Below are 143199 nucleotides of genomic sequence, written 5' to 3' on the forward strand. Positions count from 1 at the left end.
CTGGGCCTCCAGAGGGCCGTGCAGTAGGTGCTTGCCTTGCGCACCCCACGCCGTTGGCATGGAAACAACAGGTGTCTGCAGTCCTGACCAGCAGCCTGAGGCTGTCACCCAGCAGCCCAGAGGGGTGGTTCAGAGCCCACACCTCATCCTCCTGGTACAGGAAAAGGAAACGCTCAGGAGACGCTAGGACTAAGCACAGGGTGGAACGGAGATGGCTCTCCACCTGCCCTTTTGGTCCCCCAACGTGCACGCTTCCTCCCGATGGGGTGCCGTTCCCCTCTGCCCAGTCATCCTGTGGCTCCCCAGGCCCACCCACCAGTCTTCTGTTTTCGCCTCAGGTCTCAGCTCTTTTGTCACTCTTTCAAGCATGTTCTCACAGACTTTATATGTGTTCACTAGAGGCCCGGTGCACAAAATTCGTGCATGGGGAGGTACCCTCAGCCCAGCCTGCACCCTTTCCAATCTGGGACCTCTTGGGGGATGTCCGACTGCCTGTTTAGGCCTGATCCTGGGGATCAAGCCTAAACAGGCAGTCGGACATCCCTCTCACAATCCCGGACCACTGGCTCCTTACTGCTCACCTGCCTGCCTGCCTGATTGCCCCTAACTGCCCCTCCTGCTGGCCTGGTTGCCCCCAACTGCCCCCTTCTGCTGGCCTAGTTGCCCCCAACTGCCCCCTCTGCTGGTCTGGTCATCCCTAACTGCCCCCCCTGCCAGCCTGGTTGCCCCCAACTGCCCCCCCCTGCCAGCCTTGTCTCCCCCAACTAACCCCACCTCCACCCCCCACCGGTCTGGTTGCCCCCAACTGACCCCCCTGCCAGTCTGGTTGCCCCACACAGCCTGCTGTTCAGTCGTTTGGTCGTCCCTCACTAACCCCCGTGCTGGCCTGGTCACCCCACGTAGCCTGCTGTTCGGTAGTCTGTCCGTTTTTTGTTTTGTTTTGTTTTGTTTTGTTTTTCGGTCATGATGGCCCCTGGCTTTTGATATATTAAGGTATTTTAATTGATTTCAGAGAGGAAGGGAGAAGAAGAGAGAGAGACAGAAACATCAATGATGAGAGAGAATCACTGATCGGCTGCCTCCTGCACGCCCCACCCTAGGGATGGAGCCTGCAACCCGGGCATGTGCCCTGACTGGGAACTGAACCGTGAACTTCTGGTTCATAGGTAGATGCTCAACCACTGAGCCACGCTGGCCGGGCTCTCCCAGGCTTTTAAGACCAATGCTCCCCTGCACATCTGAAAGCCTCCCCCTGCCCCTGGACCTTGGGTCTGTCCATCCCCGGCCAGAGGTTCTGGTTGGTGCCAGGTCGGACTGCACCATGAAGGGCGGCCTGAGGATGCTGGGTTTCGCTCTGTGGGCCGTGGGGGCCTAGCAGAGGCTTGCGAGGTGCGGCAGGGTGAACCGCCCATCGCGTTGGCACCAATGTGCATGGTAATTGGCAGAGGCCAGGGCTGGGCAGAGGGCGCCTGCCCCAGGTGAGTGTCTCTAGGTACCTGGTGAGCTCTGTTTCTAAACCTAATAAACGACGAAAACTTTGACTTCCAACGAAACCTTAAAATAATCACAGAGCCCCCCAAAGTGCCAAGAGGGGCACCCATGCGGTTTCCACAGCCTGCCCAGCCCCAGCAGGACCCCGAGCCCCTGAGAGCGCAGCACGCACGGGGCTGATCAAAACGCATCAGGGAAAAGATATTTCATCTGCGGACACTATTTTTCTTTGGTACAAAGTGACTTTTGCTCCTAACAACAACAAAAAGTATCCAAAAAAAGAGAAAAAATAGCAAAGTCTCCATATCAAAGCCGTATTGATTTGATTTTTCTTTTCATTTACAAAAAAAAATCAGCCAGGCCTGCCTGTTAAAAATGGAACGTCCGAGGGCCTGAGCTGACGTCGCACCAAGACCCCAAACATCCTGCTGAGTTCAAGGAGGCTCCTCATTAGAAGCAAAGCCAAAGAGGCTGGGAACAGGGCGACAGGCCGAACCCCAAACCCAGCTCTTCACACCGCGAGCCACGGAGTTTGGAGTTGAAATATCACAGCATCAAAGGACTGGAGAAGCCATGCGGTGTTGTCCACAGACTCTGAGCCCCTGCTGTGTCCACGTGCTGCCCCTGCGGGGCGGGGGGAGGGGCCAGAACCAAGCACCACATGCACCTTGCATTTCAGATTACAGCCACGCTAAGCCACGCATGCTGGTCACGTGTGGCAGAACCCCAAGACCAGCCAGCAGGCTGCAATGAAGAGACTTTACTGGCTCCTGCCCGCGACGCGCCCGGACAGAACCATCACAGGCTCAGCTGCATGCAGGGCCCGGTAACGACAGCGGCGTTGCGTCTTCCGGCCCCGTGCGCTCATCTCGGGCCCTTGTTCACGGCTGCATTTTGTTGTTAGGGTTCAGCTTTCTCCACGTGGCGGGCAAAGCAGCCGGTGCCAGCCCCGGCCTTCATGCTTACGCCCCCTGATTCGGAGGAAAACGACAACTCCTCATGGATCACCAGCCGGAAGGGTCCAGGGAAGGGCTCTCACCGGCTGACCCTCGCCAGGAAGTATGAGGCGTTGCCAGCATTGTGTGGAGGGGGACAGGGGGACCCCGAACCGGGGGACACGGAGGAGACGTGGTCACCGCCTCCCTCACACACACGCCTACAAGCCAGCAGGCCAACATAATCACACGTCCCCCGAATGGAACAGTCTGAGGATAACACGTGAGGCATTGTGTTAGTAAAACTGGCGAAGTCACAATGACATTGTCCTGCTGCGGAGGGACATCACGCACTGTTCACCAGTGAAACATGATCTGTGGCCCTAGCCAGTGTTGCTCAGTGGATAGAGCATCAGCCTGCAAACTGAAGGGTCCCGGGTTCATTTCCGGTCAAGGGCACATGCCTGGGTTGCAGGCTCAATCCCCAGTAGGGGACATGCAGGAGCAGCTGGTCCATGATTCTCTCTCATCATTGACATTTCTATCTCTCTCTCCCTCTCCCTCTCCCTTCCTCTCTGAAATCAATAAAAATATATTTTAAAAAGGAGAAAGAAAGTAACATGCACTGTTAACTCTGCCCATGAACCAGGAGGCCACAGTTCCATTCCAGGTCAGGGCACATGCCTGGGTTTTGGACTCGATCCCCAGTGTGGGGTGTGCAGGAGGCAGCCAATCAATGGTTCTCTATCATCACTGATGTTTCTATCTCTCTCTCCCGCTCCCATCCTCTCTGACATCAATAAAAATATATTTACATAAATAAATAAATAAATAAAATGCTAGTAACACCAGGGCACCGTTAGAAGGACGGCTATTGGAGAGAAGACACTGCACTGGTGGCTTTTACCCGGGGCCAGACCACCTGTCCACGTCCAGCCAGCTTCCCTTCTGAGCTGTGTTTAGCCTGTCGGCCCTCGGCCTCTCCCCTGGGCTGTTTCTGTGGGAAGCTCCGCATGGGTCTCTCTGCCCCAGGCCGGCCCGCAGTTCCCGCTGTGGCTTCACTGCCTCCAGCCCAGGCTCTGGGTCATGACATTCAATCCCTCCCGCAGCGGCCCTCCTCCAGCCCCTCCCCCTGCTTCCTCCTCCCGGGAAGCTTGAACGTGGAATTGAACTTGCACTGCTGTGGGCGCACAGACCTGCAGCCTGATGGTGAGGGCGGCTCCTCTTAGCAGAAAACTCCATGAAAATTTTTTAAGTTTTTTTTTTTTTGCCAACTGACTATTATCTGTGACTTTAATTCAACAGAGTGAAACGAGCTGTGGACTATTGTAGCGTGTCCTTGAGTGTCATTCATCGTCAGCTGTGTGAAAACATCGCTCTTTCCAGAGAACCAAGGCCTCGCATGCTCTTTGAAAACATGTAACCGCAGCCCATCACGTGCTGTGAGCGCCTCATTCCCTTCATCTCGTGGAAGGAAGCGCCGCCTCCGCCAACTGACGTCCTTGACGATGAGGCTCGTCTGTCACATTGACTGTTTTCTTTCCAGGCTTGCGTTGCAGATACGTTATTTTATATGCACACTAGAGGCCTGGTGCATGGAATCGTGCACCGGTGGGGCCCCTCAGTGTAGCCTCGGGGATCAGGCTGAAACCGGCAGTCCAACGCCACTGCCGCTCCTGCCTGCCACCCCTGCTCATCCCGGCACCGCTGCGCCTGCCACTGCCACTCCGCTGCGGTCTCCGGGCTGCCGTGAGCCCTGCGTCTGACACCCATCGGTCAGCTGAGCGGCACTCCTGCTGTGGGAGCGCACTGACCACCAGGGGGCAGCTCCTGCATTGAGCGTCTGTCCCCTGGTGGTCAGTGTGCGTCGTAGCAACTGGTTGACCAGTCGTTTGGTCACCTAGGCTTTTATATATAGAGATGCCAACTCTCTCTTTAATGATTTGTAAGGTGACGAGTGGTCTGGCCATTAGAAAGCTATCCAGCCTTGCACGTGAGCACGAAGATATTTGAAGGATTCTGACAGACATTGTTGAAGATCAGAAGAGAAACCTGAGCACAAAGAAAACGTAAAAGAAATGCATTCAGAAAAGTTGATAAAGCCCAGCAGGGATGGCTCAGTGGTTGAGAGTCAACCCATGAACATGAACCAGGAGGTCACGGTTCGATTCCGGGTCAGGGCACATGTCCGGGTTGCAGGCTTGATCCCAGGAGGGGGCGTGCAGGAGGCAGCCGCTCAATGATTCTCTCTCATCATTGACATTTCTATCCCTCTCTCCCTTCCTCTCTCTGAAACCAATAAAAACCTATTTTTAAAAAGTGGATAAAGCTGCAAGACATCACGTCAACTGTAAATTGAAAAGATGTTTTGGAATGTTTCAAATAAAACAAATAATAAATTACAGGCTCCTGAATGGGATGTTCATGAAGCTTACCTCCTTTTATCTAAATTTATTGTTAAGGAGATGAAAGGAAATGCAATTAAAGATTATGGGAAGCGTGCTCACTTCGGCAGCACATATACTAATATGGGAAGCAAAAGGAAAATATGAGGGGAGAAAAAGTAAAAGCAATAGAAATTAACTGACATTTGGAAGCAAATTATAACAAAACCAACGTCCCATTCACAGTGGATGTGGTGACTCGCTCGAGACAGTGTGCCTCTCACAGCCATCACGCTCAGCCGCCTGGGTTGTCTGAGATCTTGATCCCTTTAAAGGACTGGGTCATCAGAATGTATTGAGAAGATACTCAATTTCTGGCTGATTTGAAACAGGGCGCTCACATCCACACGGGTCACACCACACTCAGCCCCTCGCCGAGAAGCTGGCTGTCCCGCACAGTAACTCGGAGAAGATTCAACGTTCCGTGGCTCCATAAGAAGAATTAAAACGCCCCAAACAGTAAGCTCATCCGGGGCAGGAACCAGGTTCTTTTCCAAAACTGCTATCAATCCTACACATTTAGGGGACATGACCAGCAACGGGCTGGGGCCATGAATGAACTTTCCTAGGCCATCAGAAAACCTGTTTTAACCCGCCATGCTGGGGGGTGGATAGGGAGGTGATGAGGGGGGAGGACTGAGGGAGACTTCTATAGCCTCAAAGTCAAGGCACAGGGTTATAGAAGGCAGCGGCGCAAAGCGTCGGAACCAACCTCCTGCAGAACTCTGGACTTCCGTTCGTTCTGGACACAGTGGTGTGGGAGCGGGGCCATCAAGGCCCAAGGAAGGTCCCACGTTCGCTGGGGAGGGACGGGTTCGGGGAGGGCGGGACGGGAGCAGAAGGACCTCTCACAACAGCCCTGAGGGTTCCCGGAGCTGGCCCCTGTGAGCGATGAGGGAGGGGCGCTGGGGCGAATCGGAGCCACGGCCCACCCTCCTCCTGCGGAGCCCAGCCCGAGAGTGGCTTCCAATAAGGAGGGTAACTCCCAGGGCCGCTGGGCTTCGGGAAGACCCGTCGGGAGGCGAGTGATGGTTCTCAGACCCATTAGCAAGAGCAGACGACCGCAGGGTGAGCCTCCCTTCCCTGCCCCCCGCGTGGCTGCCCCACGCCGCACCTGCACGTTATTAGTTGCCATTTGAGACGTCTTCATTATCTGGGTCCATTGGAAACCACGTCAGTTATTTGAAGCCAAGAGGTCGATGGCGCCAATCAATGCGGGGCCATTAAGGTGCAGAGCTCCCAGCAGCCCGCAGCCGGGCCGGGCGTCTGCGTTCTCTGAACAGAGACCACAAAGCGCTTTCCCTGGACGGCGCTCCGCTGAGAGGCTGCGGCCGGCGGTCAGCGGGCGCGGAGCATTCAGGGCCGCCGGTCTCCGATGGTGGGGAAGCTCTCGCCTGTCTCCCCTGAAGAAGCCTGTTATTTATTTTCAGATTGAGCCAGACCTGGTGTGTGTGTGTGTGGGGGGGGGGGGGGGGGCCTATCTGTTCCTCCCTAGAGCCCAGTGGGATCCCAGAGAGCCTCAGCCGGGAGGAGGGGGGCAGGCTGCACTCCTGGGTGTCACTCTTTGCGGGGTGACTCCTGGGCCCGCTCGTCTCTCCGCCATCTCCTCCATCTCAGAGGGCCCCACCGTGGGCGCCATCCGCAGGGAAAGGGCGCCTGGCTCCTAGCGGGCGGGGAGCAGTGCGTGATGCTGGAGACGAGCTAGCATCTCGGGGGCCACTTTCTCGTCTGCACAGACGTGCGGCCAGCCCCGCGTCACCTCCAGGGGTGTCATGATTGGCCCAAAGGCGTGAAAACCTTCCGCGGAGCCCGGCACCCCGCGGGCCCCTCCTTCCACCCGTGGAGACGGGAGGCCCACATCCGTGGGCACAGGGAGAGGGGCTGGGTGTCCTCAGGGCAGAGCAGCAGAGGGAACTGGGCAGCCAGGGAGCCTGTGGGAGGCAGGGAGGTGTTCTCACAGCAGGAAACCCCGAAAATGCCAGGTGCCAGGCTGCGCCGTGGGCACACACCTGGCCTGACCTGAAGGTGCCTCCCAGGCAGAGGAAGAGGGCGGGAGGCGGGGAGGGGAGCAGCCCAGGGCCCGGGATGAGGGCGCAGAGGAGGGGCCGGAAGGCCTTCCAGATGGTCCCGCGTGTCCAAGGCCACGGCAAGGAACCGGCCGATTGGAGAGCTGCGTGTGCGTAGCCGGGGCCCAGCCTCCCTCCCGTCTTTGGGCCGACAGAGCTGTCTCCTAAAGGCCTCCACCCAGGAAACGCGCCTCCCGGGACTCCCAGCGCGGCTGCAGGAGCCGGGGTGGCCCAGGCTTCCATCGGCCCCTCGGCACAGCAGCCATCGCTGCCGCCGGAGGGTGAAATGCGGCCCCGGGTGTACGCTGACTCCCAGAGGGAGGGCCGTTCATCCGCCCACACTTCCGGCCACTTCCGGCCCGCCGCCGCCCCGGTTCCCTGCGCCCAGGCCTCTTGCCACACCTTGGCCGACCCCCCCCCCCCTCCCCGCTGAGTCCCCGACAGCTCGACCGTGGTCCCTTCGTGTCCCACCCACCTCCCCGCAGCCACGGAGACACCGACGTTCATGTTGCTGTGGGTCACCTCACCCCCCACGGCGCAAGGTTACCAGGGGAACGAGAGAAATGACAGTGATCAGCAAGGAAAACAATTACTGGGCTGGAGGAGTTGATAATTGCCAAGTGACTGAAATCTGCGGAGAGCCGGGACCACGGAGCCAGCTCATTGCTCTTCTTGACAAGGAGTGGGGAGAGGCACCCCGACCCGCCCCCGCGGCAGTCGCTGCAGCGTGCCGTCCCGGAGGCTACGCACTGGCCAGGAAGACAGAACCCGAAATGCCCTGGCAGACTTCCAGGCAGCCTGTGCGAGGAGGAGCTGACTTGGCTGGGATGGGCACCTCTGTCCTTCCTTCTGCCTCCTGCTGCCGCTTGGGAGGCGGAGGCGATGGCGGGAGCTTAGCAGCCCTCTCCGGCCCTGAGGTGACTCTGGCGGTGAAAGCCTGGGCGGAGGGCGGGGAGAGGAGCCCCACTGAGTCCCTGTCCCAGGGGTACCTGATCGGCCGATGTGCAGACATCTTTTATGTGAGAGAGAAACAAAAAAGTCACGGTTCTTGGGGTTTCGGCGTCATCATCGTGCTGAGCTGGGAAATCTCCTTTCGGGAGGCTGATGCTTGGGTGCGAGCGATGCCCGGATCCACGCGGAACAAGCGTGATCCCTCTAGGAAGGGCCGAGGACGCCACAGAACAAGTGCAGGCCCGAGATCAGGAGTTTCCGATGAAATAGAGGACATCCAGTTGAACCTGAGCTTCAGATAAACCATGAATTTTTTAAAGTAAAATTTGTGCCCCAATTGCAGGCGACGTTCTTGCACCGGAAGGGCTCTGTGGGGCCTCGCTGAGCTTCAGATGGGAAGGGGCCCCTGAACTGTTATTCGCTGAATCTGGCAACCCCAGCCCGGGGGCCCCACACATGCAGACAGATGGCACCCCAGCTTTGAGAAAGGATGCGACCTGAAGAAAAACGCGGGGCAGCTGATCCGTGCCTTCCACCTGTGATGCTCCCCCTCCCCCTGCCCGGGGTCCGCTGGGCAGGTGGGTGCGAGCACCCCGCGACCCCCGCGCCTTCCCTGGGGGCTCCAGCCCACACCAACCGCAGAGTGGACAATCACCGCCCCCCCCCGCCCGTTGCTTCTCCTTTGTGGCCTCTGTACCCCAGTTTTGCCTCCCCGAGATCAGCTGGGACCCAGGGCTCAACCAATCAGAATCCTCCTTCTTCTGACTACAGCCATTGGTTGGAGGCTGCCCTCACGTGACCCCCGTACATCCAATCAGAGTGGGTCTCAGAGTTTTTGCTGCAGAAGGAAGGGGATCTCACCTGGGGGGTATCTCACCTGGGGAGGTCTCACCTGGGGGGATCTCACCTGGGGGGGTCTCACCTGGGGAGGATCTCACCTGGGGGGTCTCACCTGGAGGAACCCCTCAGTCCTGAGACCCAGGGGCAGCCAGGCCAGGCCCAGGTTCCCCAGGGGACTGGCTGCCAGCCCCGCCCGTGTCAGTGCGTCCCTCGGGCCGGAAGCCGCTGGTTCTGGTGTCTCCCACGCGTGACACACCGGCTGTGATGCAGTGCTCGGTGGCCGAACCCGAGGTAAGCGCTGGGCACGGGGCTGCCGCACAGTGTTTACCCTCCTCACAGCTCGGAGACGCTCACAGCTGGTAAGCCGGTGAGGGATAAGATAGTAATAATAAAAATAATAATAATAATAATGATAATAATACAATAGTAAAGCAGCGAGCGCTTATTGGAGCAGGCGGAGCATCAGGGCCAAGGGTAAGATGTTTGCTCTCCTGTTGGATCCTCACACGAACCGGGAGTGAGGTGCCTTCAGGTCCCGCTTCACAGATGAGGAGACCTTGTGGCGACATGGAGAGGCCCGAGGTGACGCTGGGGCGCGCCCTGGGCAGGCTGTTCCCAAGCCTGCACCCTCCGCCGTGAGCGAGCCGGGTCCTGTTTTGGGCACCAGCGCAGCTCAAGCAACAGCAGCTGCAGACGCTGCTCCGGATGAAAGGCAGGTGCTGCCTCTTCCAGGAAGGCTTCCTGGTTCCCACCCTCCTGCCTTCTGCCCCCGCCATGGCCCCTGCCCCTGTTCTCCCCGAGGATGTAACTTGTGGACACCTGAGTCCTCCAGTGACCCCCAGTCCCTTCGTCCTTGGCTGCTGGGAGGCTCAGGGGCACATTTCAGGCTTCCAATCTCACCTTCCTCTGGTCGCATCTCCATGCCTCAGCCCCACTTGCTTCTTCCCCCCATTCCCTCCTCTTTTCCTTTTATCCTACCGGGCAGCGTGCACGCATTGCAGGAACCACCCCCAAATCCTTTCACGGGGAGTGAGACAAAGCACAAAATAAGTAAATAGAAATGATAACACTCTACCCACGTCTATGAACCCAATTGCATCGCTGATAGGAGCCGTACATTTCCCGAGAGGCACTGAGATGGTGTGCCTGCCCCTCCCCGAATGTGAGAGGCTGTTGGTGTTTAAAGGAAACGAAGACTAAATCCCCCTGGCGTCTCCCTGCCCTCCCAGCCACTCCTGCTGAGCTTTCTCTTAAGTAACCGCAGGAGCCCACCGGGAAACGGGAAATGAGGTGCTCATCCACCTGCCGCCCCCCAGCTCATTGCAGAGCCAGGAGAGGCGAGGCAGCCAGGCCTCACTCCACGTCCAGCCTCTTCAGCTCACATTCAAGGCCCTAAGTGGTCTCAGGTGTGTGGGTCCCTTTCCGATGGCGGCCGTAATGAACTGCCACCCACTCAGTGGCTTAACACAGCCCCGATGTACCATCGGGAGGCTCCGCAGGACAGACCTGCAGGGCGGGGCTCCCTGAGCTCAGGGAGGTGGGGGCAGTGGGGGTGTGTTCTTGTCCGAGGCTCCAGGGGAGGGTCCCTCTCCGGCCTGTCCAGCTTCTAGGAAAGGCCTCATTCTGTGGCTCACGTGGCCCCTCCTCCATCTTCCAAGAGGGTCCCTGGCCCTGTCCTCACACCTGCTTCCTCCGACCTTGACCCTCTTACAGGGATCGCAGTGACCAGGGCGGGTTCACCTGGACGGGGCGGGTGACTTCCCCTCCAGGCCCGAGTCACACCTGCAGAGCCTCTTTGCCGTGTGGGGAGCACGCTCACCGGTTCTGGAGACTGGGGCGTGGACATATTCAGGGGACATGATTCCACGACAGCCTGTGCTCCCCGCAAGCAGACCCCAAGGGAGGGCCTCAGGGACACAGGCAGCAGGTCCTCCCGCAGCGTCATTTCCTGCCGCGTCATTGGTAGGTGAGAGGCAGCCAGCGTGCGGAAGATGGTTCCTTATGCAGAAGCTGCAGGCAACCCTGGGAGGCGACCCCCGTTTGTTTGGGGGCGACTGGAAACAGCGCGGGGATGTCCCACACGTAATAAGTATCTGTGGCCAACCTGGAGGACTCGGCGTCACGTCGTAGGTCCCTTTCCAGGTCACACGTCCCTCCGGCAACGGGTCTCACTTCACCCCCCAGCATCTACCCCGGCCAGGCCTCACGCTCACAGCGCTGCCCCAGAGCCAGGCCGCGCAGGGGGCGGAGCCCACACATGAACACTTTAAAAAGGTCCGAAGTTTCGGCCTCGGGAGTGTTCCTGGCGCTTCGGAAACAAGCCTCTCTGAAAAGCCAGGTTTAAAAATTTATAACATTCGTATAAAAGTGATTGTTTTGCAAATTTCAGAAAGAATCGAAAATCACACACACGCACACACACAATCATACTTCCACAAGCCCAAGATGATGACTGTAAGAAATTCCCATCATTCTGTGCAGTTTCTTGCCTACGAAGATAGAGAGGACACACAGTTTTTAAAAAGTAAAATTGGGGTCCTATCACACAGGTCTCTTCCACTTAATAATTGGGAAAATGTTTGCATGTTATTGACTAGGCTAGGTACATATATATTTTTAAATATATTTTTATTGACTGCAGAGAGAGGAAGGGAGAGGGAGGGAGGGAGGTAGAAACATCAATGATGAGAAAGAATCACTGATCGGCTGCTTCCTGCACGCCCCACACCAGGGATGGAGCCCGCAACCTGGGCGTGTGCCCTGACCGGAATCGAACCCTGACCTCCTGGTTCCTGGGTTGAGGCTCAATCACTGAGCCATGCTGGCCGGGCTAGGCTGTTCCATTTCTGTTGGAGAAAGTAATGGAGTGTGTAAACAAAGCTGAGCGGGTCTGGCTTGTTCGTCTCCAGAAGCTTCATTTCTGACGGGACCAGTTAACCTGCCGCGTCGCCGGGGCGGGTAAGAGGCACCAGCCAGGGGCACCGCCCATGCGACTAGATGAGCGAGAAATGGCCGCCATCTTCCCGACGCATCCCAGCCGTGGGCAGGAGATGCTCACCCACTCGGCGCCGGGGCCCAGCGTTCCTTCGGCTTCGCAACACGGCCCATGTCTCCTAACAAGAGAAAACGCCTGTTTAGTCAAAGAGAAGGAGAGGCCTCAAGAAATTTAAAACAAATATAAATTTTCATGTTTCATAAGCTACAATTTTAAAGACAACTTATGCGAAAAGATTAAAGAATAACTTTATGAAATAGTTGTCAGTGTTAAGTCGTGCCCTCAGTGACTAACCAACGAATGGATTACAAACAACTAGTTATGAGGTTTTACATTGGTTTAAGAGGGGAGTAACTGGCCCCAGTTACACTGGCTGAGCTGCGGCTTTTTAGATGACTAAGACAAATTAAACTTTTTAACCTGAGCATTTAGGTGAGCTGGAAACCCGTCTGGGGTTTCTAGGGCAACTCCCTCCGTCGTAAGCTCCCTGGTTTTAGTCGTTCTATTAAAGATAACTTAAGTGAGATTAAGACCTTATTTGGTTTATTTACCTTTGGCAATGAAGACCGTTTAAGGGCCACACACATCCTTGGCCTTGGCGAGGGCGACCCCATTTAGTCAATGTCTTTAAAAGCGTGGGCTTTATGGCTTCCGGCACGGGGCGAGGAGCGCATTAAGGCACCAAAATTCTCATAAAAAATCCAAAGTGGCGCTAGTGAGAAAACGCTCGACAAGATGAGAACGGATCACATCCTTCCCCCGAAACTCAGGCGTTCGTTTAAAACCAGCGTTTAAGCAAGCTTTGGTCCGGACACCCCTGGACTCTTAACCAGCGTTTAGGTCTACGGTGAGTGGCTCTAGGATGACGCGTTTAGTTTTATACCGTTTTTAAAGGAAGTCGTACGATGTTTAGCGTGATCCTTTTATGAGCGTCGTTAAGTGAGTTCTCTCCCTGTTTACAACTATTTAGGAAGGCCTTTTTAAGTACGAAAAGCATGAAACTGTTAGCTCACACACACAGGAAAATTTCTTTCAAAAGTTTATTTAGTATCAAGCAAGAGGAAAGTTTGCTTAACACTACAGAACATTTCAAGACTGGAGTTACAAAAAGAATACCACATTATTTGCACTTGTAATTGGCTTCCCTTTTTACGTGAGGGAAAAAAAATACTGGCATATGGCTGAAAGATAAAATAACTAAACTCTATGGAAACCTTTAAAATGAAAGGTGAGGCGTATGTTAAAGGATGGATTAACATGTTTAGTAAACCTATTTTTTTGTTTAACACTAGTTAATCAAAATTGTGTGTGTGTTTTTTCCTTTTGATGACCTACTTTTTTTTTTTTTTTCATATACAGGCTGGAAATAACAAAATTTTACATGTCTTTTTTATTTTTTTTTTCTTTCTTCCCAGGTTGATGTTTCCACAAAGTTTTAAGTTCCATCCATTCAGATTTTTAGGCATTTTGATTTATTTAAAAAGGGGATTGTTCATAGAAAAAAATTACTTTGAACAGTTTACAGGACGGGTGGAGATGGGCTATTTCACAACATCAGAAAGTCAGTACAATCAGTAGCGGCCGTATGGCTGGTCCCGGTAGACGCCCTTCGCTGTCCGCGCCGAGGGAGCCTTCGGTCTTGAGTTGGTCCACTCCTCTGGCCCTGGAACCAGTACAGAAGGATCACAATTAGACCACCGCCCGGGGCCCGCGGGCCTCGCTCTGCAGGATCTAACTCGGCCCTGAACCTACCGCGATGTCATATCGAAGGTACACAGCCCCGAGGCACCCAGAGAAACACCCACGGGAATTCACCGAGAAAAAAATGACAAACACAACGCAAGACGGTCATCTCGTCGCCGAAACCCGTCAGCACGGGAAGAGATGCGATTTTTGTATCGTACGTGGCAACCGACTTCGCAGGAACCTTCCTCTGGGGAAAGGGTGGCTTAGACTCTTTTCTAACAAAGAAAACACAGGAAAAAAATCTGTGAAGTTGGCTCGGCCGGCGCGGCTCAGTGGTTGAGTGTCCGCCTCTGAACCAGGAGGTCACGGTTCAATTCCCAGTCGGGGCACAGGCCCGGGTTGGGGGCTCGATCCCCAGTAGGGGGCGTGCAGGAGGCAGCCGATCAATGGTTCTCTCATCATTGATGCTTCTCTCTCTCTTCTTCTCTCTGAAATCAATAAAAACATATTTTAAAAAAACAAAAATTAAAAAAAGAAAAGACATGTGGAGGCAGAAGGAACAGCTGGAGGGGAACACGGGGAGGGTGGGCGCGGGTGGAGAAACCCGCATTGCCCTTCGGGGTCTCTCGGAGGAGGGCCGAGAGAGAGCCGTGCTGGGTGCAGGTCTCACCTCGGTCACGCTCCGTGACTGTGAGGGAAGTCAGTGGCATAACGCCACGTGTAACGCATGTGACACTAACCCATTAGTGACAAGGGCATCTGTCGTCTTTCCGCCACAGGACCTCCGAGACCCGGGTCTTCAGCAGCAAGCCGTGACCCCTGCACCCCAGCCATCCCACGCCCCCGGGCCCGAGACCAACTTAAAAAGCTGCCAAGGAAAAGGCCGGACACGAACATGCAACCAGCGTCACTCCCGCCCGCTAGCTCGCATCCACCTGACCGCACCCTGTTCAACAGACCCACGTGCTTCTCTCGAGCGGCTGCTCCGAATCATCAAAACAAAAAAGTGAAAATCCCAGGTGCCGTCATCGCGGCTGGGGAGGCGATGGGAGGAAGGCACTTCCACAGGAAACGCCTGGAAACGGCCTTGCAGGGGCGTCCACAGACGGCAGCACATCCACCACCCAGAGCCCGAGGCGCACCCGGGGCGGGCGCAGCCCTGACTGCAGCCTTGGTCCGAGCCCCGAGCCCGGCGACGAAGGAGCTCCCGCCCATCATGACGCAGCCGCTACCAATTCTTTCAATGAAACCGGTGGTCCTTCGGCCCGGAGGCTGGGGCCTGGGTTCCCCCGGAGCCGGCGAGCGCGCCCACCTCGGCCCCGGCTCGGGGTCCTGTTACCCCTACAGAGTGGCTCCTCTGTGAGGTGCTCAGAGGCCTGGGGCTGGGGGTGAATTGAACTATCAGGATGGGTGGGAGGGTCACTCCAGGGCTGTCCTCCCAAATGGTCTCATGTCCCTTTCCCGTCAAGAACAGAGACACTCCCGGAAGCCCATCTGAACAGGGGCCGGGCGGCCAGCTGGGCCATGAGGGAGGAAACCAACCCAGGGCATCACCCAGACAGAACACCCCCTCCGCCCCCCGCCCCAGTGCGAATCCGCCTTCCCATCCTCCTCCGTGAGGATTTTACATCTCCCAGGATGTGCACACAGACAGGCAGGGGCGGGCGGCCGCGCCCCGTCCTCCTGTGGGAATTCCCCTCAGGCCTCGCACTCACCGTAGGAATCGTACGTCTCGTCGCTGAGCCCGTGGCCGTAGTCGTAGTAATCAGCGCCGCTGCAGGGAGGAGACAGAACGGGAGAGGTGAGCGCGGGAGGCCCTGTGGGTGGACATCGCCCCCGGGAAGCAGTCCACGCGTAGAGTCGGCCTAAAGGACGGGCTGGCCGACAGAGAGCCCCTAACACAGGCCTCGGGCTTCCGGGTGACCAAGGCCCCCGACCTGAAGACAGAACAAATGTGCCGACACCTTCGCCACCGCAGGAAGGCCTCCTGCAGACGGAAGCAAGGACTTCCCTTCCTCCGTGCGCCTCGCCCGCCCGCCCGCAGGCTCAGCTGTGTGAGCTCAGGACGTCCTCTATCCCCCGGCACCACAACCGGCCAGTTCCTCTGAGAAACGCAGCACGTTGCCCGGCCGGCGTGGCTCAGTGGTTGTACGTCGACCCAGGAACCAAGAGGTCGCTGGTTCGATTCCCGGCGGGGCACATGCCCAGGCCGCAGGGGGCAGCGGATGGGTGATTCTCTCTCATCACTGACGTTTCTATCCTCTCTCCCTCTCCCTTCCTCTCTAAAAATCAATTAAAAAAACACATTAAAAAACAAAGAAACTCAGCACCAAATTAAGAGAACCTGAGCCCTCTTTTCAAAGGCCGGAAGCCACGTCTTGATGGCCCGAGACAGACACAACCCTGGCTTCCTGGGAATTTATCTTCGTGGCACAAATAGGATGAGAGCAGCCTCTTCATCAAACTCAAAATGCCGCCCTTCCCTGGGACAGGCCGCGCGCTCGCCTGGGAGCTGTGAGCGGCGCTTTCTCAGTGTCCTTCACACACACGGAGCCAGCAGTAAGGGCACCGCACGGCGGGTGCGGACTGCTCCCCGTGGGCGGGAGGGCAGGGGGCGTCACGTGGCCCAGCGGTTTGCTGATAAGACAATCTCCGTCCTGACAAAGGGAAAGCTCTAAACTGACGTTTCCATCATTTCACCGGCTTCTCATTACTCGCCGGGAGACTGTCATCACGCCACGCGCTGGGAGCAGCTGCGCCCCTCACGCCTGTCAGCCCCTCGGGATGGCTTCCCCGCTTTCATCCCGGGGACCTCAGGGCCTGGTAACCAAGGACGCGTCCCATTTCCCAAGGGCACGCTGAAGGCCCAGCCGTGGCAAAGGGGAAACGCCACCATCTCCTCATGCAGGTTCGCGGCGTTTAATACGGACACTGGGCAAGAAACCGCAGCAGGCCGCACGCAGCCCACTCCATCGCGAGGTCGAGGGCGCCCCCCCACCCCCATAGGTCAAGAGGGGGCTTCTTGCCATGCGAGCCTGCGCCTCCTGCATCTCCTGTCCTTCTCCGCGTTCCCCCTCCCGCCCCATGTCCGGGGTCCGGAAGTCTACACGTTCAGCATAATTCCTGGCTCTCCCAAGGGTCCTGGGTCCCCCATCAGAGTCAGGAAATACGCCCAGAACTGGGCGGAAACCAGGGCTCCGGAGCAGACGGTGTCCCCGGGACCGTCCACGTCTCCCTCCCTGGGCCACCTCCCTCCCTCCACAGGGTTCAAAGCCAGGCCAAGGCCCTGCGTGCCCAATTGCCGTCTCTGTGAACGGGGTGAGGAAGGACTCCTGGCTTGTATCCATGCACCCACCCCCTCCCCCCACGACCTCTTTAAGCCTCTGCAGTTCCTACTTCACAGTCCCTGGCGCTATCTCCGCAGGATCCCCAAAGGCTGAGGGTCACATGGGCAAGTGCGGGCCAGAGCCTGTGCCAGACAGCCTGCCGCCCCACGCCTGCTGGCCCCCCTTTCCCTCCCCCCCGTCCCCCGTCCCCTGTAGCCGAGGAGGCTGCAGTGCACCCTCAACCAGCAAGCCCAGTGCCCGTCGCTAACGCGCTGGGCCCCTCCCTGTCCCGATGTGCACGATAACTTGTGTTTTTCTTCCACGTTTCCATTTTTTTCTTCTTTGTAGAGAGTCTCTCTCCTCCCGGTCTCTCTCTGCTGCCCCAGCTGGATGCCGTCCGCCTGGGCCTCAGCAGCTCCGGGCCCGTGGAGCCGCCGCCCCCGCCTCACCCGCGGGTGAGCTCCCAACCCCTGGCCGGGCTGGCCTCCTGGATGCCCTCTTCTCACCCACCGGGGATGCACCTCCTGGCTCCACGGCCGCCTCCCCGCCTGGCAGCTGTGTCCTCTCCAGGGGTGGTTCTCAGTCTGCTCCCAGATTCTTCCGACATTTCAGCCGTGTGCTCCTTGTTGCATTTGGGGACGAAAGCCCTGTTTCGAGTCGCTTCTTCTGGGGCCGGGGACAGGGAGACTGTATACCGGTGGGCGGGTGGGAAAGTAACCTGTCCTGTGTTTGGGCCCCGGGGCCCCCGCGGGTGAGACTGTGTGAGGTGTGGCTTTGCCCGTTACCGCTCAAACCCGGGTCAGACACCGCTGAGCGCTACTGGGTCCGAGGCTGCGGGAAGAGCAGCCCAGCCTCCGCGGCCCCGGTTCACAGCTGTCGGTCAGGGGCTGTCCTGCCCCCTCTCCTGGACGGGACAGAACCCCTCTCCCCAGCGGGGTTTTGCTCCGTTTTGTTTTTTCGTAGATCTGCTTTCATTTGCTTCCTCTTCCTCAGGAATTTTTCATAACCTTCTTCTGACACTTCATGGAATTTTTAAAAATATGTTTTTATTGATTTGAGAGAGAGGAAGGGAGAGGGAGAAAGAGATAGAAATGGCCATGAGAGAGGAACATCATTGATCGATGCCTCCTGCCCGCCCCACACAGGGGATGGAGCCCGCCACCCGGGCCTGTGCCCTGACCCGGAATTGCACTAGCAACCTCTATGGCTCCCGGGTCGACGCTCAACCACTGAGCCACCCGGTGGGGCCCGGTGGGGTGGGTGAGGCAGATGTACGTCCCATCCTCTTGACCCATCTCCCTTTCTCACGTTAAGTCCTTTTTAGCTCACAATGCGTCACCTCCAGTCCCCATACTGTTTCCTCTTCCAGGAAAGACGAGGAGGTCAGAAGATGGAACCACGTCTACCCCAGACCTGCCCAGCCCGGGGTCAGTCGGACAGCAGCGTTCGTTCCAAAACGAAGAGGGAAAGGAGCGGCCACTGTGCCCCCGGGGCGGGAAACGCGGCCGTCTCCACGCAGAGCCTGCGGTCCTCACGCTCCGCTGCGATGCCGGGACAGCTCTTTGGGGCGGGAGGGGCGGTGCGTCCTCCCGAAGTTAAACCAGCCGTTTCTGGGCCGGGTGAATTTCTCATACAAACGCTGACATTTTTCCTGATGATTCTGGCCCATTCCTTCCAGGAAAATCTTATCTGTAATCATTATGATAAAAATGAATATTCGAGCAAACGGTTAATAAATTCTTACTATATGACAGGAGAAATGGAGGGCCATAACCCAGATAACAGCTCCAGCCCGGCTTTCGACTCGGGGCCTTTAATCCTCATAGGGCCGTTAATTTTTATAGATAAAGCGGAGTGAGTGAGAAGCGCCATTTAAAACGCCACGCGGGCCACTCCTGGGTCCCATTAGCACGGACGGCGGGAGGACGGGCTCCTGCGGGGCGGGGGCTGGCTGACACTCCCAGCGGCCGTCCGCGCGTCTCACTCGCCCGGTGGTTCCTCCGTGACGTGTAGTAACACGTCCCCAGGCGACACGGAAGAGGACGTTGCAGACTCGGGCGGGTGGGACCCCGGCCAGTGCTGTGCGGCCCAGGTCCAGCCGCAGCCGGGCTGTTCCCTCGCGCAGACCGGGGGCCGCTCCCCCAGCTGAGCTAAGACGTCCGTCTTTTCCCAGCGCGGACATGGCACCTGCCGTGGGGGGAACCGCTGGGACTTCGGCATAGCCACGGCGGAGCTGGCACTGCACCCGCAGGCGTGTGTGGCTGCTGGTTTTGTCAGGCAGCTGCATTGTTCAGTGGCCTTGACCGAGGTGTAAAAATGATTCGTGTTACTAAATCTCAACTCTGGAGCAACACCTTTCAGCTCTCCTGGGCGAAGGAGTGCGGAGGCCCTCGGGCCGTTCCGGAGCGGGGCCGGGAGGCCGGGCGGTGCCCAGCCCTGCGAGGCGGACGGGCAGCGCTGCCCCCGACATCGGGCATCGTTGTTCCAGGGGAGGAGGGGTGGCCGCGAACCGTGGCTCTTCAGGCTTAGCTCCTGGGCAGGTGGTTTCGCAACAATGAAGGATGTGAGCCCGTCGCTGGGAGGAAAACAACAGACGACGTGTTTCCAACCACAAAACCCACGCTTCCAAGCAGGAACCAGAAACCGTGAGCACCGGCGTTTGCGCAGGAAACTGGCGAGTCGACACTGGATGGGCTCTCTGCTGAGCCTGGCGGTGATGATATAAAATCCGACTTTTTCATGAAATAACGAGACGCAGCACAGCGTGGAAAAGGATGCCGGGCTCGGCGAACCAGTTTTCTCCAAGGACCCGGAGTGATGTGACGGACTCCAGCATGGCGGGGGAGGCAGGCCAAGGTCCCCGAGCTCTCAGAGTCCGGCCAGTCTGCGGACAGGGCTTCCCGTCCACAGCTCACCTTGAGGCCCTGCCGCCTCCGCCTTTGGGTGCAGCATCAAAGAACAGCCAGCCTCCTGGGACGGCGAGCGAACACCCTTCCCTTTTCCAACTGCGCACGTATCTGTCATCAACTTCTTCACCCAACACGACAGGCCCTGCCGGACGGAGCACAGAAGCTGATGGGAGAACCCAGCTAGCTTCTCTTCAGCCAGACAAGAAGGAGATTTGCAAAAATATAAGAGAGATGTATGTAATTTTATTATTTTTATGGAAATAGTGATTTTCCCCGAAAGTAAATTCTGTTAACATGCAATGGGTTGATTATTGTTATATATTTAATGCTGAATAAATATCTTTAAACATTCCTGTTTGAAGTCTGAATATGGGACATGGTAACAGCAACCCTATCCACGGAAGGACTCTGTGGCCCTCGCTAATTTGGGGGGGGGGGGGGAAGGGTGATATGTGATCTGGTCACAAAGAGGAAGCAGCCAATCAAAAGACAGTGACTTCTCTGCATGGCCAGCTGCCCTGACTCCCAAGTGTAGCTTCTCTCCACGCCATGGATCCAATTTAACTACCGATCCCGACGTTTTCGGAAAATATGTCTGTGTACTTTTTCAAACACCCAGGTAATTGAGGGAGACCAGACGAGATGGCTGTAAGAGATCCCATCGTCCAAAGACAATGCCCCAGGGCCTGTGGGGTGCGGGGACCATCCTCTGGTTACCCGGTGCGCACCCAGGCGAACATCCCCCGAACTCCCCTCTTCAGATGGCGGTGATGTATGCGCTCTGCTGTGTGTACGTGACAGCTCAGGAAAAGGGAAAACCTAAATGAAACCACGCCCTAACGTACGTCACAAGGGAAGATGCACTGTCGCCGCATAGGCGCACTTTCCCTTTTTCTTACCCAGAGGCTCCTGTACGACCAACTGGGTGCCAGTGACAACGCATCAACCCAAAACCCTCACCACAGCCACCTCCGCAGGCGAGGTCGCCAGAGAGAGAGAAGCAAACTCTGGGAGTAAGCTTCCAGAAGTTTCCAGGCGGAGGCCAATCACCAGGAGGTAAAGGCTTGCATCTCGGCTCCCTGCTTCCTGCCTGAACCCCAACTTGGTGGCCCTGCAATAGCCACCCAGAGGCTGAGCCGAGCCTGGGACACGGGAAGGAGGGACCGGCACCCCTGCAGCTGTAAAATCATCACGTCAGCCTGCAGCTGCTGACAGCCCTACACGAGAGGAAGCCAGCCTCCGACGTCTGGATTTCTGTTAATTCAGAGCTTGTCCCGCCCGGGAAGACAGAGCACTACCTTCTGCAATGAGGGCTGAGTAGCTCTCGTTTTCTGATGCAGAAATATCCAACGAGGGCTCCTTACTTTTATGGTTTCTCTGTCGTTCCTTCCTCTCAAAGGCTGCAGATGGGCCCTGGCCAGCACGGCTCGGGTGGTTGGGGCGTCACCCCAGACATCCGAAAGGGGCGGGTTCGATTCCCGGTCAGGGCACATGCCCAGGTGCAGGTCCCACCCGCTGCGGAGGTGCGTGCAGGAAGCAGCTCATCAGTGTCTCTCTCCCTCCCTCCCTCCCCCCTCCCCCCTCTCTCAAATCAATTTTTAAAAAGGCTGCAGGAGGTTCTGTGTAATTTTTAAAAACACTGGAATTCTGATGAGATTCTAAGAAAAGGGAAAAGTCCCGTCTCTCCCCTCACACACCTGCCTCTCAGGCAGCGCCTCGCGGCCCGGGGCGTTTCACAGCCGCGCACGGGGCGGAGCTGGGCGTCCCTGCATACACTTTCCTTACACGGTCGCTGCGCCATTTTTAAGCAGGTTTCTCATCTTCCTGTGATCAGGGCGGAAGACAGTAGAGAATCCGCAGTGAAGGATCGGGCTTTGGAGTCAAACAAACGTATTTTCAGGACCCAGGCTCCCGCACTTACAGTGTGTAACTCAGGCTAAGTTAACTCAATTTCCTGTAAAACACTTTTAAAAATAAATCTCGTATAAGATTGTTGTGCGATTTAAATAAGATAACGTGCTACATGATTAAGCTCTCATTCAAGGACAGCTGTTATCAATCTTATTAAAGCGAAGTTCCTTCTAAAGAAGCAGCATTTGGCCCAGAATGCTTGCTCGGTGTTAAGCAACCCGTTGTGCTTAGCAAGAGCGCAGACCGTCTCGTTAACGATACGCGTCTCACAAAGACACAGGAGCGCCGTGCTCCGCTATGTCATCGTTTTATTTAATTTTCAGGAAGGTACGTCCTGTTCTGTCCACTCACCCTATCAATTAAACCCCAGAGCGCGAAACATTGACTGGTTGCCGCCTGCACGCCCCCTACTGGGGCTGAGCCCAAAACGCAGCATGTGCCCTGACGGGGAATCGAACCAGCGACCTGCAGGTACATGAGAGAACGCCACCAACTGAGCCACACCGGCCTTTTAACATCCGGAACAGCCAACCCTGATACAACACCACCGCATCTTCCAACAGGTCGCTTTCCTGCGTGCAGACGCTGCATCTTACACGGCAGGTTACCGCTTCCCAAGTGAAATCCCCAGTATTTTCAGAGCTAGACGGGCCCGCTCTCCGGGAGGTCTCCCCGGCCGGGCCTTGCGAAAGCTGCCACCAGCAGCGACAACGAGCTGGAGCCCAGGGCACATGCAGAGGGGGCCCGCCCGTAGCTCTCGGCACCGGCGTTGAGGCACAGGGGGCGCTGCGGCTCCAGCCTCCGTCCCTGCCTGGCGGGCCGGGGGCTCTGGCCGTGCCTGTAGGGAAAGCCAGTGGCTTCACACTGAGACCCGTCTCCTCCCTGGGGCACGGTGTCTGGGGTCAGAGAAAGCCTCGCTCCAGTGCCCTTCGGCTGTGACCCTGGAGACACCGCACCCTCAGCTCCCCAGCGAGGGGCACCCGGCGTGCAGGGCCTCGATGCAAACACGAGATCCTCTACGAGAGGACGCAGGCTGCCGGGCGCGGGGCTGGACAGGTTCTCCGGAACGGCAGCTATTACTCCTAATTCCCTTCCTTCAGCCATTTGAAGTGTTTTCATGAAAATCACAGCGATTTTGGAGGACGAAAATGAAGTATGTACTTGAAAGTACGGTCAAACCACACAGTGCGGTGGGAAATTAGCTTGTCAGTGTGACCCCGTCCAGACATTAATGCCCTTAGCACACGCTCATCCCGGGTGTGTGTGTGTGTGGGGGGGGGGGGGGGTAGTGGCGGGGAGGGGTTGTTAGCATGTGTGTGAAACCCTTTTGTTCCACTTTCTTTATGGTCAATAGAGGAATCAAATATCTCCACGGAGAACTTACACTCTTCAGAAGCACAGACCAAAATACCGTGATTTTTTTAAAATAAAAATTGTACGTAAGTGTAAACACGATTCGATTTACAGTCAGAGTGACGTGGTTATTGTGTTTAAGTGGGAACATAATGACTTGATATACAGAGAGCCAAGCTCATCCACATGCCTTCTCCCTCCGTTACCTTTTCCGAGTGATGAGCGCCCCTGAATCCCGCTCTCTGAGCCATTTCCAGCCTTCAGCACAGCGTTGTATGAACCAGAGCCGCCACACTGTGAACAGCGATTGTCATCAGGGTGACAAATAAGACAGCAGAGGAAAATTAATTCCACTCGGCTTAGAGTGAAATGAATACCTTTCCAAAGGGCTTGCTGGGGAAGAAAGTATGACTTCTGTGAGGGCTCGGGGCCCAGCGGCTCGGGTCTGTGAGGGCGAAGGTCGTTTCTACCTGCTCGTCCCCACGCAGAGACGACCTCCACCTGCCTGGCAGGGGCTGTGGCCTTGCCTGTCTCATTCAACCTTCAGGCCGCCCTCGAGCCCAGAACTAAGTCCCACTGCCCATAAGCTGGGGCGTGCAGAGGCGAAGCCACTGCCCAAGGTCACCCCCGCAGTCAGCGTTAAAGTGGGATCAAAGCGCAGGTCTGCAGACTCCCCACCTCTATGGCGCGGGTCCACAGCTTTTTGTTGGTACAAGTACAAGTTCATTTGGACACAGAGGTAGGAGAAGTGAGCCGTGGAGAAGTGAGCCAACTGGGCTGCATGGGCACAGGACCCAGGTTACAGCGGCAGAAGCAGGGCCCCCGGAGCTCGGGAGAGAAAGCAAGTCTAGTGTAGGCCTGGGGGAGGGGGAAGGGCAGGAAAGGCGCAGGTGTGCTCCAGAGAGAGCCTCCACCCACGCGTGTCTGGCCGCAGACAGAAGGCTGTGGGTGAGCTGGAAACTGTCTCTGTGCATGTGTGACATGTGGCCCATAACACTAACAAGTTATATCTCAAACACAGAACAGAACATTTGAAAGGCTGAGTAGGAGTTGACGCTCCCTAATTCTTTCTGCATCTAAGTGAGTTGACCTACAGACCTGAGGGCTTAATTATACACCCTGTGTCCCCTTTCTTCGTCGATACAGCCCCACACCCTCCATAAAGCTGCTGGGCCTTCAGTGAGATATCTGTGTAAGCTCTTATCCAGAAGACGCCGGTGCCAGCCAGCACGGAGTGTGCTAACGACCTCAAGGACACAGACACCGCGCACCAGGCTGCCACTAAATGAACCTATTTTTTAAATTAATATATTTCTATTGATTTCAGAGAGTAAGGGAGAGGGAGAGAGAGACATCGATGAGAGAGAATCATTGATCGGCTGCCTCCTGCCCACCCCGCACTGGGGGTGGAACCCGCAAACCGGGCATGTGCCTCGACAGGGAATCAAACCGTGACCTCCTGGTTCATAGGTCGATGCTCAACCACTGAGCCACGCCAGCTGGGTGAGGCTTCCACTAAATAAAAGGACCAGCTGACAAAGTCTGAAGGCTACTTAACTCTTACAAATTATATAAGAAGAAGACTTGGCAAGAGCAAGAAGAAAATACACTTTTAAATCACCGTCAGCCTCGGGATCAGGATGAACAAGTGCAACCTTGCCTGGTAACCCGTCTGAGCCCGAAAGTGAATTTATGCTCCATCAGAATGACCACACGGTCCCTCGTGTTAATGCTTCACGGCGCCCATGTTTTCTTCTGTGTTTGTCTGCCTTTACTCTCCACTTAGAATTTCAAATATAAAGCGAGAGGTTTCTAGGCATTTAGGAAAACATTCTGAACAGAATAAACACTGATTTCAAATATCAATGAACAACCAGGTATACCATCAGAAGAGGAAATTTTAAAGCTTTTTCTTGCCTCCAATAACATGTATTTCTGAAGAAACACTTCTTCAGAAAAAGAATGGGAACCCACTCATTATTACCAGGAACCTGAGATTCTTAGAGACCGGAAGGCGTCTGCTGCGAAATGGAAAGGTTCCGTGAACACAAACCAAACCTCATGCTCCCTCCCCAGGCACGGACAGTGCAGGGTGCAGATGTGTTTCTCATGTGATCTGGGGCCTCAGGACTTGAGTAACCAGACTCCACAGGCACTGTTCCTCCTCAGAATATGCTAAGCGGTTAAATTCTCAGAGCGAATAAAATTTCAATTTTTATCTCCCAAGCCGCATTGCCTTTTTTAAAAAAAAAATTTTTTTTATTGACTTCAGAGAAGAAGGGAGAGGGAGAGGGAGATAGGAACATCAATGATGAGAGAGAATCATCAATCGGCTGCCTCCTGCATGCCCCATCCTGGGGATGGAGCCCCCAACCTGGACATATGCCCAGACCAGGAATCAAACTATGACCTCCTGGTTCATAGGTCAACACCCAACCACTGAGCCACACCAACCGGGCCCAAACTACATTGCTTTAAAGCTACAGTAAGTTGCAGAGGAGGTAGACATGCTGGTTGGTAGACAGGCAGTGATTCTGCATTTAAACCAAACACCATGGAGAGCAGCCGAGTCAGACTACCCTCCCAGGATGGCCATTCCCATCCTTCCCCCAGAGCAGACACGGGGAGGGCAGTGTCGGTGACGGGGTCCCAGAGGCAGCTCTTACCTCTGGGCCGGGGCGCTATAGCTGTTATCGTAGGAATCGTAGTTCTGCTCGTCATACGCAGTGCCATAGCCATCGTCATAGTCCTGAAACAGATGGGAGGAGGACAGACGGTCAGAGGGTGTCTGGGAAGAGCGAGGCATTATGCTTGCAGTGCGTCTTCCTTCATCCAGCCAGCATTTAGCAATCTATCTACTTAGAGCGTAAAGAAAAATGTAACAGGACATCAGTGGAGATGATGTGGTAAAACCTCCAAAAACAAAAAGCAAAACCAAGAGGAACTGGCAAAAATGGTCAGAATCCACATTTGCACACCTATGGGAATTAACGGAAGGCTTGCAGAGATCTAGGGAGCATAGTATTTTTTTAAAAAAGGGCTCAATCTTGGGTATGAACAGTGAGCTTTGTCATATTTTAACTTCTCCTCTCCCCACCTCTCACTCCCAGCTCTGTGGGGACCTTAACATCCAACAGCCACAATCACTATGGAAACCAGGAGGCTGGAGGCCAATGGAGGGGGCACGGCAGGGTGGGGCTGTATCAGAGCCCCATTCTCAGAGGGATGCCTTTATGTGACATGACTTGGAGCTCATCCCATGAAAATACCCTTTTCTCCGGGGGGTGTTTGAAGAAAATAATCAGAGGCAATTATTTAAGGTTTCTGCTGCCTGTGGTGGTGGAGAAAAACTGGAGCAAACAATAGGTGAACAGGAAATAGTCGGGAACAGGTGTCCACATGGGCTCTGAGCTCTGATCTGTTTCTGGGCGTCTAGCCGACGATGTGCATGCAGGCCCTGAGCTTTCTCCTCGGGCTGAGCTTGAGGTTCAGTACGGGAAGGAAAGGCGAAGCCAAGGCAGAGTTAGTTGGAAGTTGGCTGGGTGGGTGTGTAAGACGTGCTCCAACAGGCACCCAGGCTCGTGGCAAACACGAGGGTCCCAGCTGCCAGGCATTCGGTAAAGTATCTGTCCAGTCATTGGGTGGTCACGAAGGTAACACAGGGGAGACACTCCAGTGGCAACACATGATATATACAGACTTGATAATATTTGGAAAAGTCACTAAACCAAAATATAAAGAAATTCCGAGGAAGGAGGAGAATTTGATTTCTACAGTTGACACATTACATGTCCAGTTTTAAATTTAAAAAATATGTGATGATGCAAAGGAAATTTAAGTATCATCCATGCACAAGAAAATAAACAAACAATAGCAACTGTCCTTGAGAAAGCTGACATTGGAATTACTAGGGAAAGGCTTTAAATCCGTTATTTGAAATATATTCAAGGAACTAAAGGGTAACCTGTGTCTTAAAGAGCTAAAGAAATATGAGAACAATGCCTCACCAAAGAGAAAATATTAATATAAATACAGAACATAGTTTTTAAAAATCTGAAGAAGTTATTGGAATGAAAAGCGCAATAACTAACACTAAAATTTCACCAGAGGGGTTCGACAGCAGATAAGACTAGACAGAAGAAAGAATCAGTGAACCTAAGGGTAGATTAATTGCGATTGTCCAGTCTGAGGAAGAAGGAAAAACAAGAGAATGAAGAAATAAAGTGTCTCAGAGACCTGTGTAATGAGATACCTGGAAGGTGAGGAGAGAAAAGAGCAGAAAGCTTATTTAAAGAAATGGCTTAAAATTTCCCAAATTTGATTTTTTAAAAAAATCTTTAATCTGTACATCCCAGAGTCTCCACAAATTCCAAGTAGGATAAATTCAAAAAGGCCCACACCTAGAATATTATCTTCAACATACTGAAAGACAAAGAGAGAAAGTCAGTGAGAGAGAAGCCACTTTTCATCATGTGCAAGCGATCTACAATAAGATCAAAAGCTGGTTTCTCAGGAGAAACCATGGAGGCCGTAAGACAACGAGATTCTATTGCCAAGTACCAAATAAAAAGACTGTCAGCTAAGAATTCTACATCCAGCAAAACTAGCCTGCAAAAAAAATGAAAAAAGTACGATATTTCCAGGTAAACAAAAACCGGGAGACTGCATCGACAGGAGATATGCTCTATAAGAAATACAAAAAGGCGTGCTTCGGTCAGTGAAAGGTCGTTAGGCAGTATTTTGAATACAGATAAAAAATTGACATTGGCAGCTACTTAGGTAAATATAAAAGACAGAAGAAACACATTTTCTGTTGTAACTTCCCCCCTATTTTATTTAAAAGACAACTGCATGAAGAAATCACCAGAAATCTGTGCTGATGAGCACACAGTGAAGGCGGCTATAATTTGTATGGGAGTAACAACACAAAGTTGCGGTGAGAATGGACCCACAGAGAGGAAAAAAATTTGTGTACTTTTTCAATTAAGTTGGTATAAATTTGGAAAAGACTAATATAAGTTAATGTATAAATTTCAATCTCTAGGAGAAAATATGAAAATAATTTAAAAAGCTAGAAAAATAAATGACAATGAGTTAAAATGGTACCGAAAAAAATATCTATTTGGCACAAAAGGGGGCAGTAAGATACAAAAAAGATGTTAGAAAACAAGTAGCAAAATGGCAGATGTAAATCCTACCTTATCAGTAACCATAATAAATATAAATGGACTGAATGCATCAATTTAAAGGCAGAAATTGGCATCTTGTTAAAAAACATAATCCAACCACGTGCTGTCTACAACAGATACACATTAGATTCAAAGGTAAAAATACACTGAAAGAATAAGGATGGAAAAAGACATGCCATAGAAATACCAATCAAAAGAGAACTACCATAGCCATCCTAACATCAGACAAAATCGATTTCAGGATGGCTCAGTCACGTATCGGAATCTGTTTCTTTACCTGTGAAATGTAAATCCTCGTACGTATCGTTTTTCTAAATATATTTTTAATGATTCAGAGAGGAAGGGAGAGGGAGAGAGATAGAAACATTAATGGTGAGAGAGAATCATTGACCGGCTGCCTCCTGCACGCCCCACACTGGGGATTGAGCCACAACCTGGGCCTGTGCCCCGACCGGGAATCGAACTGTGACCTCCTGGTTCATGGGTGGACACTCAATCACTGAGCACACTGGCTGGGCTACCGGAAGTCTTGATAATAGATCTTAGTTTCAAAAGCAGAGTAAAGCAAAAGGTGCCAGGAAAACTCGTTAAAAATAAAAGCTAGGCAGAAAGAACAGCAGGTGCAAAACGACAGAGCACCCGCATGTGAGCGCCCTGGCTGCCCACGGAGCGAACGGCTTGTTGGGGTACATTGGAGGGCGCACACGGGAGAGGGGGCAATGGCCCTGAGAACCCACAGCCACACCCGAGTGACCCCGGTAAGGAGCGTGGGGTGGGGTTTGAGTGGCAGGACTCACGCTGCGTTTCAGGAAGAGTCCGGGAACACGAGTGGGAATCCGGAGGCCGGGCACGCAGCCGCGTCACTGCGCTGCGCTGTTTTGGCAAAACGCGGAGCCAGTGGTTCCCGCGGGTGGCGCTAGCAGCTCGAAAAGAACGTGCCTTTGCCAAGGGAAGGCTTCTCTTTCTGTGCTCATTTACAAAATTATAAACGACTGGAGCCTTCTTAAATCACCAAAATGTCCAGTGCTACTGGTTTAACCCCAGTTACGTCATTCATCCCTTATTCAATGACTCCGTCCGACACCACAATGAGAGCGACTTATTTGAATTTTCAAACTGGTCAGGTCACTGGATTATTGACTCCTTGTTTTCACATGGGAGGTTGTAGAAGATACGTTTGCAATCTCAGAAGATTTCTCTCATGACGACTGATTTCCTGGTTGGAGTTGACCAGGGGGTGCACCCCCGCCATCCGCAGCGTTAGGTGTTCAATGGACAACACGGGAGACACAGGGGAGCAGATAAAAGGCTGGACAGGAGGAGAGGAGGAAACGCTGAGTGCGTGCGTGGCTGCAAAAAAGGCCTAATTTCTAGGAGGAAAGAGAAGTTCTTATTGATCGTCTGCTACTTTCCTGTAAGGTAGGAGGTGAGGTCAGCGGCTGGTAACAATGGGGGCCCTTCACCAGCAGGGGGTTCAGCAGAAAGTTAGGGGGAGAAAGGGAGGGTGGCCAAGCTGGGTCCGAGCCTCTGAACGTCAGGGGTCCTTGAGGACTTGGGGGCCTAAGGACTAGCACCCCCTCTTATTTTCCCAATGCTCTTACCTTCCAGTGTTCCCAACTACTGCTTCTTTGTTTTTCTTATTTTTTTAATTTGAAATTATGAAATTCCTCTTTAGATTTTTCTGAGGCTAGATTAGAAAAAAAATTTTTTAATACGTTTTATTGATTTTTAGAAAGAGGAAGGGAGAGGAAGAGAGAGATAGAAATATCCATGAGAGAATCATCACCAATGGATGCCTCTTGCCCGCCCCCTACTGGGGACTGAGCTCGCAACCAGACATGTGCCCTGACCTGGAATTGAACCACTGGACTCTCGGTGCCTGGGTCAACACTCAACCACTGAGCCACACCAGCTGCGCTAGAGTAGACATTTTAAAAATCCTGAATGCGTGATGTGTTGCAAGTTAACGTAGAATTGAGTGGAACTGCAAACCCAGCAGAGAAGGGGGAGCTACAGAGTGAGGGCGGCCCGCGCGTCTCCTCGCGAAGGCTCGCCAGAACCTGGGATGGCACGCGCTCCTCCCGTCGGCGGGCAGAGGGCGATGACTGTCCTCACTTGCAATCTTTGTGCAGTTCCTCACATTCCCAGGGCTTTCCCTAGGGGCCGTCCCCCTTGAGACCTGGCCCGGGCACACGCCAGCCCCATTTCTGGCCATGGGGCGGGGGCCTCGAAGGCGACGATTAGACCCAGGTCACCTGCTGGTCCCTGCAGGCCTGTGCCAGCCCCTCTCTGCGGGGAATCTGTCAAATGGAGCTCAAGCGAGTCTGCTCTTCTGTCACATCTCAGTCCCACAGACCAGTCTCCGCCACCGCTGAGCCCGCGGTGGGCCTGACGCACCCGCCTCTGTCACTGCACGGAAACGAGGGGGGGGGGTGCGGCCTCCCCGCCCTGGGGACAGGCCCCATCATGCCTCCTCCTCCCCGCAGCCACGCAGCGCCCGGAGCCCAGGAGGGCGGGCGGTGAATGTTCACCGGGTTGTTGGACCCAAGGCCTCCGGGGGCAAACACGGAGGCCCGGCCGGCGTGGCTGAGGGGTTGAGCGTTGACCTATGAACCCGGAGGTCAGGGTTCGATTCCCGGTCAGGGCACGTGGCCGGGTTACAGGCTCCATCCCCAGTGTGGGGCGTGCAGGAGGCAGCCGATCAATGATTCTCTCTCATCATTGATGCTTCTATCTCTCTCCCTCTCCCTTCCTCTTTCTCTCTAAAATCAATAAAAACATACTTTTAAAAAAGAGGCATGCAGCAGTGTCTGATAAATGAAGGAGTAAGTGAATGGACGAACGAATGAAGAAACAAGTGGCAGGAAAGAGAGCGAGCGAGAGTTTCTTCGAATGAATGCACATCAGGGACACGTACAATGAAGGGCAGCGTTTAGGGAGAGTGTCCATTCCGACGAGCCGACCCCTGAGCTCCTCTGCCACACGCCACCCGCCATTCTCACGCTCCCTGCCCCCAGCAGGAAATTTCCCTTTAAGACGCTGGGTTCTATAGGGTGTCCCAAAATTCATGCAAGAAGTAATTTTGATAGAAAACACAGGTTTATAATTAAAAATTGTAAATATTTTATCGATTCGTAAAGTATACAGTATAGGGTTATGTATGGAATAACACATCGGGTAAATGGCCTCCACGGCTTTGCTGGCACATACGCAATGCCGTGGTCTTCACTGGTCTTGTCCCTGCTCCTGGGCCATAATTGGTACTTGGTAACGCTTATCAAATTGAAGGAATTAAAATCAAAGGGCAACAGATATTAGAATCTGATTCAATAAACCAAGTAAAACTAGGCTTTTATTTGTTGTTGTTGTTGTTGTTAATGCTCACGCAAAATTCAAATCTTGCGTGAATTTTGGGACACCCTATATTTCTGAACATCAGAGCAACATCATTAAAAATAGTGGATGAACGCGGACAAGGAATAAAAGTAGATGAATACACGCCCCTGGCTCGTTAAGAAAGACTTGCTTATTTTTTCATCAAGCTACACCTCTGGGCTGTTATCTGTGATGAAGAAGGTGTCTAAATGCTATTTTACCAACAGGGCGACCTGGGCACAGGGTCGGTGCCGGGCGTCAGCAAGGGAGGCCTGTTCCACCACCTGCCATTCCCGACCCACAAACCCCGACCCACACACAGCCAGACAGCAGGCACGTCGGGCTTTGAAAAGAGGAGCTTTTCCAGGATAAAGGAAACAGCATGACATTTAATTCTATTTCTGTCTCAGGTAAAATCAAGCATAGCATTTAAGCTGGGAAAAACCATTTTAAACAGAACTACTTTCAAAAGATGGTGATTTTAAAAATAATGTTTCCGCTCTGAGTGAGTCCTTTTAGAAAAGACATTTACCCTACGAAAGCCTCACCTTAATCAGGGTGATGTCTGGTCATTTCAAAAGGTACGAAGTTTTCATGGATAATGTAGTGTTCACAGCTTACTTAAAACTCGCTTTATGACGGCTGCTTGGAGCTTATAAAACGAACAGATTAGCTTCTTAGGCTTGGAGAAATTCATTTTTTCTGGGGTTTTGAGTCATAATGTCCTTGTTGAGTATCACCAATGACCAGGCACACATCACATCATGCAACCACACTATTTTATAATTAAAGACAAAAATCACAATATTACTAATCATTCTAAATGAGAATGTTTCCCACCGCCATGTAAATAAAACACCATCTGACAATCCAATCGCATGGGTGTGACAAGTATAGTATCTATACTGGAGACTCCCACTTCGGAGTCTGATGCCCATGTTCAGACTCCAGCTCAAATTCAGCAAAACAAAACAAAACACAGGCAACCCAAATGTATGTGGAAGCTGGCCGGCACGGTTCTGGCCAGGAAGGGCAGTTCTGTTTTATGCGAACGTCTGTTTCCTTCGACACGCTCACGCCATCAGGCCAGAGAGCCACCCGAGCCATGCAGGCGTTTGTCTTCGTAGGACGCGGTACAGCCTTGCACCTTCCTGGACAGCGCCGTCTGCATCCCCACGGCCCACGGGTCCCAGCGTTAACCACGGCGGCTCTCAGATGAAGAAACGCTGACCGAGATCAGCTGAGATCCGACCACGCAGAGCGCGGTTGCCAAAAGCACACTGACGTCCATTATTCATGGAGCGCCTTCTCCTCGCGCAGCTCCTATCTCACACAGATGTGTTTGGATCGGGCTAGGTGCTCAAAAATGCAATTCAGGAAAATAAAAGAACAAAGAAGCGAGCCCAGGACTCCCACGGCAAGAGAAGGGAGAAGCGTAAACAGAAAGTTAAAGAAGACAGGACGGAACCAGCAATCCCGCAAAGATGGGGAGAGGGCACACAGGCCCACACTGCGTACACCACGCTGGAGATGCCTATGTCGGTCTGCCCCTTCCCCGGGACGGAGGCACTGTTGCGTGCCGACGGTGTGTCAGACACTGTTCTGGACGCTGGGGGTGGCGTACAGCACAGACAAGGCAAACACAGCGTCCTCACGGGCTGAGAGCCCAGCGGGGACGCGGGCGGGCAAAACCAAGCATCGCAGCTATAACCAGGCTACGCGGCACAGCCAGGGCGGCCAGGAGAGAGACTGCCGGAATGGAAGGAGCGGAGGGGGCGGGATGTATTTAGGGGGAGGGAGAATCTCAGGCAGAGTGACAGCAAGTCAGATGCCCTGAGGCAGAGAGAGGTGGAGGGACCCGGAGGGAGAGGGGGTGGGCGGGACACAGATCACCTGGGGCCTTGAACGGCAGGGGAACAGGCGGCCACGGGAGCCTTTGTGCCGCGGGATTCTGTATGGCCCAGGTTTGCCTTTCTTCCTCCCGGGGCACCTGCTAGGCAGCAGCAGGTGGTGCCAAACATTTCTCACACGTGGTTGTACCAACGTACACTCCCACCGCGAAGGTGAGGACGCCTACTGACCGGCACCCACTCCAGCTAACACCGCAGACGGCCTTTTTAATTCGCATCGTCCCGGTGCCTGTGAACAGTACTAGATACCACGCTTCTCATCCCTTCGTCTGGGACACAGGCAGCAAGCGTCTGCCCTGACAGACAGAGCTACCCCAGTAAACTGAAGACTCGGCTTCTGGGCCGACAATGAAAAGGCTTATATGTCACCATTTCTGTGCCAGGCGCCGTTTCACACACTGTCCACATGTTATGAGGACCTGTCCGATCCTCATAACAACCTCATGCGATCAGCACTCATATTTCCGTGGAAATACCAGAAACGGAGGCAAAGAGCGCAAAGCCACTCACCGGGGTCACGCAGCAACGAAAGGCACAGCGCAGGGGTGAGAGCCGTCAGCCTGGCTCCTGACTTGGCCTCACTGCTGTGATGTACCAGGACTGCCTGTCCCACCCACCCGAGGGTCAGCCTGCGCTGTGAGCGACTCCCCGCACGCAGCCCCCACGCGGACGGACCTGGGTGGCCAGCGGGCCTGGCGTTCGCATCGCCCACCCTGACAACCGCCTCAGCCCTCGGTGTCTCCCAAGGCTCCCGCCCTGCCCGCCACGCGCCCACGCCTGTCCATCCCAGCGGTGCCTTCCTGGAAAGCCGTCGCTCTGCCCGCCCGAGCTGCTAGTCCGTCTCCCGCCTGGCTTCACTGTCGCCTCCTCCGGAAAGTCGGCCCACATGCCATCCAGGGCTCGGTCCTCCCTCTCTGGCCTCCCTCCACATTCTGTTCGCAAGTCAATGGCGGGTGCTGATACCCTGAAGAGTAACTGTGTTTTGTCTCTGCATCAAGAAATCAAACATCGATCCCTTGTTGCACGTGCTGGACGCTGTGGACAAGAAGGCAAGACCGCCGTCATCAATCATGTGAGTATCATGGGGACAGTCATACAAAAGGCGTGATCACTCCGCTGCAAGGTAAGCACCCTGCTCTGGACGCGTACCCAGAGTCAGACAATAGAGAAGGACCGTCCCGGACACAACGGGGGCCACGGACGGGTTCAAGGCCAGGATGGGCTGTTTCGCTTTCTCGACGGGACCCACTTGAAGGCAAGGACTGTGTTCTATGACGCTGACCAAATGCTCCAGGAAACAGTAAAACTCAGATTCAGGTTCTGGAGGAAAACCCAGTGGCTCTCAGGTTCCCCGGGGAGGGCGGGCGGGGGGGGGGGGAGGGGACTGGGGGCATTACACACCCATCACAGCAGCTTAAGCACAGCCATGGCCACTGGGCTACCTGGGAGGGACCAGCCCAACCAGGAAGGCGAGTCTCCCTGTCTTAGAGACGCCGAGTGCACAGCCCGCCCTTCCTTCCTAAACCACTTTTTGGGGTTGTTTTGTTTAAAATCAGGAGGAAAAAATAAACTCCTCCATATTCACAAATTTAAATCTGAAATGATTTCCTCAAGCCTTGGGTTTCTAAAATAGGTCAATCCTTCAGGCATTTAGAGAAGACATCGACGTGTGAAGCTCCTGGCAGACACTGCGAGCAAATTGCCTGCGACTCTGATTCTTGCTTCTGGTAAAATGGGGATTAAAAAAAACAAACTACAGAACCTTCATCTTTTTGTCAGAAATAAAAAGGTGTCCCTAGGCTTTTCAATTCACATTTAAAAATGCATTTTCATAAATAACCCTTTCACAATCTGTACTCTGTTTTAATTTGTCACCATGGAAAACAAGGTAACTGAAGCAGTTTAGAGATTAGTTAACTGTCAGAAAACGAAGCCAGCAGTCACTGCACGGGGAGGTTCTGCCGTCGCTACAACCTCCTCAGCGCTAAATCCAAACTAGTCAGGTAATTAAAACTTCAGGGGAGCTCCCCAAAGAATGGGGAGTATCACTTCACAGAATCTTTCCACAGAATCTAGGTTAAAGAACTGCATGTGCCCGGCTGGCGTGGCTCAGTGGCTGAGCGCCAACCTGTGAACCAAGAGGTCACAGTTCGATTCCCGGTCAGGGCACAGGCCCCGTTTGAGGGTTTGAGCCCCAGTGTGGGGCGTGCAGGAGGCAACCAATCAATGATTCTCTCTCATGATTGATGTCTCTCTCTCCCTTCCTCTCTGAAATCTATATATATATATAGAACTGCATGTACATTTCAAATATATATACACACTTTAACACTCAATTTTCACTCCTTAACTGATTTGAAATAACGGGTGAAGCCAGACTAAGTTTGGAACAAAGAAAATTTATCCAATGGGCCACAGAACTTTTTTTTTATGGGGATACATAAAAGATAAAGTTATGGTACAAAACGGGCAACAGTTGACGAATTGAGGGTGCAACCAAACAAGAGGATTCTCGATGTCTGCGATGCCACTGCTTCGCGTTATCAGCAGTGCCTGGACCAGGACGGTCATCAGTTTGAAGACAGGCGTTGATAAGAAAATTATTCACACCTGCGGGTTATTTTAAATTGTGATAATAGACTGTGTGTTAGTAACACTGACTTTGTAATCACGCAAGTGCACATACGCTGTCTATGTGGCTTTCCCTAGCGACCCCCCCTGAAACTCCCCGTCGTCGACATTTCAGGAGAGAGTGATCTTACGCCGGAGGAGGAGACGGTGGCCGCTGTCCTGCCATGTCACCGAGCCGGGGCCGCGTGTGGCAGCAGCAGCGCCTTCCTCAGGACAAGCCTCCTCTCTCGCAGCTTCGGGGCCACATGGAGCACAGGGGCAGGTCTCTGCTCCCGCTCCGAACGGCCCCTTCGATGCTTTAACCGGGACTCAGTTAACGGGTGGGCGTTGTCCTCCCAGCCACATCTGCATTAGTCCAGCCTGACAGCGCGGGAGGGAGACGAGGTGGAACCCACAGACCCCAGCCCCCCGGGAAGGACCCCACACCTGCCTCCCGGCGCGGTTACTATGGCAGGTTTGGTAAGAACAGGGGTGAACAGGAGCCCGGCCAACCGTAAGGCAGGCAAGTGAAGAGGCGGAGGCCACACCCTCCCAGGGCCCAGCGGGCGGTGAAGCTGCCGACAGGAGGTTAGCTGTGGAGCACAATCCACGGGGCTCCCCGTGCGCACTTGCTGCTGCTGAGTAGAAAGAGGAAAAAGCCACCCACCCACCCGTCCATCCTTCCAGGTGTCCCCTCAAGAAATAAATAAAAAACAGCAGCCCATTTTTTCCTCCTATCACATTTAAGTCATGTGCATGGGATAATGGAGCAGCTGATAATTGGGATTCTGTCAGTGTGTGTTCCTGAGAGTGATCAGTTCACAGCTGACAACTATCCAACAGAAAAAATAAATAAATAAATAAATAAAGAGCCATCCACGCCTGTCCTCCCACAGGTCCCAGTCCAGGGAGTGGGGAGACCTGGAATGACCATGGGAATGCTGGCGGTCAGCTACTCTGAGCTTCAAAGTCGCAGGAAGGCGTCGGTGCAGAGACGGCAGCGTGAGCAGAGGTCTGGAAGCTGCTGGCAAACAGTGGTTCGCATTTCCTTATAATCCTTCGTCTTCGATGTCAGTTGTCACTTCTCCACTCTCATTTCTGGTTTTAGTTATTTGAGTCCCCTCTCTGTTTTCTTGATGAGTCTGTTTAAAGGTGTGTCAATCTTGTTTATTTTTTCAAAGAACCAGCTTTTGGTTTCAGTGGGTTTTTTTTTTTTTTGGTAAGTTTTTTAAGACTCTATTTTGCTTTTTTCTGCTCTGGACTTTATTATTTTCTTCCTTCTACTCACTTCAGGCTTTGTTGGTTGTTCTTTTTCAGGTGTCCAAGTTAGATTATTTGAGATTCTTCCTGTCTCTTGAGGTAGGCCTCTATTGCTATGAGTTTCCCTCTCAGGACGGATCTCCTGTGTCCCACAGAGTTTGGGCTGGTTCCGTCTGATTATCACGGTATGATTGGATTCATTGTCACTCCGTTCACTGTTTATAACATGTTATTTAGCGCCCATGTCTTCGTGTGTGTTCTCAGTTTCCTTCTTGTGACTGATTTAAAATTTCAGAGCATATGGCCAGAGAAGATGTTTGATATGATTCCAACCTTCTTACATTTGCTGAGACCTGTTCTGTGTCCTAATGCGGTCTCTCCTAGAAAATGCTCCATGTGCACTTGAAAAGCACGTATATTCCGCTGCTTTGGGGTGAAACGCTCCGAAGGTATCAATTGCATCCATCTGATCTAGTGCGTCACTTAAGGCCACTGTTTCCTTGTTGATTTTCTGTTTGGAAGATCTTTCCATTGATGTCATGGGTGTTAAATTCCCCTCCTATGACTGTATCCCTGTCAATCTCTCCCTTTATGTCCTGTGTTCACTGAAGCATTATTTACAATAGCCAAGATTTGGAAGCAGCCCCAGTGCCCATCAGCAGACGAGTGGATAAAAAAATTGTGGTCCATTCACACAATGGAATACTACTCGGCTGTAAAAAAAATAAATAAATAAAAAAGAAGAAGAAGAAGAAAATTTACCCTTTGTGACAACAAGGATGGGCCTGGGGAGCATTATGTTAAGTGAAGTAAGCCAGTCAAAGAAAGACCAATACCACACAATTTCACTCCTACGTGAACTATAATGAACAAAACAGACCGAGAAACAAGGCAGAAACAGACTCACGGAGAGAGGAGAGGCTGGCAGCGGGGAGCGGGGTTGCAGGGCTGGGTGAGAAGGTGAGGGGCTTAAGGAAAAGTGCTCACGGACACGGACAGCAGAACGGCTATTACCAGAGGGAAAGGAGGTGAGAGGAGGTAGAAGGGCAAAGGGGGCACAAACAGTGATGGGAGGAGGCAGGACTTGGGTGGTGAACACAAAACACAATGTACAGATGACGTATCACAGAACTGTACGCCTGAACCCTATATAATTGCATTAACCAACGCCACCCCAACAAATTCAATTAAAAGAAAATAAAGAGCAAAACATGAATACCAACTGGGTCCCGCATTTCAGCCCTGTCACTGCCTCCCTCTCTTTGACGACAGTCACTCGTCCTTTAATACTGCCGATTACTGATGTGAAACGTCTGCCCACTACTAATGCTCTTCCTTTCCGGTAAACTGGGAGGTCCCAGCAAGGATCCGAGGGGTTTGTATTCTCGTAAAAGAGTTCCTCTCCCCACCCCCCAGCTGGTTTTCAGGGTTAGATTCTCCTCCTTGCATGTTCGGTAAGGCTATGGACCCGATCAAAGAATTACTGAATGGGGAACGAGAAGAACTGATGTGCCTGAATTTAGAAAACGGCGAATTTCTGTTTTCTTCCCTGGGAAGGATGTCGGCTAAGAATCCATATCGGGCCACAGAGCCTTAGAGGAAGCCCTTCAGTGTGGAGACGGCCTGGCACAGGCAGTGACTCTTGAATGACTGGATTACGAAGAGGGGCCCGAGGTGGACTGTGAGAGGGTGTTACGTGAACATCCTACAGAAGCGGGCGACATGGCCTTGAGCCTCGTCTTGAACTCCAGACCCACCACCCAGAGTCACCGTCAGCCGCTTGGACTCAGCTAGGGGGTGGGCCAGGCTCTTTCTCCTCCCGCTTCTGTGGCTCCAGCACCAAGTATTCAATATGCACGGCTAACACACCAGGGGGACAGCCAGGAAGGGACGCGAGGTGAGAGGGTCCCTGGCTGGGGTAGGTGCGTCAGGTCAACCCCATCGTCAGAGCTGCTGTGATGCTGTCACTTACGTAATCGCCGTAGGTCTCCTGCGTTGGGGGTGGCGGTGGAGGTCTGTACCCGGTTGGGGGGACTCCTCTTGCTCTGGGGGTGAGAAGGCCTCGTCCCCGACTCACAAGCCCTCGGGTGGAAAGGACTCCCCTGGATGCCGACGCCCCTCGTGGGGCCACAACGCCAACGGGCCTGGCGGTGACGCCTCCCCTGCCCCTGCAAGCAAGAGGGACAGGTTAGCAGTGTCTGCCATGTTCTCTGACGTCCCACCAACACCTCAGAGGAACCCACGGTCCCGTAAAAGTAAGGAGGAGCCGATATGCGAAGGAGCGAGCAAAGCAAGAGAAGCAGCGGGCGTCCCCCAGAAAGAAGCCTGCCGGGCAGCCGGCCCCGCGCCGGGAAACCTGGAAGTCCGAGACGCCCCCGATTTCGCTGAGACCCTAAACCTGCCCTATTTAATCAATAAATCAAGTATTTTTTAAAGACACACACAACAGCACTTACTGAGGCAACAAAAGAAGTGAAATGAAATGCTTTGGCACACAGCTAAGAAAATGTGTACAGAAACCATGTTAAAAAAAAAAATACAAGACTCTGAGGAGGGAAATGAAAGAGAAACAGTCCAAGCTCATAGTGCTCAGTTGCCAATTCTTCCCGACTTGATGCATGGACTCAGTGCAATCCCCATCCAAATCCCAGCAAGCTATTTTGTAGCTGGACCAACAGATTCTTAAGTATACAAGGAAAGATAAAAACAAACAAACAGAAGAGACAATACAGTGCTCAAGAAGAAAAACGTTGGAGGACTCATAATGCCTGATTGCAAGACTCACTTAAAAGCTACAGTAATCCAGAGGCTGAGGACTGAAGACAGGACTAGACACACAGATCGATGGGCGAAAGCAGAGCCCAGAAATGGATCCACAGAAAGAGTCCAGGGATCACTGACAAAGGAGCAAAGACAGATGAACAATTTTTACCAATGCCAATCACTCTGGACTGCACTGGAAGACACTGTAATTTCTAGCGTGCCTCGCTCATCCTTTTTCCTCTGGTACGCGTCTAGAAGTCTTCAATGTGATCCGAATAAAAACGCAGTTTCCACTTGCAGTGCATCTAACCCACTGGTGGTATTTCAGTTGACCTATGTGTATTCCAGCCAAGGAAGGCACCTGCTTCCTTATCCAATACCCCTCCATGGCCATCCAAGGTACTTACTATAAGGGCCACGAAACAGTCACTATGTCTTTGGAATATATAAACGCATGTCTTTCATCAAGTTGAAAGAGATGCATTTATATATTTGAGAAGTTCACAATTCCTCCCCATCATCATGGACCTTGTTAGATCGTGGGCTATGGGGTGTACGGAGTCACACCGAGGTGCCTGCTACAGAATTTCAGACAGGTCGTGTGAGAGGTGTAGCTCCAGACACTTATCTTTAAAAGATGCTTTGAAGATTCATTTTCAAGGGAACGTCGATGGGAATGGAGTCTAGCAGCAGCAAGAGTATGGCTCTAAATGACACCTTGGGGAGAGGATGGCGTGATGCGGAGTGACACGCTAACACACAAGCCCTGTCATATGGCAACGTACTTACTGAACGCTAAAACGAGGCTCAGGGCAGAGCTGCGCTGCGGGGCTGGGGACAGAAAAAGGCCTGTTGGCTGAGATTCACAATGATAATCTGTGGGCATTTTTTTTTTTACTTGAAAAGTTTGTTCAAATTGATAGAATCAGGGTGCAGCGCTGTTCTCAACGAGGACATGGAAGAGCAGAAAGGTAACACAATTGAGTAGAAGGCTTCTCAAGCAGATGGATGGACGCCTGTGGTTGTAATGGTTCCTTCTGTTTATAGTTTTCTCAGCAGAGCGACCAGGGTTTCTGGCTTTGAACCTCAAATATAAAAATAACCCAGAGAGGTCTTAGTAGGGAACAGCTATTTTGGAGGGGACAGGGCTTTAAACGGCCGACGACAATAAGTACGGATTAATCAGAAATGACTTATTTAGCTTGTCAACTAGTAGCAGGTTCTAAGATGCGATGAAAAGGCACATGCTTTGGGTTCCAACGTGCCCAGATCTCCTCTGTCACGTCACTGCTTCGCCTTGGTTTTCCAGTCTGTAAAGTGGGTTTCACAACATGAGCTCTCGCAGGACGGATGCGCGGTTCACCCACAGGACACATAAAGTGCCTAGAGCAGGCGCCGGTGAGCGGTGATGACCAGGCAGGCTCCTCTGTCCTGAGGCCTCCGTCTGCTGCTTCCTGGAGGAGGAGGAGGGAGCTGCAGGAAGGTACCACTCCACCCAGGCCTCACGTCACAGACGGAGCAACAGCGCACTGATACACACTGTGTACATTTAGCCACAGAAAGAGCCTGGCAGAGTGAGAGTGAACCTACTGCACTGTTTGGCTTTTATTCCTAAATTCTATGAGCAGCAGGAAAATAGGGTAAAGCCATCGATTTGGCGGCAGAAGCTGGGACGCGCAGGCAGCGTCAGCTTGTTAACCAGCGACCATGGGAAACGCAGGTGCGGCCTGGGCGGCAGGAAGGGAGGCCCCCAGGGGATCTTCGGGATCCGGCCTCAGGGCCTGCGCCTGAAATCTGTGTCCCAGTGAGATCCACGTGTCCAGGGATCCATGTGAGGCCCGCGCCTGGTGCAGGAATGGCCTGCGGGGTCATTCACTTCCCCTGCGGAACCCCTCATGCATTTGACAGCTTCTCCTCCTCCCTGGGAGTGCGCTTCCGAGAGGACAGCCTCATCATTCCGTGGCTCCCTTCCTGCCGGAGGCTGGCGGGAAGGAGGGCTAGACACGGAAAAGGCGGGCGCAGCCGTAGCTCCCGCCCCTCAGCGGGCAACACTGTCAGGGCTGATGGAGACCGAGCCTTCCCACAGGTGCCCTGGCCCTCGCCGGTGGGGCTCAGGGAATGAGCGTCGGCCTGTAGACTGAAGGGTCCCGGGTTCGATTCCGGTCCAGGGCACATGCCGGGTTGCAGGCTCGACCCCCAGTGTGGGCCGTGCAGGAGGCAGCCAGTGATTCTCATCACTGATGCTTCTATCTCTCCCTCTCCCTTCCTCTCACAAATCAATAAAAATATATTAAAAGAGAGAGAGAGAGAGAGAGAAAGACCCAAGGCAATTTGCTCTGTCTCCAACAAGTTACACAGGGTGAAAAGCGACACTGTGGGCAACAGAAGACAGCGTGTGAGGAAGCCAAGCTCCTCGACAGCCCGGGAAGCGGTCCGCCCTCTTCCCTCCGGCGCAGTGCCTGCCCCAAACAGAGAGCTGGCTCCTCACTCTGAGGCCTGTCGCTGTCTTCTAATGCGGGTGGTCTGCACCTTTTCCCTTTTCTTCATTCAAAAACAAAAGTAGGAAAAATCTTTATCGCTTCCGATGAGGACTCCCGGCACATGTCTTCTCCCTCTCAACAGCGACACTGATGATAAGGGAGCTGAGGGAGGCGTGGGGTGCGTTTAAGGTCCGGTAGCGAGGGACTGACCCAGCATCGGCGTGAAAAATTCCACTGTGAGTGTGGGGTCCTTTCGAGTGATCGGAAAAGGAATCAGTCCCGTTTGGATTGGGATGGAACATTTAAAAAAGGAATCTAGTTTCATCTTAAAGATCTTTAAGACGGTGAATTCCAACTGGAAGGTGATACGACCAGGTCCGGAAGGATGGGAGACGCGACGACAGGACACACTGACCGCGGGAGAGCGGCCTGACCATGAGGAATGGACACATAAGGGCGGCTGCACCCACCGTACTCTGACGACGGAAAGAGCCAGCAGCAAGGAACTGCCTACCTGCCTGTCGTCGGGGTCGGGACGCCTCTGGTGCGCGAGGCGGACTTCCCTCGGGCCGCGGGGGCGTCCGCGCTTTCCGAGCCGCCGTTCAGGTATGTCAGCTCCTGCAGCTGCGCCTGGCGGATCTCGTCGTTGTAGTCCTGGGGAGACAGGCAGCGTCACCGCCACGAAGGCACCGGGATGGTCAGAACATGGAGCAAACGGGCTTTAAAAGATGTGTTTATTGGTTTCAGAGAGGAGGGGAGAGGGAGAGAGAGAGAGGAACATCCATGATGAGAGAGAATCATGGACCGGCTGCCTCCTGCACGCCCCACACTGGGGATCGAGCCTGCAACCCAGGCTGTGCCCTGACCGGGAATTGAATTGCGTGACCTCCTGTTCATAGGTGGAAGCTCAACCACTGAGCCACACTGGCCAGGCAGCACACAATTTTTTTTTAACAGAGGAAAGGGTTAGGAAAATAGTTGACCTCATAAAACAAGCTTTGAGTTTGTTAAAATGAAAATGTATCAGTAAGTTTTAAAAAGTGAAAAAACACAGTATTGTTCCCCAAGGTGAAATGTCCTACCATCAGCCATAACTCTGCCCCCTCAGGCATGAATTCCAGGCGAAACGTTTATAATGAAGTTAAAATCGCACGTGACAGATACATGGGCAAGGCCACTCACAACTGAATTCCACCGGCCGCCGCTGAGCACCCGTGAGGCGCCGAGCAGCAGACGCAGGCGGGGCCGGCCCGGCCCTGCACGCTCTTCCGTACACTTCCATGTGGATGTTGCACACGGAGCAAAAATGCAACGTCTCCAAAACTCAGCACATCACCTGGTACCGGAAAACCTGCCCCTCCGCGTCTTATATTCCTGTCCCCACGGCCACCTGGGGACTCTGGGAGTCACCCCTGACTCCTCCCCTTTCCTAACTCCCCGGCTCCATCAACCACCGGCAACAACCAAGTGTAACCAGCAGAGGAAAGTGTGACTTCGTTCACAATGAAAGGGACGTGCAGATGTGCGTGGCCGGACAGGAGCGGCACCCCACTCAGCTGGAGGAGGGAGAGGGTTTCTGCAGGCATCACCCAAGGGTGAGTGTGAACTAGCTGCCGGAGAGGGGGCACCACCGTGTTCCCGACAGGGGGTGGGGGAGCGTGTTTTAAGGCCAACGGACAGGCGTGCTGAGCTCACTGCGAGCGGCAGGGGAGCTGAGAGCAGGGCCCGGGGCAGTGTGCACACAGACGCTTTCTCTAACGCGTCTGCGGCCCTGGGACCCCAGGAGACTCGCTGGGACGCAGCAGTAGCGCGACCTCTCACAACCCACCTATAAATATGTTTCCTGCCAGGTGACAAAGCGTGTGAGGATCAGTAAGTTATTTGTAAAGCACACTCGAAATAAAACGTGCCGCACGAATGCTGAACGCTTGCCCGCTGCAAGTGTGAGGCGGCGGGACACAAAACCGTCTGGGTTAAAAATAGATCCTGGGAAGAAGCGGATGGGGCCCTGTTCCCACACACGGAGGGCACGGGGGCCTGTGTCCGCGAGCCATGCACTCCCCGGGCGATTCCAGGGTCACAGAAGGGCGAGGACTCGAGTCCCCCCAACTGGGACCAGGGACTGTGCCCCTCGACTTCCTCACTCGCGTGACCTCGGCAGCGTGGTGTAATCTCTGAAGATCTGCGGTCTCACAAGGAAAGGAGGGATGATGATCAGTCATTCGTGGGGACAGGGCGAGGTCTCCTTGCCATGACACAGGCGAGGCTCCGGGGTAGACAATGGGCCGTGCAAGCACCAATGGCTGCTAAGTCACCAAGGACCTGAGTATGGGAATGCCCGGCCGGCATGGCTCAGTGGTTGAGCATCGACCTATGAACTGGGAGGTCCCGGTTCGACTCCCGGTCAGGGCACGTGCTGGACTGCCTCCTGGATCCCCAGTGTGGGGTGTGCAGGAGGCAGCCCATCTGATCGATGACTCTCTCTCATCACGGAAGTTTCCCTCTCTCCCTCTCCCTTCCTCTCCAAAATCAATAAAAATATATATTTAAACAAAACCGGTGAAGGAAGAACTGGAGCTGCACTGACGGGAATGAGGAACTTCTTGATCTCCTCCAGGGCGTGGCCCATGCGGGCGTAGGCCTCGGCGGGCGGGGCGAACACCTCGATGAGGACGTGCAGGTCATCGTGCAGGTGGAAGTACTTGGCCTCCCCGCTTTTCCTCAGCTCTTCCTCCTGCGGAAACACAACACTGGTGGGAGGATGTGTCGTCGGGAGGAGAGAGGGAGAGAGGAAATCTACCCAGAGCTCTTCGCACGTGGCTGTCCCAGAGGATCCGCCCAGAGCCAACGCCACCTAAGGAAGAGAGTTCAAGTGTAAACGGGTCCTGCCATTCTGACCCCAGGCTTTTAGAAAAACGCCCAGGCCTCCAGCTGGCACTCAGTCTCAGCTCCTGTCTGGGGCCTGGGAGCCCCGCCCCTGCCCTCTGCCCACCCCCCCGCCCCCCACCCCCCCCACCCCCACCCCCCCCCCCCCCCCCCGCCGCCCGCTGCTCTCCCTGCCTCCTTAGGCCCCTCCAGGCTCCGCACAGACCTGCTGCGGCCCAGTTCGCTCCTGCACTGGTCAGGCTGTGGGCCCGCGGTGCCTCGATAAAGTCCGGACCAACCTCCAAAATGCCTACGCGCCCTTCCTGTCCCTCGGCCCTTGCCTAAGCCCTCGCTGCAGCGATTGCATGGAGCGCAAACCCCACGGTCCCTCTTGATGCTGCAACCTTCTTACTCAGAAAAGGGCTCGGCACAGAGCAGATGCTCAACAGATACTCACTGAGTGAGTGACTAGTTATCTATTCATGTCTATGGCCATTGGCTGATGCAGGCGCCATTCAAAAAGCGTTTCCACATGCCAGGCACTATACCCTCCGAGGACACAACGGTGAACAAGACAAATGGCGGGCTTTGTTAGATGATTGTACGTGATCGTGATACACATCTTCTAATTTATTGGTGGTTGTTTACACAATGAAATTTAGGGGGAAATTAGGAGGAAAAACCAGATAATTAAGGGACCAGTGATTTTGCTACATCATCTTTATCTTTTTTTCTTAAGATTTTTTTATTGATTTTAGAGAAGGAGGAAGGGAGACGGAGAGAGAGAGAGAAACATCGATGTGAGAGTAACACATCACTGGCTGCCTCCTGCATGACCCCCTACCGGGGATCAAGCCCCACAACCTGGGCCGGGAATCACACAGGCGACCTCTCCTGCCACCAGGACAGATGAGTCGGGGAAACAAAGCATCAATCAGGACAGGAAGGTTAGTGAGTGAGTCCTTACGCTGACCCGGCCGTGAAGGAGAATTATTTCACACACCTACTGAGAATTCACCTAGACAGGCCGGGGCCTGGGGGCTCTCGACTGTTACACGGCGTCCCATGGGCGTCTGATGCACCGCCATGCTGTCATCAAGTAAGAGAATGACCCTCCCTGAGCAAGCAGGCCGTACACTCGGATGCTCCGAGCCGCAGTTTCCTTACATTTAAAAACAAAACTTCATCTCCCATCATGTGTCCAAGGACGACATGGAGGAACGCCTGGTGTCTGAGCCGCAGTAACTGCTCAGTAAACTGACGGTGGCTATTTTCATATGAAAGCTGTTATTTACACGGACTCGCGGGTGAGGCGGCTGGACTTTTTCTAAGTGACTTTCTTGTCTGACACAACCATTGTCCAACCCTTCACGGTAAGTGATCACTAAACACAGATCCGGTTCTTAGTAACATCAGCCTTTAAGCGATGACAGAGCGACACAGTGACGGGGAGAACATACGTGGCAGCACAGGCGCAATGTGAACATTTTCTTCAGAACTTGTGTATTTCAGAAAGTGACTAGTGAAAATCACAGTAATTGTGGCTCACTAAAAAAGGAAGCACGCCGCCTGTCAGAATGGCTACCACCCATAAATCAACAACAACAAGCGCGGGTGAGGATGTGGAGAAAAGGAACTCCGTGCCCGCTGGTGGGATGCAGACTGGTATAGCTACTGTGGGAGGCTGTATGGAGTTTCCTCAAAAGCTAAGGATGGGACTGGCTTTTGACCCAACGATTCTGGGGATTTATCCAAAGAGACCCGAAACAATAATTCAAAAGAATATATGCGCCCCTATGTTCATTGCCATGTTACTTACAATATCCAAAATTTGGAAGTGCCCATCAGCAGATGAGTGGATAGAAGAGCTGTAGTACATTCACACAATGGAATGCTACTAGGCCATAAAAAAGGAGGAAATCTTACCTTTTGCAACAGCATGGATGGGCCTGGAGAGGGTTGTGCTAAGGGAAATAAGCCAGTCAGAGAAAGACAAGTACCACATGATCTCACTTACATGTGGAATCTGATGAACAAAATAAACTGACAAAATAGAAACAGACTCATGGACACAGAGAGCGGACACCCTGTGTCATAGGGGAGGGGTACAGGGCTGGTTGAAAAAGGTGGAGGGATAAACAAAACAAAAATGAAAAGACAAAAACACTCACAGACACAGACACCAGTGTGGTGATTACCCGAGGGAAAGGGGGCAGGAGGAAAGGGTCCAGGTAACTGTGATGGAAGGAGACTTGACTTGGGGGTGGTGAACACACAACACAACACGCAGATGACGGGTTGCAGAATGGGACCCCGGAAACCTAAACAATTTTATTGACCAACGTCACCCCAATAAATTCCATGGAAGAAATAAATCAATCTTGAAATTCTAAAAATAAAAAAGGAGGCAGTGAACATGAACGCATCCAAGTAGAATAACTATGTGCAAGCAATTGTTAAAACGTTTTAAATCACCATGGCCGGTTTGGCTCAGTGGATAGAGCATCGGCCTGTGGACTGAAAGGTCCCGGGTTTGATTCCGGTCACGGGCATGAACCCTGGTTGCGGGCACATCCCCAGTGGGAAGTGTGCAGGAGGCGGCTGATCTATGTTTCTCTCTCGTCGATGTTTCTAACTCTCTCTCTCTCCCTTCCTCTCTGTAAAAAAATCAATAAAATATATTTTTTTAAAAAAAAACACGTTTTAAATCAATAGTATTAACTTGACAAAATACATAGGGCACCAAAGGAAGGGCAAAAAAAGGCAAATAAAAATATCTGCTTTATCAAGTCAACGATACGGAACGCAGGCCACGGACGCGGCCCCGAGGAGCGTGTCCGAAGTGCACACAACGGTGGTGAGAGGGCAGACAACGCCTTGCTCTCCGTGACATTGCCAGTGTCCCTGTGCTTTTCTGCAGGGTGATGTACCGTGTCTAGGATCAAAACCATAGGCGCCCGGCCAGCGGGGCTCAGTGGCTGAGCCTCAACCTATGAACCAGGAGGTCACAGTTCGATTCCCTGTCAGGGCTCCTGCCCGGGTTGTAGGCTCGATCCCCAGTGTGGGGCGTGCAGGAGGCAGCCAATCAATGACTCTCTCTTATCAATGATGTGTCTATCTCCCCCTTCCTCTGAAATTAATAAAAATACATTTTAATAAAACATAAGTACTACAATATTAGAAGTGAATATAAAGGCCACAAATGCAAGTTTAAGACACTGACTTGGCTAGTGTAACTCAATTTTCCAAACAGCCTCGTGAACATCACCCTCTGTAACATTTTCCTATAACTCCATCTGAGATTCCAGTTAGCTTTTATATAATACTAGAGGCTCGGAGCATGGATTCGTGCACCGGTGGGGTCCCTCGGCATGGCCTGCGGGGATCGGGCTGAAATCGGCAGTCCAATGCCACCTGCTGCTCCTGCCTGCTGCTCCTGCTCATCTCGGTCCCCGCTGCGCCTGCCGCCGCTCACAGGCTCACTGCCGCTCTGCTGTGGTCTCCAGGCTGTGGCAGCAGCCGTGAGCCCTGCGTCTGGTGCCCTTCGGTCAGCTGAGAGGTGCTCCCACTGTGGGAGCGCACTGACCACCAGGGGGCAGCTCCTGCATTGAGCGTCTGTCCCCTGGTGGTCAGTGCACGTCTTAGTGACCAGTCGTTCGGTTGTTCAGTCATTCGGTGGTTCCATCGCTTAGGCTTTTATATACATAGACGAATGAATACAATGGATGATCTAAAGGTGCATTACATAATGGCTAAGAACGCAGCCACGTGTCTATAATGAGTCTTACCTTTGCCTTGTCTCTCATGGAGCCTTTGCCAAGAATGGACATTTTGGTCAAGGTCTCTTCTTGTAAACGCTTCAGAGAATTGCCACGTGGACCCAGAAGTTTCCCCACAAAGTTGAACTAGGAAAAACACAGAAACCAAACTTGTCACATCCGTATCTGAAGGTAAATTGTCACTCCCGAATACTAGGAAATACGGTGGCATGCTCCACATCATTGGTGAACGACAAACAGGTCAGTTCCCGCTACAGGAATCATGCTGGTTCCACACACCACAGGTAACAGGGCCAACCACGGTAAAATAAATCCACAATTGATATGTTTCTCCATACCAGTCATGCCCGTGATGGCTGTATTTCACAACCTGTAAATGCAGTTAATTTCCTTGACAACAGACACACACATTCAACACCCACCATGGACAGCGCCAGGGTTAGGACACAGGTGAGGGAAAATGCCGCTCGCTGCATGTCCTGCAATGTCCCTCGACTGGTCACAGCGTCTGGGTTCTGCGACCTGGTCAGCACTCGGCCTTGGCCAGTCAACCAATGGAGGCCGACTTCAACATCCGGTGGCTGACAAAAGCTTCGCCATAAAGCCCCCGATCTCTTCGACAACTAGCTACGGGGATGTGGACCACTCATGCAGGCTGGACGCTTAGGGCTGTTTATTTAACAAGCAGAGAAGTGAGTTACTGAAGGACCTGGACTCTGAGGCGAGGCTACCCGGGTTTTAAAACCCGGCTTTGCCATTTGGCAGCTGAGGAACCCTGGGCCAGTTACCCAACCTCTGCACACTGGGCTTCCTCAGGTGTTCAACGGGACTGTCCTGGGGACTCAGCTGGTCCATATAAATAGACTGGAGGCCCGATACACAAAATTCATGCAAGGGGCTCGGCCCCCCGCAGCCACAGCCGCTGCCTCTGCCTCGGCTCCCCACTGCCGCGGCTTTGTCCAGAAGGTTCTCCGGAAGGTTGTCTGGAAGGTCGTTCGGTCTAATTAGCATATTATGCTTTTATTATTATAGATTATTTAGAATGCTTGGCGCAAAATAGACAATAAGTATGTCTTGAGTGAAAGAATTATCGTTTGATATGTCACACAATGTTTGAAGCCTCGCTATAATGATGGTAAACCATGAATACTTCTCACTCCCGAACAGAAAGGCAGCCTGTTTACTACCCAGAGAGCACCTGTCCTCTCAGGCACGCTCGTTGGTAACAAACTCATGCCTTCCCTGCTCTGAGGTCGGCCACCGTACCGCTGCTGTTTTTAAGAGAAAATTGTTCCTCCATTTGCCTTGCTATGATAATTGAAGTCATTTTCCTGAAATACCCACTTTAAGGAAAATCAAAGTACTTTTTCCTTGCCCACTTTTCATTTTATTGGTCTTCAACAAGACCCAAGTATCTATTTTTAACCTTTGCTTGCAACTTTTTATTTTTTAAATTTACGTAAATTACGGTCTTAAAGTATATCAGTGACACAGAGTTGAAAATATCAGACAAACTACAAGGTTGGGGGGACCAGTCTCTCGACCCGCCCAACCCTACCCGCTCCTCGTGCCCAGTTTTCTCTGCTTTTATTTTTGGAGTTTGTATTATTTGGATTCCGGAGCCCTGGGTTGGATTTCTAAGTTTCCTCTTTCTTTCCCCTCCTTCATCTTCTCACTCTTTAGTTTTCGGAAGATTGAATTACACTAAGCTGCCACATCTATTGATTCTTTCATCTCCACAATCAGAGGTTACACTACTGACAGCATTTTCGTACTGTGTTCTCTTTCTGTTCGTTTAAAAACGTTTATGGAGGTTCCTGTCTTTCTGAGAATCTGAATAGCCATGGCCCTCACCCGTCCGAGTGTGTGACCTGGCCTTGTTCTCAGCACGGACAGCCCTCGGCCGAGCGGCCCTCCTCTGCCCCGTCCTCAGCACACAGCCCGTGGCTCTGAAATGCTGCCCGAAGCTTCCTCTCATGGCGCCTGACAATCTGCTGAGCCTGGCGGTCCCGGTTTCCATCAGAACCTACTCCAGCGCAGCCGGCGTGGCTCGGTGGTTGAGCATCGACCTATGAACCCGGAGGTCGTGGTTTGATTCCTGGTCAGGACACATTCCGGGGTTATGGGCTCGATCCCCAGTGTGGGGTGTGCAGGAGGCAGCTGATCAATGATTCTCTCATCACTGATGTTTCTATCTCTCCCTCTTCCTCTCTCTGAAATCAGTAATAATAATAATGCTTTAAAAAGCCTACTCCAATTTTGGTATCAACACTTCTTATCTCCCGGGCCAGGCATCGACTTGAAGAGGAATGAATAAAAATCGCCCACCAGCCTGGCTGGTGTGGCTCAATGGTTGCGCACTGACCTATGAACCAGGTGGTCACGGTGCGACTCCCGGTCTCCTAAGAGGAGGTATCACCTTGGTGGCCAGGATTCCAAGAACCTGGCACAGGTTAGCACAGATACCCCTTGACTTATGTATGGAGTAGCGCCCCCATTTTCAGGTGGCACCTCGCTCTGGCTCTCAGTGGCATCTCTCCGGGTCTCCTCTGGGGCGGCCTCTTCGGGAAGCCTCGCACCTCGTGCTGGGTTAAGACGGGCAGACGCCGGGCCACCAGCAGGAAGAGCCTCCTGAAACCTCACTTCTTCTCAGATAACCTCCCCCCCAAGTCTTCTGTTCCACCCGATAAGCCCCTTCACAGGAACTGCGTCTCCAGCCCCGAGTCTCCCCGAGGTCTCCCGACACTGGTGAGCGGGTCTGGTGGCTGCTCTCACCCCACCAGCTCAGGGCTCTGGCGCTGTCTCCCTTGGCATCACCATTGTTACCCACCTACTTCGCAGCCGCCAGCCTTTGCCTATTGATGTTGTCTCACTCGCACCTTCTCTTCACGGATTTGTGCCTTTTTAATCCATTTAGAGCCATGTGAGCGGGTTTCGAGGATGGTGTAAAGTTACATTGAGGCGGTCAAACAGCCATATTCACACTTCTTTAACAGTCACATATCCCCAATTAAGAGCTGGGAGTCCTTGGAAGTCATCCGGCCCAAGCATCTCATTTCACTCTGAGGAGACGGAAGTCCACGGAGTGCTATGATTTGTCAAGGTCACTTGATGAAGCATAAAAACACAGGGATCCATATACGGAGAAGCCCTGGCTATGGTTCTATGTGCCTGTAGGAGTTTCTCTCTCCATCTAGCCTCTGTGAGCATTTTTTTCACAGAAAGTACATGAAGGAGCGCTCTGACAATCAGAAGGCCTGCTATTCCCGTCTTTGCTCAACCACGGATTGTGTTTTAGCTCCATCTCCTCATCAGGCTAACCCTCGAGAGGCTCTCTCTCCTCCTCCACCACACAGGGCTCACCTACTGCGAGTGCCCGTCGTGTGAATTAAACACAAAAGTGAATGAAAATCGCCCACCTGGCCGGCGCGTGTGGCTCAGTGGCTGAGTGTCAGCCTATGAACCAGGAGGTCACAGTTTGATTCCCAGTCAGGGCACAGGCCCAGGCTGTGGGCTCGATCCCCAGGGTAGGGTGTGCAGGAGGCAGCCAATCAATGATTCTTTCTCATCATTGATGTTTCTGTCTCTCTCTCCCTCTCTGAAATCAACAAAAATATATTAAAAACAAACAAACAAACAATGATCAAGTGCGGAGCACTGGGACAGCGCGATTTCACCTGAGCTCTGGGCCCTGCGTGACAGTGATGTTGACGAAGTCCTCAGACCTGGCAATGGCTTCCTCCGAAGAACTACTCTTCTCAGGTGAGACCCGTGATGACCCCGTTTACCCACAAGGCCAGGCACAGGCCTCCAATTCCCCTGCTCTGCTCCCTAGAAGCCGGGCGGGCCCGGCGGTTCCCACAGGCCGTCAGAAAGTGCTCCCTCACCTGCCTTGATCACACACCAGCCAAGGTTCCTCTTCAGACAGGGCTGCTGTTTTATGTGGTAACTGGATTTGCAATCAGACAGTAAGAACTTACATTTTTAAAAGATTTTATAAAACTGATCTTCAGAGAGAGAGAAGAAGGGAGAAGGAGAGAGAGAGAGAGAAAGAAACATCCACATGAGAGTGAAACATTGATCAGCTGCCTCCTGCATGTCCCCTACCGGGGACTGAGCCTGCAACCCAGACATGTGCCCTGAGAGGGAATCCAACTGGCAACCTTTCGGTGCATGGGACGACACCCAACCAACCGACCCAAGTTGAATACATTTTAACTTTCATTTTTATTAATGACTAGAGGCCTGGTACGTGCACCGGTGAGTTCCCTCGGCCTGGCCTGCGGGGATCAGGCTGAAACCAGCTCTCCGACATCCCCCGAGGGGTCCTGGATTTCAAGAGGGTGCAGGCCAGGCCAAGGGACCCCACTGGTGCACGATCGGGGCTGGGAAGGGACCGTGGGAGGGCTCCAGGGCGTTTCTGGCCGGTCTGGCCCAGTCCTGATCGGCTGGACCCCAGCAGCAAGCTAACCTACTGGCCAAAGCATCTGCCCCCTGTGGTCATAGCGACTGGTCGAATGGTCAAACGAACGGTCAGACACTTAGTGTATCAGGCTTTTACTCTGTAGGATGTCACTGTGCATAGATGTGTACAGGTGAAAGTGTTACCATGCCCACAACCACTGACTTTTCCTCAGGTGGTAATTATTCTGTTACAAATATATATTACATTGTAGATGTTACAGTTGCAAATGGAAAGTTTTTCCAATGGTTATGAAGACGGTGAATCAGCATACAGTAAGACAGCGGGGTTTCACTGCGTACTGTGTGCCATCCAATAATTAGGTCCTTTGTTGGGGAGGCCTGGTGTCCTGAACCCACCGTAATTGATCTAAGCCGTATGTGTGACCTGGCCCTGCTCCTGGGGGAACAATTAGTTACGCTACAATTTCATAAACAATGAAACCTCCGGAACATGTCGCCGTCTCCATTCAATGTATCCCCTAATTGGCTGCTCCCCGAAAGGCTGATTAGTCTGACGGAGGGCTGCCTGGCTGACCTCTAACTCAGCCTGGAACTGAACTCGTAGCCTATGCCACCACATGCCAAGCACGGGGTTCTGCCAGGGCGCCCCAGCCCAGCACAGGGCACGGCCGCCCATGCAGTGACTCGGGCCAGGGGACCCACAATTGCTCTTGGGGGCCACGGCCAGAACTTCTGGAGTCACTGCCCCAGCACCTGGCAGAGCGGGCACTTACTAAACATTCAATGAGTTCATTATAGGTTGACAGTCTGGATGTGGGTCCCTACTAACCCTCTGTCTGTCTGATTTTAATGCTGAAAGACTCGGATTCTGTAGTTGCACCCGAATGAAGGTTAGTTAGAAAAAGATTGTGGAGCAAAACCACTAGTCCCTTAATTATGTTTTTTTTCCTCCTAATTTCCCTTGATTTCTGTGCAGCCAGCAGAGACACCCGGGGCGGGCAGCTCTGGGCAGGCCCACTGCAGCGTCTGAAATACACCTGCGATCGAGGTGGCCTCGCTGTCTTTGTGTTTGGGCCACGGCTTATATCTTCCACATGGATGTGCGTTCCCCCTTTCACCAGGGCCAAAGTGCGCGTGGAAACAGACCACGCGCGGGGCTGCCAAGCGCGTGCTGGGCCAGTGCCTGCTCAGCAGGGTCCAGCGGGCCCTCCTGCTTCCCCCGGGGCACCGCCTGCTTCCCCCGGGGCACCTCCTGCTTCCCTCGGGGCCCCTCCTGCTTCCCTCGGGGCCCCTCCTGCTTCCCTCGGGGCCCCTCCTGCTTCCCTCGGGGCCCCTCCTGCTTCCCTCGGGGCACCTCCTGCTTCCCCCGGGGCCCCTCCTGCTTCCCTCGGGGCACCTCCTGCTTCCCCCGGGGCCCCTCCTGCTTCCCTCGGGGCACCTCCTGCTTCCCCCGGGGCCCCTCCTGCTTCCCCCGGGGCCCCTCCTGCTTCCCCCGGGGCCCCTCCTGCTTCCCCCGGGGCCCCTCCTGCTTCCCTCGGGGCACCTCCTGCTTCCCTCGGGGCCCCTCCTGCTTCCCTCGGGGCACCTCCTGCTTCCCTCGGGGCACCTCCTGCTTCCCTCGGGGCACCCCCTGCTTCCCTCGGGGCACCCCCTGCTTCCCTCGGGGCACCCCCTGCTTTCTCCTGTGGCACTTCCCAAACTAGACCTCAGCCCAGTTTCCTCCGAGTCGGATTCCCGGGAAGAGGGGATGTGCCTGAAACCTCCACACCTCACTCCCGTCTCCATTCTCCACGCACTGCCCGACGCAGCGTCACGTGAAAAACACACAACTGCGCTGAGTCAACGGAAGCAGGAGAGCAAATGCACAGGGTCCCGCCTGTGGCTGCTTTACGGTGAGGAAGCCAGACAATAGAAAGCGCTCTCTGGCGCGAGAGGCAGAGAACTGCACAACGTTAAGCCTCTGCCTACCCCAGCGCCCACGTGGGAGCCCTGCCGGCGGGTCCTGGGCTGCACTTCCCCCGGGGTCTGCTGTGCGTCAGCACCTGTCCTGTCGCCTCCCAGCGGCGGGTGGGGGCTGGGAGGTTCCTCCCACTTTCTTGTTAGACTAAAAGTTGTTTTAAAAGTATGTCTGTTGGACTTCAGATAAGACCCATTTATGCTGAAACAGGAGGGCATTTGTTGTAAATAGACCCAGCGCAGTCCCTCCTGCTCACCGGGACAGAAGTGCCCCCGCTGTCATCACGGGGTCCCCTGATGATCACACGCATGTGTAATGCTCCTTTCACATCACTTCTTTTTCTTGAAATGCACTTTATGGTTTCACAGACCAGATCAAATCCTGGGATAAATCTCAGACTTGCTAAAAGTAATTCCCTTTGCTCCATTATGGTCCCTTCTTACTCTGATTCTCCGTGGCCCCAACCTGCAGCCAACATAGGCACATCCCCCCAATCTAAACCCCAGACTGCAGCCAACATAGGCATATCACCCAACCTAAACCCCAGCCTGCAGCCAACACAGGCATATCGCCCAACCTAAACCCCAGCCTGCAGCCAACACAGGCATATCACCCAACCTAAACCCCAGCCTGCAGCCAACACAGGCATATCGCCCAACCTAAACCCCAGCCTGCAGCCAACACAGGCATATCACCCAACCTAAACCCCAGCTTGCAGCCAACATAGGCATATTCCCCCCGAACCTAAACCCAAACCTGCAGCCAACACAGGCATATCGCCCAACCTAAACCCCAGCCTGCAGCCAACATAGGCATGTGCCACCTCCTTTCCACGCAGCCCCACTGGTCCAGGATCAGAAAACCAGCGACTGAGCAGTGGCTATATATATATTAGAGGCCCAGGGCATGAAATTCGTGCATGGGAGGAGGGGTCCCCTCAGCCTAGCTTGCACCCTCTCTAATCTGGGACCCCTCAGGGGATGTCCGACTGCCAGTTTGGGCCCGATCCCGGGGATTCGACCTAAACCGGCAGTTGGACATCCCTCTCACAATCCTGGACCACTGGCTCCTAATCTCTCACCTGCCTGCCTGCCTGGTTGCCCCTAACTGCCCACCCCCCTTGTGGCCTGATAGCCCTCAACTGCCCCCCTGCTGGCCTGGTCACCCCAACTGTCCCCCCTGCTGGATTGGTCACCCCAACTGGCCCCCCTGCTGGCCCGGTCACCCCCAACTGCCCCCCCCCCTGCCAGACTGGTCGTGCCACACAGCCTGCTTGTTCAGTCATTTGGTCATCCCTCACTAGCCCCCCTGCTGGCCTGGTCATGGGCAGCCATCTTGTGAGGGCATGATGGTCAATTTGCATATTACCTCTTTATTATATAGGATATTCCTTTTAATTGATTTCAGAGATGAAGGAAGAAGGAGAGAGAGAAAGAAACATCAATGATGAGAGAGAATCATTGATTGGCTGCCTCCTGCATGACCTCCACTGGGGATACAGCCCACAACCCAGGCATGTACCCTGACTGGGAATTGAACCCTGACCTCCTGGTTCATAGGTTGCCGCTCAACCACTGAGCCATGCCGGCTGGGCCAGTGGCACGTCTTAATGCCATCCTGAATGCTACAATCTACAACTCCCCATAATTAAATCGTCCCAGCCCAATAATTACTCTGCTCCCCGCCTCGCCCCACCTCTGCGTGTTCACAGCCTGGACTAAATTTAATTCCACCTGTAATTCTTTCCCCAGAAATAACCCTCCCTCACACCCTTAACTCTGCATGGAGTCCCTCACCCCTCTTGTTAATTCCGTTTTTACCTTGAATGACTTAGTGACATTTACTGTTTCTCCAGGTGCCGTGTAAATCCTGTGAGAGTAATTAGGACCCGTATTTGATTCATCATTTTTCCCACATGAGGAAGGGCTTCTCAATAAATAATTGGGGAACTAAAGCTGATTTTACCCCCAAATCAAATGGCACTAGTAAACCTGGTTTTTATGGATTTTGTTTGCTGCAGAAATTATTGCCACATATTAAACCTAGGAGTAAAAGAACTCTCATTTAAATTTATTAAGTTTCCAACCACAAATCTCTAAGCATTACTGGCTGTGGTGGAAACTACCTGGTGCTGCTCCATTGATAGTAATTTAACCTACTATCCACTTCTAAACGGTAAGCGGCCCAGTTCAATGAGATACCAGCAACTCTGAGCATGAGCGGGCGTGCAGTGACGCTCCAGGAGGCGACACAGGCAAAATTAACACCCACGGGGCCCACGTGAGGAGCGGCCTGAGCTACCCCGCCGCGTGTCCCTGCTATCTCTGTTCACCCACCTTCTTGTGGGGTGGAGAGGGGTCGATGGCAAAACAAATAAAACATCTATGTAACGACTTTGAAATGGCTAATCCAGAGAAGTGCAGACTGGGATGTGGAGAGCAGAAAGAAGGAGCTGAAAATGAAGGCCGGAAGTGGGTCTGGAAGGAGGCTGTCAGGGTAGACAGGGGAGAGAGAGAGAGGGATGGTAATTCAGGAGCAGAAATAATAAAATACATACGCCATGGCATTTTAAGAATGGAGGGGAGGAGGTAAAGGAGGAGAAGCTAAGTTAAAAAAACAGTGGCTCAGGGGTTGAGCATTAACCTATGAACCAGGAGGTCACGGTTCCATTCCTGGGCAGGGCACATGCCAGGGTTGTGGGCTCCATCCGCAGCGGGACAGGGGAGCGGACCAATAATCTCTGTCATCATTGATGCTTCTCTCTCTCTTTCCCTCTCCCTTTCTCTCTGAAATCAATTAAAAAATAAATTTTTAAAAAACCATGCGTGGCGGGTTCCGGGCGCTGAGGTACACGGATGATCTGTCGTCCGCACAAATAACAAACCCGGGAGCGGGCCGGGCTCGCCAAGAAAGGCAGGTCCGCGGCCGCTGTGGCCACGTCCCTGCTGGGAGGCTACGCTCCCCACGGGGAGGTGTCCGCAGGCGGAGCTGCGCCCCACACAGTGGCTCCTGGACCTGTCCCCCTCGCCCCTGTAACTATGTGACTGTGTGTTACGTGTCCCTCGTTTCATGTAATTATGTGTCAATGCCTGGTTTGGACAGAGGCCGCAGCTGGGTCCAGGAGGGCCCATGTTTGTTCACACTTCCTGTCTAGTGTCACTACAGTCGCACAGTGCTCAGCAGATCCGACCTGGTGGCCCTCAGGGCCCAGAGCCAAAACTATCAGTCCAGTGGCCTTCAAGAGATCTAAGCCAGTGATATGTCACAACATGGAACACCCCGAGAAGCCCACCTGCTCCCCCCAATCATGAAACACTTGGAGAAGCCCACCTGTTCCCCCAATCATGAAACACCTGGAGAAGTCCACCTGTTCCCCCAATCATGAAACACCTGGAGAAGCCCACCTGTTCCCCGCCCCCAATCATGAAACACCTGGAGAAGCCCACCTGTTCCCCACCCCCAATCATGAAACACCTGGAGAAGCCCACCTGTTCCCCGCCCCCAATCATGAAATACCTGGAGAAGCCCACCTGTTCCCCGCTCCCAATCATGAAACACCTGGAGAAGTCCACCTGCCCCCAATCATGAAATACCCCGAGAAGCCCACCTGCCCCCCAACCCTAAAACAGTGCTTCCTCTGAGGTCAGGCCTGACCAGCTCAGACATGTCGCTCGGAAAGTGCACATACGTCAGGTCTGAGCACTAAGGCTGGTGCTCAAGGGGGAGCCGTTTGCACGAGTGCCGACAGTAGTGCATGAAGAGGAGAGAAAGGGCCCTGGCCGGTGTGGCTCAGTGGGTAGAGCATCGGCCTGGGGACTGAAAGGTCCTGGGTTCAATTCCGGTCATGGGCATGTACCTCGGTTGCAGACTCCTCCCCCACCTGGGCCCTGATCAGGGCTCGTGCAGGAGGCAACCAATTGTTGTGTTTCGATGTTTCTGTCTTTCCCTCTCTCTTCCACTGGCTCTAAAAATTCAATGGAAAAATATCCTCGGGTGAGGATTAAAAAACAAAAGAAAAGAGAAAGCATTCCATGAATGGAAGATCATCTCAGTAGATGGAGCTTCACACACAGCATTTCTCTCTCGCCCCCAAAGCTGAAAGTGTAGGGTCAGCATCAAGTCCATATCAAGCCGCCCTGTGCCCACCGCCGGGCCAGAGGGCCACGCCCCGCCAGCCCCCCCAGCCCAGTCTGTTGCCTGGCACCAGCAGGAACGCCTTTTCTGAGAACTGGTGGAAGTGCACCATTAGCCTTTACACCGGCTGGCGCCTGAAACCCACACGCTCAACATGCTCAGCAGAGATGCCTCCTTCAGCATCTGAGAGCAGTGGGTTTCTGAGCAGCCTGCTTCTCACATTAGAAATACTGGCAGTGGACGCTGCTCTCCGTTAGACACAGAAATGACCATCTGTCTTCCCCTGCTCACATCAAAGCTGACATCGCAAAAAGATGTTGGAGATTTTATTTCATATCCTTTACTTCATGCACTTACTCATACACAACAGCGTATTAATTATAGATTCATCATCTACTAGAATATGCACCACGTGCTCACTCATACACAACGGAGTATTAATTATAGATTCAGCATCTACTAGGCTACGCACCACGTGCTCACTCACACACAGCAGAGTATTAATTGTAGAATGATTAGCTAGTAGGCTCTGAACTATCTGAAGACGGACAGCGATATGATTGCCTATCTACCGCACATCAAGCACGCAGAGGCTGTTGGGTATGGTTACCATTTTATGAAGGTTTCCAGGAGCCAAGCTTCAGGTCGTAATGACTCAATGAGAGGGTCCCAACAGAGTTGACTGAAAAGGTTCTGTAAGTCTGACTGAACTCCTAGCAGGATGACGTCTAGAGATAGTAACTATGAACTCTCAAGCTCTGAACAAATTATAAAAACCAACTATTTGAAGCCCGTGGAGAACGATCAGAAACAAGAAAATTCTGGAAGAGAGTCAGACTTGGGAGAAGGGGATGGCCTGGGCGAATTCACTGATTTCAGAATGTTCAGCCTCAACAGCAAGGTTTCAGGCAACGACAGCGTTGAAATGTCGGGAGGAACACTAGGAAAGACAAGAGGCAGAGCTGAGGAGCCCCCAATTCCATGGATAAAATCCAACAATACATGAAAGGATAATCTGTCATTCCCAGGTAAGGTTTAACCGAGGAATGCAAAGTTGGTTTAATTCAAACAACTCAATCAATAAAATTCACCATGTGGAAAATTCAAAGGAGTAACATCCTGTGTTCGTTTCAACAGATGCAGAAATGGCATTCAAAAACATTCACCGCCTCATCTGGATCAAACCTCTCAGCAAAACTGAAGTAGAAGGATCTTCCTCTACCTCATAAAGGTCATCTAATAAAAACCTATGGCTGTTGCCATTCTTAATGGTAACATACTGAATGTTTCCTACATTGATTGGGATAAGGGAAGAATGCCTAATCTTCCCACTTGTATTCAAATATTATACTAGAGATGCTAGCCAATACAATAAAGCAAGCTAAATCCATAAAGAGCACACAAATTGGAAAAGAAGAAGTAACCTGTTTATACAGATGATATACTTAGTACATACCATATCCTAAAGAATTATAAAGCAACTTACTAGAATTAACAAGTGAGTTAGCAAGGTAGCAGCATACAAGGTTAATATATAAAATTTTAATTAGAAGCAAAAAAAAAAAAGGAAAAGAATTTCAAATATCCATTTTATAAGTGTCAAAACATAAAACTTTTAGGAACAAGTTTAGCAAAAGACACATAATCCCTTTATCCTGAAAAGTATAAAATGCTATTGATAGAAAATAAACATCTAAATAAATGGAAAAGATATACCATGATCAAGGAAGGGCAGTCTCTGTATTTTTAAGATGTCAAATCTCCCTAACCTGATCAACAGATTCAATGCAACTGCAATCATAATCCCTACAGAATGTTTTGGGACAATTCATACAATACTTATTTAACTTACATAAAATTGCCAAGGATCTATAGCCAAGAAATCCTGAGAAGGAAGGACAAAGTTGAAGGGACTACATAACCTAACGTGATGTCTTATTATAAAACAGCTACCGTAATGAAGACAGTAGGGTAGTAGCATTAGGATCCATAAGAAGAAAGTGTGACAACAGACCCTCACTTCCACAGTCATCTGGCTCTCATCAGAGATGCACAATCATCGGGAAGGAAACATCTTTCAACAAATCTGACTGAAAAACTGAGTATCTGTATGAAGAAAAAAATGAATTTTGACCCTCTTTCTCACACTATACACAAAAATTAATGTCAGATGCATCATAGACCTAAAAGTAAAAGCTACAAGGAAATACAGGAGATTATCTTTATATTTAGCAAAGGACTTTAACATTTCCTTGAGCTTGGCAAAGATTTCTTAATTGGTAAAAGGTAACCATCAGAAAAGGAAATCCTGATATATCAGACGTCGTCAAAATCGAAAACATCTGCTTCTCACAAGACTCCACTAAGAAGACAGCAGACAAGTCACAGACTGGCCCAAGTGTTCACAAATCCCATGTCTAACAGATATGTGTCCAGGATATATAAAAAGCTCCTACAATTCAATGGTAAGAAGGCATCCTTCCCATTTAGAAATAGACCAAAAACCTAAAAAGACACTTCACAACAGGAGATAAACAAACAGCCAATAAATACATGAACAAGCACACAAAATCGTTACTCATCAGGAAAATGAAAGTTAACACCACAAGGAATGCCAGTAGCACTCCTGGCTGAAGCTGAAGCGACTGATAACATCACAAGCTGACGCAGACCTGGAGCAGTCACAATTGTGTGCACTGCCCCGGAGGTGTCACAGGGTACAGCCGCTTTGCGGGGGGAGGGGAGGAGTATGGCAGTTTCTTGTAAAACTAAATGCACAGCCATGAAATGCCTAAGCATTTACTCAAAATAAATGAAAACATATGGTCACGAAGTGATTTGTATGAAAATGTGTGTGCAATCTGATTTATCATAACCCACGCTGAAAACGGCCCAGGCAAATGGATAGCGTGTGGCATACTCAGGTAACGGATTAGTATTCAGCAATCCAAAGAAACCAGCTACTGAGATCTACAAAAGTGTGCGGGAATCGTGTACATGGACTCACAAAAGAGAGAAAAACAAGTAAAAACAGTATCAATTCGGGCCAAATCTAAGAAGACCCAGATTTTAGAATTAGATACAAACTTTAAAGCACCTAATAGCACAGAATAATACTTGCATGAACGAAAAACAGACCCTTTTCTATAGAATGGATAACTAGAATAAACAGTATTTTGAACATTTATGTGCTAAACCTCCTGACTTCATTCCTAATCCAACCCTCATCTTACAAATAAAGAAACTAAAGTAGAACGAAGTTAAAATAAACCGTCCAGTCACATCGCCAGAGTGCCCGTAAGCATGCTTTTTAGGGCTCCATCCCTCAAACAGTGAAGAAGGAGTCGCTAAGCTCCTGATCGCGTGTAAAAGTCTGTGCGGATTGGGGGTGGGGGGCGGGGGCTGTGCTAAGGGAACGACCCCCCGGAAAATACCAAACAACAGAAACGCAACTCCCTGGCGGAAGCTGGCGCGCCTGCAGCGGCCTCACTGTCTTACCTTAGGGAACTGTTTTACGGGAATTAACACTTTCTGTCCCAGCTTCATGTTCTTATTAATCACCACATCAATGTACTTCTCTTCGTCCTTTCCTTCTCCTTTGTGAAACTTCTCTATTTCTGTGGAGGAAAAAAGACAACCATGAAGCATGTGAGTTGGAACTCCAGGGGCCGGGAGTTCTCGGCGGCTCTGTAGTGGCAAATGCAGAAATGCGGACTAGCAGACGGTACGTCTTATCGATCATTCATCGCCGGCACCGTGGGAAAGGCACGGACCGCGGCCCTAGCGAGCAGATCTCCGTTGCCCGTGCTAATGGAAGCTCACAAGCCAACACGGGCATCAGAAGTTCCCTGGGACCTTCTGGAACCCGAGAGGAAGGCTGAGCAAATGGCAGCGAGGAGCCAGGAAGGACTGTGGGTCCGGGTTACCAACTGCTGACAGCCCTGGTCGGCGCCCTGCCCGGCTCTCCCAGGCCCCTCCCCTCAAGCACTGATTCTTCAGGTGCCTTCAAAGCCCCAGACAACCTGTCAGTCGCCCCACAAGCAACTCTCCCCTCCCCACCAGGGACAAGATCAAGGACAGGCCCCCGTCTTTGCTAACGCTCTTCTCTCTCCCTGTGACGCCATTTGCTGCACGATTTCAGTTCCACACATACTAGTGTCTCCTTCCAGATCCAGCCGCGTGGGCTGCCACTCTTCATGCGCCTCCGGCCCTTTCCTCACGGGACAGCAGGAGTGGGAGAATCGCTCCCTCCCGCCCTGCCACTCACAAAGCACCTCACACACGGCTGTACTGGAGCTCCCTGCTGCAGACAGTGTGTCCCCTGCACCCCGCCAAATTCATCTACAGAGATCCTAACCCCCCCTAATATGATGGGATTTGGAGGTGGGGCCTTTGAGAGGTGATAGGTCATGAGGGTGGAGCCCTCATGAATGAAATTAGTGTCCCCTGTGAGGACACAGCTGGAAGACTGCCATCTATGAACCTGGACGGGCCCCCACCTGACACCACACCTGCAGGTGTGTTCACCTAAGGACGCGCAGCCTCCGATCCGTGAGAAATAGTTTTCAGCTGCCTACAGGCCAGCCCGTGTGTGGGAGTCTGTTACAGGAGCCTCCGCTGACTCAGATGCTCTCCCAGCGGAACCTACATTTCTCTTAGGTAACATCTGTTTCTTCATGCAACAGACATCCACGACTAAGCACCTACTGTGTGCACGTTCCAGATCCTGGAAAACGTCAGTATAGTTTCCTCGAGTTATTGCATATGGCACTTGGCTGTGCAAGAGGCACACAACAGGTGCCCGGACGATTGCTGAATGGATGTGCATGTGGGCCAATTCCTCCACAGGCTGATCACAAGGTGCCCAGGCTCTGAGGAAAACGGTGAAGAAATACAAGGGAGTCACTGTGGTTGAGCTGCTAGAGGCGCGGGAGATGACTCTACCCTTGTTCTAACTAGCCTGAGAGCTGCAACTTGTGAACGCTAGAGTTACGCCTGTAGATATAATGTGCATGTACACATACACATACATGCATGTATAGACATATGTATCTACATATGAACATCCATGTAAATCCTATGGATAAACCTCTGATTAGCCCCCGAAGGACTCAGGAAAGAATGTTCACATCTCCAGACCCTTGACAGTCATCATCCAGGCCGCGGGCATCGCGGAGGACGGGACCTCAGGCATGTACGTTCTGCTATAAACACTCAGCTTTTCCTTCTCCTTCGGGCACTCCAAACTTCTTGGAGTTGTGTTTCTGATTTGCAAACCCTAAAACCCTTGAATGAATATCATTAATTTCTAGCCAGAGCCTCCTGATTCATTTCCCCTTGGTGGACGGTTCAAAGAAGGGGACCTTTAAGCAGAGAGAAGGTACCAAAGATGGCATCAGTTGTACAAAGGGGCTCAGATATTCATCCGTTTTGCTTGTGGAGCTGGGAATATTTAGGAATTCAATGTTACATTCCTGACACAATTCAATCCTCCCGGGAGATGACAAACAGGAAGTTCAGAAAGGTCACTTTGCTGTAAGAAATGGCAAAGGTGGTCTTTGTCCCCAGGTGTGTCGGGCTGTAATGCAGCATGCGGCTACAGCCTCCCCCACTGTTGTTCTTATGTCCTGTCGGACAGGAAATACGCTTTCCATAGCACCTTCGCGCCAGTGGGAAACGTGTGTGAAGCGGGAGGCTTCCGTCACCGCTGACGGGCCCGGGGACCTCGATGTCCTTCTCTTAGTAACTTCCCACGCCCTGACCCCTCACTCTGCTCATCAGCTCTGCACCCCGCCTGCCCCTGCTGTATCAGAGCTGAGCCTGATCCCTCCCGCTCCGGGGGGAGGGCTGAGCCACGTCTTCCTGACCATTTTAACAAGTGTCAGAACCGTTGTCTCTTTAGCAACGCAGAGTAGAAACTCTAGATACAGGTGGGATGTCATGAAACATACATATTTGGTCTTTGCGCCCAGTTCCTGGCACAGAGCTCCGACAACCCTTGGGATTCCCTGCGCTGGGAGTGCCTTCTGCTCCTCACAGCAAACCCGTCAGGCACACGTGAGTTCGTGCTCAGGAGGTGGGTCCTGGAGGGAGGGGGCCTGGTTGCCAGGAACGCCAGCCCGGTGACTAGCAGGCTGAACCCTCAGCGCCTGGCACGCCTGGCACCGCCGAGGAGGAGCAGAGCGAGACGCTGAGTTCAGTCCTCAGTGGACACGGATGCAGTCAGTCATGCCCACGTGATGGAAACGCCATGAAAACCCTTAAAACCAGAGTGGGGACTGCTTCTGGAAATACCTTTAGCATAGTTAGAAGGGTCAACAAAATTTGGTACACTGAAACTCCCTAGAAGAAAAGAAAGAAGCTTTAATGTGCGTGTGCTTGTCAAAGTAGATTTCGCGACCTGTTTTCAAATAACAAAGCACTTCATGGTTATTGAGAACTTAGAGCACATGCACAATTTGATATTCAATTCCATAATCAGAACGCAGAAGGTTACTCCTCGCACCAGCCGGCATTTACCATTTGAAGTAACATGCAAAGTCATAAAGGTAAGGTTAAAAAATTAGGGGGAAGATAGGTATTTTACCATAGATTACATTAAAGTTTGAGATATGCCTATGATTTTAAAGAGGAAAATGAAAAGAAAATACCTGATTTGCAACAGCATGGATGGAACTGGAGAGCATTATGCTAAGCGAAATAAGCCAGTCGGAGAAAGATAAATATCACATGATCTCACTCATATGTGGGATATAATGATCAACATAATTTGAGGAACAAGAATAGATCCAGAGACAAATGGCAGGGTAAGTAGGGAGGGGGGGTTAGAGAGCCACCAAAGGACTTGTATGCATGCACATTAGCATAACCAATGGACGCAGACACTGGGGCGGTGGGGACTTGCCCCGGATGGGAATGGCTGGGGTGGGAATGGCGGGTCAATTGGCGGGTAAATTTTATGTAAAAATTTAAACAATAAAAAAAAAAGAAAATACATATTTAAAAAACCTGATTTCCCTTCTTGATAAATAGCCAACTTTGCAAACCACACCTTGCTAAATAAAATATGTTGTTACCTTAAGGAAGTTTGGATTATGTGGAAATACACATTTCACTGGTTAAGATTTACTTTTTAAAAATGTTGAAGCCTGGGGTCCTAGTAAGAGAGCAGGTGGGTTTTCGTGCCCAGGGGCTGCCACCCCACACAGGGACTGAAGAAGCAGGGCCCTCCTTGGAGGCCACAGCTCGGTTTCTGCAAGGCCTCTGTGCCCTCCGGCTACAAGTCACAACGTCCATCCTTTAGGCCCAGGTCCGGCGGCCACCGTGCATTTCCTACCCGACTGGGGATGGTGAGCTGTTCGCTGTTCCCATGAATCCCAATAAGACACAAGGCCAAAAAGTGGGGGTCTGTACCCAGGGCCGATGAAATCTTGTGTGCCAGCCCCTAACTGGGGGCTCCCTATTCCTGCCCCCACCACTCTGACCTTCCCTGTGGAACGGGGGGCTCACCCAGGTGGGTGTGCCCCCTCTGCTCCTTCCACCGTGGCCAGTGAAAGGCAAGGCAACCACAGACAAGATCCAATTTGTCACCAGACGGTTTACTACCCCAATGCCACCCCCGCCCCCAGCTCAGGAATGGGCGGTTAGGTTTTAGATCACATAGGGCCGTGGTCGGCAAACCGCGGCTCGTGAGCCACATGCAGCTCTTTGGCCCCCTGAGTGTGGCTCTTCCACAAAATACCACGTGTGGGCGCGCATGTACAGTGCAACTGAAACTCCGTGGCCCATGCGCAGAAGTCGGTATTTTGTGGAAGAGCCACACTCGAGGGGCCAAAGAGCCGCATGTGGCTCGTGAGCCGCAGTTTGCCGACCACTGACGTAGGGCATTGAAATGGTTTCCAGACCACGGATCCGAATTTCTGCCAGCCCGGAAATGAAGTCACTTCCAGCACCTCCTGTGCTCCGGCCTCGCCCGGCACGGGGCCTCCTAAGCCACGGCCATGTAGCTCTGCGGGCCACCCGCCGACGTTACCACAGTGCACCCGCCCGCCGAACAGCAGCCCTTCGTCTTGGCACGTAAGGGAGTTTAGGTTCCAATATCAGCTGTAAAGCCGAGTGCACCCATTGCCACTGAAACCGCTGGAACCCGCACACGGGATCAAGCACATGCAGAGGGGAATGCTCCCTGTGTCTCGGCCGCTCTGCTTCTACGACTGTTCCCTGCAGACACAGGGCTGGGCGGGACGCAGCGTCACCCACGGCCATGTCTTCGTTAGCACACGCCGAAGCCTCTCCGAGTCCACGGAGGCCGGGAACGTGAGTGAGGGCGCAGCCCTTCGGGGAGAGCGCATGGCCACGTCACAAGCTCAGGAAACGATGTTCTGATCGGGAAAGACACTGGTCTCCACCCCAGACACTGTTCACACTGGGCCATGTGAGGGGGGTTTCCTTCAAGGCCCGCATGTATGTTCAGGTGTGGACGCCTGAAACAGTAGCAGCACACACCAGAGGCGGTGCTGCCCGAGGCATGAAGCATGAAGGGGCAGGAGTGGGGGACAGGCAGAGACAGACAGACAGACAGACTATATGGCCAGGACAGGGGTTAGCCTCCCACAGACAGGGAGCCAAGAGAACAAGAACGCACACCCTGGTCTCACTGCCCCCTCCTACCGGCCTCCCGCCGGTGACCTCCCCAGGGTGGGTAGCGGGAGGGGGTGCCCAGCCTGCGTACCCCACAGGCCTCCTGGCACAGAGCAGGGAGACGGGGGGAGGGGGGAGAGGACCCGGGAAAACAGCAGCAGCCCCCAGTCCCGCCTTTGGTGGAGGGGGGACTCCCCAGAAAGAGGCTCTGGTGCCTGCTTTCCATCCAAGAGTCCCCATGCGAGGCTGCCACGTGGACTATCACACAGCAAAGTACAGGCGGGAGGGGAGGCCGGGCTGGAGCCCGGACTGCACCGGAAGCCATCAGGTGATGACCAGGTGACTTTGCTGACGATGGTCGCCCAAGTAGAGGGCTGGGTGCCTGACTCAAAGCCTCTCTCCTCTCATCCATCGACGATCGATGACCCCACTTCGCGACCACAGCCCCTGAAGATCCAAATGGGAGGAACATGCCACAGGTTACACCAGCGGTTCTCAACCTGTGGGTCGCGACCCCTCTGGCGGTCGAATGACCTTTTCACAGGGGTCGCCTAAGACCATCCTGCATATCAGATATTTACATGACGATTCATCACAGTAGCAACATGACAGTGATGAAGTAGCAACGAAAATAATTTTATGGCTGGGGGTCACAACATGAGGAACTGTATTTAAAGGGCCAGACGGTTGAGAACCGCTGGTCTATTAGACAGTTTGTAATTGGCCGGACGCAGCACGAAATGAGAGGCCCCCGAAGAGTGAGAACACCTCCTCGCTCTACACTCCCAAATCTGTTTCAAAATAACACGGCAGCCCAGTCGGGGGACTCAAACTAATCGCAGACGAGAGAGAGAGAGAGAGAGAGAGAGAGAGAGAGAGAGAGAGAGAGAGCGCTGGCAGCCATCGTAAACTCTATTTGACAGATTACTAACATGCTCCCGGGGCGGCTGGTCGGAAAGGACGTTTTTTAACCTCCAAGAGGACAGCTGCATTCACTAAGGAACTGTTTTATTGAAGCAATCCAAACCTACCTGAACACCTATTGGATTCAAGTCAGAGCTGAAGACACTGGAACTGCCCAGACTAGGCCGAGGCCCACAGCTCACAGCCGTACCAATGCCCTTCCATGAATAGGAAAACATGGCAGAGGGGAGATGCGTATGGGTCCTAATAAGGACCGATCAGCTCATCATAAACACACATACATATACCACCCAGGGAGCAGTCCATGGTCTGACTATTAAGGATGATCAGAAGTGAACTTTGTTTTTTTTTTTAATATATTTTTATTGATTTCAGAGAGGAAGGGAGAGGGAGAGAGAGATCGAAACATCAATGATGACAATCACTGATAGGCTGCCTCCTGCACGCCCCCTACTGGGGATCGAGCCCACAACATGGGCATGTATCCTGACCAGGAATCGAACCATGACCTCTTGGTTCCTAAGTGGTTGATGCTCAACCACTAGGATTATTGCTAATATAACTCAACACATTGGTCACATGAAGATTCGGCAAACCCACAGATTAAATCAAGAAAATAGAGCATTAGGTTAATTCAAGTTAAGAATGACTTAAGCCAGTAACCATTGGGAGTAGGGATGAGAATAACAAAGATTGGAAAAAGAAAAATCTGATTTTCAGTTGTATCTGCCCAAGGGTTTAACCACATTTCTCACTTTTAATTGCGAACATCGTTAAGCATCCAGCAAAAGACCAGCTATCTTCAACAATTATCAGGCTCCGGAGGTCACCAATTAGAACCCTGCAAGGATTCGAATTAAAAAAAGTTCTGTGATGAGACGAAGTAATGATCCAAGGGAGAGATTAGTCCTGTTCAGGCTGCACTCATTACAAAACCCATTTCCTGTGCGTGGAGACTCAGTGTCTCCCGTGTACCCTGCCGACAGGACAGCCTCACACTCCGAAGCAGATCGAGGGCTGTGCCAACGATGTTCTACCACAGCCACGTGGCACACGCACTTTGCTCTCCTGAATGTTTGCTATTGATTAAATAGAAGTACGATAACGCAGACTCGAAGGGTGTGAGAACATTCAAAACAAATCCGAGGATATAATTGTGCCATGGCTACTTTTAATTTTTAGGTCACTTCCATAACCATAATCACTCCTTATTTATATACAGTCAGAGTAATTGGAGGGAAATAATCCTTAAGATAATAAATCTCATTTCTCATCTGATGATGATCGGACAGGGTCACTTTTAGGAAAAGAATTCCAAAAATAAAAGAGCATGACCAAGGATCCCAGCGAGATCCCAGAGAACAAACCTACTCAACACACCTATCAACAGCCCTGGCCCGTGTGGCTCAGTTGGTTGGATGCAGCCTCATGCACCCAGAGGTCGCTAGTTCAATTCCTGGTCAGGGCATGTGTCCAAGCTGCCAGGTCAATCCCCAGTAGGGGGCATGACAGGAGGCAGCCAATGGATGATTCTCTCTCGTCACTGATGTTTCTCTCTCTCTCCCTCTCCCTTCCTCTCTCACTAAAAGTCAATAAAAACGTATTTTAAAGATAAATAATAAAAGGCATGTCAACAAAACCATAAACAATATGCTAGAATAATAAACATGGCCAGAAAAATGAAGTTTAATAATAATAGTACAAAAACATACAAGATGTCCCCAAAATACCATTATTTCCCTTATAGCTCAATAGTCTAAGCTCCCTGAAAATTGCCAAAGAGGCATAAAAACACTGTTTAAAAACAAAATACAACTGCAACAGCAACACCGGTGCTGTCCCTCAGATCCAGTCTCCCTAGAAAGTTAAAACGATGATAGGACGCGATTTACACTCAACTCAACAGTCACAGCTTCTGAGGACGGCAATGGTCTCAACACGGACACATCCAGCCACTGACCGTGGGGACACGGCCTGTGCCCGCTGACAGCCAGCAGGAGCTCTGCGGACTGGCTCCCTCTCCATCGCATCTCATAGGCCGCTTCTCCCTACGAGTCTGACACTCTCTCGGGGCCCTGCCCAGGGGTTTTCTTAAAGGGATCTGTCAGGTGAGGTGCAGACCTTCCCATTCCAGACCACGCTGTGCATTAGAATCATCCAGGGGTCTCAGGAGAAGTCACTACACGAAAGCCAGTCGATAGCATCTGTCTGTTTACAGCTTGTCCTTCGACCACGATGTATTCAGTTAGCAACCTCACACACCAGAGGTTCCCCAGTGTCAGATCGACGGACAGCTGACGGCTCCGTTTTGAGGCTGACTCACAGATTACCGTTCCTTTGCGGAACTGCCCCACACAGGCAAACGAGACAGAACAAAAGGGTGAGTAAGCTTTCCTTTGGCTAAAACTTTGACTACAACTAACGATACGTATCTCAGGTTGATGTCCGACTCCCTTCTGTTCTCTTGTCTCAAACACAGGAGGCTGCCCTGGCCAGGGCGGCTCAGTTGGTTGGGCATTGTCCTGTGCACCGAGAGTTCACCCATTCAGTTCACAGTCAGGGCACATGCCCGGGTTGTGGGCTCGACCCCCAGTAGGTGACATGCAAGAGGCAGCCGATCGATGATTCTCTCTCTCTCCTTCTCCCTTCTCCTCTCTTTAAAATCAGTAAGAACATACTTTAAAAAAAAAAAAAAAAAGGAAGAACAGTTTGTTGACCAATTCAAGGAATGAGTAACAAACTAGGATGAGAACACTAGACGAGTAATGGCCCCGGAATCCAGGGAAGGGTCCAAGACCAGTCTCAGACATTTACCGACTGTTATAGCAACAATGGTGGCACCCCCCCCCCCGGCACCACCACCCCCCCCCCGCTCCCGTCCCAGGGCCACAGCACAAACAGAAGATGCACCACCGTAAACCTGAGGAATTACTATTTCATGAGAGAGTGCGGACGCTCAACTGGGGGAATTGTCTAAAAGGGCTCGGTGAGGGAGGACGTAATGGGAAAACGCTGAGAAGCACAAAGAAAGGCAGCTGAAATAACTGAAAGTGCTCGTCCTGAAGGATAAATAATTCAGGAGAAAGCGAGACGTCTACACAAACACTTCTGTGCGTCTCATAAAGGAGGGACCCGACTCCGTCGGGGAAAAGGCCGGCGGCAGAGCCTGCAGGAAGGGAGCCGCCATCCCAGGAGAGACGAAGGTCCTGGCCACAGCGTCTTCCCAGGTGGACCTGCTGCCTGGGGACGTGAGGCTCCCGCAGAGCCCCCCCCAGCCCGCCGCACGCGCCTGGCGGGCATACAGAGCGCTCTTCCATCCGGAACACTTCCCAGGACCCGGCTCTGCACCGGGAATGCGACATGCACTCGAAACATGTTTACTGAGCCCTGGTCCTGCGGCTCAGCTGCCTGAGCATCCATCGCCAGGAGGCGGCGAGCAGGAGGCAGCCAATCCATGTTTCTCTCTCTTTCTCCTTCCCTCTCTCTCCAAAACCAGTGAAAACATTTAAAATATACACACATTTACATTTGTGGAGTGAATATTCCATGGCAGGGCTCACGGAGAGGCACGGGAGGACCTGATGAACGTCAAGGACACCGGGGTTTGTGCACCCCGCATGGCAGCCATGCCCATCCGTCGCCACAGCAGCCACTGGACGGCAGGTGCTGACCGTCTGTCCCTCAGCTCCAGGGGCCCAGCAGGCCCTGCTCCAGGCGCCGGGCGGGGATTCTGCCAGCGGATTCCTCCCAGGCCGGAGGTTCCCCGATAGAGCCGGGCGGTGGGGGGGGGGGGAGCGGTAAGAGGAGCTCTGAGGCGTGGGGTGCTGCTGGGCGGCCCACTGCACCCCAGCTATGGTCGTTAGCAGAGGTCTTAAAACGGCAGCTCCGCCATGACAGCCGCGTAGGTGTCCTCCGCACAGGGAACCGCGATGGGGCTGGGTTATCGGGGCCATGTTTCTGATGTCCCCCGAAAAGCGCAGGACGACGACACTGTAGCCCGGGACCTTGACAGGCACACGGTCGGCAGGCTGATTCGCGCAGCGCAGCCTCCGTGTCTGGAGTACACGCCGCGACACATTAGTCAGAAGGAGTGTTTATCATCTGGAAACAGTTGCTATTCCGGGGATCAATTACGTTTACACACGGCGTGTGAATGCCAGGAGGAGGAGAGGTACAAATCACGGCGCTGATGACGCCGCTGACAGAGAAAGGGTGGCACACGGTCCCACGCCGATGCCCGGCCAGCCGAGCCCTCCCGATGCCGTGGTCCCCGGGGCGCGAGCGAGCGGGGCCCCGACAGGAGCTGCAGCGCAGCACAACGAAGGGGCTCGGAGGGGAATTCAAACGCAGCCCGAAGCCAACGCGCCCTCCGGTCACCGTGCCGCCGGCTTTTGCTGGGGGCGCCCCCAGAACCGGGTGTTAACCCGCGACCCCAGATAAGCATGGCTGTCTAGCTTTCTGACAGCTGCGGGAGATGCATTAATGAGAATATGTTAGGAGGAGCGTGATCTGGTGAGGCCTGAACAGGAACTAATGAGAGCACGGGCTCGAGTGGCAGACCAGCGCTTGTACCGCCGACACGGGAAACGAGCCGGTGGGAGGCTCCGGGCCCCTGGGCTCTCAATCAGGCGCGGAGAGACCTCCTCCCGGATGAACGCCGACCTCACGCCCCGCCTCGGCCCGCACATGGCCCCCTGCCCGCTCCCTGCTTGTGTGTGTTCCTGGGGCAGCGGCCTCTGAAGAGACGCCAGTTCACTGAGCAACACCCCTCACTGCTCGCGTGCGGAGGATGAGGAGGAGGGTCACCCGAGAGGAGTCACAGGGGCCCCCCACTCTCCGGCAGTCGCATCCGCTGGGCAGCGCCCCCGTGGGAGGGAGGGGTTGGGCAAAACCAAAGAGCCTGAACATCGGGGTGCCGGCTCTAGAACCCTCTGCCCTCCCTCGCCCCGTGCCGATGGCTTGTTTGGGGGAGCCCCTTGCTGCTCGTCCTCTCTGAGACTCCGCTGCGTGACCTGTACAGTGGGATCGGCTCTGACCCCAGGTAGCTGAGGAGGACAGTCCATGTGCGTCCGTGGGAAGGACACCACTCCCAGCCTGCAGGGGCGCCTGGTGCCCGCGCGGCCACGGCAAGGGCCCTGAGGGAGGGCCCCTCGGAAGGTCACGGCCACGCAGCAGAGGTGAGCGCAGGGCCCCGGTCCCTGTGGGAACCGTCCCAAGTGCAGAGACACCTCGGCCTCAGTGGCTGGCCGGCTCCCAGGCTCGGGGCTCCTGTGGAAACAGCCCCGGGGTCTGCTGGGTGAGGGTAGCCCCAGCGGCAGCCCGAGCTGTGCACTCCCACGGCACCCACAGAACACGGCTCCGGGACCTCCCGAGGAGGACACACAAGCTGGGGAGTGCTGTTTCCGTGGCACCGCCACTGTCACTCCCGTCCTAGTCCGTCAGGGTGACCGGTAAGACATCAGAACCAGCCTGGCCCCACCCGCCCGCCCAGCAGGACTTCCCGGGACTGCGGAGGCGGATCCCCGTGTAGTCACGACGGCAGTCATCGCCACGTCTGGCTTCTGAGCATGTGAACCGTGGCTGTGTGTGTGTCCGACTGAAGAAATGAACTTCTCGTTCTAGTTCAGTTTAATTAATTACATTTAAAAGCTTCACATGGCTAGAAGCTATGACAGCACAGATCTGGAACACAGCCAGCAACTAAACCGCCAGGAGGCAGGCGGGTGAGCAGCAGAGAGAGAGAGAGGACAGTTAAACATGTATTTTTTTTCATCCAGCCATCGACTGAGGCCTGCGACATCCGCCACGGCTTGCTACCGGGCACCCCGTGGCTCTGAGCAGGGGCCGGAAGGGGTGGACAAGCACGCGGGCCTGGAGGCAGGTGACCACGGCTCCATAAACGGTGGGCCTATTACCGCCTAATACGGGATACTGACCCTGTGCTTGGGAAAGACCACCTGTTGATGCTCTCAACACAAAGTTTAAACTTTGAGCTTTTTATTATTATTATTGATACCAGAGAGGAAGAGAGAGGGAGAGAGAGATAGAAACATCAGTGATGAGAGAGAATCATTGATCGGCTGCCTCCTCCGTACCCGACACTGGGGCTGGAGCCTGCAGCCCGGGCCTGTGCCCTGACCGGGAATCGAACTGTGACCTCCTGGTTCTTAGGTCGACGCTCAACCACTGAGCCACGCGGCCAGGCATGTGCACATCTTAACCACGGCTCAGTCCCACACTCCGGATACTGCGGGCGCGCGGCAAGTACTCAATGAAGAGATGAATATATGGAGGAGTAGGAACCATAAGATTTGAGTTCCCTGTTGGCTTTTGCCATGAACTAACTAGTGAAATGACCCTGACCTACGGGTTTTCTCAGCTTTGTTTTCCATTTCTTCTCTCTACTGCTTCCCACCCCTGTCGAGGCCCAGGGCCGGGAACTGCCTTCGGAGGAAAGGGTAGGTCACTTCTGCTTCCCTTCCCAGACCCTTCCCCTTCAGAGTGCCTTCCTTCCTGCCCCTTGCAAAACCTACTTCTAGAATCTTCCATCCACCCTGTAACTCCTCAAATCCTGACGAATTCAAGGTTTGCTGGTTACTCAGGGTCCCTTCCTATTCTTCGTAACAAAGGACCGTGAGCGACACAGCGAGAAGCACTGCATGAGTGTCCCCATATTCCTTCTTGTCATCTCAGCCCTTTATGTACAAAAGAAAGAGGAGGATGACCGCCCTGCCACCCGGCCCTGGCGTGAGACGCCGCACAATGGACGGCGCCTCCCCGCCGGCCGCTGAGCCACTCGGAGCCGTCTGCCTCCCGAAAGCCTTTGTCCACGTTGTCAGGCCTGAGTCCGACCGACCGCAGCAGCGGTGGTGGCTGTCGGGATGGCTGAAACCTACACTCTCCAATTAAAAGAGAGACCCAGTGTCGTTCAATACGAAAACATGACTTACGATTAAAAACCCTGAAGGCCGCCTGGCCGGTGTGGCTCAGTGGTTGAGCACTGACCTGTGAACCAGTTTGATTCCTGATCAGGGCACAGGCCCAGGTTTCCGGCTCGATCCCCAGTCGGGGGCGTACAGGAGGCAGCTGATCCATGATTCTCTCTCATCACTGATGTTTCTGTCTCTCCTTCCCTCTCCCCTTCCTCTCTGAAATCAATAAAAATATTTAAACAAAACCCGAAGGTCACTATAGGCAGTTTTAGCTCCGCCCCGTAAGTAACAAAGGTAAACTGCATTTTAAATGTAACAAATACTTTCCATTCCATCGTTACTGTGGCAGGACGAGGGGGCAAGAACTCCAGCCTGGGAGCGGACCACCCAAAAGGCGAGGGAGAGACATCAGTAATGGAGTCATGGATCGGCGGCCTCCTGCACGCCCCCCACTGGGGATGGAGCCCACAAGCCGGGCCTGTGCCCTGACCGGGAATCGACCGTGACCTCCTGGTTCATGGTGGACACTCAACCACTGAGCCACGCCGGCCGGGCCTGCATCCGCTCTCCCTCCCGGCCAATGCCAGGTGACTGAGTGAACAAATGACTAATCTAGGTGCACTGATTGTATTCCAAACAACAGAAGAGTTTAACAGTGAACCATGGCTTCCAAATGACCGTCCTTCGTCCACCTATCCAATGCCTCTCACGCGCCCGGGGCCACGCTGGCTGCGGAGTTCTTCCCCAGGCGAGACTGGAGGTGACACTCAGAGCAAGAAGGCAGACATTCGGAGGAGAATGATGGCGGAGGTGGGGGCACGGGTCATGGGGGCAGCAGCCGAGGACTCAGTCCCGTCAGCTGCAGGGTCAGAGGTGAGATGTGCAAGCTGAGACCTGGGGAAGGCTTCACCATGAGGACCCTGTGGTCGGGCCCGGCTGTGCCAGACCTCGGGCCGCCCGGGGGGGGCGGGGGGGGTGGTCCACTGGGCGAGGGGCCGCTCATAGAGGGGGAACCCCATAGGAGCCTGGTGCGGGGAGACTGCTCCGTGGTGACTAAAGCTCTTAGGTACCGTCCCCCCAGCGATCCGCAGAGAAAGCGTGCTGCGTGCGCCAAGGCTCCGACACAAGACGGACCCGGACATGACGGGGTTTTTCACCTTCGAGTCTGTGGTCCTCCTGGCAGCCATTCATGGATACAGAGCCATGAGGTACCCCTCTGGGAACACAGGACTCGAACCCCAGACCACAGGGCAGCCTGGAGGAGAGGCAGGAAGTCGCCTCCCGCCACCGTGACTTAGCGCAAAGGGACAGGAGGCCTCCCATTCAGGCGTCACAGGGAGCTCGTCCGACCGCCGCGGCCCAGTTATGCGGAATAAGAACCTATTTTCTGAGAAGTCAGGTGAACAGACCAAAAAGCACAGCCCGTTTCCAGGCTGCCGGCCTCGGGTGTTATGTGTTCCCTACGTCACGCCTTCCTCGCTTGTAAATGGAGAAAACACCACATGCTTTTCATGGCTGAGAAAATAGGGCGGATGCATAAAGGACACCTACTGAGCGCTGCACCTGACACTAAGCAGACGTTAATAAGCGAGTCCTGCTCTGGGATACGTTTACGTCAAAACACACCAATGTCCCCTAGTGCTCCCTTATTTTTTTTTTCTTTTTTAAAATACATTCCATTGATCTTCTACAGAGAGGAAGGCAGAGAGATAGAGAGCCAGAAACATCGATGAGAGAGAAACATCGATCAGCTGCCTCCTGCACATCTCCCACTGGGGATGTGCCCGCAACCCAGGCACATGCCCTTGACTGGAATCAAACCTGGGACCTTTCAGTCCGCAGGCCGACGCTCCATCCACTGAGCCAAACCGGCTTCGGCCTAGTGCTCCCTTATTTATAGAGACCTGGCCTAGGAACCTCACCAGGGGTGGGCTGTCCGTCCCCCCACCCCGCTCCCCAGCCCAAGAAAGAAGCTTTCAGGGTGCTGTGCTCCTCTGGGTAAAAGACAGGAGAGACGGCCCGGCCGGCGTGGCTCAGTGGTTGAGCATCCACCGAGGAACCAAGAGGTCACCGGTTCGATTCCCAGTCAGGGCACATGCCCGGGTTGCCAGCTCCGTGCCCAGTAAGGAGGGTGCAGGAGGCAGCTGATCGATGTTGGTTCCCATCGATGTTGCTATCTCTCTCTCTCTTCCTCCTTCTCTCTTTCAAAATCAATAAAAAATGTTTTTATAAAAAAGACAGAAGAGATGCCTGTGTCAAAGGTAATATGGCTAAATTCATGCAGAAAACAAACATTTACGAACCCTGAACGCCGTCACACCGCCACTGAGATGCGGCAGGAAGGGGGAGAAAGGCAGGACTGAGAGACGCTGCCCAGCTCAGGAGAAGGCCTCTGGGGTGTGGGCTGGTGAGGGCGCACCTGGTCTTCTGAAGCCCCCCTGGCACTCAGAGCTCAGGCAGGGGTGATGGGGAGGGGGAGGGGCAGGCACTGCCTAGGCCTCCGTAACACAAACATCTGGGGCAATGAAAACATTAATCCTAACAGCCCACCTCTGTCAACCTCGGCTCCCCCAAGGTCATGGCCAGGTCCTGTAAGCAGCCAGCTGAGGTCAGACAGGAGCCTGGGAAGCGCAGGTGGCCGGAAAACACCAGAAGGAAGCGCCCCTAAAGGGGCGGTGCTGTGAGGACCAGGATGCCAGCCTTGGGCTCAGGCAGCAGGAGGCGGGGGACAGCGCGGAGGGTGGGGCAGAGCGAGAAAAAGCAAGGACGTGGGCCGCGTGCCCAGGGGCAGGGCACCGTCACGGACATGCAGTGCGCGCCCCGGTCCCCGGGGAGACTGGGGTCTGCTGTCTGCCCCGCCCCGGAGCTGCCGCAGGGAACGGAACCAACCCAGGCCCGACCTCTCGGGGACCACAGCCCAGCAAGGGGGACGCACCGTAAGGGGTTGGGGAGGGGTGGACAGAATTACCCAAGGAAACCAGAAGTCCTCTAGGTGTATCGCCAGCTACACCAGGATCACGACTGTAAAACACTAACCGTCCTCATAGCAGTGGGCGCGTTGGGCAACCCCGCTGCGGTGCTGGGCTGGGCTGTGCATGGGACATCGTGCCTGTCGGAGCAGCGAGAACACTCGCAGAGGCGAGGTGACCCTCCTAACACTCGGCTACCGCCCAGTGGTCTGTGGCCCAGGCTGTGCTGGGCGGAAATACCCAACAACATCCACTCGGAAGACTTTTAAGCATCAGCTACGGAGAGGACCCCCACACGCGGGGCCGACAGCAGTGACCACGACCCAACCTCTTTCCACACGAGTCTCCCTGATCAAGGGGTTCAGACACGATGCTCAGAGGGCCTGGAACTCAGCTCCTTCTCTGGTTCCGGGAACAGCCTGACTCCCCAGGTGCCACTGGCGAGGGCACAGTGTGTCACAAGGACGCCCGGCCCGGGGGGAAGCTGACCCGCGCTCTCCTCCGCTTTCCCGGCTCTGATGCCACAGCCAAAGCAGCACAGAGAGGGCACCAGCTACTCCTCTGCGACAGGGGTGCCCTGGGAAGCTGGGTGTGGAGGGGTCCCCCAGCCCCCTCGGCCGGGCTGCAGGTCAGCCACAGCCAGGAGGGTGTGCTCAGGGCTCAGCCACAGAGGGAAAGGCGTGCCCGCCTGCAAGCCAGCAGGGCACCCAGTCCAGCCCATTAGTCACTAATCGGGCAACGACGACGAAAAGACCTAAAAAACTCACTTCCCCATAATACTTAGGCTCGTATTTTAGATCAACGTGGTAGTAGTCTCCCTTAGCAAAAGCTAAGTGTACGAGTGATCAGTATTAGTACAAGTCAATCAAATATACGTGTATCACTATGGAAATATGTCACTTTATATAACACTAGTTTCACAGAAACACATCTGTCTGTTACATAGGAGTGCATGTGTTTATCTGCCTGTGTGACATGGCCCACAGTGTCACAGTGCTAAAGCAATGCTGGGAGCCTGACACTGGTCACAAGCCCCCGTCCCATTACTTTTCCGGCTTCTGTCCATGGTCCATGGATCAGCACAGACGCGCCGGCGGGTCCCGCTGCTGCGGTCTCTCCCTCGCAGTAACTGTACACCCAGAATCCCTCCCCATTCCAGAACCCGTGCGGTCACCGCGTTCTGTGACATCGCCTCTGTGGGCTCTTCCCTCCTGGTCCCCTTCGGTCCCACCTCAGCTTCCAGTCCGACCTCAGGGGCAGCGCGGGCGCTCCCACCACCCCACGGCTCACACTCGCGCACCGGCACACGGGGCAGCATCGCGATGGCGAACGCCTGATTTCCTTCATGTCTGTGTCCGTCTTGAGAGCAGAAGATTGTCTTTCTTCTCCTTCCTCCTCCATCCAGCTCAGGCACAGCCTCTGATACAGCAGGTGTTCAATAACATCACCTGCCCGGCCGGTGTGGCTCAGTGGCTGAGCGTCGACTTAGGAACCAGGAGGCTGTGGTTTGATTCCCCGTCAGGGCACATGTCCGGGTTGTGGGCTCCACCCCCCAGTCGGGGGTGTGCAGGAGGCAGCCGATCAGCGATTCTCTCTCATCATTAATGTTTCTATCTCTCTCCCTCTCCTCTCCTCTCTGAAATCAATAATATATATATATATATATGTAATAATAATCATTAGTTTGAGAAGATGTTTCCACACAGGTCTGACCACAGTGCCACATGCTTAATGTGGGGAAAAGAGTCCATAAATAGAAGCAGCAACCTTCCAAATGAGCCAGGTGCAAAGAGGATTTGGTTGGTAAACACAGCACTTCAACAGAGAAAATGCATCGTGTGACCTTCCTTTTCAATGGGAAGGGGATGCGGACGGAGGGGGGGGGGGACCTGGGGTCTGGAGAAGCCCTGGGGGAAGAAAGCATCCCCGGGGACAGCACCTCCACAGCCACGCCCGCTGCTGAGCCACAGAACCGGCTCCGACCTGTCCCGGTGGAGGAGCCTCCCAGCGAGGAGGGAGGGTGCGTGGGCCCCTGCCAGGCACGTTACACTCCTCACCGATGCTCTTTCACGGGCCGCCCTTCACACACACACACACACACACACACCTAACTCCACCGCGGGGCGGCGTTCCCCTGCTTTACGGGTGAGGAAAGTGCCGCGTTGGGGAACAAGCCTGCCCGAGTCCCGGAGGCCACAGCTCACCTGGAGCCCTGGGCACCCACTGTCAGGCAACCTGTACAGACGCGGAAATCAGACGCTCACATAGCACGCTTTTCCCAGGCCCCGGGGCATGGCCCACCCTGCCCCCCCCCCACACACACACACTTAGAAAAGAGAAAGAGAGAGAGAGAGAAGACGGGTACGTTGGGGACTGTGCAAATGCACAGACACTGGGCATCGCAGCTGAGGACCTCCTCCCAGAAGCCAGTGGCCACCCAGGGCCCACCGCTCCCGCCCCCTCTCCCTAGGATTGAGCCTATAAATCCAACCACGTCCTGTCTCCCAGGGCGGCTGTGAAATGCGCTGCAATTCCATTACAGGCTCTGGGTGCAAATCCAGGCGCTACGCACGCCATTGCTAATTACTTTTCTCTCTGTCCTGCGGACAGCGTCAGCCACGGAAAGGCGCACGGCCCAGCCAGCTGCCCCGAGTTTACATATTAATATCATTCGCGGCGGCATTATAACACCTTTTTCTTCATCTTTGAAAAACCGCCGGGAGGGAGGCCAGACCAAGTGCGTCTCCGAGAGCTTCTCCGGGTCTGAAGGGCATTCACTCTGGCCGCCAGCCGCTCGCGTTGGGGACACCACGCTGAGCGACAAAGAAGCTCCCCGTCGGCCCAGCTCCCACGGCCAGGAAAACAAACTACAGTGAGAGGCACCGGTTCCGCAGAAGGGGAGACGGAACCGAACGCCCCGTTTTCTAGGTTAGCACACGATGTGCCATTACCGCGGCCTCATGAGAGGTGGCAGGGAGAGCCCGCCAAATACATGCTTTCAACTTAGCATCGCCCACAACAGCCCCGGCCCCAGCAGCCCCCACAGAAATGATGCCAACAGGACACAGAAGGCCCCGTATCTGAGCATGCTCACACTCACGCCTGGCAGAAATGAACTTGACCCTGGGGGTCAAGAACCTTTATGCTGCGGATGAACTCCGTCGGATCACCCACCTCTGGGGGCCAAAGAAACCAGCCAAACGGCCCCACAGACTCGCGCACGGAGGCCCCCACAGCACCCACTGAGTCAACGCGTCCCGAACACCGATGGGGTCCCAGGCACAAGGGGGTGCAGGGGCCCTGCCTTCAGGGGCTCCCTCTGTAGAGGGGAGACTTAAGTGAGAGGGAGACTGGGGCCCAGGGTGACAAAGGCCATGGCCAAGGCGTGCCGCGTGCTGGGAGGCATCAGAGAAGGACAGAGAGGGTCCCCAACCCGGAATCCAGAGCGGGGCGCCTGGTCCCCTCTGCGTGCTGCCGCCTGCACTGAATCCCTAAGATTATAAATGAGCGGAGCGCGTAGAGGGAGAAGAGCATCTGCCTTAAAAACAAACAAACTAAAAACAACAGAAAACACAGCAAAACAGGGCAGTGAAAGGAGCACGTGGCTCTATGAGTCAGAGGCAGCCCAGCAGGCGGGAGCCACAGGGTCCTGGGGGGTGGGGGGGGCAGGTGAGAATGGACAGGGAGGCATGGGACCAGCCTGGGAAACTGCGCTTTCCCCTTGAGGACAGGACGGAGGGAGAAATCATAAGCCAAGCAGAGGCCTGGCTGGGTCTGCATCTTTGGGAGGATTTGCATCTGGCACAGCCTCCTCTAAGAGGGCAAGTCTGGAAGGAGCACGCCCGCCGGCGAGTGGTGAGGAGGCAGGTTCAGGCCGATGGGCAGCGGTGGGCAGCGTGGAAGCACACAGGTGGGACGAGTCAGGACCGGTCATCCCAGACACTGCGAGTGCTCCGTGGGGCACACCCAGCTGAGGGTCTGAGGGCACACATGACAGGGAGTGCTCCATGGCGCACACCCAGCTGAGGGTCTGAGGGCACACATGACAGGGAGTGCTCCGTGGGGCACACCCAGCTGAGGGTCTGAGGGCACACATGACAGGGAGTGCTCCGTGGGGAACACCCAGCTGAGGGTCTGAGGGCACACATGACAGGGAGTGCTCCGTGGGGCACACCCAGCTGAGGGCACGAGGGCACACATGACAGGGAGTGCTCCGCAGCCATGGAAAGCGGCGTCCCCAACTTTCCAAGGACCAAGGAAAACAATGACATCGGAATCGCAAACTAAACACCAAAACACAACATTCTGGATGGCGAAGGAGACGACCTGAAACATGAACAAGCACTATCTCCAACGTGTTGCTTTAGGAGGAGTGCAATCGTGTTTTTTTCTTTTTTATACTTTCTCTTTCCCATAACATGCGTTCACCTATCAAGCGGGCACCCAGTGATTTCTCCGATCAGGCATGTGGGTGGGTGTTAGTTACACAGGGATCTACAGACACGGGCCCCGGCCCCATGGCTTATGGCCCAGGGGAGCACACACTGCTTATCATCAGGACGGTCTCTTTAAATTAAACTGAAAGGGGAGGGCGGGGCGTGTCCTGAACTTGGTTATGAGGTGCAGCCGGTTTTCAGTGGATCCCTTACGATCTTCTGTGCAGAGGACCATGGCATCTACCAGCGGAGGAAACGGTGCCTTTTCCTTCCCGATCCAGGTGCCTTTCGTCTCAATGCCTGGCCCTGGCAGAGACCTTCAGCGCCATGCTGGTCACAGGGGGTGAGAGCAGTCACATCTGCTGGCTGCTGATCTTAAGGGGCAAGGCCTTCCAAGCTGTGACGTCACCTGGGGGTTTTCACAGCTTGCCCTTTATCGGGTTTGGGAAGCTCCCTTCTATGCCTCGCTTGCTGAGTGTTTTTATCATGAAAGGATGTTAGAAGCTGTCACACGCTCTTATTGTGTGTCTACTGAGAGGACTGTGTTTCTCCTGTGTTCTGTTGATATGGGGTATTAAATAATGAATTGATTTTTGGATGCCAAACCAACCTTCATTCCCGGGATAAGTCCTATGTGATCCTGGTGGATAATCCTCTTTATATGTTGCTGAGTTTGATTTGCTAGTATTTTGTTGAGGGTTTTTGTGTTTATACTCATAAGAGGGAATGAATGGTCTGTGGATTCTGTGTGAATTCTTTGTCTGATTTGGTATTCAGGAATGCATTGGGAATTAGTCCCCCTCTTCAATTTTTTGGAAGAATTTGTCAAGAATTAGTATTAATAAATGTTTACGTTTTTGGAAGGATTCACCAGTGACGTCATCTGGACCCGGGCTTTTCTTTGTAAGTTGTTGTTTCCCAATTCAACCATCTCTTCACCATTCTATTCAGATTCCCCATTTCCTCCTGAGCCAGATTTGATAGCATCCTTCTAGGGGTCTATCCAGTTCATCTAGGTCAGTGGTCGGCAAACTCGTTAGTCAACAGAGCCAAATATCAACAGTACAACGACTGAAATTTCTTTTGAGAGCCAACTCTTTTAAGCTTAAACTATATAGGTAGGTACATTATTATTAATTTAATTAGGGTACTCCTAAGGCTTAGGAAGAGCCACACTCAAGGGGCCAAAGAGAAGCATGTGGCTCGCAAGCCGCAGTTTGCCGACCACGGATCTATGTCATCTACTGTACGGGCATAGAATTGTTGATAGTTTTTCCCTATAATCCTTTTTGTTTCCATAAAATCAACAGTAATGTCTTCTTTTTCATTCCTGACTTCAGTCATTTGAGCCTTCTCTCTCTCTCTTCTTAGGGTCAATGTATCAAAAGTCTGATTTATTTTTATGTTTTCAAAGAATCAACATTTTAGGGCTTGTTGATTTTCTCTATTGTTTTTCTATTCTATTCATTATTTTTCATTCTAAGCTGAATAATTTCCTTCATTCTTCTTGTTTTAGATTTCCCGGTGTCTTAAGATGAAAGGTTAGGTAACTGATTTGAGATTTATCTTCATTTTTTAAATTTTTTTTTTTATTGATTTCAGAGAGGAAGGGAGAGGGAGAAATAGAAACATCAGTGATGAGAATAATTAATCGGCTGCCTCCTGCATACCCACTAACTGGGGATCGAGCCCGCAATGCAGGCATGTGCCCTTGACCAGAACTGAACCCGGGACCCTTCGGTGTTCAGGCTGACTCTCTATCCACTGAGTCAAACCAGCTAAGGTATTTATCTTCATTTTTTACATGGGTGTTTATAGCTATAAATTTGCCTCTAAGTACTGCTTTAGCTGCGTCCCATAAATTTTGGTATATTGTGTCTTCATTTTCATTCTTCTCAAAATATTTTCTAATTTTTCTTGTGATTTCTTATTTGGCTCACGGGTTATTTAGGAGTCTGTACATTTCCACATATTTATTAATTCCCCTAATTTCTTTCTGTTATTGATTTCTAATCTCATTTTGGTCAGAGAGCATGTTTTTGCGTTATTTCAATACTTTAAAAGCTATTAAGGCCTGTTTTATGGAGTCACACATGATCTTTCATGGACAATGTTCATGTGCACTTGAGAAAGTTACAGCTTCTTAGCTCCCACTGTTGCTCAGGAAATGTGTTCTATGGATGTCTGACAAGTCTATTCAGCTCACACTGCTGTTCAAGTCTTCTATTTCCTTACTGATCTTACTAGCAGTTGCTGTATAAAAGGTACTGCAGTCTCCAACTATTACTATTAAGCAGCTCAATGATTTAAGGACGTTGTGTAGCTTCCCACTGCCATTGCAACAATTTACCACTAACGTAATGGCCTGAAACGACGACATGGATGCATTATATTATCGTTCTGAGGTCAGAAGTCTAAACGGCCATGAAAGGAGCATTTCCTCGAGGGGCTCTCAGGGAGAATCCTCCTCCTGGTTCTTCTCCCAGCGTCTCCAAGGGTGTGTCCCCCGAAATGGAATGAGCTGGGGAAAAACAGCCTGTTGCAGCTCCTGTGTCAGGAGTCGGGGCCAGAGTTCTTTGCCGAGAAGAAGCGTCCGTCCGTCTGACTGGAATTTTGCCTCTGTGTCTGCAAACACCCCCGGGAGCCGCAGAGGCGTGGGGAGGCCTCTGCCAGGAGCAGGATTCGCATTCGGGATGGAATCTGGACCAACCACCGCCGACGCAGCGCTAACCAGAAACACTCCAAAGAAAGCAGCGATTTCGGCGCGTACTTGATGGCGAGAACTGAAACCAGGAAGCCTCTCATTGAAATGTAAAGTCTCCTGGGAGAGTGTGAACCAACTCACAGTCAATTTGGACGCCTGGTGGTCACTGACGAAGAAAAGCTATCAAGAGCAATGAGCTCTGCAGACAGCCCCGCGGTGACAAATGATCCCTCCGCGTTCCCCGGGCGCTTCCTCCTCATTCTCACCAGCTTAGGGCTCCAGAAACCCACACACCCTGTTCTGCTTAAGCATCGCAGGCAGTGGCACATTTTAAGATTTTATTGAAAAGAAATGCATTGCAAAAATAAAAAAAGTGCTTTTAAAATAATGCCGAAACCGGTTTGGCTCAGTGGATAGAGCGTCGGCCTGCGGACTGAGAGGTCCCAGGTTCGATTCCGGTCAAGGGCATGTACCTGGGTTGCGGGCATATCCCCAGTGGGAGATGTGCAGGAGGCAGCTGATTGATGTTTCTCTCTCATCGATGTTTCTAACACTCTATCTCTCTCCCTTCCTCTCTGTAAAAAATCAATAAAATATATTAAAAAAATAAAATAAAATAAAATAAACACTTTAAGTGTAATTTACACCGAGGGGATTTCATGAAGTTAGTTCCCTTAAGGGAGAAAGGACACAACTGGGGTTCCCTTCCCTCCCCGACGCCATCAGTGCCCATGTGGCCCCAAGGGCGCCTTCCTTTGCCCTTTCTGTCTCGGTCGGTTCTGCACTCTCCCTGGGGAAGGGGAGAGGGAGAGAGTGTCTCTCTCTTCTCCTTTTCGACCGTGGCTTCAAATACAAGGCAATGCATGGGCAGTGAAAGCAGACGCCCAGAAATACTAACTCTAGACTGCATCGTTCTAAAGCTTTTCGCCCTGTACCGCTCAGCAGCCCAAACGAACTTTCTAAAACGCACAGCTGACCACGTCCTCCCCCTGCACCGCGCCCTGCGGTGGTGCCCCAGAACCTTCAATACCTTCACGCCCCTCAGCCACCTGCAGGCCCTGCACGGCCTAGGCCCCGCCTACCCCTCTAGTCCCATTCGTCCATCCAGTCCTGCCTTCACCTTATGTTCAGGCGGATGGCCAGAAGGTGCTCTCACGTATTCATTCAACAAGCACTGAGCGCCCACTGCATGCCGGGCACCGTTCTGGGCAGGGGAGACCCGGCAGGGAAGGCAGGCCGGGTCCAGCAGCCTGGGGACTGGTCACAGCCAGCCTCGGGCATGTCCCTGAAACTTCCCAATGAGTCTGGGGGCAGGTGGCATCGCACCTGTCCTGACAAACTACAAGCACGGGAGCTGAGAGAGGGGAAGGCGTGCGCCCAGGTCCAAAGGTTCGTCCACACAGAGGGCGCTTCCCACTGGTGGTCGGGGTGCCCACGCCTGGCACACCTGCCTGAGAACTAGTCGCCAGCAACTCGAGTAAAAGAAAAGCCCCCCATTGCAATCTCCCTGCACCAAGGCATCATGGGATGAGGCCTGCACGGCCCTGCCCCACAGGGAAGAACCTGAGCCCCACCCACGGGTGATTCCACAGACACATCCTGAGCCCTGGCCGCTCCCAGGTGCTGGCTGAGCATCGGGGAAGGAATCGAAGGGAAGTCCGATTTGCTGATTGTAAGGAACCCGGGCTCCAGGGGGAGAAGAGACTCCCAAAAAATCATGACCAAGCCTGGTGAGCCAACAGTTCACGTCCAGTTTTCTAAATAAATGCTTCTCCCGGCCGGCGTGGCTCAGGGACTGAGCATCGACCTATGAACCAGGAGGTCACGGTTCGATTCCCGGTCAGGGCACAGGCCCGGGGTGCGGGCGCCATCCCCAGTGTGGGGTGGGCAGGGGGCAGCCGATCCATGCTTCTCTCTCATCATTAACGTTTCTGTCTCTCTTCCTCTCTGACATCAGTTTTACAAAAGTAATTAAGAAAAGGCTTCAGTAAGCAGGCCACGGTGCCGTCTGTGTCGTGGACTGTGGCTCCAGGAGAAGGAAAACAGGAGCCCGGTCCGCAACTCAGGAGGAGAGGAACCTTCTGAGAACCTACAACGTTCTCGGGACCGTTTCACAGACAAAGAGCCTGAAGCTCAGAGAACCTGTCATCACCAAAGCGCCACGTCCGGTTCGTCCGCTTCCCAGGGGAGGCGCTGGGAGAAAGCGACAGCAGGCCACCAAGGTCCGAGCGTGGCCTCTGCACGTCACCGCAGGCCACGCTCGCACGGGGCAGGGAGCGATGGCTCCGCCCTGGACGGCGGGCACCGTGTCGGAAAGCAGAGAGACTCCTCTGCCTGCGCCTGTCTCGGAGAAGGATAGACGGTCGCGGAGATATAATTTCCTTATGGCGGTACTCTTCGTACTTCACAAAAACAGAGCAGAGCTCGGGAACCCAGTCAGAATCTCCTGAGGGACCCGGGGACGGGGGACACTGCTCGGCTCCCCCTCGCCCCCAGGCCGGGACTCTGCACCCGCACTGGGAAGCCACTCACGTGGGCAGACGGTGGGAAGCAGGGCACAGAATTCCCACACCAGCTTCCGCTGCTCTCGTCTGCGCCCTCACACAGATCGGAGCATCCGACTTACGTCCGGCCACGCAAACACTGCATTTTCCCCGACAGAATAAACAGGTCACAGCCGCCAGCTACCCTCACACTCTCCTTGAAAACAGTTTCTCAGTTCCAGCTTTCGGAGTATCTTTTCTTTAGGGCACAGTCAGCCCGAGACTGGAAGTTGGCTGCGTGACCCTGAACCAGTTCTACCTCCCTCCAGCCTCCAGATCTTTCTCTGCAGAATGACCACAACGAAACACCTCCACCAGGCGGTCACCAGGGTTGGAGGAAGTGAAGTGGGGAAAAGCCCGGCCACACGGGGCCTGGCACACAGTGGTTCTCAACCTTCCGGCCCTTTAAATACAGTTCCTTATGGTGTGACCCAACCATAACATTATTTACGTTGCTACTTCATCACTGTCATGTTGCTACTGTGATGAATCGTCATGTAAATATCTGATAGGCAGGATGGTCTTAGGCGACCCCTGTGAAAGGGTTGTTCGACCGCCAAAGGGGTCGCGACCCACAGGTTGAGAACCGCTGCTGGGCACTCAAGGAATAGGGGCTACAGAACACACACAAGCCACCGCTTCCTGCAAATACTCCTTAGAGAGCGTGCCTCTTACAATATCCACAATGTGAGAGCTTAACAGCAGCCGGTGAACGCCAAAAGCCACTCCAGCTCCGTGATGGATCAGGGCTCCCAGGCTCCGGAGCAGCCGGGCTGAGGCAGAGGGCGACGGCGCTACGTGCAGCGCCACCTGGTGGCAAGAAGAGCGGCTTGCACATGACGTACAGCCTGAAACAGGAACAAGGGCAAAGGACAGGAAGGAAAACTGCCCCTTCTCCTCTCCAGTATAACTTCTCCCCGGAGCCTGGGCCAGCAGGGCCCCAGATGGGAGATTCCTATCAGCAGAGGGACCAAGCAGGGCGCTCCGGCACGCTCGGGCTCTGTACCATGTTAGTTACATGGCAGGTTCAGGCCGGTGGGCAGCGGTGGGCAGCGTGGACGAGTCAGGACCGTTCATCTCAGACACTGCAAGTGCTCCGTGGCACACCCCCAGCTGAGGGCACGAGGGCACAGATGACAGGGAGTGCTCGGCCAGGAATACCCTGTCAAGCCCTTCAAATAGCAGCCGGGCTGACGGGTGAGAGACTGCGGACATGGACTGGAAGGAAACGGACGGCTCGCGGGGACACAGGAGGGTGTCTGTGCCTGGCGAGGCTCTGAGTGTCCAGACACGGTCACAGGTGCGTGCAGAGGCCTGGCTGCGACAGCTCCGTTTGTGAACTGCAGCTTCAGGTGCTGCCTCCGCGGGGAGCATCGTAAACACCCATCAGCGCTGCTAACTCTGCGCCTCAAGAATGCGTTTCTCCCTGGCCGGCCGCTGTGGCTCAGTGGTTGAGCACTGACCTATACAGCAAGCTTTCCCACTTCCTCCTTGACCCCTGACATACACGTAATTAAAACCCCTGCCTGGGACGCGCACTCAAGACCGAAGGTATCGCAGGGGAGCACAGCGGGCCTGCCTCCAGGTAAAATACATGTTCCGGAACCTCTTCTAAAAATTCATCCTCCCGCCCTGGCCCCTGAGGCTCAGCTGGGCATCTTCCTGTTGCCGAAAGGTGGCCAGTTCGATTCCTGGTTGGGGCACATGCCCGGGTTGTGGGCTCGATTTCCCGTAGGGGGTGTGCAGGAGGCAGCTGATGGATGTTTTGCTTTCACATCAGTGTTTCTCTCTCTCTCTCTCCCTCTCCCTTCCTCTCACTCTCTGAAAATCAATAGAAACTCTTTAAATGACTAAGGACTTGAAATTAGCTTCCCTGGACATTTCCATAAATGCTTACTTAAGGTATCAGACAAAAAGCAAGCCTGGATTTAAGGGAAACCATTGCAAACGATTCTTTAAAAATAATAATAATATTAAATAATTCATCATCGCCAATGGAAATTCCTAACCGGCTTCTACCACAGACACCTCCCAGGAAGCAGCTGGCACTGAGGGGCCCTGGATTGGGCAGCTGCTGTTAGGATTTTCATCCCCGATGCCAAGGAGCACTCGACTTCCTTCTTACCGGTTAAAAAAATGTAATGCATTCTCACTCCCCCCGGAGGGGAGGAGGACAAGGAGCACCAGGGCCCTGTGGTGCCCAAGCTGCCGCGGGCACTGGCTCTGCTCTGTCCATTGCTCCTCTGGCCTTGGGTGTCCGTGTGGCGCCCGGGACGGCAGGCCACGCCTGCAGGTAAGAAGGCTTACGTGGCAGGTGGCACAGGCTCCAAGTGCTGGTTCTGATCTGCCCTAAGGACCCTCATCAGGGGTGTCAGGAAGGAGAGCTGATTGCATTAGCGTGCACCGGCTTCAGCTCCCGGGGAAAGGATAAAAGGAAACAGACCTCTGATTCAAAGCAGACCTGACACAGCCTCTCAGCACCTCCCGGAGAGGGCCCTTCCCCGGGTGGCTCACTCTGCATCTCACTAGGACCTGTTTGCATGTGTGTCTGGGAGCCCATCAGAGACCCCCTCCCTCCCTCCAGCTCAGGTGCCCCACCTTCCTAAGGGGCAGGCTCTCTCGAATGGAGACATGAAAAGGCCATGGACCAACCGTGGGCCAAGCACGATGTCAGGTGCCAAAGACACAGACACGTGGGACGAGGCCCTGCCTCCCAGCAGCTCGCTCTGCCCCAGGGAAGACAAGAGGTGGCAGAAAAGAGCCTGGCCAGCGGGGCTTAGTGGTTGAACGTCAACCTATGAAGCTAGGGATCACGGTTTGATTCCCTGTCAAGGCGCATGCCCGGGTTTCGGGCTCAATCCCCAGCGTGGGGCCTGCAGGAGGCAGCTGATCACTGATTCTCTCTCATCATTGATGTTTCTCTCTCTCCCTCTTCCTTCCTCTCTGAAGTCAATAAAAACATATTTTTAAAAAACAAACAGAAAACCCTAAGAAGTACAATTAAAAACGGAAACACCACGCCCGCCTCTGGATGTAGCAGAGGCTCACACTATAGTCTGAAAGAGCCCCACGTAAATACAATTCTGCAATTTCCATTCTCAATCTTCTCTTGTGCTTTACACACCTGAGGACATTCAAGAAAATCAAAGGTATTTTCCAAAAGGGTCCTCAAAAAACAAAACCGGGTTTTGTGGCCCAGAGCTGCGCACAGGGCAAAGGGACACGCTGTCACCCCTCACGTGCACCCCGCGCCACACTGAGTCCCAACATCAGAGAAGCGGGTGCAAGCTGAACGGTCGTTCTAAACGCCCGACACAGCGCTCCACCAACTGGGCGCACACAGACCACCTTCCTCGCCACTCCTCCGCTCCGCTGCCTCCTGCCACCGACCACGATGCATAACCTGGCAGCGAGCCAGCCGCCAATCCATATATTATATCAGATAATTAAAAATACAGGGTTCTGTAATCTTATTTAATGGTTACTTGGCTTGTATTGAACACCATCCAAAGCGAGACCAGAGTGCGGGATTAAATTATAATGCGTAAGGCATTTCTGGAGATGGCTGGGAGTCCGAGTCAGCACTTGCCTCCCAGCAAACACAACACAAAGCACAGCCCAGAGCAGTACTTCCATCTCCAATTAGCCTCCCTGGCAAGAAAGGGCACGGCCAGTGCACCCCGCAGGCGCCTGCGTGGAAGGGGGGGGGGAGGGCGGGGTGGAGGGGAAACAGCAAAGCCCTTTTTCTTTGATTTGGTTTTATATCAAGTAAACATCACCCGTTACTTTGGGGAAAGAAACAGAAGTATTCAATACCTGGGGCAGGAGCTGAGGGGGAGTGGGGCGGGAGAACCAGTTATCTTGAGAAAATAAAAATGAGAGTCAGCAACAAAGGCCCATCATAAAACACCAGCTGGAAAAAAGTCTAAAAGCCAACCTGGCCCTGGCTGGTTCGGCTCAGTGGATAGAACATCGGCCTGTGGACTGAAGGGTCCTGGGTTCGATTCCGGCCCAGGGCACATCTCCAGGCCTGGTTGTGGCGCTTGTGGGAGGCAGCCAATCAATGAGTCTCTCTCACATGGATGTTTCTCTCTGCCTCTCTCCCTCCCTCTGACTCTCTCTAAAAGTCAATGGGAAAATATCCAGGGGTGAGGATTCACAAAATACAAAACGAACGAAGAAAAGCCAGCCTCTGCTTCGATGTCCTCCCAGCTCAAGTTTTCTGTTAAAGATGATTCGGAAAAAGGAATTCGCCTGGAGAGCTGATCAATGCCAGCAAAGCCTTAATTGTTTACGAAGTGACAGCACCCAACTCCTAGGCTGTTCCGTGGCCACACTGCGCTGGTTACTGAGGTGACGGAGTGGTCACGGGGTCGGGGGTGGGGGGGGGAGTCCTGTCACTCCAAAGTGCCCCTTGGCCCGAGCGCGGAAACCCTGCCACACACATCAGTCCCAAATGTTCGCTCCTTCGGAGGAGACCAGGAGACAAGTCCGGGAAGAAACGTGTTTTGGAAAATCAAGGTAAGTCGGCCGGAAACCAGCATATGGATTAAACTGATCTCTGAGGGTTTTGAGTGAACTCGGGCAAAACGTTTTGCTCCATCTTTCCGGGGAGGCGTGCGCAGCACGAACAAGGGCCTTAAGAGAGAGGCCTGAGTCCCAGTCGCATCAGACTTGCGGAGCGGGTCCTGGCTCCCTCCCCTGGAACGTGGAGACTTCAGAGTCCGCCCACAAGGGGTGCGAGCCTGAGTGTGCCTGGCAGAGCTCTAGAAACTTCCAAGCACCCCGCAGACACAGGCAGGGACCGCCTTGGGAGACCTTCACCATGAGGGGTCCCTGTGCCCGCCACTCCCCAGGGAAGGGCGCCCACCAGCACTGTGCAGGGTTGAGGAGCAGGCTAACCTCTGGGGGAGCAGTTTCCTTTAGAGACAAAGAGCCAGACACATAGCTAATCAAGAATTAGCCCCCTCCCGCGCCCCCCCGCCCGCCCCCCGCCCCCCGAGCCAACACCAAGCGATGGTCCTCAGGTTTCAAATCAAAGCTTCCTAGCCACTGCGGAAGCTCGGATTTGCGCAACAGCACGATGAATGTTGTCAGTGACAGGCCTTCGCTTCGCACGGGAGACCAGCCTGTGACTGAAGGGGAAAGCCTTTTCTTCTGACAGAAACAAAATTAACAGTAATGAGCGCATACGAGGGAGGCGCTGGGAGCTCTCTTCTCCCATCGCACAACTGTTCGGGGTGGGAGATGTACTTCCAAGAAGGATTACGTTTGCAATGGAATAGCAAGGTTTAACTTCTGTTTCAAAAAGACACCAAGTGGCAACACTGTCCAATATCTGTCTCAAGGAGCTGGAAGCGGTCGCACTAGCAAAAGCACAGAAACCAAAGGAGCTTTGAATGGATGAGCCACGCAGCACTATGGCAACACTGCACCGGAAAACAATCCTGACTTTTAAACTAACTCATTGAACTCTTACACTGCTCTTTTCCCTGAGCACGACATGGCTTGGATCCGGCTCCTCTGTTCAGAAAAACCCACCCGGGCCCACAGCCCAGAGCACTTCTCACGCTGCCCAGCGCCCAGGACGGACAGAGACGTGCCTTTCACAGCGATGACGGCCCAGTCGGCAACAAAAGACGTGGGAGCACCCTAAAGGCAGCGGGTCCGGCCTCACGCAGACCCGACTGTGCAGGGAGGACGGGCATCCGACTCCAGGTCCTCCCCTCACTTAGGGATGCACGCCTGTCACTTTCTCACAAGCCCCTCTTACCAAGGAAAGCGACATGAGCCTGAGATGAAAATAACCCGGGAGAGCTCTGCAAACCAGATCCCTGGCCAGCCACCCAACTACCACTGGATTCCTGGAGACGGGGAGTCCCCCTTGGCCGCCCGCCATGGGTTCCACAGACAGCCCCTCCGGAGAACAGGTTGCATCCGGCCAACAGCGGAGGTCACGACTTTACAACACAGACATCTAGATACAAACAGAACACGTCTGCCTCGCCTTTCACTTTCAGCAAGGAAGGAGCCAGGGCACGGAGACCGGCAGACGGGGTTTATCTCAGGAGGTATCTGGGCTGTCGCTGCAGAGTGAGCCACCAGGAGGTGACAGGTCTGACCAGGAGCAGAAAGGGCTCCTGCCTTTGCCTGAGCAGAAGCAGACCTGTGGCCCCCACGCCCATCTTCATCTGAATGCGGATTCCAGACCCAGGAGGCGCACAGAGCTGCTCTGCTTGGGGAAGGAAGGCTTCCTTTGCCCTAAGAAGTATGGACCCTGGGGAAGCGGGCGGAGGAACCAGCCTGGGATGCTGTCCCGGGGAGGCACGCCTCCACGCGCCCCCGCACCCGTCCTGCACCTCCCAGGGCTGCCCACACCTGAGCTGGCGAGAGCGGTGCTAAGGGCATGGGCAGCTAAGACTCCTTGACTGATGTTCCGGACCCTGAGCCAGCCACCCATAAGGGTCACCCAGCTCTTCCCCAAAGGAGGGCAGGCGAGCCGGGGGGGGGGGGGGGGGGGGGGGGGGGCCTAGTGCCTGCCTCTTCTCTCCTGCCCCCTCCAAGGGCCAGTCTCAAGGGTTGTCCTGACTGGCTCACCCCCAAGGAGGGCAGACTGCCCCCCCTCCAATCCCCAGCACTGCCCCCTGCCCCGGATCCCCAGGGCTATCAGAGACTCCGGAGAAACACAGGGAAGGGAGGGAAGTGTGCTCTCCCACCAGGACCTCTGGTCCTTCTCTAGGTGCCTGGGGCCTGCCCCCAGACCTCCTCCAAGGTCCTCAAACTTCACAACAATCCCAGCACCTGTTCCCTTTGCCTCTCTGCACCTGCGGGCGCAAATCCCCCATCTTCTCCCAGCTTTCTTCAGTTCCTTGGGCAAACCAAACCCCAGCTCCCTGACTCCTCCCCACCCTCCTCTCCCAAGAGATCATTCAAATCCCGCCCCACAGAGCCCCCAAATGTGCCTGTCCCCCACCCCGAAGTTTCCCTTGGGTCTCCTCCGAGTCCCCATCAGAACGCCCAGCCTCCTTCCTTCCCCAGTCTCCCAAATTCGCGGCGGGCTTTCCCCAGGTGTCCCCTATCCTCCCAGCTCCCCACCCGGGCGCCCCCAAATGGCTACCGGGGCTCCTCCGGCCTCCCAGGGAGCTGTTCCAGCGCGGTCCCTCCCCGGCCCTGGTCCCAGGGCACCGGCCATCACTCCCCAGGCCCCCGGGGCCCCGGGCGACAGTTGAGGGCCGGTGGCGCGCGCCCTCACCTTGATTCACCAGCCGCAGGGCGTGAGTGAACGAGGGGTCCAGCGAGTCCTTCTCGGCCATCAGCTCCGGCAGGTACTTCTCCTCCATGCTCGCCGGCCGCCCGGCCCGGGACGCGGACTCGAGGCGGGCGGGCAGCCGCGGCCCCGCAACCCCCGACCGCGCCCGCGCCCCAGCGGCGCGGAACCCGGACGCGGCCGAGCCCAGCCGGGCAGTCAGCCCAGCGGCGGCGGCGGGCGCGCAGCTCCGGTCCCGGGGGGGCCGCCCGCCGAGTGCCCCGCGCCGGCCGCCGCTCCTCCCGGACGCGGACCGCGCTCCCGCACCTGGCGCTGGGGGAGCGGGCGCGGGCCGGCGCGATCGGGGGACCCTGGGGACGGCGGGCGGCGGCGCGCTCGGCAAGCCCCGGGTGTCCCGGGCGACCCCCAGCCGCCGGCGCCCGCTCCGCCGCGACCCGCACTCCGCGCGCCGCCCGAGCTCTGAGCCGCCGGCCGAGCGCCCGCCCCGCCCGCCCCGCCCCGCCCCGCCCCGCGCCTGCGCGCTGCTCCCGCGCCCCGCGTCCCGCGCCCCGGGCCCCGCGCTCCCAGCTCCGCCGCCGCTGCCGGGGTGGGGCCGCCCGGGCAGTGCTGCGGGGCCGCCGGGAGGGGCACCGTGGGCTCCCCCCGCCAGCCCCGCCCCCTCCCCAGCCCTGGGGGCACTGCCAGTCGCGGTCACAGCCTTGCCAGGCGCGGGGACCCAGAAACTGAGGCCCAGAGAGGTCAAGCGGTTGGACCAAGGTCACCCAGTGAGCCCTCCCGGAGAGAGAGCGGCGCGCTCGGCGCGCCGGGGCAGGGCCAGGCCCGGAGAGAGGCCCGGGAGGGGGCCGGCTCGCCCCAGCGGGTTCTGGGGAAAGGCCACCGAGCAGGCTCCCTGCGCAGGCTCCCAGGACTTGCCCAACTTATTTCACTTTGCTGCCCCCTCCTTCGGGCAAGGGAAAACCGCGCGCTCAGCCACTCCTAGGCGCCTAGCTCTGCGCGTCCATCCCCAGACCCTGGGCGCCCAGGCCCACTGCATACAGCGCACGCCCTTCAGGGCGTCTTTGTCACCCAGAGTCACCACCGGGTGGTCATTCTCTGCCCAGAAGCCTGCTGTGCCTGGATGCAGAGGAGGCGGCACTCGCGCTGGTGCCAGACCCCAGTGGGGAGAGCGCCCTGGGTGCACATGGGCGCCTATGTCCTCTGTCCCCTCAGCCCCGCCCCCGCCCCAACCCCCACCGCCCCCCCCCAACCATTTTCCAGATGTTTTTCTGAGCTTGTGGAATAACCATCCCCCAGCAACAGGCCAAGGACTCCGGTCTGCTCTGCCCCCCCTCCCCCTCCCCAAACCCCCACATCAAGTCCTGGCCTCCATGCCACCTTCCCTGGACAGCCTTCCAAGAGCCCCCTTCCCACTCCCTGCAACGCTTGTCCCTGCTGTGTCCCCACCCACCCCATCCCCCCCTGCCACCCCCAGTGCTGCTCCGCCCTCACTCTGAAGGCTGGGATTCTGTTTTCATCAGACCATGGGCATCTCGTGGGCAGGGCTAGGTTTTGTTTTGGGGGGAAGATCCCCAGCGCCAGCTGCACTGGGGCAGTTGCGGGGGCACCTGAGATGTTTGTGGAAAGCGTAAGCCAGTAGCACGCCACTCCCCTGGCCAGGCTGAATCCTCCTCCAGGGCCCCAGGCAACCCCCATGGGCAGGATGCAAACAGACCACAGAGGCTGAGAGTGGGGATCAGGGATCTCTGAGCTGCTCTGAGTCCCAGCCCCCAGTCCCCACCGTCTCTGCTCTCAAAGCCCCATCCCCTGCTGCACCCCTAGACTGACCTCCCGCCTCAGGGGCCATGTGGGAGCCCCCGGAGGAAGTTCCTCCAGGGCTCTCTTTGGACCCAGCGTTCAAGAGGCAGTCAAATGAGAACATTAACGGTGTGGCCCTGGGCCCGGCAGCCTGGGTGTGGAAGGGACCCTGCTGCTCAGGCCGCGGTGCATCCCGGGGAGTCACTCTCTGGGCCCAGCTTCCTCATCTGTAAAGTGAGGGAACAGAGCCTGTTCCATAAGAGAGTCAGCCGTGGAGACTGGCCGTGTCTACTCATAATGAGATCCCCGTCAGCCTCCAGCACGGAGGGCAGGCTTGGTGGGCTCTGTTGGTCTCCCAACCCTCCCTTCCCCTCAGCTGTAGCTCCACCCCACCCTCACCCTGCCACACGCCCCCGGGGGTCCCCACCGCTGGACAGTAGTCCACACTGCTGAGTGAAGGGCCTGGGAGAAGATGGTTCTGTCTATCACCTGGGGCCCAGGGTGGGGCTGCCAGGACCCCGGCGTGGGTGGCTCCAGTCCCAGCTCCCCCCTGACCCCCTGCAGCCTCAGCCCATTCCCCTGTGAGCTGAGCTTCCAGACACATCTGCAAACCCTGGTCGTGCCGTGGTCCCGGTGGGCAGCGGGACGGACTGTGGGGCAGTGTTTCGCATGCACATGCCTCTGGCTTCCATTCCTCCATCACAGGACTTACACTCTAGGGCTTGAGTCCTGGACAGCCACTTGCAAACGGAGGGTGGGAGAAGGGCAGTGGCTGGGTCAAGGAGGAGCCCCAGGAGAGGGGCATGGGACCTGAGGCCAGCTGCTCCCTCGCCAGGTGGTCTCTCACTCTCCTTTCCCTTAGCACTTGTGTCCCAGAGACAACCCAGACTGAGTGGTCGCCGTTTTTATTGAGCGTTTACTCGGTGCCAGGCACCATGCCAGCGGCTCTACACTCACTGCTCTCCGTGCTCTCCACACCCTGTAGAGGAGATACTATTATTCATCACCACTTACCAGTGAGGAATCTGGGCCCAGAGCAGGCAGATGCTCTACCCGAGTCCCACCGCTGTCCATGAGGGACCCCACGCCCAGGGACCCTGCAGCTCCCTCTCCCTCCTTCCCCGTGTCACCCTCCCGGTAGCAGCCCCAGACACTCCTGACTGGCTCGTCCCTCCCTCCTGCAACAGAACAGTTGGCAGAGGTGCCTACCAGCAGCTGGGGAGGAGGGCTGCACACCAGGAAGCCGCCAGCAAGGGCACTGAATCTTCCCTCGGACCCTCCTCCTCGCAGAACCTTCCAAGAGGGCAGGTGCCCAGCACTGTGAGTGCCCGTGTGGGGTCCTCCAGGGAGGACAGAGATGGATGTCTCTGTGAGATGCTCAGGAAATTGTCCCCACCTTCCCACCTGCTGAGCCGCTGGCTAGGGGGGGTGGGGGGGCGGGGGATGGTGGCGGCAGCTCCTCTAGGCCTTACTGCAGAGTCTGCTGGCCTTCAGGAGATGGCCATCCTGTGGGCTCTAGCCCTCTGGTCCCTTTGAAGATGGGAAAGTTGGGTTGGAGAAAAGTGGTTGTTTTTCTGCAAGTAGGTCTCCAACTCCAGTCCCTGAGCAGGGAAGAGGCAACACCTACCACCCCCAAGGGCCCTTGCACGGTTTACACTGAAGCGCTGAGTTCATCCTGGGCACCACGGGACTGCACGTAACGCATCCGACGCTCCCTCCTCGCCCTCCGCTGGCATCGTTTATGCTCCCTCCACACTTACCCCGGCGCTGGGCAGCAGATGCCCTGCCTCCAGGATGTCCTCAGCGCCCACTCAGCTCCACACCCAGGTCTGTGCTGGTCAGGCGGTCGGTCCGTGGCAAGCTCTCAACTCTCCTTGCGTCCCTCTGTCCCGAAGGCAGTCTCCTCGCAGCACGGCTTCCCGGCTCCCTGAGACAAATGATTTTGTCATGTAAGACAAGCACCCAAAGATGGCTCGGCCTCGCCTGCAAATCAGTCATCCCTGTGCCGGGAGACACCAAGGATGCTCGCTCAGAGCCCGGGCCCCTGCCAGTTACCGCGGGGAATGCATTGCCCGCCTCCAGCGTGATTGGAAAGGCCTGACACGTACAGGGAGCAGGGCCCGGGAAACCTCCAAGCGGGGCGCTGGAGGACCAGGGGCCTGTCTGTGGTCCTGTTCTATTCACTCAACCCACCTCCCCAACCCTCCTGCGTTCAGCGAAATGCAGCTGGAAGGGACCGCCCAGATCAGCTAGGTCCCAGGTCACTCGCTTAGAGATGAGGACACTTGCTCAGAACATCTAAGTGTCCTAAAGGTTAATGAGACCATTGCACACAGGGCACACTCCACCCACGTCTACGTATGGGTGAAGTCGGACCCTGCAGCCCGGGCACATATACCTCAAGACACCTGCCTGTCTGCACCCATGTTCCCTCCACGTCTGTTCCCTCCTCACACTATATGGCCGAGGGAAACCCCAAGACCTTCTAGCCCCCCCTCTTCCTTCCCCAGGAAGGGAACCCTCCTGGTCCCAGCAGCTCCTAAAACCACAGCTATTGCGCACGCACCCCCTCGTGGCCAAGTGTGGAAGTGCATGCCCCCAAAAGTTCCTGTGGAACCAGATTGATAACCCTTGGGTTGGACCTGGTCCCTCGGCCTTGGCGCCTCTCTCAAAGCCGAAGTCCGAAGCCCAGGCCGCCGTGGCTGTGAGTGGCGGCCCTGGAGACAGAATGTGTGGGCTCCGAGCCCAGCTCTGCCATTTTAAACCCTGTGTTCTTGGACTGAGGACTTAAGCTCTTCGTGTCTCCGATTTCTCATCCGCCCGATGAAGGAAAATTGTCCCCACGATGTAAGGTTGTTGTGAGAATTAAATGAGCGACTACATGAACAGGGATTACGCCCTGTTACCAGCACCGAGACCCAGGCTGCGCGCTCAATACACAGTGAACGCCCTCCAGGGAGAGATCAGCACCGGCAGGGTGGACAGCGCCCTCCCTGGCCTCAGCCAGAAGGGGAGGCATTCCTATGTGGGGGCTCCTGAGTGGTGGCTCCCTGTCCTTTGCGGGGAGGGGAGGAGGAAAATCAGCACAGAAGCCAGCACCCCAGAAATCCCTGGGCTCGGATCAGCTACAGGATTGCTTAGAACGGTGGCTAAGATCATAACCTCCGGAGCCAGCTTCTCTCTGGCTGTGGAGCCTTGAGCTAGTCACTGAACAGCTCTGTGCTTCCGTTTCCTCGCTTGTAAAAAGGGGATTCTAGTGGCACCTGTATCACTGAGCTGTTCTGGGGACAGCTCCACCTTTCCAAGGGGCTGGAATTGTGCCTCCCCTCCCTCCCCTCCTTTCTCCCTTCTTCCCTTCTCTCCGTCATTCCTCCTTGTCCAGCTGGCTAGATAAACAAATGACTCATCGCTCTGTGGCCGTGAGTGTGTGGAAAGTCTTCCCATGTAATCAGTTGAAAAGTACATCTTAATCTGCCTACAGAAGCCCCCTGCCCCAGTTCATAGCCAGCTCATCGACTGGGCTGGTCTGTCCTGAGATGGGTGGTTTCCCAGACGAAAGGGAAAGGAAGCTGGTTTGGAGAACCAGTCTCAGCGCTTAGGAAAACACGCCTGTAGCTGCGATCTAGAGGATTATCTACAGATAGGATCGGAGAAGGCTTAGGGGGGTGGAGGGGGCTGCAAATACAGGCACTCTTTCCCTGTGCTCATGAGAAGCATCCAGTTTCCGGGGTGTAGCAACTGAGAGTGTGAAAAAGAGTGTTAACTTACTTAATAGTTTGTTACATATCAAGTCTAAAGAGCCAATTATGTAAAAAAAAAAAATGTAACGCATCCATTTCAATAACATTAAAATCTATGTAAGCCAAAAGAAGCATTGGTTGTGTTATTTTTTTATTATTATTATTGTAACTTGTATTCGAGAAACTAAAGTTCCACTCTCTCCCTCCATGATGGTCAGACCATTTTTCAGCAAGTCACTCATTTCTCCATTGAGTGCACCATCAAGTACCATGTGCCTTCTTCATCCATTTCTCCATTCAGCACACGCCATCCATCGAGTACCATGTGGGGAGCACGCCATGGAGTACCATGTGCCTTCATTCATTTCTCCATTCAGCACACACCATCCATCGAGTACCATGTGGGGAGCACGCCATGGAGTACCATGTGCCTTCATCCATTTCTCCATTCAGCACACGCCCTCCATCGAGTACCATGTAGGGAGCACGCCATGGAGTACCATGTGCCTTCATCCATTTCTCCATTCAGCACACGCCATCGAGTACCATGTAGGGAGCACGCCATGGAGTACCATGTGCCTTCATCCATTTCTCCATTCAGCACATGCCATCCATCGAGTACCATGTGGGGAGCACGCCATGGAGTACCATGTGCCTTCATCCATTTCTCCATTCAGCACACACCATCCATCGAGTACCATGTGGGGAGCACACCATGGAGTACCATGTGCCTTCATTCATTTCTCGATTCAGCACACGCCCTCCATTGAGTACCATGTGGGGAGCACGCCATGGAGTACCATGTGCCTTCATCCATTTCTCCATTCAGCACACACCATCCATCGAGTACCATGTGGGGAGCACGCCATGGAGTACCATGTGCCTTCATTCATTTCTCCATTCAGCACACACCATCCATCGAGTACCATGTGGGGAGCACGCCATGGAGTACCATGTGCCTTCATTCATTTCTCCATTCAGCACACACCATCCATCGAGTACCATGTGGGGAGCACGCCATGGAGTACCATGTGCCTTCATTCATTTCTCCATTCAGCACACGCCCTCCATCGAGTACCATGTGGGGAGCACGCCATGGAGTACCATGTGCCTTCATCCATTTCTCCATTCAGCACACGCCATCCATCGAGTACCATGTGGGGAGCACGCCATGGAGTACCATGTGCCTTCATCCATTTCTCCATTCAGCACACACCATCCATCGAGTACCATGTGGGGAGCACGCCATGGAGTACCATGTGCCTTCATTCATTTCTCCATTCAGCACACACCATCCATCGAGTACCATGTGGGGAGCACGCCATGGAGTACCATGTGCCTTCATCCATTTCTCCATTCAGCACATGCCCTCCATCGAGTACCATGTAGGGAGCACGCCATGGAGTACCATGTGCCTTCATTCATTTCTCCATTCAGCACACGCCCTCCATCGAGTACCATGTAGGGAGCACGCCATGGAGTACCATGTGCCTTCATCCATTTCTCCATTCAGCACACGCCCTCCGTCGAGTACCATGTAGGGAGCACGCCATGGAGTACCATGTGCCTTCATCCATTTCTCCATTCAGCACACGCCCTCCATCAAGTACCATGTAGGGAGCACGCCATGGAGTACCATGTGCCTTCATCCATTTCTCCATTCAGCACACACCATCCATCGAGTACCATGTGGGGAGCACGCCATGGAGTACCATGTGCCTTCATCCATTTCTCCATTCAGCACATGCCCTCCATCGAGTACCATGTGGGGAGCACACCATTGAGCACCCTGTGCAGCACTGGGGAGCTACAGCAGGATGGCTACATCCTCACTGAGCCCTGGTCCCACTCCTCCCCTGGGGGAGACAGATAGTAACACCAACATGGAAATTACAAATGGCGGTGCACACTGTGAAGGAAGAAGGGTGAGCAACCCACTGAAATCAGGGGTCAGGAGACTCGCAGCGAGAGGGAGTCACTCTGTCCCGAGTCCCCGTGTGCAGACGGGGAGATGGAGTCCCAGGGTGGGAGACAGATGGCGTTCCAAAGCCCCAGCTTTCGCCACTCGCTCAATGTGTTACTTGCTTAACTGCGTCATCTTCACAAACACGGGCTGAGCTCGGTTATTTCTAAGGTCTTTCTACCTCTAACAGTCCGCTAGCTCATTCAGTTAAATCACTCAAATAGGCACCCTTTGAATATGTCTGTTTTTCCAATTCTGTTATGAATCATTGATGAAAGCCAATTGTAATAATTCCATTGGGGGAATTATTTTATCCCCATCCCCCCCCCCTTTAAAATGTTGTCTCGTTATTTCTGAACACGACTGTTTTTCTTACATAACAGAATTTCTCTCTGAAATGGAGCTACGTGTTAACACGTACAGACACAAAACGATTGATTGCAGGCCCGAGAGGGGAAGGGGTAGTCGGGCCAGGTGATCCCTGCTTGTTCTAATAGCCATGTAATCAGAATCTACACCCAGAAGACATTTTCTGAAATCGTCTAAAATAACCTATGTTTCATTAGATGGCAGTGTCAACAGAACACAGTCTTGTCACAGAATATGTTCTCTGCAATCTGCAATTAATTAAGCAAAGGGACAAATTGTACTTAAAGGTCTGTTGAAAGGATATCAACACCATTATTTTTCCAATACAAAGTGCTTTTCCCATGATGCATGTGACCCCTCTGTTTCCCCCTCTGGAGTACTTGATTGCAAAGAAATTCTTAAAATAGGCAGAGCCCTCATCACAGAGCATTCGTAATCTCTGGAATGTGTCTCCGGTTCCTGAATTCCATCCACCTCCTTTCGCTGACTGCTCTGAGATTGCGCCCGTGTGGTGTCACGCTGTCTGGCAAAGGCTTTGTGCTAAGTTGAGCAGCTCACCTCTTTCTTCTTCCCTCCCTCTCTTCTTCTTTTCCTTCTGTCCCTTCATCCTGCTGTCCCTGTCTCCTTCCCACCCAAAATGTCGAAAGGCCTCAACATTGCCGGCTGACGTGGAGGTAGGGAACTTGAGGGACCCTGAGCACCCTCACCTGTCCCTCGCCCACTCAGAGCAAGCAAAGCAGCTATAGATTCAGGGCAACTCTGGGGCCCCCACTGACCCCAACAATAGGGCACCCACGGCAGATGGGAGCCTTCCTCACGGTTGCACGGTGCAGGGGACAGTGCGATGCCCTCATGGCTCCAGCCGCGAATTCAATCCACACCTGCTGGCTGACAATTATGGAATCCGAGTCTGGCTCCACTGTGTTGAGCTGGCTGAGGAGGAACTATTCATTCAAGTGGGAGTAAGGGCTCTGCAGGCCTTCACCCTTCCGCGGTAGAGTGCATTCTCATCTCTGCCGCCAGGGGGAACCCTTGCAAACAGGCTTCCAGCGTGTCCACCCCCAATGGCTCCCACCTCCTCTGTTTGTTGAATGAACAACTTAACAGAGATGTTTTTGCAAATAAAATACAATTATGTTACTTAAGAATTCCATTTGTCCCAAGCTTTGCAGATGCACAGCTGTCTGAACGGTTGGTGTTTCAATTACATCCCGCTTTCCCTGTGCGGCCTTTACGAAGTGGACAGCGGCAGGAATAGAAGGAAGCTAATCAGGGTAGAAAGCGAAATAGGGCTATCCGAGCAGATGTTGACCCTCGGGGGTAAGATGTGGTTAGCACTACCCAGGACAGGGGAAGAGGCAGCGTGGTCCAGCCAGACGACCAAGGTCCTGGGACACCCCCTCAACTTGGAACCTTAGCTCTGGCCCTCACGATCTCTGTGGCCTTGGCAAGAATCCGATTCTTCATCTGTTAAGAGAGAAATGCAATGTCCACCTCCGACATGTGAGGATCACGAGTGATGGTGTGCACATGTCAGCGGGCCACTCCGGAGGGTCACTCTAAGTTCAGGTGATGCTCTTGACTTCGAATCTTCGATCGCTGTGCCCATGAGGTGGAGATGGGGGAGTTGCTTTAGGAATCAGCTCCCGACTTGGAATCTCAGTGCCTCGTGCGCAGTGGGAGACGGGACGCGACCTGGCTCCCATCCAAACCCCAGGGCCCAGTATTCATCCAGACTCAGTGTGAAGCCCGATCCAAGCTCTGAAACAATATTTAATATCAGCCCCTGGTGCCGTGAGTTCCGCCTAATCCGTTTTCAGATTTGCTGAAGCTTTCTTTCCTATTTTATCAGCAATTATTTCGAATGACATTGGCAGCAGACAATCAGATTACCAAATCGTTGACTCTCACATCCTGGTGGAGGGTGAGAAGCAAATGTGGTTTTGGCCAGTTACCTGTCAGCTACTCGGTGTTGGCTCAGGGAAGAGCAGCTTTGGCCTGGAGAGACGGGGGAAGATCTGAGCTGATGAGAACCGTGGAGTAGAGCTCTTGCTACAGGCATTCTTTCTCTTTGCAAGACGGGACTCAAAGAGATTTTAGAAATCAGCTCCTTGCCCAGCCGGCATGGCTCAGTGGTTGAGCGGCAACCCATGAACAAGGAGGTCATGGCTTGATTCCTGGCCACAGGCCCGGATTGTAAGCTGGATCCCCAGTCGAGGGCGGGAGGGGAGGTGTAGGAGGCAGCCAATCAATGAGTCTTTCTCATCACTGATGTCTCTATCTCTCTATCCCTCTCCCTTCCTTCCTCTGAAATCAATACAAATATATTTTTAAAAAGAATGAAATCAGCTCCTTATTGTCTTCACGATGCATATCCCTATTAATCAAACTTCCCACCCTAATAATTTATGTTCCTATACTAAATGCCATGCCTTTAAGATAACACTTGAGCAGGACTTGTCCTCCAAATAATTCTTCAAGGAAAATGAATATGATGAAAGTTGCGGATGGTAGGGCCAGAGAGAGCCAGACTTAATCCGTCCCCCAGGACAGAGGTGCTTCATGTGGCGGTAAAATGATAAGACATCCTGGCCACTTGTGAGGAAGGCTGAAAGCAGTAGTAACAGACAGGAAGAGTCCAGTCATCCCCGATGCTTCCCTCTGTTACAGACACAGCTCGTCTAGTCATCTGCTTGGTAAGGAATGTTTCTGTCAGATCCTAATTAGGGCAGAATGCATTATTCTTCTCAAATTTTTTTTTTTTTTTTTTTGCCTTTTACCCCCATACATCCTCAACCATCATCTGGGTCTTTGAATGTGAAAACACATGGACAGATCTGAATTGAATCTTTAGCTTTTAATAAATCATTATTAACTCAGTGAGACTGGTGGTGGTGTGGGGGGGGGGGATATTTGTTAATGCAGCAAATGCTGAGTGATACACTCTGTGCTTGGAGTTGAGGGCTGCACAAATCAGACACTGTTCCCTGTCTCATGCAAGTTCCAATCTGAGGAGGGATACAGCTGTTAGACAAGGAGTTACAATAAACTGTTCAAGGGAAGGGCTTGGGAGCTGGTAGCAGGAGACCTCATCCCTCTTATGGGATCAGTGGCCACAGAGGAGGTCACAGACCTGGGAGGTTTCTGACTTGCCTCAGATCTGGGATGTGGATCTCACTGGAGGTGAAATAATGGCCTCTCAAAGATGCCCGTGTCCTAATCCCCCAGAATCTGTGACTATGCATGCTTTACAGAAAGCAGAAATTAAGATTACAGATAGAATTAAGATTGCTAATCAGTGTACCTTAAAAGAAATACATTATCCTGGGTTATCTGGGGGGGGGGGGGGGCAATGCACTCAGAAGGGTCTTTTAAGTGGAAGAGGGATTGTTAGAGTCAGTCTGATCTCAGAGAGACATCAGAGGATGCTATGCTGCTGGCTTTGAAATTGAGAGAAGTGGCCATAAGCCAAGGAATGCAGCTGATCTGAAAACCAGAGGCAGGGAAATGGAATCTCCCCTCCAGCTCCTGGACGGGATGCAGCCCTGCCAACACCCTGGTTTCCTCCCAGTGAGACCCACGTCAGACCTCTGACCCTCCAGCGCTGAGATAATACATGTGCATTGTTTCCAGCCACTATGGTTGTGGTCATTTGTTCTAGCAGCAATCAGATACCCATACAGACCTGGCTGTCTGTCTCCAGAGCCTCCGGGTCCTGGGGAATTACTTCCTGTCTCCTTCACAATGTGCTTTCGTTTGCTCTGGGCCGCTCCAGGGTTCATTTTCATTTCCCTTCAACACCAACCCCGGCATCAGAGCCACTCGGGGCCGAAGCCATAGCACAGTATGCAGGTCCTGGGGGACTCACGGGGCTGGGGGGCGCAGGGACCCTGGAGATCACCCAGTCCATGCTCTCATTGGACAGGTGGGAGGCTGACATTTAAAGAGCAACAGGAGAAACTTGCCTCAAGTGCAGAGCCAGGAGGGCGCTGGACGAGACCCAGGCTCCTCACACCAGATGAGAGGGCCTCTTGGCCGAGGCAACACAAACCAAGTTCATTCCCATCAGCAGCGCGCCTTCCCTGTCAATCACAGGCACCAGGACAGTGGCTCTCTGAGGATGGCTGAGTGCTGGGGAGGAAGGCGGGAGGTTCCTAAAAACTGCCTCCCTCTGCCCTCTGTCTGAAGGGCTGCATGGGGATCAGTGCCTACAGAGCCTGGATCTGGGGGTACTGCCTTGCAGGCGGTGCTACCTTTATATATATATATATATATATATATATATATATATATATATATATATATATATTTCAGAGAGGAAGGGAGAGGGAGAGGGAGAGAGGAACATCAATGATGAGAGAGAATCATGGATCGGCTGCCTCCTGCACACCCCACACTGGGGATCGAGCCCACACCCCAGCATGTGCCCTGACCGGGAATTGAACCGTGACCTTCTGGTTCATAGGTCGATGTTCAACCACTGAGCCACACCGGCCAGGTCAATGCTACCTTTTATAGAGGAATCCCGGCAGAGACTGCAGGTGGGGCTGCCTCCATCCATCGGAGCCTCCACGGGCCCTGCAGGGCAGCCTTGCGCTGGCGGCTCCCAGGTCCCCTCTGACCTCGGGGACAGTGAGTGTGGGAAGGTCAGGCTCAGACAGTGTTAAAGCCCCGGCTGCCTCTTCCCCTGGACCCGCAGGAGCAGCTTTCCACTTGGCACGCTGTCCCCCGAGCCTCTGTTCCCTCTCCCTCCCAGGCTGAGGGAGATGAACCTGGCTCCCTTCAAAGCGCCGGAGTAGGTGAAGGGCACACAGGAGGGGTGAGCGCATCCGAGAGCAGCCCTCTCTGAGGTTCGGCCTGGCGACCTGGCTGGCCCAGCTCCAGCCAGAGCCCCTGCAGCTCCGGGTCAGCCCGCTGCCTGCCCTGTCCTCACCCGCTGCCTGCAACCCCCACCTTCCTCCCGCCAGAAGAAAGGCTCGGTGTGGCCCCGCACTGTGAGGACAGAACCCAGTGGTGATTGTGCCTCCTCCAAAGGGCTGTCGCGGAGCCTCTGAAAGGCGTGCGGGCGGCCTGCGGGCCTCTGTGATGCTCCCGCAGGAGCAGGGAGCAGTCGGGACCTGGGGAATCTGTGGGGACCAAGCACTGAGCACCTCCTCCACCCCTCCTGGCCCTGGCCGCAGCACCCTTTCCCCACACACCTCTACCACCTTTAGGGTGCTCCCCTCACCCCTGGGAGACAAGTTAGGACCTTACTATCTTCTTTTTCTCTAAGAAATTCTTTTGTGGGGTTGAAGGAGGGGGGGGGCGACCCAACTTGGAAAGAAGGTCACTGTCCCAGCTTTGATTCAGCGTGGCTGCTTGCTGCTCTGCGCTCGGGGCCTCTCCCCGCGGGTGACCTTTCCCTCCGTCCTCTCTCACTTTGTCCCCTGCAGGAGGGAGAGCAGGCAGCGCCAGGGGACCCAGCAGGCTCTCTTCCTTCTTATTCCCGAACAAAATCCCTGCAGCTCTTTTCATATTTGTCCGTTGCACACGGGGAAGGAAACGTGGGTGGGAAGGCATGCGAACAGGGTGCCGTTTCACGGAGAACAGCAAGACTGCGCTCACTCATGACATAGCAAGGGGGTGGGGAACGGGACGCTTCACACACAGACACAGGTTTGGTCGCTTTGATGAAACCTGTATTATTAGCCATAGACGGTCAGGGTGAATGCAGCAGCCCATCTGCTCGGAAGAGGTGTACGTGGTTAGGGAAACAGCAGACAACGCGGGCCACGCGCAGAAGCCCTGCTGGAAGGAAAGCAGGAATCACGGCGCCAAAAGTACTGTCGAGTGTGAAAACCGACCCGGGAAAATGAAACACTTTGCTTGATTTCCATCGCGTTACCTGTGGAGACATGACGTGCCTGGCATTTCGACCGACACGAAGCCTGGCTTCTCGGCTCAGGCACAGCTCACACTTTCACACGCGGCCTCGCCAGCGATTTCCCCAGCCCTGGCCCGGTTCCCGCGGGGGGTGAAGAAACGCAGCCCGAGTCCCACCGCCTTTCTCCCCGCACGTCCCCTGAACTCGAGCGCTCCCTTTTGCTGTTTCTCCTTCCAGGTGCAAGTTGAGTACAGGGATCTGGAAGGCCAGCCCTTCCAAGAGAATCCAGCCCTGGCCAGTGTGGCTCAGGGTTCGAGTGTTGCCCTGCATACTGAGGGGTCACAGGTTCAATTCCTGGTCAAGGGCACGGACCTGCGTTGCAGGTTTCATCTCCACCCAGGTTGAGCCACACGCTGAAGGCAACCAATCAATGCCTCTCTCTCATCTCTCTCTTCCCCTCCTTCCTCCCTTCCACTCTCTCTAATATTAATGGGGATATTAATGGGGAAAACATCCTCAGGTGAGGATTAACAACAACAAAGAGAACCAGCACCCTATGGGCAGGGAGCGTAAGTGGGACCCAGTGCCCCTAGGTGCTCACGGGACACCTGGCACGGGGACCAGTTCACATTCTGTCTGATGCTGGTGTTTCTGGACAATCACACATTGCCCGGAGCCCGGCTGGCGGGGTTCAGTGGGTGAGCACCGACCTGTGCACCAGGAGGTCACGGTTCGATTCCCGGTCAGGGCACAGGCCCGGGGTGCAGACTCGATCCCCGGTGTGGGGCGTGCAGGAGGCAGCCGATCAATGACCTTCTCATCGCTGATGTTTCTCTCTCTCTCCCTTCCTCTCTGAAATCAATAAAATGTTTGTTTTTTTGAAAACATTGCCCGGAATGGTTCACAATTCCTGTTTCAATAGGCTCCCCGGAATCAGTGCGGTTTCTGCAAACAGAGGAGCCCACACAGCTCCGCAGGCAGAGGGCGTGCAGGGCCCTCCCGCCGGGGCGCCGAGGTCAGCACCCTGGGAACAAAGCGGCCGGTCCTTTAGGAGAAACCCCTCGCTGGAGGCGCGCCGTCTCCCTGGCACAAAGGCGCCTTTCTCCGAGCCCGGCAAGCGCCGGCGTGTCCCACGTGACCTCCGCTTCCACCCCATCAAGGTTGTATCTGATCACAGGGTGAGACGGATGAAGGGGACGCTGTTCTGGGCACAGAAGGAAAGCAGCAGCGGCCTGGGTCCCTGGCAACAGCGGCTCTTCGCTTTCACTGGCCATGTTTTCAGTACCGTCCCGGTGGCCCTCCTGCGTCAGCCGAGGAGCCCGTCTGCGGTGCATTTCGGGGGCTTGGATGAGCCGTCGGAGGCCGACCACAGGGGCGGATGCCGGACTGTGCGGCCGGTCCTTCTGGAAAACGAGGCCATGGGACAGGAAGGAGTCCGGGCAGACACGAGTCCCCACGGCCTCCTGCCGCTCTGGGTCATCGGGTCACGGCAGCCTGCACTGGCCTGCAGTCCAGACCCCGCAGAAATGCATGTGACTTCCGCGGGAGCCACACACTGTAAGGAACAACACGTGTTTCCTTTTATTCCTGGAGACGGACGCGGGGTGGGAAAGCCTACGACAGAACTGACACTGGTTCATTGGGGTGACATTGGTTCACAAAACCATACGGATTTCAAGGCTACAACCTAACAAAACATCATCTGAACACTGCATGGTGCATCTCCTTCCGTCCCCATTCCCCGCCCCCCCCCCCCACCCCTCCTGCCCACCTTACAGGCCACGAACTACAAGGAGGAAGAAGTGCCTCCATTTCCATACCCGGGAAACTCGATGACAGAAAGATAAAGAGACCAAGCCAAGGACTCCGAACTGGGGACAGGATACAGGCCTAAGTCCCACATCCGCACCATTTCTGTTACACTAAACGCTGCTCCTCCCACGGGGCTCAGGGCAGCAAGAACTGCCAGGGCTCTGCCTCCTTCTTAAAAGTGAAGAGTAATCATAGGGACATCTCTCGCACACTTACTATGCCCCAGAGGATGATGTACATTATCTCATTTAACTCTTCAGAGGGCTAATTAGCTCAAATTAATACAAAAAGTATACATAGAGAGCGCGCGCTTGCAAGAATTAGTGAGCAGCAGGGCCAGGTGTGCAAACCCTTTTAAGAAGGAGGCAGAGCCCTGGCAGTTCTTGCTGCCCTGGGCCCCGTGGGAGGGAGCAGCGTTTAGTGTAACAGAAATGGCGCGGATGTGGGACTTAGGCCTGTATCCTGTCCCCAGTTCGGAGTCCTTGGCTTGGTCTCTTTATCTTTCTGTCATCGAGTTTCCCGGGTATTGAAATGGAGACACTTCTTCCTCTTTGTAGTTCGTGGCCTGTAAGGTGGGCGGGGGGGGGGGGGGGGGGGGCGGGGAATGGGGACGGAAGGAGACGCACCATGCAGTGTTCAGATGATGTTTTATTAGGTTGTATCCTTGAAATCCATATGGTTTTGTGAACCAATGTCACCCCAATAAACTCAACTTTAAAAATAAATTTAAAAGATATACAAATAAGCTTAGACTATTATGGGAGAACAAAACAAAATGAAAAGGCATCTAAATGAAATGGGGTGGAGGCGGGGGCGGGGGCGTGGCAGAGTCTTCCCGGGGTGCCCCAAAAGACCTGGATCTCAAAGACGATGGGACAAATTATAATGCAGCCCCCCACCCCCCAAACTGTTGTTGCGGGAAAAACGGATTATATATGAACGTGCTCGGTAAACAAATGCTCTCTATGAACATCGCTGCTGCCGGCAGCCCCGCTTAAGGTGCGCATCGCCCTTGCTCCCCGGAGCTCCGTCTATTTCGGAACGGTCTGCTTCTTTTCTCTGCTGATGCAGAGAAAGCCCCGGGCTTCGAACTGTAACCTTGAGCCTTTAAATGCAGAGGAGACCGAGGGTGGTGGGTTTACAGAGCGAGGAGCCGGCTGTGGGCACAGCCCTGGGAAGAGCTGCCGTCACAACAAGAAGCCGATTCCCAGGGTCCGAGCCCTCCAGCCCCTCCCAGTGTCGTGAGGGGACCTGCTGGCGAGAGGCTCTCACAAAAAACACACAAGAATAATTGCTGTTAAAAATACGGTGACACAGTAGATGAAGCGCCGAGGGCTATTCCCGTGTTTCTCAAGAGCGAGGCCGTTGTGCCCGCGGTCACCAAAGCACCTTGGCGAGCAAGGACAGTAAATGCAGGCACAGCCCCAGAAATGCTGTCGGAGCTCACGAAGGCGGAGGGTGACGGTGCGGTTACAGTCCTTCATGAAATCCTTCCACGCGGGAGAGGGAGAGAATTGGGTCAGCCGGCAGATGCCTCCATCACGCTGCCTAACCCAGACCAGATCGGTCGTCTGAAAAGCAGGGCCGTGTCGTCGTTCTAGTGAACACGGGCGGGCCTCGGGGGAGAGACCTGTCGTTTTAGATTCAGCACGAGGCATGTTTTCAATGGAATGCTTACTGGACTGGGGTCAAGAGACCTGAGCTCTGGGCCCGCTTTTGTCTGAGTTACTGTGTGGCTCGAGATAGTCACTCAATGTACTTGTCAGGACAATGAACTCTAGATGCTGTAACAAATAAGCCCATAATGTTGACATCCTAACGCATGAGGCGTTGGCTTCTCTCTAACGCAGCCGTGTCGTGTGGCCGCAGAGGCCTCTGCTCCACGTGGTCATTCAGGGACCCAGGCTAAAGGACACACTGCTTTTTTTAGCACAGGATTCTCGGGGTCAGCCTAGGTATTAACCTCCGACCTGCAGGTGGGAAAGAGAGAAAGAATTGGAGGACGAGCGGAGACAGGGTGGGCAGGGATAGGAATTCCGCAGTGAAATCTCCCACTAGCAACAGAAGAGAAGAGCAGGCACAGAGCAGTTGCTTGCTGACTGCAGCGATGTGGGCATCTCGCGGGCAGGCCCGGAGGCTGCCTTCCCCGGCAGAAGGCAGTGGCCCAGACTGTCGTTCGGCTCTTTGGGCGGAACGAGCAGGCCCGTCTCCCTCAGTGGTCCCGCGTTGCTCTCTGGGAGGCTTTCTCTTGCTCGTTCTCTTTCATGACCGTGCCTGAAGTCGGTGCTGGGAAGGGGCTTTCCGGGGATTTTTTGGAGTCTGCTGTTTGCTGACAGAAGGTCAGAGAGCCAAGGGCTGTTTCAAGGATTTGTTTTAGTCTGAAACTGTGGTATCATTGGTTAGACAATCCGCACAAAACCTTAGTAGACGTTTGATCTTTTTTTCTCCCGGTCAGTTCTATGGGCCAACAGCCATTCCCAAAGGTCTCTCCTGGATGCATTTTTCATACCTGCCTTCTCTCTTTGCTTCCTTGCCCCCATGCCTCTCTCTCTCAATTGCGTGATGCCTATCTGTGTTAGGGTTCCGTGGAAAGACCGCATTCCTAATCTGGTCTCTGTGGCAGGGTTTGCTCATTTAGATACAGGCTCTCAGTCTTACTTTCTGCCATCTGGGTCTTGAATCAGTCCGTTTTTCTGATCCTTCAGGGGTCTAAATTTCTGGATCTCTCTATTCCCTTTCATTTTCGCTTAGAAACCAGCTAATGGTCCCCTGAGTGCCTCGCGTTTCTGTAAGGCCTTGTCAAACAGCCAGGACTTGCCAAGCGTTCCCAATATTCGATCTTCCGCCGGAGATGAGGCCATTACCACCTTCAAATCGAACCCACATCAGACGCCCTGTTCTCCGTCCGGCCTGTGCTGGAAACTGACGTGTTTCCGAATGCGCTGAGCAGGTCGTGTTTCAGGAAGAGGGAACTCCCTCCAGGTCTTCTGAGCAGGAAGGGGTTGAAGGCGGGCTCGGTCCTTGGAGGTGCCAGGAGGACAGGCCCCGGGACCCCCTGCGCCCTCCTCCAAGCCCTCAGTGGGGCAGACAGTCAAGAACCTGTAAGAGTATTTATTTATTTACAATTATGACGCATGTTAAATAAGAGGTTCTGGAGAACCCTGAGAGCATACAGATGGGGAACCCAGTACAAGCTGGTGGGTACTGGAGGCCGCAGTTATTGTTGAATGTGGGGAGTTTTCATTTTGGAAAATGAAAGCATTTTGGAGGCAAGTATTGGTGATTCTTGCACAAGAATGTGAATGTATACTTAAAAATGGTTACATGGCAAATGTTATGGTATGGATATTTTACCACGGTTTTTTAAATGGACAAAAGATCTGTGGAGACACCTCACCAAAGAAGCTATGCAGAAAGCAAACAAATAAGTATGGGGGGGGGGTGGGAGTTATCAATGTCATTCATCATCAGGGAATTTCAAATCCCATGTACAACCAGGTGCCACTACAGGCCGAGCAGAATGGTTAAAATCCAATAAAAGCCTGACAGTACCAATTCCCGGCAATACACACACCTCCCACCCAATGTTGTTTGCTAACATCATTCTCCACAAAAAGAAACTAGGATCCCCGGGAGAAAGAGATACATTCTGAGACAGGGCCACAAAATACACAAGAGGAGCCTTGCAATGCCAGAAAGCAAGGGAGTGTTAAAAACAAAGAAAGGTCACAGCCCGTTGGCGTGGCTCAGCAGTAGAGTGTCAACCTATGAACCAGGAGGTCACAGTTCGATTCCCAGTCAGGGCACATGCAAGGGTTGCGGGCTTGATCCCCAGTGTGGGGCGTGCAGGAGGCAGCTGATCGATGATTCTCTCTCATCACTGATGTTTCTCTCTCTCTCTCCCTCTCCCTTCCTCTATGAAATACAAAAAATAAATAGTCACAACGAGGAAGGAGAAGCTACCAAAGGGACACAGGAGAACTGCCAATGGCCAACGTGGGAATAAGTCAAGCAAAACAAGTGGAGAACTACTGGGTTATTCCCAAAGAATACAGTAAATACTCATGGGTCCATACTGATCTAAATAAACAGTTGAATAAATAAATAAAGTAGAGGAGAACATGACAATTCTTCTTCTTCTTCTTCTTTTTTTTTTTTTGTTAATCCTCACCCGAGGATATTTTTCCATTCATTTTTAGAGAGAGTGGAAGGGAGGGGAGAGACAGAGAGAAACATCAATGTGAGAGAGACACACATCGATTGGTTGCCTCCTTCATGCAACCTCGACGGGGGCCAGGGATCAAGCCTACAACTGAGGTACGTGCTCTTGACTGGAATCCAACCTGGGACCCTTCAGTCTGAAGGCTGATACTCTATCCCCTGAGCCAAACCGGCCAGGGCCGCAGACACTTCTTCAGCGCAGAGAAATTCCAAAGCATCTATGTAGCTACTCTGCCCTCTAGGGAGTAGAGAATATCCACACCCCACACCTTGCGGGTGGGCTGTACATGGTGGCCCCTTCTTAAACGTACACTATGGAAAGGGGGAAGTGAAGGTGGGCCTATCAGTGGGAAAACCTGGCCAACACTGTTTCAGAAAGGCCATCAAGTTTAACATCGACAGTGACAGGTCGTGTGGACAGTAGGGACTCTTGATACCATATGATGAAAATGGTGCTTCTCCTTGAAGGTCTTCCTCCCCCCAATGCACACATAACGCTCGTCTAATCATGAGAAGAACATCAGATTCCAGTTCAAGGGCATTCTACAGGTACCTGCCCCATCCTCATCGAAACCGCCATGGTCACCGAGAAGCAGAAACTGTCAGGGCCGAGGGGAGCCCGAGGAGACGTGGTGACAGAGTGACGTGCTGTCCTGGGGGGCCTCCTAGAAGACAAAGGTCGCTCGGTTTAAACCAAGGAAATGTGAATGTGTGTCGACTGTAGTTAAGGATAATGTTACACCAGGGCTTTAACGGTGACAGTGTCCTGCACTAAGGCATGTACTAGAATTAGGGGGGATCAGGTCGTCTATGAGAACTCTCTGCATTTCTTCAATATTTGTCTGTAAATCTAAAACTGTTCTAGATTTAAAAGCTTATTTAAAAATTTGAAAAATCCCGGATGGCCTGGCTCAGTGGTTGAGTGGTAACCTGTGGACCAGGAGGTCATGGTTCGATTGCCAGTCATGGCACATGCACGGTTGCGAGCTCAATCCCCAGTGTGGGGTGTGCAGGAGGCAGCCGATCCATGATTCTCTCTCATCATTGATGTTTCTATCTTTTTCTCCCTCTCCCTTCCTCTCTGAAATGTGTAACATATATTAAAATAATAATAAATAATAAAAAGTGAAAAAATAGCTTATGGTTGATCAATTATGCAATAAAGTTAAAGTGATAAAAATTACTGGAATAAAGGATTATAAATATTTTCATCAACATCCAGAGAAATACATAAAGAACATTGTTTTAATCAGCAAGACGGCCAAGGAGTTCAACAGGAAAGGGTAATGCCACAGAAGAAAACCAAACGGCCAGCAGACACGTGGGAAAATCCTCCGTTTCTTTCATCACGGGAGAAATTCAAATAAGAGTAAGTGAACATTTTCACCCTCTGGTTTGGCAAAGATGAGAGACGGGTCCCTGGCCTGGGGAGACAGGTGGAGTAGGAAGCCGCACATATTGTTCAGGGAGAAACTTTCAAATTGGTGAAGCCTCTGGAAAGGACACGTGACAATAGCTATCAACACTTCAAAGGCACCCAGGGCCGGGAGTTCTTCCCTGATAACATCCCAAGGGAAGTCCCAAGTCATTCTCGAGCCCAAGTCATTCTTGAGCCCAAGCCTGTTCCTTGTAGGATGTTAACTGGAAATTTGTTTTTAACATAGAAAGTGGAAACACCTAAACGCCCATGAACAGGGACGAGCATAAACAACCCTCAGCATGCCCCAGAAAAACTCTCCGTTCATTCGAGAAGAGGCAGGCGCTGCAGGGGACATTTTAAGCGAAAACAGCCATTTTCACAACCACGATGATGTTATTATCTCCTGCGGGTATACACAGTGTTTGGGCCTTAGAAAAGGAACTTGAAGAACATGCAACATGAGGTCAGAACTGTCTGGGAGAGGGGGAGGGAGAGGGGGAGGGAGAAGGATTAGAGGTACTGCCTTGCCTTTTGCTATATACATTGGCATTACTGGAAATTTTTCCAATGGAAATGGAAAAATTAATTTCTTGTGATATTAAGAAGAAGAAAAAAAGGCAAACAAGAAGGAAGGCTGGAAGGAAGGCAGGCCCAGTCTGCGTGCATTTCGTCCCCCCTGAAGCTATCCCAGAGCCTCACAGTTCATCACCTGCCTTCTCTGGCCCAGGTTTTAGAAGTCACAGGGGTCTGAAGCACAATCGACCTCTGTTATGGTGGCTTCTTGGAACAATGGACCGTTCAGCTTCAAACAGGTACTTCAGAGACGAACAGTGACCACACATTTAAAAAAGACAACATCTCTCCAAATCCGCAGAATTAGGTGGTGGGGAGCTCACGCACAGACACTGCACACCTCACCGTGCCAGCAATGCTAACACAAACCACGGTGGATAGTCAGAGACCTCAGAAAAGCCACAGTTATCACAAGGTTGTACTTGAGGCAAGTTTCGTTTCTACACACGCTGGTGTTTTTGACGGCTTCCTGCCATTACAGCTCATTGTGCTAACAGAGTGCTTCTTCTAAGGTGATACACTGGGTGTATCGGTCAGCTAATACTGCGTAAGAAACCACCCCAGAGCTCTGTGGCTGAGAACCACAGACATTCTGCTTTCTCTGGAGCCTGGGGATGGGCTGGGCAGCTCTGCTGAGCGGAGCCAGGTGCACTCATCTGGGCCGGGCTCACTCACCCATGTGTCTGCAGTCGGCTGACAAGTCAGTCACCTGGGGGCTGTTCAGCGGGGACAGGGTAGCCAGATTTGGCAAATAAAAGTACAGGACACCCAGTTAAATGTGAATTTCAGATAAACAGCACTTTTTTTTTTTTTTTGTATAAGTGATGACCCAAGACATCCTACTTGAGAATGCCCCCGGATAAACTGACTCAGCTCTCCTGCTCCTCACGTCCCCGGGAAGCTGGCTGGCGGGGGAAGGAGCCTTGGCATGGGGTGTTCCAGCATCTCAGTGGCCACAGTGAGCCACACGGCGGAGCCCATCTTGACACTGGGAGGGAACCATGAGGTACTTACTGGGCAAGAGTCGCAGGTACAGGCGGGCCATTAAATAGAGCTACTGACGCAATATTAACATGAGACTCTTGAAAACTGCTCCCAGAGGTGGGGGTGCTTGCGGAGGCAACCAGTCGATGCGTCTCTCTCACATCGATGTCTCTCTCCTCCTCCTCCTCTCTTCCTCCCTTTCAGTATCTCTGAAGAGCAATGGAAAAACTATCCTCAGGTGAGGATTAACCATATATAAATATATACGTATATATACATATTCCTTGAGATCTTACTGCCACATCAGATTCCAAAGTCTGGGCACGGAGGGGTGGGGTGCAGGACTCTGTGCGCACAGCACCCCTGCTGAGAGCCAGCCGTGATGACAGCCGGCTTCCTCAGCGCGGACACTGAGCTCCCCTCGCAGGGCTGACCAGGAACCAGCCTGGCTCCGGACGGCCCTTCAGGAACAATCAGACAGGGGGTGGGACACATTCATAGGAGAAAGACCTTCAGCCTGAAGGGTGGAGAGTCTTGATTCCATCCCAGCTTTGCCACCAAGCGGGTCACGTCACTGGTCAGCTCACCAGTCAAGACAGGAGAAACAGGACCAGCCTGCACTGACGCACAAGCATAGGGCGAGGCCGGAACAAACAGATGAATTGAAAGTAAAACATCCCAGGAAACATGAGTGAGGGACCGACGGTCACACATGGCGATGATGATGGCCTCATGGAGGTCACCCCGTTTGGGTCCTTCCTCCAGACCCTGCGGTCACCTGCTGCGGGGGGACCTGGGCGCAGCTCGCTGCTGACCCCCCCCTCCCCCGCCAGGGTCCGCGGGCTGGGCCTGCCTCGGCGCCCACTCGGCGCCCTTGCCTCTCCTTCTGCCGAGTCAGGTGTCCATACGCCGGCCCCTCTGTGCTCCTGTGAATAGAAGTCCTTGTCTTCAGCAGTGGCCTTGCCTGCTGTCATCAGAAAGGGACACGTGGGGACGTTTCGCATCGCTCCTGGTGACAGGCTGGAAACGCGTCCCTCCGCTCCCCGGCCTTGGGTTCTCTTTCTGGGGAGAACAGCTCTAAGCATGGGCCCCAGGCCTTGCCCCCCATCACCCCCTCCTCCATCACGCAGCCCTGGCACATCATCACGTTTGCCAGACAAATGTCGCTCTCCCATCAACAGTGAGGATGACAAAGACCATGGACCATGTCCCAAACTCTGTTCAGCATCTACATGACCTCCTTTCATTCTAAGCCTGACTTGAAGGCGGGACACCATCGGGCCATTTTACAGATGAGGAAACGAGACCCACGTTCACACTCTAAGAAGCTTCGGGCGGAGATTTAAACACAGACGTTCCTTCCAGCCAACAAATGGGCTCTTACCCACTAAAATATGTTACAATGCCTCACGAAAGAAAAAGAGAGATGAACTGTTTTGAAACTAATCTCCTCCCTGCCCGGTAACTGCCTTGCATTCTGGAAGGAGGCACAGTGCCCGGGACCTTGGGAGGCAGCGGCTGTGGGTGAGGAGGCACCCCCCTTGCTGGGCCCAGAGAAAGACCCGGCTTCGGAAGGACTTCTCAGACCCGCCCTGGCCCGGATCTGAAGACACTGGGTCCGAAGGGGCCTGTGAACGCCGTGCGAGGTGGCCGAGTCAGGTGAGCAGGGAGGGCTGCAGCTGAAGCTGCTTGTGCCCAGGCAGAGGTGTCGCTTTGTCCCGGGCCCCCTGCCGCGGAATCTTTCCAACAGGGAAGCCGATCTGTCAGCAACAGTTGGACGGGAAGGTGCGACCTGCAAGCTTGTCACACTTCCTGTCACTCTCCCAGGGAAGCCAGGGGCCCTGTGGAAGAGCCGTCGCTTCCCCCTAATCGGCATGTCTCCCAGGTGGCCCGCGCTCCACCCGCTGACAGTGGGAGGAAGGAGAGAAAGGGCTGGGGCAGAGGCCTCCAGGCTGCGGGTGCTCTCCTCCTGCTTCTCATTGCCCGTCAGCCCCTCCCTGACTGCCTCCCCCTGGGCTCCCCCTGAGGGCGGGGCGAGGGGCTTGGGCTAACTCTGAGCTGGAGCCTTGAGCCAGCAGGAGAGTCAGAGCTGGAAGGTGAACAGGCCAGGCCGATGAGGAAGGCTGAGGTCTCCGTGTTGGTGACACCACATTGCTGGTGTTTTAGGTGGGAGTGTCGGAGGCTGAGCCAAGAACTGGCAAGTAGTGGGGCTGCCTCCTCATTTGAAGGCGGAGGAAATACATGAACCCTCCAGCCGTAATCTTCGCAGACCCGCTATCACTCAGCAAAGTGACTGGTGGGCGCTGTGAACATCCCAGGAAACAAATAACCAAACTTGAGCTTTTGTCCGAATTAAAAAGATAATTCTTTAGGCTGGGGCCGGGGGGAGGGGGGGATGCAGGTGGTGGTTGATAAATCGTAACCCCTGGACCAGTTCCAGCCCACTGCGCTGCGGGAGCCCAGCCACGACCATGCGGCACATGTGGTACATGCAGAGTTGCATGGCTGTGGCTGTGGCAGCGACCGTGGATGGCTCCCAAAGCCTAAAACAGTTACTATCTGGCCTTGCGCAGGACAAGTTTGCCAGCACTCTTTATCTACCCAGATATGCTGCATTCATTCATTCATTCATTCCACACAGGCCTGTTGAGAGCCTTCTGTGAGATGTGCCAGGCGCTGGGAAGGGAGGGCTAGGAGATCCAGCTCTTGTCTTCAGAGAGCTCCGGGCTATTGGGCTATTGTTCGGTGGGTGGTAATTCATATGGAAATGGTCAGCAGAAAGTTCCAAGGACACCTAGCCCGGTCTGGGCAGGGCGGGGCGGAGGTCTGGGTGGGCTCTGTGGTGATATGTGACGGCCAGCTGAGTTTGCCTGAGAGTGAGTGGCAAGGCCGCCTGTCTACTGGGCTCTGGTTCTGGACCCATGAGTTCAAGGCCATGGGACCTTCACCACCGACGTGAACCTCTCAGCTTCGCCCTCCTTGCCATCCAAAGTTCCTCTTCGTCTTCTTCTATGAATGTGGTACTTGCTGAGCAGCAGGAAATGTGGGGGGGAGGCAGAAGGAAAAAGATCCACATTTAATATTTAATTTCCTTATCTCCTGGATTTTGTATATTATGATGAGATTTTTAATTAAAAGCTCATCTCAGATTCCATTTCTCTATTAAATGGAGTAAAGGGAGATGGGAAGGGTGAGAAATACGGCTCCAGTTTATGAAGAAATGGGTTTCATTAACGACTCTCTTCAACACCTCAGGGGTGGAGGGTCTTTGGTTCCTGTATCCCAGGCGGCCTGCTGAGGAGGGATCAGCTTGGTAATGAATTGAATTGGACTGTTAAACGCTTTCAAAGAAAATGAGAAAATGCGAAAAATCACTGTCTTGCCTGGGAGCCCCAGCCTGGGCCTCCTGCCTGCACTGTGAGGCTGGCTGGGTGTTACTGCCTTCGCTCTCTCCTGCCCCACGCTGAGTGCAGCCGCCCACTCACCTGCGTTTTCACTGGAAAAGTCTCTTTCAACACAGGCACCTCTGCTCTGGAAGCACCAACCTTCCTTGTTGGGTCACTGCCTTTTGGGTGGGAGGGTCAACCCATTTTTTAAAAAATATTTTTTTATTGATTTCCGAGGGGAAGGGAGAGAAAAGGTAGAAATATTAATGAAGAGAGAGAATCATAAATTGGCTGCCTCCTGAACGCTCCCTACTGGGGATGGAGCCCGCATCCCGGGCATGTGCTCTGACCGGGAATCAAACCGTGATCTCCTGGTTCATAGGTCGACGCTCAACCACTGAGCCACACCGGCTGGGCGAGGTGGAGGGACACAGAGGGCACCAACTGGTCTATCTTGCCCCACCTCCAAATGCCACCACACTGGGGATTAGGGCTTCCATATATGGATTTGGGGGACACACACATTCAGTCGATGACACCCCCTCCCAGATCTCGCCAATAGATCACTGTGGGTTCTTGTCTCCCTTTGACAGAGAGAGCAAACTGAGTATGAATTCAGCAAGCAGCCCGACATTTCCAGGATCTGTCACCACATACTTGATGGAAAGACATTTCCGCCCAAAAGCTGGTTACTGTTGCTAAAACAACAAACCAGACTTGTCGAACGGGGAGGGGACATTCGGTCCTAACCCTTTAAGCCAAGTCGAGACTATTTGCTTCCTAGACTGTATCAGACCCTTCGTGCCCTGGCTTGCATCCGCTCCACCTCATCCGCAGCCCGGCTGGCGGCATGGACGTGCCCTGCGTGTGGAAGGCCCCCTGCTGGGCTCTCCCTCTAGCTCAAGCAGCCATGCACCCTCCCAGGCGCTCAGATGCCCCGATGCTGGTGTGACCCTATCCAGCACGCTCCCATGGACAACCCGGAAATGCAGGGGTGTTAACACCCACAGGGGAGATGCTCCCCGGGGGGGAGGAGGGAGCCTACTCCCTGGTTGGCCTTTTCATGGAAAGGAGCATTCTGGGCATTCCCCTGAGTCCCGGGCAGGATGGAGCCAGCAGCTCCCCCTGCAGCTCCCCCGTGTTGGCTCTCACACACTAAATAACTATCTACTTCCCATTAGGAAAAGAATCAGGACGCAGACTCAGAATCCTACTTCTTCAGCAGAAACCAAAGAGGACTGAATTAGAAGAGACACGTATTTTCTGAATGGCGCTTTTCTTTTTTTTCTTTTCTTTTCCTTTTTTTTTTTTTTGATAGTTGTGTAGAGAATGACAAAATCATGAAAATAAGACTTCTGGCCATTTCGCCTCATGGACGGGTGTGCAGGTGTGATGGATGGCGGCAGCTCGGACCCCAACACACACAGGTGCCAATGCTGCAAACTCTCTCCTCGTCCACACATCGTGACGCCACCCCAGCACTGTGGCTGTACCTGATGAGCAAACAGCATACACAACGGCTGGGCTCGGTGAGGGGAGCGGGCCCAGGGACATCACAGTGAGCCCGTCCTGTGGCCCTGACTCCGCACAAGCGCCCATCAGTGTCCCCACTGTCACGGTCACAGCCCGGAGTCAGGCCCTCGCCCGGGCACATGGCTCACCTCCCTGGCTGGCCAGCAAGCTCCATGAGAGCAGGGACCCTTGGCCCACAGAACTCCCAACACCTCACACACAGAAGAGGTTTAATAGACATGCACTGAAGGAGCACATCTGGATAAAGTCTGTGTGGCTGGTGAGGCAGGATTAAAAATCATAGATTCAATAAAAAAAATCATAGATTCTGTTGACTTCCTTTTTTATTTTATTTTAGAGAGGGAGAGGAAGAGAGAGATAGAAACATCAGTGATGAGAGGGAATCATTGATTGGCTGCCTCCTGCACACCCCCTACTGGGGATGGAGCCCACAACCTGGGCATGTGCCCTGACTGGAATCCAACTGTGACCTCCTGGTTCATAGGTTGGTGCTCAACCACTGGGCAACACCGGCCGGGCGACTTCCGTGTTTATAGATGAGCACAGGGACTCAGAGAGGTCGAAGGGTATGCTGAGGGCTCTGCGGCTGGTTCTGAAACCTGCTTACTCATTGGTCCATCCATTTTCCCAACAGCATTTGGTAACATCTGTGGCCGGGTCTCTGTCCTCAGACAGCCCTGTTCGAAGGGTGTCCAGGCTGGGGCTCCGAGGAGGAGGCACTCATACCTGAACACCCAGGACGGAGCAGGGAGGGAGCACAGCAGGGGAGAGCCTGTCACCGGCACAGCGACACGGAAACAGACCCGCACTGTCCAGGTGGTTCTGGGTGCTGTGGTTCGCACCATCTCAGCGGGAAGCCCGTGGGCCTGGGGCCTCGCCTCCCACTGTCTCCCCCACCAGGCGAGGCAGGGGCTGACACAGTTATGGGGCGGGGGTGGAGGGGACGGGGTGCAGCATGCAGGCACGACCACTTCTGAGGGTGCTGGGAACTGGAGAGGCACCTCAGGGGGCAGGGGAACAGACAGGCAGGGACCCGCCCGGCCCGCCAGGCCGGATGCGGAGCCTCCTGTTTGCCCGACTTCCTTCCTAGAGCAGGAAAGCCTCTCCCGTCCATGGGTGCAGCTAACAGACGCGGTTATAAATAACGTGACAGATACCATAGCAACCGGGGGGCAAAATGAAACGCATCATCTTCCTGCAAAGGACAGAGCCCACGCTCTGTGTGTGAGCGAGCTGGTGAGCGCCGCTCTCCTCTCCCGCGCTTCCCAACGCGCTTCCCAACACGCTTCCCGCTTGAACATCTCAGGCTCCTCATGTGACGGCCCGCTCTGCAGACGAGGTGACTCAGATACTTACTTTACACACAGCGCTCTGTGGGCCGAGCCCTTTGGTGTGTAAAGGTGCCTCGAGTGCCATAACAGAGACATGCATTCGATTACTGACATGCGTGTTGTATGTCTGCAAGGCGCTGAGACAGACAGACCAGGCTCCAGTGCAGTGTTTTTCCAAAGGTGGTGCAATATCTCCCATCTGCAAGCTTGTCTACAAGGGGCCTGTACATGCGTCTTCTGCCCCGGGGGCACCTATGTCCTCTTCCGGAGTCAGGGGTGGCCTGTTACTCCTCCCCCAGGGGGTGGGGAAGGGAAGCTGGGTGGCTTTGGGGAAAAGCTTGGCTTCCAGCAGTTTCTCCTGGGACTCCAGCTCCAGGGAAGGCAGTCCTGGGTCAACAGTCCAGGGACCCCAAGGCCACCACGTGGAGGGACCCCCACAGCGCTCCCATCAGGAAGCTCAGCTGAGCCTGGACTTCCAGCCACATGTGCTGACACACCAGACATGTGAGTGGAGCGATTTCGGGTGTTCCCACAAGCTCGCCCACCAGCCAAGAGCCAAGAGGACCCCAGGGGTGCTGCAGAGGCTGAGGACTCAGCCACACCCGGTCCGAAACTGGAAACCGACCAAGTTATGTCCGTTTTCTGGTGGAAACGCTGGGGGCTGAGAACGGACACTGGCTGTGTGAGCCCACCTGGCCTCCATCCGTCTCCCTGGGAACTGACCGGGGCCACGCCCGTTGCAGGGGGCACGGAGGGGCAGGGTGCTTGTGCCTGCTCCCTGTCTCCCAGTGGGGTGCGTCTCTGCCCCTCTTAAGCAGGCACCGAGGAGCTGAAGGGCATGAGAGTGGAGACAGAGGTGACAGGAAAGTGTCCGATTTGACACTCACATCAATGATACCCGCCCCCTTGCTGTGGCTGGAGCAGCAGCCTGGGTCTCTACACTGAAGTCACGATGCATGGGCTAATGTATCCGAGTGGGAGCAGCTGATTCCGAGGCCCTGGGCGGCTGGTCCCCCCTGCCCAGCACGTCCACCTTAAGGTCTGACCTTCCTACATTCGCCTCCTGGCCCATGTAGAATTTAGTCACTTTTCCAAGTTGAAGTTCGGGTGTACAGGCCTCACTGAGAAACAGAGAAAGAAGTAAAACTTTAATCGCTCCACTGTTGGCTAAGAAGCCATCAGTGGAAGCTCTGCCTACGAGACTCCCCGTCCGACAGGCGGATGCTCGCCTCCTCGGGACTCCCTCCCGTCAGAACCATTGGCGGCACCCGAGGATGAGGTCAGGCCCCAAGCCACTACACAGCCATCCCAACACCCACGGTGGAAACTGCTGCAAACCCCAGTGGGAACCCCCCAGTGCAGAGCTGGCTGGCACAGTGGCCACGCCAGGAGCAATGGCCCTCTGCACCGTTTGGGCTCCCAGCAACAATTCCAGTGCCCTTGTTTTGCAGATGAGAAAACAGACCTGTTGAGGTACGTGAAGCTGGCCAAGGTCACCCGCTGGCTGAGCTAGGATTTGGGCCCTTGTCCCCTGATGCCTAAGCCCGTGCTCATTGGTAACAGGAGGCCTCTTCGGGCTACACGTGGCAAAGCCCCATGAGGCTTCCGTCGCATCCCTGCACACACAGGCCCACGGGCAGCCCGCCTCCTGCAGGGCTCCACGGCTCACGCCCATCACCTCCCACCCAGCGCGGAGCGGCAGCACATGGTCTCGCAGAGCACACACGCTTGTACACAAACACGCCCCCACGCTCGGAGAAGGGAGGGATCCTTCTGGCACGCGCTCAGGGAATAAACAAATAGCTGACATATAGCATCACCAGGAATGGGAAAACAAGTTCTGGGCTGGACTGAAGAAGAACAGAATCTCAGAACAGAAAGCAAAGCCCCGGGAAGAAAATGTCCTAAAAACAGCATCTGCCCGAGGCTGGCTGCTTTCACTCCTTCCCGGCCAGCTCCGCCTGCCACAGCCTCTGGCCCGATGCCATCCCCGACGTTCTCCTCAGTCCCTCAGCTCTGCGCCCGCGGGCTGCAGGTCCCCGACTTCGCTCCGTCCTTGTCAGCCGCGTCTTACATTTAAATTTCGCCTCCTCTGAGCGGACATCACTGCCTGTTCGGAAACAGCCTATGACAGTGTACCCGGGCCGGGGGCACGCAGAGGAAGTGGCCATCCCCGGGAGCCACATGACCCCCACGCCAGGTAATTTTCTGTGACGGGTGCTCCTCCTGCAATGGAATGAACGGGCTGATCACAAACAGCTTGCAAGGGCAACCCTGACCCACAATGCACCGAGGCCTCAGCTCCTTTAATACATCTAACGGACACAGACTCGGAGCTGGATGGACATCCGTGCCCCCGAGTACTGACTGGTTCATCTCTGCCCAGAGCGAGCAGCTTCATGTGGTGTGCTCCAGCCACGACCCAGCTGGAGGCGCAGGCAAAATGCTGATTTTTGACCCAGTGCTGAGAGGGACAGATCAGATGTTTGGTGGCGGGAGCAATCTAAAGGACATCAGGCTGTGGTGATGGACTCACTAGCAAGATTACATTTAACAGGGACACAAGGGCAACCCAACGTCATCAAAGAACACAGGTACAAACACATCCACGGCAGGGGTGAGGACACGAGGGGACCTGGTGAGACAGCACCCCAAAGGCAACGTATTGGAAGAAGTTTATTTTATTTTTTAAAACGTATTTTTATTGATTTCAGAGAGGAAGGGAGAGGGGGAGAGAGAGAGAAACATCAGTGATGAGAGAGAACCATTGATCGGCTGCCTCCTGCATGCCCCACACTGGGGATGGAGCCCACAACCCGGGCATGTGCCCTGACCGGGAATCCAACCATGACCTCCTGGTTCATAGGTCGACGCTCAGCCACCGAGCCACGCCAGCCTCTGCCCTCTCCGGGACCACACCCATTACAGCATCCTTGGGAGACCTTGTCGCTCGCTGGCCCCCAACCTCCTAACAGGTGGGGAAGGGGACAGGAGTGCGAGCAAAGTGTTTCCTTCTCCTCTTCCAAGGCATGAGATTCAGATGTTTATGCCATTTTTCATTTTTAACAAATGCTGCCGGTTTCGGGGTCCCCCCCACCAGCCAGTTCCTGCCCCTGTGCTTTAGACCATTCTCCTTGCTATAGATTGAGGGCTGGGGATGGGAGTCCAAGGAGTAATGGCTGGAAGGACATACATGGGCAAACGGCACCAGACGAGAGATGCGGGGAGAACATGCTTGAGAAAAGTTTGCCTCTTGGCTCCACTTCTTGCTTTTTCCGGCTGATGCAATGCTGGTGAGAATAAGTGGGTTTTGGCTGCTCCTCAGGAACAGGGAGTGTTGATGAGGAGGACTTGGGACCGTGTGCTCAGCTTCTCTCTGCAGACTCGCCGTCCTCTCTCCCAGGTCTGTCCGCTCCGGCTCAGGAAGGAACATGGAGTCCGACATGTGTGTGTCAGGTGTGCGGCACTGGGTCTGCCTCAGCGGGGCCACCTACAGGGACTGGACCTGCCACTTGTCTCTGGGCAGGGAAATCTGTTTCACAGCCTCCCCCCACATACGAGATGGGGGATCTCTTTTCTTAGATGAGGCTTTCTGGAGGGTTTGTGACCAAAGTAGCTGTAACTGTAGAGTTAGGGGTGAGGAGCGCTGTGTCAACAGTCATCCCTGTGTGTGAGCTGAGTATCTGCTGAGGATCACACACCCAGGTCAGGGGCAAGGAGACCCTCTGCACGGCAGGGAGTTGCCCCTGGGAGCTTCCCGGTGCATGCAGTCCTCGCCCGCCCTCAGAGCCCTGGAGAGTCTGCGCAGGGAGCTCCTGGGTATCCTGCTGAAGTGCAGACTTCCAGACAGCAGCCCAGGCTTGGCCGGAGCTCAGTCATTTCTTCTAGGCTCCAGGGCAGGGGTGCTGCTGCTGGTCTGCAGGCCACACTGCGAGTGTCATGGCCTAGGTTAGAATACCCTTCACCTGGACTACAGCATCTTTTGTTGTCTGCTCAGAACACAAATTCAAGACTCACCTCGAGTTTCCCTGGAATCTCAAAGACCTTCTTGGCTACGTATGCCATTTCTATGCCCTCTTGGTAGAAGTGACGGCCATTTATGCAACCATCCATCCATTCAACCATCCATCCACCCATTCATCCATCCACCCATCCATCCATCCACCCATACATCCATCCATCCAAACATCCACCCATCCATCCCTTCTTGGTGCCCTTACTGAACCTGTCACAGGCCCTGCTCTCCTCTCCTACTGACCGGTTGAAATTCAGTGAGTTTCAGCTTCCTCTTGCATCTCCCATGGACTCAGTGCTTAACACTATTTACTGACTGATTTCAGAGTATGATTCACCTGCTCTACTTACTTTGCTTTGTTTATTGTCTGCTTCCTCCCACTAGACTCTGAGTTACAAAAGGAAAGGGGTTTTTAGCTCTTTGTTCACTGCTCTATTTCCAGTGACCTAGCACATGGTATATGCACAATAAGTATTCGTTGAATGAATGAATGAGAGTAAGACAAGGCACTGTATCCAATGTAAGGTGACGTCTAGCCACGGATGATGGAGCAGTTGTCATTTATTGAGCTGGGAAAGATAGGTAGTGTAGGGGGAGGGGGAACTCAGAGGAGTCTGGGCCTACCTGTGCATGTTTAGAGCTGTCCACATGGTGTCTGGCACATAGCAGGCACTCAGTACACCTTAAAAATTATTCCAGTGATCTTCTAATAAGTTTTCTCTGCTTCAATATCAGCCTTCAACTCTTCTATAGACCCTAAGCTTAATTCACATACATGAATATACCAACCCACCATTTATCTATCCATCTATCCAACCATCCATCCATCCATCCAACCATCCAACCATATAACCATCCATCCATCCATCCATCCAACCATCTAACCATCTAACCATCCATCCATCCATCCATCCATCCATCCTTCTATTCATCCATCTGTATAGTTTGGTAAATGTTCGATAGTAAGTTTTTCTTTAAGCAAGGGAGTCCACTGACGTTGCCTGTTCAATTGTTAAATACAACACATATATAAAAGAAATATCTCCCTCTTTGCTGAGTGAAAAATATAACTTCCAAGATCAATCAGAAAAACATGCTCTAAAGGTCAAAGACACAGAAGCAATTTCACTCTTGTCTATATTCTCCCGTCAGCGTTAGCACAGACATACATATCCTTGTTTATTATGAATCAGAGTCCATCAGAAATGAAATGCTTTGCCCTTGGCAGAACTCATCTTGGAGTTTTCCTAGGCAGACTGGGAGGAGAGGGGAATCAGAGAAAGAAGAGTCTCAACTCCCCGGGCAGACCCGAAGCAGGGCCCTGTAGAGAGATGATATTGACTAGATGGTTATACAAGGTCCTTCTAGAAATAGGGCTGGAGGTGATAGGGATGGGTAAGGCTTCACCACACATTCTGTATTGCTCACTGGTTCAATATTGTTCCCTGAGATATCTTTCCAGTTATTTGTCCAGATTTCTATGATCTTAGATTGTTCCTGGGTAGAAAACAGCTTGACTTCCCCAAGCTCTGGCAACCCTTAATCCGTCCTTGTTAATTCTCTTGTAGCCTGTGTGGCTTCCAGAGGGAGACACACTAATCTGCTGTCTGGTTCGGGGGCTGACTTCCCCAGGATTGCCCAAGAAGGAATCGTACTGAGCAGAGTGCTGGAGGCAGGGGCTTTCGCATCTCTTGGGTGCTCAGCCTTCGGAGAAAGGTCAGGCCATGCTGATGGTGTCTCCAAGGGATGGCCCCGTCCACGCAGCTTCACCCACAGAAGCTGGCAGCCCCAGGACGAGGATGGGAAGGACCATGGAACGACAGCGGAGCCTTGTTAGGGGAGAGGACTTGGCAGCTTCCAGCAGTCGTGAGGTGGAAGCTGGTCCCCTCCATACCCTCTTTCCCTGCCATTCACAGGCATCTTTATGTGGTCCCTAAAAATTCCTACAATCTTTCATTAAAAAGCCTGTTTGACCATTCTGACTGTCGAGACAGAGAAACTGAAAGCGCACTTTTGCTCTGTCACTAACCAGTGATCTAGATTGGCTAAGTCCCATGCCTGCTGGTGTGGCTCAGTGGTTGAGCATCAACTTATGAACCAGGAGGTCACGGTTTGATTCTGGGTCAGGGCACAGGCCCGGGTTATGGGCTTGATCCCCAGTAGGGGGCGTGCAGGAGGCAGCTGATCAATGATTCTCTCTCATCAATGATGTTTCTCTCCCTCCTTTGCTGAAATCAATACAAATATATATTTTTAAAAATAAATAAAAGGTGCGGGGTCAGCTCACCCTCAGCATTGCTCCTGTACCGGGGCATTCCTGACTCCAGAATTCCCAGTCAGCGAGGCAGAGCAGTGCCTGGGCACTGGCTGGCTGACTGGGTGGATGTCAGGGCATTTGCCTGCTGGGGTGGACGGGCTGGCTGAGCTCACTCGGCTGAATCTCTGCAGCGGTCCCCACGGATGGTGTCGCTGCCCACAGTAATGAGCGCTGCGCTCAGAGAGCTTGTAAACAAGCTGTGATTCCTGGCCCTGCATGAGCTACAGCTCCAGCGGGGAGGCTGGGAGGCTGGGGATCAGGAAGAAGCCAGTTATGATGCTCTGGGGTGATGTACCAGCCTCTTTTCTGGCAACTCAAGGGCCACCCAATTAATAGTCTCTTTCATGCCTTCCCATTTCCTTTCCAAAGTGCTCCTCACACCTGCGACCTTGTTTGACCCTCTCAGCACCCCTCGAATAGATAAAGGGCAGAATTAAATGTCCCCATTTTAAAGATAAGGAAACAAAGCCGGGTTGAGTGCACAGCCAGGAGCATGAGGGCTGGTTCCGGAATCTGGGGGTTTCATAATCTACAGACAATGGTTCTCCATCACTTTATTCAAACGGTCATGACTTTAGGGTGTTCTTCTGTGAGGCAGGTGCTTGGGGTTACAGCAGGCCTTTCTGCCTCCACACAGAGTCTTAGCCCCTCAGAGTTCAGGAGACCTCAAGACAGCGACGGGGCCAGCTGCCTGGTCCCATGGATGGGGACCTGGATCTCGAAACGGCTGAGCCCTCGCTGCAGCTCAGTGGCATATGCGAGGCACCTGCTGCCCCACTGCTCACCGTCCCTCACGCCTCTGTTCTGTTAGAGCCCCCTGGCCTCTGGCTTCGTGGGATCAAAGTAAACAAGACAGTGACAGGTTCAGGCCGGAGCTCAACTCCACGCAGAGGCTGTGGGCGGGTGCCAGGCCACCTTTGGAAACGGCTTTTGTGAAGGAGGCGCTGTGAGACGCCCAATCGGTACCAGGGTTTTGTCAGTTTCTCTAACCTTAAGCCGAGTCAAGCTGTATTGATCAGAACCTGTTGGGAAATGAATTACTGGGGCTGATCTATACAGAAATCCAATCTGGAGGTGGAACAAACTGCGGTCAGGACTCCTGATTAGGCCCCCGCGCCCCTAGCTAAATAAAGCCAACACATGGCGCGCACACAAAGGGCGGACTTTCGGGGGATGGAAATGACACAGCCGCCGCGGTCGGGGAATACTGGTCCAGCTAATACCGTGGTAATTGGCCATTTTTTAATAACCAACACATCGATTTCTCTCTAACAATGCTCCCGAGAAGCGAGGACAAGAGGGGCTGTGTTAACAGAGAGCGATGGAAATGAAGTTAAGCCCGAGAGTGACTTTTTCGGTATCCGTAAGCTAGGAGCACAATTCTGCTGGAAACAGCATTCTACAGGAATCCAAACTGGTTTCCTCATGAAGCAGGAGGGGAGGAGTGGGGAGGGGGGAGGTTTCTGGAGAGGGGAAAGCCGGCAAAGAGATCGAACCCTCCATTTCAAAAATTGCTTAGCAAAAGCGATTTTAATTGCTGCCTTTGTTATAAAAGATTAAAGGTAGTTATGTCCCCCTGTACCTCACTTTAAGCGATCGATACGTTCCTAAATAGTTATGTGCAAGTCAAATTTTTGTAAATCCAATCCAATGTTCAATGCCCTCAGAGAGCTTGCTGTTTCAAGGAGCCTCTTTGGTGGGTCCTTTTGTAAGGCCTAAAAGAATCTCTTAATTTATTTGGCGGGCAGACTTTAATATTTTTAGATGATGGTAAAAATCAGGTCAATCAAATGTTGAACCCTCTCTCATATTCAGAAGAAAGGGCTGGGACATAGAGTGGAAATAGGATAACTTAATGGCCCACTATAACAACAAATGGTACCCTACTTGGTAAAGTGAGGTGACTCCTATAATCTTCTATTTGTGGCTGTGACATGGAGCACTGGTGACTAATGTTGAGCATTAGAACATCGACACTATCCAAAAGAGTTAGCTTTAAAAATTATCTAGTCCAACTTCTTCCAAAACAGATATTTCTCTTTGCAACATCCCAGAATGATGACTCTTTAGCTCTGCTTAACATTGCTTACGTGCCCTGTGAAAGTCACTCATAAATGTATTATGTATTTATTGAGCATTCTGGGGAACCAGGTCTGGGAAAATGGGAGGAGGAATCTAGATACAGTGCTCGTGTTCTATAGGACTTAATTTAACTGGGAGAGCAGATGGTCAATAAAATAGTAACACAAATAACTGATATATTCCAGTTCTGATAAACATTATGAAGATTAACTATAGAATGCTATGAAAGTGGTCAGGGACCTGACGACATTGCATTTAAGCTAAGACCTAGAGGATGACTAGGGGCTGAGACAAAGGGAAGAAATTGGAGGACACAGTGTGTGGGATTGACACAATTCAACATGTTCTCAGAAATGATGGCTCTGGTTGCTATGTGAGAAATGGGCTGGAGCAGCAAGAATGGAAACAGGCAGACCTAGTTGGTGGAAGATGTTGATGGCGTGGGCCAAGGTGCAGAAGTGGAGATGGCGACAAGGTCCTGAGTAACTACTGGCAGCAGGATGAGTAGGATGGGGTGACCGACTATAAATGGGGGCAAAGCAAGAAGAGAGTCGAGGACGACCTCTACGGTCCTGGATTGGGCAAATGGGAAGCCAGTGACACCATCTACAGAAATGAGAGCATTGGAGGAAGGACAGATTGGGGAGAAGAGATTGGGTGTCATCAATCCTGGGCCTGTTGAGGTAGAGCTGACATTGGTGGAGCTGCCAGGTGGGTGGGTTAGTATCTGGTTCTGCAACTCGATGTCCTTCCCCAATCTGGCTGATGATGATCGACCGGCAGCAAGGCCCGCACACCACAGTCCCCAGCGCTGGATCGGGGCTCAGGGGCACAGCTTCAACTTCTAAGGAAACAAAGTCTGAGGGGAACTGATGTGCCAGGTTGGCAGCCAAAACTGTAACTAGAACACCTGACCTAGACAGGAACTGAGTGGTGAGAAGGGAGCCTGGGGCACTGGGCTTCATTAATAAAATAGTAACACAAATGCAGCAGGGGCTTCATTATCCATGTTTCCACCCAAGATGTGTGGCTTTCCTTGGGTCACTGAGTTAGTGAGAGCAGAAGCCAAGGGACTCATTTGACCTTTGATGCCAACCAGCATTGCGGTAGGAGGCGATGTGGTGTCAAGCTCAGTGCTCGGGAGTGACAGCCTACAAAATGTTAACGCTCCGAGTCCACCTGCTCACTGGAGAGAGACACGGGGCCACAATCCACAGAGCTTCCCACATCTCCCACATGAGGCAGCTAGGCCTTTCGTCTGGAGACATGAGAAAAGTGAGCTGGGCTCGAGTTCTAGCTTATTTACCACCTGCCCACGTTCAGCTTTGTTTGTGTCTTGGTGTGTCTTCTGGTAGCCTTATCTGCTCCCTGTGGGTTCTCAATATACCAAGGTCGAAGTCAACAGCCCATCAGCAACCTCGGTATGAGCCCATCTCTTCCAGTGGCATAGACAGTACTACACCTGAAAGTAGCTCAGGTGACTGGCTGGCGTTAGGAATAGGCCCAGGGACACAAGCTGGCACACGAGAGTCAGTCCTGGGACTCGAGAAGCGCCTACTTCCCCCACATTGTCCCGGTCATAGAAACTAGCCTGGAGCTGTGAGTGGGACAGGGTGTCTGACAGTGAAACTAACACAGAGCAATGCGGACTGACCTGGGTGAGGGAGGAAGAACAGGGAGAGTACTAGACAGAGACCTAGACCTGATGACCTGACTTGAAATCCTTGCTTTAACTCAGTGATTCTCAACCTTCTGGCCCTTTAAATACAGTTCCTCATGTTGTGACCCAACCATAAAATTATTTCGTTGCTACTTCATAACTGTAATGTTGCTACTGTTATGAATCGTAATGTAAATATCTGATCTGCAGGATGGTCTTAGGCGACCCCTGTGAAAGGGTCGTTCGATCGCTAAAGGGGTCGCGACCCACAGGTTGAGAACCACTGCTTTAACTGCTTCTGAATTGCATCTACTTTTGATTTGCAATTTACATGGTCCCAGACATTCTATTTTCCATCTGAACAAGTTCAGGTGGAAGATTTTGTCCCTTGAAACTAAAAAAATTCTGGCCAATTCCAAGCCAGTGGCCTGATTACTCTAACTTTAGTCATGGGCTCGTCATCTTGGAGCTCTCCTTGTCTGATTTCCCAGGGATGAGTGTACCAATCGTGTGGTCACACTGAATCTGGGAGGTGGAGGAGGATGGGGTACTATGATGGACATTCCCAAAAGGAATGACAGGAGAAGGGGGTGGGCCAACGCAAGAGCGAAGATGCTACACCCGGGACTCTGGCAGAAGGGAGTATCAGCGGAAGCCCTTACTTAATCAGGGGCCTCTTGTCTGCGGAACGAGGGGTATTTCTCGAGCAGTGTACTTCCTCCCCAGAGAACAAAACACCGAGATCATGCAGGCTTTCTAGAGCAAAGGAAACACAGGGCACCACCAACACTGAGAGATTTCCCAGGTACCAAAGGCCTGTTTGGAGCATATAAACTGCAGGAAAACTGCTAGGTAGACCTGAAGCGTCTAATGCGGATGCATACACAATTTGCCCATCCCCTTCAAAGTTCCGCAGCAATCTGAATGAAGCAAAAACAAACAAACAAAACAAACAAACAAAAACAGAGATAAACTAGCTGATTAGATGACTTTTTCTAGACTTTCTCCAAAGCCTTCCACCTGAGGTGGGATTGGCTGTGGAGGCTGGTGCCCAGCGGCAGGTGCAGGGTGAGGGAAGTGGCCCATGGCCCTTGCTTCAGGGGAAGGAAGGAAGGCGGAAGCTGGAAGCCAAGTAAAGCCTGGCAGAGGGAACAGGGAACCAGCAACGTAAGAGTCCAAAACTACTGTTTATTTCATGTTTGGGGGATGCCACTGACCTGCTGATCTTCCTCATTATGGTCACCTTTTGCATATTATTAATCACGGAGAATGCAAAAATAATACCCACTGCAGAAAGCCAGCCCTGAAGTCAAGTTCTCCGATACGTCATATCTCCCTTCCTTCCTGCCACTTGTCTTTTATCGCATCTCACCAGAGCTATTTCTGCCGATGGGGAGTTAGCAGTAAGATCACATATTGTACAGAGAGTGGGGTGTTAAATTTATGCAAAGGGAAGGAATGTGTTATGGCAAAAATTATTTATTGCATGGCGTCTCCCTTGAGGGTTAGTCTCTTGTTCGAGTTTTAGGGACAGCAGCTCTATATTTGTCGCATGGCAGCGCCACACTCCTGCCCGCCTCCTGCTGTCCGAGCCAAGAGCATATGCAGAGTCGTGATGCCAGCCTGCACCTTTCGGGGAGGCACGATCTGGCCCGGCACCACGCGTCCTGCCTCAGAGCCATTTGTGTTCCGAGAGGAGTGAGTCTCTGCCGGTGAGAAGGAGGAGAGACGGGAACAGAAAGTTGTTGGGTATCCTGGACCTGGGCCATTCTCATGGCAGAACAACTACATAAACGAGTGGAACATGGTATTGAACTCGGAGCATTTCAGAAGGTGGCACGCTGTGGTCTAGCATCGAGCATCCATAGAACCTGCACAGGACCCTGTCTCCACCAATTCCTAGCTATGGATCTCAGGGGCAGGCAGCTGCATCTCTGAGTCTTCCTCTTCTTTTTTAAAAATATATTTTTATTGATTTCAGAGAGAAAGAAGAGGGAGAGAGAGATAGAAACATCAATGATGAGAATCATGGATCGGCTGCCTCCTGCACACCCCTATTGGGGATCGAGCCCACAACCTGGGCATGTGCCCTTTACCAGAATCAAACCCAGGACACTTCAGTCCGCAGGCCAATGTTCTATCCACTGAGCCAAACCAGCCAGGACTGAGTCTTCATCTTCTTGACTGTGAAATGGGAGCATGAATACCCATTTACATTGTGTTGTAAGGAGTAGTTAAGTAAGTATATGCCCAGTAGTAGGTGCTAAAACAATATTAATTCTCATTACTTTTTATGAAATTAAATGTTAGTTCAGCATTTTTCAAGGAAGCTCTGACCCTTGGATCACTGGGTGGTTTTGCCTGGTACAGGATGATAAGTGCTTGGTAGGCACAGAACAGCCTCCTCCTCAGTTCCTTTGAGCAGATATTGCTTATTGATTATGCCATGCTTTCTTAAGGACCCCTCAGGATCTTTCTCAACATAGCCCTCAAGGTGCTCATTTATAAAACATCAGAGCTGATCTATAAAGTAAAACATGTTTTCCATCGGTGACCCAGATCATGTCCATAAATTCCTCTGCTGGTTATGGCTCCACGCATGCACAGATGGTTTTAATGCACATTAAATGCACAAATGGACCTCCAGGTGCTTGGAGGACACAGAACTTCTGAAAGATGTGCCAACACATTCTTACCCCGGTGGCAAGTGTAGAATCACAGAACTTCTATCTCGCTCTTGGATGTCTGGGTCCAGAACTCAGTTCTCCCCAAACACCAAGAACAATTGACTTTCAGAAGACTGTTACAACCCTGTCTAATACTGGAGACAAGTACTTAGTCAACTTGTTTTGAATATGCCATTGCTAAGGAATTCACTCCTGCCCAGGAATATGTCATGGCTAAGGAATTCACTCCTATTCTTACACACTTTCATGGACAGAAACTTCTTTTGTATACGAGGGAATGTTTCATCTTCTACCCACTGGCACTAATTCTGCCCCACCAGGTGATGAAGACAGCATCTCACTCTGCGTAACTTAAACCACAGCAACCAATGACTCCAGATTTTGTGGCTGACAACAACGAACATTGTGTTTTCCTGCTCATGTAACTACCAGCTCCAGGAGAGCTGCGTCTCTGCTCTTTGATCTTCTTCATTCCAGGGCACGGGCTGAAGGAACACCCTTGTCTTAGTTTCGGAGCCGAGGAGAAAGTGTGTCTGAGGGACCACACGTGGATCTTTCTCTCATGTTTCATTGGTCAAAGGAAGTCACATGACCCCGCCAATTATCAAAGAGGGGAGGAGGTATGCTCCTCCCATGGAGAGGGCAGCCAATACTTGGGAACTACAGTGCAATCAACCACACAGTCAAGGGATTTGAGCTCCCCTCGCAGTCCCACTGTGGGGACCTGACGTGCTGTGATTTCCGGTGTCCTCACAGCTCCGACATGTCCACCCTTCAACTTCCTCCTTGCAGACACCCCCTTCCCAGCACCTCCCACATGTTTCAGGTCCAATTCAGATAATAAACCTATTTCCATACCATGTGCAGGGACCCGGCTTCCCTGACTGAACCCTGCAGGCACACCTGGCACACAGAGCCCCCGACAGTCAGGGCTCAGCCTCTCTCTGACCCATCCTCTGTCTCCCTCCATCCCACTCCCTGGAACATGCCAAGGTCTTTGCCAGCTTAAATTCTCTCATGTGGAGACTGACTTTTTCTATTTTGGACATTCCTTGGGCTTGTTCCTTGAGAACAAGAAGATGGCAGGATGAAGACAAGAGCTGTGTCAGTGACGGGACCCTTCTTTTCATCCTTCAGATTTCGGCCTCCACGTCCCACCCTCACGAGCCCTTCCTACCTCCCTGTGTGCAGATGCTTCTCCTACTTCCCATCACAACACTATTTCTGCCCTCGTCCATGAATGCATTATTCTACTGATGTGGGTGTTTTAAATTGTTAGTTTCCATGCACCAGAATATGAGATCTGTGTAGACGTGCGCTCTTTACCCTTGTATGAATGACTGCAGAGAGGAAGGCTCTCAAAACAATGTTTGTTTACTAAATGAATAAAGTAACAGATCTGGGCCATGGAACCAGCTTCGAGTGTTATGGGATGCTGTTGTGTCGTCTTAGTGGCGATGAGGGTGGTGATCCCAGGTGGGCAGAACTGGGTCAGAATGTTCTTTATTCTTCTACCTTGTGTTTTTCATGGGCTATTCTCAAAATTGGGGGGAGGGGAGTTTTACTGAGAAAGATAAAGGATTCAGGAGGAGAGAGCTGTGTGTTCTGGGTGACAAAGGCAAGATGAATCTGAAGGACCTGAGAGCATAGGGCAGAGAGAGGACCCGGGGAGCCAGAACACGCTGGGAGGAAATAGAAGAGGGACGGAATGCCCAGGGAGCCTGTGGAGAAGGGAATTTGGGAAAGATAAATGTCCAACAGGGGATACATACATTTTCTTAATTTTGCTGAGGGTGGTGCTATGTAAATTTTCTCCCTTCCGTAATTGTCAGTTAATCCACATTGCTCACTGATGCTTTGGTACAAGTGGATTCTTTAGGGGAAAGTGAACAGCTGTTGAAGTCTGCAGCCAGGTGGGTAATAAGATAAACTCAGAGACAGGACATGTGGGCAGTGGACTTGAAGGATGGGCTTCTCGCTGGCATATGGCTTACCTTCAGAATGTTGTGGACTGGGGAGAAGTTTGGAGGAAGCTCACAATGACACACACTGAGACTTCTACTCTAATGATATGCCAAAGAACACAAATTAGCGGAGGTTACGCATTGCTTTCAGAGTCTAGGCGTCCTATTTACTTTGAATCTCTGAACCAAGGAAGCCTGAGAGTTGGGAGCCATCAGACCCCAGTGGGGAGAGGAGGAGCCAAGGACCCCTTTTCCTGACCATTGTTACTGGCGCCTACAACTCCCTGATGGTCCTCTTCAGATGGATGCTTCAGGGAGAGTACAAACGCAAGCTCTGTCCGTAGTGTGTATGCTTAGAAGCCAGCCACCATGTGACAAGGCTTGGTCTAGAGCAGCCGTGGGCAAACTATGGCCTGCGGGCCAGAATCGGCCCGTTTGAAATGAATAAAACTAAAAAAAAAAAGACCGTACCCTTTTATGTAATGATGTTTACTTTGAATTTATATTAGTTCACACAAACAATCCATCCATGCTTTTGTTCCGGCCCTCCGGTCCAGTTTACGAACCCATTGTGGCCCTCGAGTCAAAAAGTTTGCCCACCCCTGGTCTAGAGTCCTCACTGATGAGAGACCATCAGGACAGAAAGACATGCCTGGTAGAGATGAAGGGAGGCTCCCGGCTAATCACCAGCACCAACACTCCAGACCTGTGAGTGAGACCGTGTTGGATGCTCCAACTCCAGGCAAGCTGCCTGCGCTGACACCATGTGGAGCAGAGATGAACCATCTCTGCTGAGCCCCGCCTGACCTCCTGACCCACAGAAGCATGGGCAAGAACATGGCTGATGTTTAAACAACAAAAAAGTTACACAATAACAACAAACTCCATAAGGTCATATATGCCTCTTCCCTAAGCATCTTATGTGGTTCTGAGTTCCTTCCTACCAACTCATTTGGCTATCATTTGTCTCGTGCCCTTGGAGAGGAAACCGAATGTTCTGTTCCGTCAGGGCTCAGTTAATCCACAGTTTATTAAGTTCCTCCTGATAATGAGCTCCAGGAAATTGAAATAACAAAAGACCAACTCTGGAGAGTTGACCTAGATTATAGAACCAGCTGCTGACCGGGTCTCTCCCCTCTTCCCTCCAGAGAGCAATTAGCATGAAGAGCTGCGATGTGTCCTTCACACAAGGATGCCAGGTAAGAACGTTCCTCCAGACATCACAGGGGAGGCGGTCTCCAAGGAAGTCCAATTAACAATGTGTGTGGTTGTAAAAGCGGCCAAGACTCAGTCATTAGGACGCCTGTCAACACCTACGACTTTGTCTTCCTCACGGATCCCTCATCAGGACGACTGCTCATAGCATCAGGACCTGGGGCTGCAGGTGACCTTCAGGTGCAAATACCTTGAGATGGCTGGCTCATGGTGAGGACATTGGGGACCGCGGTTCTAAGCCTGAAGGAAGCATGTGCTGGTGCCACTGATCTGGCGAGAAGACACTACAATCGCCAAAGTGCTTTAACACCAAGAAACTGTTCTTCATTGAATTTAAAAGCCTGTTTGCCATGGAAGGAATTTTCAGTTATTGACTCAGGGATGCCCAGGCCACCTCTGGAGGGGTTCCTTGGAGGAAAGTTTGGAGAAAGGTTCTGAGGTGCCAATGGGCTTGGGGGGAAAGAGTGCTTTGACTGAAAGATGATGTCTCTCTTTGGAATGAGAGGACAAGTGTAGGGAGGCATGCATCCATCAGCCATGGTTTCTCTTGTACCAACTCTTTACAAATGGGCAGACTGAAGCCCGTTTGTGGAAAGGACTTGCTGAATGCCATGCAGAAGTAGTGGGAGGGCCAGGTCTTGCCTGAAGGATCCTTCCTGATTTGTTTGGAGTGTTTTTCCCATTCACATGTTGCATGGGGTTCGGATTCGTGACGCCCCCTCTTGCCTGTTACACTGAGATGGATATCCCGGGCTGTGGTTTATGGCACATTTTAAGGCTCTTGGCTCAGAATCTCCTTGAGTCTTGGGGGTCAGGGAAGGTAGCTTATTCTCTCTCCAACCTCGGTTACCAACTTGCAGGCCACAACCTCACCAGGGTTTTGAAAGGGGAATCTGAACCAGTTTCTGTGTGATGCTGTTTCGTCAATACCCTTAGAGGTTTAGAAGCATTGTTACCATTCCAGTCGAGCCCAGGTTGCTGGATTATTCTCTATAACTGTGTTTGATGTGTCACCTCAGAGAGGTTCAAAGACTCCAAAATAGTGTAGGTTGAACTGCTTCATCCAAGGGCTCTGTCTCATCCAGAGCTGAGCTGTCCCCACGCGGAGGGACCAGACCCAGAGCGAGAGGACATAAAACTCGGATCTGGCTTCTCGGGGACCCAGGCAGCCTCTGGGGAAGGGAGTATTCTTGCCCTTTTTCTCGTCTGAGCTCTGAACCACCAAGCTGATCCAGTCCAGTCTGCCTCTGGGCTGTTGACTCGCTCTCAGCCTTTGGGAACCTGCTTCCCGTTATAGAAGGAATTACTTTGGCTGAGGGAAGAAGCCCAAGCTGCTACCCTGACAAGCTTCCCTACGACAAGAGCGCCCTCCTTCCTCTAAACCCTGCAGCTCATCAGCTCTTCTACACTCACCTAAGCTCTTGCAATAGGTTACTTTTCATCGCGCGCACACACACACACACACACACACACACACACACACACACACGGTGTGTGTGCGTGTAGGGATGTTGCTATAGAGCATCCTAAAGCTAGAACCTTCATAGAATAAAGTCAGTCTCTGCTTCAGGCCTCTCATTTATTTGGAGCATCTGCCACTGGCTGTCGTGGGCACTGTGCCAGGGTCCACTAGGACAGTGCCCGGCGGACAGCGAGAGAACAGAGATGTCAGCTGGTATCTCCAGACAAAAGCAGCAGAGGCACACGGGTGGGGATGTTCTTGTCCCCTCGCCACATGTCTCGGGACCTTATTAGCGTAAACACCAGACTGAATCAAAACGGCTCAGCCGCCAGGAAAGAAACCAAGGCTCCGGGGGTTCATCACGGACCCACGTCACACACCTCCGACCAGGCCAGGTCCGGGTCCAGGGCGTTTGCATCTCAGCTCGCCCCACACGTCCACCCTCCTGACTGCTTCTCAGGGCTGAAATGTAATTACCGGGGACGGAGGTCCACACACTATCAGTCATTTTGTAATTGATGGCGAGTAATGATGATCACACGCATGAAGGTGTGAGCTTAAAGCTGAGTGAGCAACAGTTAGAAATTGCGAGAAGAGCTATGTGTTAAATATTTATGGCGATGAAAATGATCACAGTCACGAGTTGGTAGTTCATACCAGCCAGCGGACCTGCGTTTCCCAACGTGAATCTCGCCAGACGTTCCGTCGGAAGAGGGTTCTGTGGTCAAACACCACTAGG

At 53.4% G+C, this 143199-nt stretch overlaps 1 protein-coding gene across 5 annotated transcripts; it reads right to left on the minus strand.

Annotated features, from left to right (window-relative positions):
* Nucleotides 1-11340: 11340 nt before the first annotated feature.
* KHDRBS3 (KH RNA binding domain containing, signal transduction associated 3) lies at nucleotides 11341-100062 on the minus strand. 5 transcript variants are annotated; one of them, XR_013997081.1, is made up of 11 exons: nucleotides 96055-96524; nucleotides 63153-63271; nucleotides 49148-49264; nucleotides 45082-45228; nucleotides 43009-43148; nucleotides 39224-39419; nucleotides 25574-25656; nucleotides 15124-15182; nucleotides 13232-13385; nucleotides 11786-11840; nucleotides 11341-11573 (listed from the first exon to the last, which is right to left on the minus strand). XR_013997081.1 is itself a non-coding variant. In XM_081111371.1 (9 exons), the coding sequence occupies exons 2-9, from the start codon at nucleotides 63198-63200 to the stop codon at nucleotides 13294-13296; spliced, it is 882 nt and encodes a 293-aa protein (XP_080967497.1). In that variant the 5' UTR covers nucleotides 63201-63271; nucleotides 99624-100062; the 3' UTR covers nucleotides 13203-13293. The 5 variants fall into 5 exon arrangements, 2 of the variants coding, with proteins under 2 accessions (XP_080967497.1, XP_080967496.1); XR_013997080.1 differs by lacking the exon at nucleotides 96055-96524 and adding an exon at nucleotides 99624-99909 and having other exon boundaries at nucleotides 11341-11840; XR_013997082.1 differs by having other exon boundaries at nucleotides 11341-11840.
* Nucleotides 100063-143199: the final 43137 nt, after the last annotated feature.

This window comes from Myotis nattereri (genome assembly GCF_964212035.1).
Source record: "Myotis nattereri genome assembly, chromosome: 17".
NCBI lineage: Eukaryota > Metazoa > Chordata > Mammalia > Chiroptera > Vespertilionidae > Myotis > Myotis nattereri.

What these genes read in the sequence shown, in the direction of transcription:
- KHDRBS3 (XM_081111370.1), bottom strand. Translation starts at nt 96,142, where the DNA reads ATGGAGGAGAAGTACCTGCCGGAGCTGATGGCCGAGAAGGACTCGCTG. An exon ending in CCTGCGGCTGGTGAATCAAG is followed by an intron (nt 63,272 to 96,054) that starts GTGAGGGCGCGC and finishes TTTCCTCCACAG; the next exon opens with AAATAGAGAAGTTTCACAAA. An exon ending in AGGAGACCTACGGCGATTAC is followed by an intron (nt 25,657 to 39,223) that starts GTAAGTGACAGC and finishes CATCTGTTTCAG; the next exon opens with GACTATGACGATGGCTATGG.